Consider the following 141,341-nt stretch of genomic DNA (forward strand, 5'->3'; position numbering starts at 1 on the left):
GGGGAGGGGCAGAGAGAGAGGGAGAGAGAATCTTAAGCAGGCTTCACGCTCAGCATGGAGTCTGTCTTGGGGCTCATCCCACGACCCTGAGATCATGACCTGAGATGAAATCAAGAGTGGGACGTTTACTCGTCACTTAACTGACTGAGCCACCCAGTCGCCCCTAATTTCTTTAAACTTTTAACCATACGAATGTATTAGGTATTCAAGAAAAAGAAACTGAATTAAAATTTAAAAATAAAGTACATGCGTTTTTAAGACATTCACATTGTACAGTCGTCACCACCATCCATCCCCATAACTGTTTTCATCTTGTAAATCTGAAACTTTATACCCATTAAACAATAACTCCGCCTTCCCCTCACCCTAGCCCCTGGCAACCACATACTTTCTGTCTCTATGATTTTGATTACTCTAAGTAACTCACACAAGTGGAATCAAACGGTATTTGTCTTTTTGTGACTGGCTGATTTTACTTGGTGTGCTGTGCCCGTGATTCATCTGTATTACAGCATAGTGCAGAATTTCCTTCCTATTTTCCCCCTTCCTTTTTAAGGCTGAATAATATTCCAGTAAATGAATATACCACATTTTGGTAACCCATTCGTCAGTTGATGGACACACGAGTTGTTTCCGTGTTTTAGCTATTGTGAAGAATGCTGCGATGAACAAGGGTCTACAAATCTTTGAGATGCTGCTTTCAATCCTTTTGGGTATATATCCAGAAGTAGAATTGCTGGATCACATGATAATTCTATTTTTAATTTTTTGAGGAACCATCCTAATGTTTTGTTACTATTTTCCACAGCAGCAGTACCATTTTACATTCCCACCGACAAGTGTTCCAATTTCTTTACATCCTCATCAGCACTGATTTTCTGGTTTTTGTTTTTTGTTTGTTTGTTTATAGTAGCTCTCCTAATGGGTGTGAGGTGGCATAGTTTATCTTTGGGGATCAGCAGTATGGTTATTGGATATTGGTGTCAAACCCCCAAGACTTTGAGTGCTGCTACTTACTAGCCGTGGGACCTTGGACATTATCCTAGGCCTCAGTTTCCCCATTTGTAAAATCAGAGGGCTGGCCAGAACTGAATGCACATAAAACACTCAGGTCACGGAAGGCACCCAACAAATGTAAGTTACTATCATTTCTGCCTTAAAAGCTCCAACAATAAACCAAAATCTGATTGGCTCTGGCTCCTTTGGACCAGTTCTGGAGGCAAAGAGACAAACTAGATTTCTCAAGGAGTTTTTCTAGCTAGGGGCTTGGGTCTGGGGGACTTCATACATTCTTCGCTGACCTTCTTCCTGCTGCCCCCACCCGACCTGCAGACCTCCCACCTATGCCAAAGGAAGTGGGCTTGAAGTGAGGTTACTTAGAACCCAGCCAGTTTGTTTTCTCGGGGGGGGGGGGGGGGGGGGGGGGGAAGAAAACCTGTTGACACAGTTATGTAAAGCCTGTCACTCAGTCCCCTGCTTATTACCTCTGCAGACCGTTATGCATATTACAGAAGGGGGGGCGGCAAATACAAAAGAAAAATAAGCGAGAAAGAGTGAGAGAGTGAACAAATCAGGATGCATGAGGGAATCCACGTGGTCGCCAATCTGTAACTGATCAGAGCAGCTACACTGAAGCAAAACCCCCAGCGCCTACCGCCAAATACATTGCAATGGAGAAACCGTCCACAATGGGGTGTCTATATCCTTACCAGAGTCTTGGGGCTGCCGCTTAAGAGACTCTCCCGCTACTCCCACCCCTTTTGCACCCAGTAAACCACGCGATGTAACAACGGAATCTGGTTCTGTGTGTGCGCTGTGAGTGTGCGCTTTGCAAACCATCTGGGCTCCATCCTGCGCGGTTGGAACGACGATCGATCCCGGACGAGTTGGGGGAGTTGGAGCTTGCCTGTGTCTCCTCCCTTTCTCTGCTCGCCTCTCGCCCCCACCCCACCGTTCCCTCTGCACTAACGTTTCGCCGGCGGAGGGACGTAGGTTTTCAGCACCAGGAGGCCGTGGACCTTCTCTGGAGGCGTGCAGTGCACCCTCCAGAGGGCCAGAGCTGATTGCAACCTGCTCACCACGACCCTCCCCCTCCTTCCCAAATTCGCCGCCCCAGGCTGTAATATTACAAGCAGTGTGCTCTGTACCCGTGCGGGAGTCCAGGAAGGCTGCGTGACCTTCCAGCGAACTCCACCTCGGCTGGGGGGATGGAGGCTGCCCCGGGGCCTGCAGGCTGTGCATCGATCCCCCAGCCTCAGTCAACACAAGTTCTCCCGGTACAAACCCCTCCCTCCCCTCTCCGCTTTTCCAGCCTTGTAGGCTTCTAACGCCTAGCTTGAGGCGCCCTCCCCTCTTTCCCGCAATAAAGTAAACCGTGTGGATATTCATCCCCCGCCCTCACCCTCCTCCTTCCTTCCCCCCTCCCCCCTCAGCCTACTAACCCCGCGCACAGAGCTCGCCGCCGGCGGGCCCCTTCCACCCAGTGTATCATAATGCCCAACGCTCTTCTCCTCCCCCTCTCTTAATCAGAAACGTGCTCGCGAGCCCCCCTCCCTCTGCATGCATACATTAGGGTCTGCTTTGCATGCAGCGGCAGGCAGAGAACTGAGGAAGAAGGGGCGGGGGCGCTTTTGCCCGCCTCTTCCCTCCAGGCCCCGTTAGCCATCCAGCTTCAGCTTCGTTGTAACACCGCCTCGTTAGCGGAGCACGCCGTGGCCCCAATGCCCGGGCTGGAGAAACACGACCCAACTCTCTGCAAAAGGGCACGAGAGCCAGAGGTTCCTCGGCCCCGAGTGCACAGTAGGGCGAGGAGGTGGCGGGAGACCTGCCACTCGGTGTGTGCATTTTGGAGAGAGCTCCAGCATGAAAATGGGAGGGGCTCTCTCTCTCTCTCTTTTTTTTTTTTTTAATTTTTAAAGCGCGTTCATTGAGGGCCTTTCTATTTTGCATATAGTAAACTGGGCAACGCTTCCGTTTTGCATATGGCACAATAAGGGCCCTTTTATTCTAGAAGCGTTAAATGAGGGCTAACCCATCTTGTATCCGTGCCTCGAGGCAGAGAAGGCTCACTCGTCCCCGACCCGGCAGCCGCGCTATACTGGAAGCCGCTCTCCCGGGCGGTTCGATTCCCAGCGCATCCCGGGAACGTGTGTAATCGGCCTCTCGGCTCTCGAGGCTGCAGGCGGCCGGGCTCCCTCCGCCTCCATCCTCCCCGTAGTCCTCGCCCCCCTCCCCCTCTCCCCGGAACCCGCGCTCCGCGTCGGGCTCCTGGGCTTCCTTCCCCCCCTCCTTTTCCCCAGCAATGCCGCTCCCGGAGGGCGGGGCATGCACTTATCCAGGTTGCGGGGCAGGCGGGCGGGCGGGCGGCGGCAGCCCGGGCCTCGGCCTGGCGCAGCGGCGGCCCGGCGTCGGCAGCGTAGGCCCGAGCCCGCTATACAGATTGCCGGGCGGGCGGACGCGGCCCGGCGCTCTGCATAGCGGCCGGCCGGGTGCTGGCCGCCGGGCGGCGCCGAGCGGCTCAGGCAGGTTCCGGGGCCCGGGGCCCCCCCCTCCGCCTCCCCGCCCCCCTGTGTTGTCGCCTCTCCCTCTCGCTGCTTCACTTCACGGGGCGAACATGGCGCACAGCTGTCGGTGGCGCTTCCCCGCCCGACCCGGGACCACCGGGGGCGGCGGCGGCGGGGGGCGCCGGGGCCTGGGGGGCGCCCCGCGGCAACGCGTCCCGGCCCTGCTGCTTCCCCCCGGGCCCCCGGTCGGCGGCGGCGGCCCCGGGGCGCCCCCCTCCCCCCCCGGCTGTGGCGGCCGCGGCGGCGGCGGCGGGAAGCAGCGGGGCTGGGGTTCCAGGGGGAGCGGCCGCCGCCTCAGCAGCCTCTTCGTCGTCCGCCTCGTCTTCGTCTTCGTCATCGTCCTCAGCCTCCTCTGGGCCGGCCCTGCTCCGGGTGGGCCCGGGCTTCGACGCGGCGCTGCAGGTCTCGGCCGCCATCGGCACCAACCTGCGCCGGTTCCGGGCTGTGTTTGGGGAGAGCGGCGGGGGAGGCGGCAGCGGAGAGGTAAGGGGGCGAGGAACCCCCAGGTCCGGGGTCTCGACCCTCTGCGGAGCCCCCCTCCCCTCCCCCATCCGGGATTGTGGAGCATCCCAATTCCGGGACCCTCCTGGGGTCCCTGACCCGGGCCGAACGGCCCTCCCATCTCGGGATCCCCGTACATGGGTGCAGACCCCCAGGCGCCCCCACCCCGGGGTTTGGACCCATCTGGCTGAGGGCGTTTGCGCCCCCCCTTCATTCCCCTGACCCTTCCCCAAATCCCTTGGCACAGACCCCTCGCCGGGGTTTCCCATCCCGGGACTGAACCCCTCCTCCCTTTCACAGATTACCTCATCCGAGCAAGATTCCTCCCTCCCTCCCTCCTAGAGACCTGATCCCGCCACATCCCCGCCTCCCTCTCTGGGCAGATGTTTTACTCTTGGGGCAGTTTTCCTCTTGGGCATCTCTCGGGTGATGGCCTCGTCCAGGGCCACGTTCTTCTCCTGCCCCTTGGGGACCGATGTCCCTTCCAGCACCTTGCTTCCGAAAACCTGGTGAACCCTCGCCCCATCCCCGGGCCAGGTCCCTGCACTACCAGCCACTCCCCCTTCCTTCACCTCCACCCTCCATCCTCCACCCCCCACCCCACGCAGGTAGAGCCTCCCTCCTCCTCCTTCCCTACCCCGCCAGGAAAAATCTACTTTCCTCTCCACCTTGCCTCCCTTCCCCTCCTTTCTCTCTGAAGATAACGGTGATCTCCTCGTCCAGCCGTCTGTTTCCCCCATTTTACAGAGCTACAGTTTCTAGCCTGCTGGTAGCCGGGAATTACTCTACCTTCACTCCACCCTTTCCCTCCTTTAGAATGAAGGATTAGTGGCATCTTTGGGAGGAAAATAGTCCACTGTCCCCTAGGCTCAGAGAGGAGCAGCTTTCCACCATTCCCCCTGGAGAGGAGGCAGGCTTTCCCTCCAGCTCTGGGGAAGGGGGCCCCTGCGAGGGGAGGTGTTTGTGGGGGGACTTGGGCAGCATCCTCCCAGGGGAAGCAGCTGCTCTCCTACCCCACCCACTGCGCCTGAGAGCACGCAGTCTCCAACCCTAGCTCCCTCCCGCCCTTCTCCTCTTCTCCGTCATTTCACTATTGATCCACCTTTTCCTAGGCCAATCCTGGGGCTTGGAAGGGGTGGGGGAAGCAGGGTTGGGGTGAGGAGACTAGATAAGGGACAGTTTTACTTTATTATGCTGGTGGTGGTGGTTGCTTTTGGTTGGGAGAAGGGAGGGGGGCTATGAAGCAAAGTTATTCCTTAGAAGGAGGAGTTAGGGTTATCTCTCTGATTCTTACAGGGAGACCCGAGGTGGATGAAGGGGTCAAGAGCTTTGCTCCTTCCCCATTAGTACCGGGGCGGGAATGGGGATGCCTTGATGAGCGTCATTCAGCCCCCTCCAGCAAAAAGGAAAGTTGCCCTGGGAAGGGAAGTTGAGTTCAGGTTCAGCCAGTGGCGTTGCGCATTTGTTTTCCATTGGATGCAGAAGGGGGAGTTTGAATTGTAGGGGAGGGGGGAGAATGAGATGGGGGATGCTAGGAGGAGGAAGAGCAGCTGCTAGGGGCTGAAGCGAAGGGGGGGGTAAGGGGGTTGCTGCTCTGGAGTGCTCTTGATTGAAACAGAAAGGGAAAGATAACAACCAGCCGTTTCCTGCGTGCTCTGCCGTTGGTCCCGGGCAAACCCCTTGTCCCCTATTGTGCCCTGCACCCCTCTAGATATACGGAAAGATCCTGGGAAGCAGGGGAGGGAGGAGGTCCCAGAGACCCTGGCCCCTCCTTTCAAGGAGCTGGCATTTTTTAGTTGTTAGTCTTCCTGCCTCCTTTTTAAAATCGTTTCTAAGGCAGCCTGATCAGGAGACTGACAACAACCCGCCTTCTGACAGAGCAGGGAGGACATGATGGGGGCGTGTTCCTTGCTATGTAGCTAGCTAGCTGCAGCGTCCCTCTTCCCAGCCTCTCTCTGCTCTCTCCACCTCCTTTTCCCAGCCTTCAGAAGGCAGCTGCAGTCAGCAGGGTTGATTGAGACTATTTATTGGTTGCTGTAGATTATTATTTTTTTTTGAAAGGCCAATTCTGTATTTTTTAAGCTAACAACACAGATCCCATGTAGTTGGAGAACCAAAGGCCTCATACATGACAAAAAGACTGAACCGTTCAGGTTACTTGCATGGAGTTGGTGCTTAAATGTGAGTTGATTTTGCTTTTTTAAAAGATACAGCAGCAAAAAAAAAAAAAAAAAAGACTTACTGACATTTCATTTACCTGCTAATTTTCGAAATTGAGACTTGCCTGGTTATATGTAGCATTTTAGCCCCATGTATATTTGAGTATAATAAGAAAGTCTGTATTAGGAGGAGTTAGTCTATTTTAAGGGGATCCTGAGAAGTATTTTCTTCTTGTTTAGCATGCTTATGTATTTTGTATCGAGGGACGAAGTGTTCACATTCCAAATGTTGTTATCACATATTCAAAAGCAAAGTTTTATGCTGACAGCTTGCAATCGTAGCTTTTCAAGAGACTGGTTAGAAAGAGAGCCACCTGGATTCAGGGACCTAATGTCTGGGCACCAGAATATTTTATCTGTTGGTCTTTGACAAATCACCTTTAAAGTTTTAATCAGGTGCTAACACTTCCTTATCCACCAGCATTATATTGCTGAGCAGTGGTATACGTAGTGCCAAGCCTGTTAAGGAACTGCAGTTACTTCACATAAGATTAGATTAATGCGTTGTTGTTTTCTTTAAAACTTTTGCCTGAACATACTTTACTCTGAGAAGAGTGGTTGACTCCTTACGTTCAACTTCAGTATTTTTTCTGAATTGGGCTTGAATGAGCTGTTGTTCCACTGGTAAGCTTTTTATGTGGTAGTTGGAGGCAGTCTAGTATGGGTTGCGGGTATGGGTTGATTATTGGTAACCCATAGTATGGCTTAGGACTAAATCACTTAGTAGTGATTAGATCCTTTGACCTGGTAGTTTTCAGTGTAGAAACCAAGCATTTTGTTACAGAGTCTCACAAATCAATGATAAGGTTCCAAAAGGGAAGTTCAGGGTTCCCCTGGGCTGACATACTTACGGAATTCTAAAGATTGTTTCTCAGAATTCACTCACAGGCTTGTATCAAGGCTTGTCTGGATTCATGAAGAAATGGTTTTGAGACCTAAAATGAGTCTAGCCTCTTTAAATTCTGGTTTGCTTTAAGTGAATAATGACTGCAACTTGTCTACGATGAAATGTAAGTTAATACTTAGAGAACTAGTAAGTTCAGGTGGTTGAAAGGTGATAGAACTTCCAGATCACTTCCCTGTTTAAAATCCTTTAGCCATGGGAGACTTGTCCTTCACTGCCACGGGTCCCCAACTTCCCTTGGACTGAATATGGCTGGGTAACAGCTACATGTAAGAGTTCTTTATGACCAACTTCTGCCAGAATGGGATTATTTTTAAAAAATATGTAGGTGTTGCTGCTCTCCTCTATTTGGGCTTTTTGTCTGACAGTCAGGAAGTAGAATTTAAGTTTGATTTTACTGAGTGCAGTAGGAAATCACAGAGGTCTGCTTCTTCATCTGCCCTTTCCCCTCCATATTGTCCCACTTTTCTGAGGATTGTCTCAGGTACTGTTAATGCCACCATACTTTGCCATCTAAATAAACATGGTACAGCATCCTCTCTGTTGACTAGAATTTGAGCTGTTTTTAATATAAACCCCGCAAGTGGTTTATATATCAGCAACTAGTCTGTTTATTAATTCCATAATCCACTTACCTTCCTTACCACCTCATAAAATGTTAAAAGCAAAATTTCCACCCGGATCATAAAGTGGCACATTTTAAGTAGTTATAAATTGAAACTGAATGACAACATTGGTCTCTATTTGTTTTCATTTGAAATGGCAGTTTAGTTGAGGTGGACTAAGGCACGCTCTTGGTTGGGCCTAGAAAAGATGATGTTCCTGTAGGCAGAAGGTAGTTGGAGAGTATCTGTGATTCTGTTTTTTGTTTTGTTTTGGATGTTCACTGGGCATATGTACCAAGAGGGGGAGTTGTTCTTTCATGGCCTTAGCAGCTAATCCTGAGCTTGACAGAGGGAAAATGAAGCAGAGAACACAAGGGGAGTAGAAGAAGCCTCAGAGTGGAAGTCGGTGGACAAGGGTTCTCCATGCACTCATCTCTCTCACTGACCAGTTACGGGACCTTGGGCAATTCACTTTTAACCTTGAATATCTGATCTGTAAAATGAAAAGGTCGGGCTAAATATTAGCTCATGAATCTTTTCTGCTCCAGGATTCTGATTCTTTTCTATTATATAATTTTTTTGGTCAGGTCAGAACTTCTTATTCTGCGTTTATTTAAAGAGTCAGAGTCAGTGAGCCTATTTGGTAATTTTTAATACTAGTTTGTACATTTGCCCATTTAATCGGCGTAATTGTTGGGAAGAAAAATGTCAACTTAGTGGGAAAGTTTTCATTGTATGGACAAAATATAAGGACTGAAGTGTATGGAAAAAGTTCTTTGCTGGAGTTGACCAATTTCATTTATAAGAAAAGTGAAGATCAGATTTTAAATACAAATCATTATCTTGTGTTGAGAGGCCCTCTTGTTTGACTCCGTTTGTTTCATGTTTTCCATGTCGTAGATTCCTGACTGCAAAAGGGAAGTTATTTTCCGTCTAGGTGGTGTATTCCTTTTTTAGGTGTGTGAGCTTTTACATGAAAAGAAAAATACTGTGCATTAATGAATTTCTATTTTTTTAAAAAGATTTTATTTATTTGAGAGAGTGAGAGAGAGAGAGAGCACAAGAGGGGGGAGCGGGAGAGAGAGAAGCAGGCTCCCTGCTGAGCAGGGAGCCCGATGCGGGACTCGATCCGGGGACTCCAGGATCATGACCTGAGCCGAAGGCAGTCGCTTAACCAACTGAGCCACCCAGGCGCCCTGCATTAATGAATTTCTAAATCCAAAGTGACAGTGCCTATGTTGCAGGGAGCAGCTGGTAATAGGCTCTGAAATGTGGGACTTTGGTTTATACTGAGCATCAGAAAGGTAGTCTTTAGAACTTTTCTTCATTCTCACTGAGAACCATATAACATGTCCCCATCTCTTTCTTCCATTTGATTGTCTTAAGGCACAGTGCTCCCGTAGGAAACCATCGTTCACAAAATAGTGATTTGCCTTCTGATTCGAAGTTGAGAAGAGAAAATACTCCCGTCTTGACTCCATTTCCATATCTTTGCTCACCTTAAAGCTGCCCTTCTGTAGAGCCTCTGAGCGGATACCCATTGGCTCCCTCGCCCTGTAGCTAGAGGGGGTGGCGAGGGTACTTTGCTTTTTTCTGAGGCCTAACACTCTGCAGTGCCTCTCCCTCTTCTGGAGACTCACTGTTTTAATTGTAGGTCTCCTAATTAAGATCTCTTTGTGCCTGCCCACATTCCACTAGTGTTGGCACAGGACTTCAGTTTCCTTCTAGCACTTAACTTGAAGGCCTTCGGTAGGGCCTTTTGTGAATATCTTGTCTTTCCATTCTTCCTCTGCCAAGGTGGAGAGCCCAGTGGCGTAGACCTTTGAGAAAGGGGGAAGCTATGTGACTGTCACTACTTTGGGAGGAATTTACTCCAGGATTGCTGGGATGGGAACCTCTGTTGTCTGCATATGTTATTTTCAGGGATTAAGGAAGGTTAAATTATTAATGAGTCTGACATAACCTACCTGTGCTTTTTAATCAGATTTTTAACCCCGTGGGCACTAGTAGGAAAGAGCTCGCCGTTAAAAAGTACTTGTTTGGGTCTTACCTAGATTGGTTTGAAGTTTGATAAATACAGTTTTATCATGGATTAAATCACAGACTCATGATTTTTGTGAACTGGTAGGTTGTGAAGATAATCAAATGAAATTATTGATAGCTCCTGAATTGTATCAGATTTTAAAACATAGACCGAATGAACATTAACTTTGAGATTTGAATGAACTTTTTTCATTAGAAAAGACTTCGGGAGGTTCTAGAAATTATTGAGTTAATTAGGAATACTCTTGTAGGTTCCAGTTTTTCTTGCGAAGTTTGGGAATTGGCTAGGCTTCTAGAGTAGTTTCAGAAGAAGGGAGAATAATTCCACTTTAGTTTCCAGTATACGAATGCTCAAAATGCAGCCTATCCTTTAATGGATCTAAATGCGGCGTGCTAGAGGAAATGCAGTCTTTATTGGGAAAAAGGAATCTTAAATCCTTCACCTGGGCCCAGATGGGTTCATTGATCACATCAGTATGAGGCAGGCAGACAAAGGGTTACTTTTTTGTTGTTATTGTCGTTTCATTGGTTGTGAAGAAGGCCTGAAAGAAGGAAGTACAGGATCTTTATGGCATGCATTAAATAAAGCTGGAGGCTTGCGCTCTTATACCTGAGTGGGTGGTTTTATGGCCTAATTCTCTAATTGCTGGCATTTATGACAGTGTGGATGCTACTGGCCCTGTGGCCGAGGTGGATTATGTTGGGAATAGGGAGAGAAAAGGGGTCCTTTTGTTGGCCTTTTCATTTTCCCCCTCAATAAGTTCTCCGAGAAGGCCCTGAGGAAATGCACAGACTCTTGAACTGAGGGAATGACATCCCATAAAATGGTTCTTTATGTTTTTAAAAAGGATGAGCTGCTTTTCTTGACCTATCCAAAGAAATCCATACCACCACTGTTAAATATTTCAGTGAGCTTTGTACCTTGTCAGGTTACACACCAGGGGAAGCTGACCCATGAGGCTGTAGCCACTGCCAGACGGCTGCTTTTTAAAGACCAAGGCATTTGAAAGATGGATTTTGTCGTGTGATTTGTAGTTGTTTGGGATGATATAAGTCCCCTTGTAGGATTAGTACAAAACTTCTTAGGGGCCAAACTTGGCTTCACTTTTTAGATGTTGGACATCTTTAATGAGCTTTAGTTTTAAAGAAAGAGAGATAGAAATGTAAGAGTTAGTTGACAGTTTTCTGCACTGGCGATGAAAATTCCCCTTCCTTTGAAATGAGTAGTTGTTTTTCTATTTGACAAATAGACTGAAGGGATTTCCCCAGAAAACTTACCTTTAATTATCACGACAGCAATGCTTTGTGTCCCACCTGTGGGGCAGATCTCTTCCACTGGCATTTATCTCTAGAGTTGGAGTTTCTTTCATATATTTTATCTCTTGCATTTTTGTTGTTATGTTTGGTTGGAATGCTTGGGTGTAGGTATTTTCATGTGTTTCAGCAGCCAGAGCCATGAACCTTTCTAAACATTGGAACGGTTTTAGCCAGATCCAACCCTATGATCGGTGCTTTGCTGAGGCATCATTGTTTCATTCTCCTTTTACAGCATCAAAGTAACTGTGGCTTTCTGTCTTGAGTTAGGAGAGTAATATTACTTGTGAGGAGTGTTGTTGGAGAACATTTTTTTTTCAGGAAGCTCTCCTTTGTACTATCTCGGTTTGGAAAACTGAGGAGAAGTTAATCACAAATATCTCTACGATACGTATCTACACCCAGAGGAATAAATATTTACACATGTCTGTATTCCAGTTCTGTCCATCCATGAGTATTGACTAATTTTTAGATCAAATGCAAACATACAACATTGTTCCAAGATTATTGCCTTTAATTATAAGCAGTAAAACCATGTGGATAACATCTCTTTAAGCTCAGCTAATGAGGAAATCCTTTTGTAATCTCTCGGGCTAGGATTTTTTATTTGTGCATATATAAATACCTTTATAAAGGAGGGGGAGAATCTCACTATCTAATCTGTAATAGTGTGAGATAGTACAACACAGTAATTAAGAGCTGTTAAGACCACAGGCATTGGATTTAGACTGCCTGGGTTCAAATCGTTGCTCACCCGTTTATTAGCTGGATGACCTTGGAAAAGTTTCTTAACCTCTCCGTGGTTCAGTTTCTTCATTTGTAAATTAGCAGTAATCAAGCTTTGTAAAATGATTGTGAGGCTTAATTGAAATTATGCATGCAAAGTACTTAGCAATTTGCCTGGTACATAAGAATCCCTAATTATTATTAGGACTCAAAGTTTGAAAGGCCATGAGGGCTATAATATTTTCTTCCCATCAAGATAACTGGGTTTTATTACTCTGATGTATACATGTATATGTGTACACGTACATACCTATGTGAGAGCTATAATCTTGACTTTAGAATGTTCTTGATTTGAGTCTATGACCATACCACCCTGAACACGCCCGATCTCGTCTGATCTCGGAAGCTAAGCAGGGTCGGGCCTGGTTAGTACTTGGAAGGGAGAATGTTCTTGATTTGGGTCTGGTTGTCAAGTTCATTTGTAAGCTAGGCATAACCAAACTGAAGGCCAGCTCTGCATCTCGGCAACAGGGGGTACCATTGGTGTCCGATGAGAACATAATTAGAGATAAGGCAGAAAAGGGAGGAGAGAGAACAAGACAGTAAATAGGCAGGTAGGACACCGAGGAATTCAGTGCCTCCAGGAGCTGCATAGTTATCAGGCCAAGGCAGCTATGTTGGGGTTGCTACTCTTGGTCTCGATAACTAGTGTCCCTTACCTTTTTGTGTATGAGTGTAAGTACTCAGGGATCCTTTGCAATGATTCTGAGGCTCTTCGTGGTCCTCGGCCCCCAGGTTCGGCTCCATTCGTCTGTACTTGGTAACTAGTTGACATTTGCTCTCAAATGTCAGCGCAGGGAGAATTAAGTGTTGGTCTACAGAGATCAACACAATTAATAATTTAATTATAGAAGAAATGCTGAGTTGTAGGTTACAGTTCCTGAGGGTTGGAACTTAGCTTGAGAAATAAAAAAAGAACCACAAGTAGAATAGTCAAAAACAGATTAAAGTTTAAGAATAACCAGTAGAGGGTAGTACGCTTAAGGAGGAAACATACAGTTCTGCTTTATCTCTCTTAAAAAAAAGGTTTGCTGAAATACCGAATATACCTCATCGTTTACAGATGAAGAAACTGAGGCACAGGCAAGCTAGATAGTTTGCCTGAAGTCATGGCGACTAAGCGGCAGAGCTAGAATTCAAATCTAAACCCGTATCCATTGGAAAACTCATTCATACTCTCTGTCGCTATCTTTACCTCTTTTCTCTGCGCGCCCTCCAGTCAGTTTGTGAGGCTTGTCACTGATGCTATTGCAGTGTTTAATCTGGCCCTGCTGTGCTGTTTTTACCATCCTACTTGAAATTTCCATTACCTTTGCATGGATTATTACCATAATCTCCTAACCGGTCTCCCTGCCTTCCTTTTCACTATATACAGTGTTGCCAGTGGTTTTCTTAAATATAGATCTGATTATGTCACTTTATTCCTAAAACCCTTTGCCTCCTCACTGAACATAAAATAAGATTTAAAATTCTCAGCCCTCCATAATCTAGCTGGCCTACATTTCTACATTTTGAGCATTCTCTCCCGAACACACATTCTCACTTCTGTGCTTCAGCCGTGCTGGACTAGCGGTCTAGTAGATGCTCTCCACGGGCTGTGTGTATCTGGCTCATTCATCTTTCGTGGCTCAGCTCGACCCCCAGATCCCACCTCTTAGAAGCTTTGACAGATACCACCGCTAGTGGAAACTCAACTTCTCCTTTCCCGTTTTCTTACTGTACTTAAAACCTACCTTTAACGAGTTTACTCCAGGTTACCTTATAGTGTAAATACTTTTTTGGTTTATTTTTAGAGAAAGAGCATGCATGCGAGCAGGAAGGGGCAGAGGGAGAGAGAGAATCCCAAGCAGGCTTCATGCCTGGCATGGAGCCCGACATGAGGCTCCATCTCACGACCCTGAGATCATGACCTGAGCCAAAATCAAGAGTCGGATGCTTAACCGACTGAGCCAACCAGGCGCCCCTGGTGTAAATATCTTTGATTATGTCTGTCTTCCCCCATTAGATTGTGATTTCCGTAAGACTTGGACCATTTCTAAGTCACCGTTTGTGTTTTATATTGCTTATAGTGGTGACTTTCCATATAGAAGGTGATGAGTAAATATCTGTTGAATTGAAAATTTGATACACATACAACTTTTAGGAATATCTTGCAAGGACAGCGTTACCGAAGCTGTTATGTTGTACAAGACTTATTAGCAGGCTAATTGTGAGTGATTTTTTAAAAATAGTGAACTGGGGCTCCTGGGTGGCTCAGTGGGTTAAGCATCCATCCGACTCTTGATTTCGGCTCAGGTCATAATCTCAGGGTTGTGAGATCGAGTGCTCCGTCAGCTCCCCACCTGGGCATGGAGCCTGCTTGCGATTTTCTCTCTCCCTCTCCCTCTGTCCCACATCCCCCATCGCTGAAAAAAAAAAATGTAAACCAATTCAGGTGTGGCAGAGGAACATCTAAGAGCCATCAGAGGACATTTCTGTAATAGTACTAAGTGGGGTTTTACAAGGGATGTTGAGGTGTCCTGACAGGATGCCATCGTCTTTTATGTAGATAATGCCAGCGCTGACCATCCCCTTACTTGAGTGTTGTTTCCGTTTCTAGGTTCCTCAACTTAAAGGGGATGAGGAGACGTTGGAGGCGGTTCTGAGGAGACTCAAAAGATGATTATATGATTGGAAGTCAGTCCTGTGAGGAAAGGTTGGGAGAATGAAAGGTTAAGAGGCAATTTAATAACTCTTCCAAAGACATAAAAGGGTCCATTATTAGGAATGGTAACCAGCTGTTTCCCAGCCCCACGGGTCCAAGAGTAAGAGAAAATAGGTCTACACTAAAGCAAAGAAAGGGTAGTTACGTAAAGAACTCGTTACTAATGATGTTTGTCATAGTGATGGTTGAAAAGGTTACCAGAATAACGTTATCATCTTCTCTGGAGGTGAATTTTTAAAGTGCTGTCCTGCCTATATATGTATAAAATGACCTCTCGAGCTACCCTCTCATTCTGGGAATCAAAAAGTGTATTTTCATTCAGATCCTAGAGGGTGTGGATCATGTTTTGTACTTCTTAATATTCCCCCAGGGATCCTGGGGCCCTCCTGGCTCCTTAAGTATTTGACTTGAATTGTCAATTTGTGGCAATAATTAACTTTCAGTAGTAAGCTCCAGAGAAATGTCTTTATGAAACGACATTATAGTAGTTTTATAGGAGAATAAAAATGTAGTAAATGGAGCTAAGAGAGAAATCTTAACATCAAGAAAAACCGGGGAAAACAGTAGGTGTGGTCTTACTGGGGAAACAAATAAGTGTTTGTAGCTTTTATGTCCATTTTCAGTTGTAGTTTAAAGAGATGTGCTGCAGAATATCCCTTGGTAGGGTTATCACTGCTTGTGGACATATTATAACAAGTGCTTTGTAAATCCTTTCCAATCTAATACAAGCTTGCTTCATGTGAATGAGGATTATAAAGGCCCCTGACCCTTGGCTTTTGAGGCTGTGTGGAGGGCTTGCATCACTCAGAATGAAACCTTTTTAGATATGTTGGGTTGCAGAAAGCATTTCCTGTATAGTCAGAATGAAAACTGTGAATTGGGATTATTCATATAGATTACCAAGAGTCTGGGCAGAGCTGATATTAACGCCAGCTCTTTTTCCTACCACCTTGTAGTTCCAAAACCTTGATTGAGTTATTGACACTTTAGGACTTCTGAATTTAGTACTGGAATTATATATAAATGCCTTCCTTTAGGTGAAGTGATATGAGATTTATTTAAGGTTATGTACATATAATGAATTTTCTAAGTTTCATCAAGATAAATGCTGTCCACTCTTAACCAGACAATCTCATTAAATGACTGGAGTTCAAAGGTAGCTGGATTCTTGCAGGAATTCTGCAAGTGGTGGCAAAGTCAAGGGTGGTTGTAAATCGTAAAATTGGGTGTCACTTAAGAAACTCTGGGAATTGGAAATATAAGAGATACATGCTTTTCCTGGAACTTTTTTTTAAAAAGATTTTATTTATTTATTTTAGAGAGAGCGAGCAGAAGCCGGTTTGGGGGGGGGGGGAGGGGGGGGGCAGGGGGGGGGGGGAGAGAGAATCCCTGCAGAGCCTGATGCAGGCTCAATCCCATGACCCTGAGATCATGACCTGACCGAAATCAAGAGTCGGACACTTAACCAACTGAGCCACCCAGGCACCCCTTTTCCTGGAACTTTTAATTGCTAGTCATACAGGTTTAAATTTGGAAAGCAAGCGATTATGAAGGCAAAGAATAATTGTCATGTTTCTGTATTCTACTTGAGAGACTCTAGAGCTGGAGTAATAAAAAAATACCAGGGACTTTTTTTTTTTTTTTAATAGGTTAATGCCACATAATGTGGGCTTCTCAGAATGTGATGGCAAACTTCCAAATACGATGTGGTAGTCAGGAGAGTCAATTGGTTTTTCAAGATATTAAGAACACAAAACTTCCCAACTCTTACATTGAACATTAATTCCTGAAAAATCTTAGGTGAAAATGATGTTGGCTGACTTGGTAGCTTTGTTGTTTTGCCAAGGAGAATGTTCACTTTTGTCATCTAACTTCACGTTGCTCCTTCAGAAAACTGACTTTACTGAAAGATAACCCTATTTACCTTCAGAAAGAAGGAAGTTGTGAAAACCTCGTGTTACTGGAGTTGCTCTTGGTCATTCAGCAGCGCATCTGTCCTCTCAGAAGGAAAGATGCACCCTACCTTTTGTACCAAGATATGACCAACAAGCTGGAAGAAGAAAGTTGAAATTTTGTAGTAGAATCTTGTAATCGAATGAGCATATAACTCAAAATGAAGTTAACTACTTAAAGTTGGCACATGGGGGACCCAAACCTCTTGTAATAAAAAAAAAACCATCTCCGAAAACAATGTTGGTGTTTGTTGGCTTAATTTTTCCAGCCTATTCAAATGGATCTGGCCATGTTGTGGTACTTTCCTGTTAAACAGAGAAGAATAAACCCTGTGAATGGTGATGATTAACTTAAGTTCTATAGTATATCAGGCTTATTTCTTCTGCTTCAGACTTGGAACCTAGGAGAGTGGAAATATACCTTTCTTGATTTGGTTTGGTTTGGTTTTTTAATATCCTGTGAAATAATTTGGGGCATTGCCAAGAATCTGTATAGCTTACTATCTGATGTAGTATATTCATTTGCTGTGTTTTCTTTTCTTTTTCTTTTCTCCTTTTCTTTTCTTTTCTTTTCTTTTCTTTTCTTTTCTTTTCTTTCACCAGTGAGCTACTTTATGAGATGGGTGGGGTCACCTGTCTCATTTGCTTGGCTGTTTTGAGCATCTTTGCTTTTTGCCCTTGTTGACATGGAATGAGGATGAAGAGTACTACTACTTTCTCTAATGACAAAGTGGGTAATATTTCTGTTTCTCAGGTGGCAGTTGCTAGGTAGAATTGAATTAAATATTTGAAAACTGAACTTCATTCTTGCGTGGGTGAAAATTTTACCAGCTGTTATTATTGAACAAGAGTGTAGTAGTGGCTTTGCACTCTTTAATCCTAGGTGACTTTCTTGCGTTAACATTTCTCAATATCAGGCAGAGATCATATTTAAAACAGTTATTTTTTTAAAGATTTTGAGACAGAGAGCGTGAGAGCGAGCGCACGAGCAGTGGGGAGGGGCAGAGGGAGAAGCAGACACCCCAATGAGCAGGGAGCCCAATACGGGGCTTGATCCCAGGACCCTGGGACCACGACCCTGAGCCAAAGGCAGATGCTTAACCGACTGAGCCACCCAGGTGCCCCTAAAACAGTTTAAATCTCTTCCTAGCTGTTACATATTCAAATAACCACTGTTCTCTTTAATGCACCGATAACAAGAGAAAATTTGGCCTTGGCCATACCCCTGACAATCTGTTGACAAGAGACTGTGATGTTAGTTCAGTAACTGCATACATTTCTTGATAGTTGCTTTCAGAAACCGTCTTGGCTTAGGAAGTTTGTCTCTTAATGTCTGTGTATTTGACTATGCTTGAGTATATTATACTTCTCCCTTCTCTCTTTCTAATTATTGTTGTATTCCACTTTTTGGAAATGAATTAGAGACGTCACTATATTTTCTTCCATTACAAATGATAAAAAAGTACTTGCAATGAGGCTCACCTTCCCCCTAAGTGACATTCATAAATGTATCACTGTACATGTAAGAAATGGAGAGAGATTGGAAAATCTAATTCATTTTTCAAAAGATTTTATTTATTTTACAGAAAGGGAGAGAGAGAGCACACATGCGAGCAAGTGGAGGAGCAGAGAGGGAGGGAGAGGGAAAGAGAATCTGAAGTAGACTCCTCACTGAGCTCAATCTCATGACCTGAGCCAAAATCAAGAGTCGGATGCTTAACCGACTGTGCACCCAAGTGCCCCTCTAATTCACTTTTCAAAAAACATCTTTTATGTACCAGACATGATCAAGTACTGGGGCACCAGCAATGAACAAGTCCCTTCTCTCATGGAACTTACTATCTAACTTCTTTTTCCTGAGCTCTGCTTAAAATATAGCGTGAATATAAGTACTAAAATTATAGTACTTTGCAAGATACTTTGGAAATTGGTCATTTGAAGGTTGAAGTTCTTACAACTAATATTAACAGAATTGTCCTTGGGAGCAATTCAAGTGTGTTCTTTATTTACTGATTTACTGATTCTTTTTTTTTTTTTTAAGATTTTATTTATTTATTTGACAGAGAGAGACACAGTGAGAGAGGGAACACAAGCAGGGGGAGTGGGAGAGGGAGAAGCAGGCTTCCCCGCGGAGCAGGGAGCCCGATGCGGGGCTCGATCCCAGGACCCTGGGATTGTGACCTGAGCCGAAGGCAGACGCTTAACAACTGAGCCACCCAGGCGCCCCGATATTTTAAATATTCTTAAGGTATTTAATAGTTTTTCCCTTCATGTTAAAAGGGAACTTAAGTACTACCACATCCTCTGCCACCTTCTACAATCAAAGAAAGTACCACTCTCTTCTTGTACTCTGGATTCCATCCCTCTCATCTCCTCAGGGTTGTTCCTGCAATTATCACCTCTCTCCTGCATCCACAGTTTTTCTCTCACATCTGGATTGGTCTCATTAACATATAAAACTGATTATCTTTTTTTTTTTTTAAGATTTTAATTAATTTTAAGTAAACTCCATGCCTGATGTGGAGCTCAAACTTAGGACCCCGAGATCCAGAGTCCCATGCTCTACTGACTGAGCCAGCCAGGTGCACCCAAGTATCTTAATATAATCCTAATTTTATTTATTTATTTATTTATTTAATTTTATTTTTTTAAAGATTTTATTTATTTATTTGAGAGAGAGAGAGAAACAGCATGAGAGGGGATAGGGTCAGAGGGAGAAGCAGGCTCCCTGCCGAGCCGGGAGCACGATGTGGGACTCGATCCCAGGACTCCGGGATCATGATCTGAGCCAAAGGCAGTTGCTTAACCAACTGAGCCACCCAGGCGCCCATAATCCTTCTTTTAAAAAAAAAAAAAGAAAGAAACCTTGACCTCATGTCCTCCTCCAGCGACTACCCAGTTCTCGGTTCCTTCTCACAGCAAAACTCCTTGAAAGTGCTGCGTGTCACTGCTGTCCACTTCCTCACCTCTCTCTCCTCCTCAGCCACTGTAACTGGGCTTTCTCCCCCTGGTTCCACTGAAATAGCTCTTATCAGAGTCCTCAGGAGCGCAGTCTCGCCAGATTGAATAGATAATTCTTGGTCCTCATCCTGTTAAACCTCTGGGCAGCGTTGAATCGGCTGACCACTCCCTTCTTGAAACATTTCTTTTCTTGGATTCTGTAACACTAAGTTCCCCTGCTCTTTTCTTAAGTCATTGGTCATTAATTTTCAGTATTCTGTATGGCTTCCCTCCCCTGCTTCACTTTTCTGAATGTTGGGGTCGTCTAGGAGGCGGCCTTTGGCTACATCCTCTTCCTAGGTGATCTCATCCAGGCCTCATCTACATGCCCAGGGACTACTAAGTTTTTGTCTCTAACTCTGACTACTTCTTGGAGTACCAGGGTTATATAACCAAATGCATATTTGGCATTTCCATTTGGGTAATAATAATAGGAGTAGTTAGCATTTATTGTTTATTATGGGCTAGGCAGTATTCTGAGTACCTTACATCGATCATTTTACCTAATCTTGACCACTCTCCGAGGTAGCCACTACTATTCCCAGGCAAGAAAACAAGTAGACATTGAAGCACTTGGATATCTAATGTGTCTTACACTTAACATAGCCAAAAAGTCTTGATTTCCTCTTTTCTCTGTGTTTGGGAATGACTCTGCCATTTACCCAATTGCTCAGGCCTAAAATTTAAGAGTTACCTTTGATTTCTCTGTTTTATTCATATCCCAAATAACCCATCAGCAAATTCTTTCTGTGCTACCTCCAAAATACCTTAAATCCAACTTCTCATTTCTACCACCCAAACCCCTGACTTACCCATTATAATCTTGTCACTGGACTATTCTGTCATCTCCTTACTTGTGTTCTTACCTCGCTAAAGCTTGTCCTTCACACAGCCACTATGTGCTCCAAGTGGAAACGAGTCAAATCTTATTATTCCCTCTCTTTAAATCTGTCAGTGGCACTCGCCTCACCCTCCATCCCCCCACTGCCAGAATAAATCCCCATTCCTTCCTGTGGCCGTCAAAACCGTACAGGCTCTGGCCTCTCTCAGGTCTGCTTCTCTGGCACCGTCTCTCCTCATTCTCTCATTCTGCTCCAGAGCCAGGCCGCCCTTTTTGTCTGGCGTACATGCCAGGCTTTTGGCTGTCTCTGGGGCTTTGCGCTTTCGGTCAAGCAAGAATACTGCTCCACCTGGATCTTTATATGTCTGTCTTTTTCTCATTTAGGGCTAAGCCAGGGTTCAGCAAGTTTTTTCTGCAAAGGGCTAAATGGTCTCTGTTGTAACACTCACCTGTGCTGTCGTGTAACGCATTGGCAGTGATAGCACGTAAATGGATGAGCGTGGACGTGTCCCAGTAAAACTTTATGTACACTGAAATTTGAGTTCCATATAATTTTCATGTGTACAAAATATTCTTCTTCTTCTTTTTTTTTTTTTTTCCAACCGTTTAAAAACGTTAAAAACCATTCTTCGCTCATGGACTGAACAAAAACAGGTGGCAGACCAGATTTAGCCAGTGACCCGTAGTTTGCCAGTCCTTGGCGAACCATCACTTTAGAGAAGCCTTTCCTGACCACGGAAAATAACCCCCACAGCTAACTCCCATCGGTCCTATTGCCTTGGTCTCTTTATTTATTTGTTGTATGTTTATTTTCTGTCTCCACTAAATTGTAGCCGCATGGGGCAGGAATTTTGTCAGTGTATCTTTAGAGTCTACAACAGTGCCTAGCAGTTCTCAGTAAATGCTTGCTGAGTGACCAAATGCCAGCCCCATTCAAATCATGGCTGTAGACTGCTGTCTCGTCTCCCTTTATTCAGTCTCTTTCGTACTCTAATTGTGTGTGTGTGTACACCTTTTCCAGAGTAAACTTCAGTTACGCCTTTTCTACATCTGAGAACCAGTGGTGGTAGCTCCTTGCTGTTAGAATTAACAAGGTTCTGATACTTCATTGGTCTCTTATCTTGAGCCTGCTGTGGCTACCCTTTTCCAACCAGATCCGTTTTTACTAATGCTTACATCTGATTTTCTCCCCATTATTGTGCCCTTCCATTTATTCTCTTTGTTTTTTAAGACTTATTTATTTGAGGGGCGCCTGGGTGGCTCAGTCGTTAAGTGTCTCCCTTCGGCTCCGGTCATGGTCCCAGGATTCTGGGATCGAGCCCTGCGTCGGGCTCCCTGCTCAGCAGGAAGCCTGTTTCTCCCTCTCCCACTCCCCCTGCTTGTGTTCCCTCCTTTGCTCTCTCTCTCTCTCTGTCAAATAAATAAATAAAATCTTAAAAAAAAGAAATTGATTTGTTTGAGAGAGAATGTGTGTGTGAGTGGGGGAGGGGCATAGGGAGAGAATATTCTAGCAGACCCCATCCCCCACCCCCCCACCAAGCGCAGAGCCCCATGCAGGGGCCGACCCCATGACCCATGAGATCATGAGCCCAGCTGAAGCCAAGAGTCCGATGCCCAACGGACTGAGCTACCCAGGCACCCGATCCCATTTATTAATTAGCCATTGTCCATGATAAATGTCCTTCAGAACTCTGTTCTTAAAAACTTTTGTAGGTTATAAGCCTCTTTGAGAGAAGCTGGAGAAATCTGTTGTGTTTCTCACCTGACAGATGCCTATATAAACGAAGTTTTGCCTGTACTTTGAGAGAAATTTCTCAGCTTACTCCCGCCCATGAACTTCTTTGACTAAATCCTTGCTTAACCCTTTTCCTGAAAGAAGAGAATTTCCCTCCATTGTGCTTTGTATTCATTCCTTCCCAGGACTGATGCCTCCTCCCAGTGCTTTTTCCATTTATTGCCGCTTTGCTTTTGAGGATTTTCAGTCTCTTTCCTGCTGCTATGTTCCCCTTTGGCATATAAACATATTCTACTCAAGAAATAATCCTCCCAAGCTGGTCTTTCCCTGCCTTGTGCCCTATCTCTTGTTTCCCACATAACTGAGTTTTTTCAAAAGACGAGGCTATACTCATTTCCATTTTGTCACTTTTTTTTTTTTAAGATTTTATTTATTTGGGTGCCTGGGTAGCTCAGTCGTTAAGCGTCTGCCTTCAGCTCTGGTCATGGTCCCAGGGTCCCGGGATTGAGCCCCACATCGGGCTCCAGCCCCGCATCGGGCTCCCTGCTCAGCGGGAAGCCTGTTTCTCCCTCTCCCACTCCCACTGCTTGTGTTCCCTCTCTCGCTGTGTCTCTCTCTGTCAAATAAATAAATAAAATCTTAAAAAAAAAGATTTTATTTATTTAATTATTGTAGAGAGAGAGTGTGTGCATGCCTGTGTGAGTGGCGGGGGTGGTGGGAGGAGAGGGAAAGAATCTCAAACAGACTCCCCGCTGAGCACAGCCTGATGCGGGGCTTCATCTCACAACCCTGAGATCACGACCTGAGCCAAAACCTAGAGTCAGAGGCTCAACTGACAGCCACCCAGGCGCCCCCCATTTTGTCCCTTTCTAATCACATCTCTACCCACTGCAGTTTCGCTCCTCCTGCCTCTTAACACTGCATTAAAGTTGGCTGTGTTAAGGTTAGGGGTGACCCCCCCCAATTTTGTTCTCCCACTGTACGAGTTTCGGCCCTTACCCAACTTGACCATCCCTTGCTATATATTCCTTCCCTTGACTATTGTGTGCCTACCACTCATGACCTTCCTCTTGGCCATTCCATCTTCATCTCCATCCTTGGCTTTCACCTTTATGTTGTTAAGTGTAGGTATTCCATAGGCATCTGCCATTGACCCTCCTTTTCTCTCATTATTCTGTCCTTGGGTGATTGCTTGCATTTATACGTACAGTTTCATCATTCATATGTGTGTGTGTATATATATATTTTTTTCATGGAATCAGATGTGTTTTCTCCAGATCATTATCCTATCTTACAATTTGGATGGACATTTGAAATTCAGATATCTGAAGTGATCTCCCTTTCCACTTCTATAAACCTTTCTTCTTTCTGTAATCCCAATCTTGGTAAATATCGCCACAAACCTAATCAACCTAGGCCAAACACCTGCAAGTTTTTATTGATTCTTTCAATTGCCTTAACCCTTCATATCAAAACTTTGTCCATTTGCTTCCTGTCTGCGGAATCTGCCCTTTTCCCTCAATCCTCAGTGTTGCTGCTGTCATTTTACAACTTTTCCTGCCTGTGGTTGTAAAGGCAATCTCTGCTTACCCACTGCTGTCATAGTGATCTTTTGAAAATATAAATCTAGGGCGCCTGGGTGGGTCAGTCATTAAGCGTCTGCCTTCGGCTCAGGTCATGATCCCAGGGTCCTGGGATCGAGCCCCGCATCGGGCTCCCTGCTCAGCAGGAAGCCTGCTTCTCCCTCTCCCACTCCCCCTACTTGTGTTCCCTCTCTCGCTGTCTCTCTCTCTGTGTCAAATAAATAAATAAAATCTTAAAAAAAAAAAAACAAAAGAGAATATAAATCTAATCATGCCTCTCTGCCCGCCTGAACGCATTGTGGACGAGCTGTAGAGCCTTCGGGATGAGGCCCGCGCGTCCCTGAAGATCAACTTCAAACTCGTGAAGGCATTTAACACCTTTCATGACCTGCCTCTCTCTTTTTTATCCCGCTTCAGCATCTTACGCCCCTTTCCCACATCAGCTGGGGCCTCAGCCGTCCTACACTGTTGTTTCACGCCATGTACTCTTGTCCATCTGTGCCTTTGTTTGAACTGTTCTCTGCCTGACCCTGATTTCTCATCCTTCAAAAGTTAGATTAAGTTTTCATCCTTTCTGTAATGGCTTTCCTGACCCTTTCTCCTTCATTGTGTTCGTCTTTCTGCTGTGCTGCCGTATGCATTCCATTAGCACATGTATTCCTCTAGCATGGCAGGCAACACACTTGTATTCCATTAACTTAATCATCTATTTTTTTAAACGATTATTTATTTATTTATTTGAAAGAGAGAGAGAGCACACAGAGGGAGAGGGAAAAGCAGATTCCCTGAGGAGCAGGGATCCCGATGCGGGGCTCGATCCCAGGACCCTGAGACCATGACCTGAGCTGAAGGCAGATGCTTTAACTGACTGAGCCACCCAGGCGCCCCTCATCATCTATTCATAACAGGCTAGCAGGTCCTGGAAGGCAGAAGCTGTCTTTTATGTTTAGATGAGCTGTCCTCATCCCTTAACCCAGAAATGGGCTTACGTATTTGAATGAATGAATCAATCAGTGAATTGGTTTAGTCTGTCCTGCTAGCCTGAGTACATTCTCCCACAGCATTCTTTTTTTTTTTTTTTAATTTTTTTTATTGTTATGTTAATCCCCATACATTACATCATTAGTTTTAGATATAGTGTTCCATGATTCATTGTTTGTGCATAACACCCAGTGCTCCATGCAGAACATGCCCTCCTCAATACCCATCACCAGGCTAACCCATCCTCCCAACCCCCTCCCCTCTAGAACCCTCAGTTTGTTTTTCAGAGTCCATTGTCTCTCATGGTTCTTCTCCCCCTCCGATTTCCCCCCCTTCATTCTTCCCCTCCTGCTACATTCTTCTTCTTCTTTTTTTCTTTCTTAACATATATTGCATTATTTGTTTCAGAGGTACAGATCTGTCTCCCACAGCATTCTTAAAAAGAAGAATCATTTTGTCTAATTCTTTGGAGTCCACCAGTGTGTTTTCTACTACAGTGCTATTACCACAGTAGCTACTTAGCTACTTAATGTTTTGTAAACAATTGTGTTTCTTTTATTTTCATTTTACAAACATTTATTGAGTGCCAAATTTGTGCCAGATACTGGGAATAAAAAAATGAGTACACTGTCCCTATCCTCAAAGAGTGAACACTCTAGAGAAGGAAATAAACATGTAAGCACATTTTTAAAAAAAAACCCTTATGCTAATTAAGTACTAGTAATTATGTGTACATGTCTTTATTTTTATTTTTATTTTTTTTTTAAATATTTTATTTATTCATTTGAGACACAGAGATACAGAGAGAGAGAGCATGAGCGGGGGGAGAGGCAGAGGGAGAGGGAGAAGCAGGCTCCCTGCTGAGTCAGGAGCCCGATGTGGGGCTCGATCCCAGGACCCTGGGACCATGACCTGAGCCGAAGGCAGACGCTTAACCATCTGAGCCACCCAGGTGCCCCTATGTGTACATGTCTTTAAAATGCAACATCAAGACCTTGTTGTTTTAGAGCTTGAAGCAGGAGACACAAAGGGAAATGTGCCAGCAGAAGTGATAGCTAACTGGAATAAACTCCCAAAGGAGCCATGTTACTCCTTTTTAACTAGAACTGAGATACATAGTACGCTTCTGTGAAGTTTCTTCATCTTCTCTGGTTGTTCTTCATGATCTTTTTTTTTTTTTTTAAGATTTTATTTATTTATTTATTTATTTGAGAGAGAGAGAGAAACAGCATGAGAGGGGAGAGGGGAGAGGGTCAGAGGGAGAAGCAGCCTCCCTGCTGAGCTGGGAGCCCGATGTGGGACTTGATCCTGGGACTCCAGGATCATGACCTGAGCCGAAGGCAGTTGCTTAACCGACTGAGCCACCCAGGCGCCCTCTTCATGATCTTCTTAGTTCTGTGGCCTCCTCATATGATGAAGCCATATATGATGATAACAAAACTTAGAAGCTTCAAATTTCAAAGAATTTCGAACAATTAGAGTATTGGGGTGATTTTGTACTGTCTGTGGTTATTGATGTTAATCTCCAGTTGATTCACCGATAAACCTTTGTAGTTGAAGAAATTTGATTATTCAGACTCTTAAGACTAAACATTTTGGAGACCGAATATGCAGATGAGTCTCTTGCCAGAAAAGAAAGTGAGCAGACTTATCCTAGACCTTACTCATCTGGAAGGGCTGGAGCGTCTGAGCTTGTTTATTTAATAGAAAAGTTTTCAAATTAGCTTTGGTACCTCCACCTTAGCCTGGGAGGTGAAGAACTCCAGGTGAGTGATTTTTGCTCTGACTTTGGTAAACTGGGAAGAATTTAAGGGAGGAACTAAAAATCTATGTATTTTAGTTAGGGGTAGGGAGGAAAAGGCATTGAGGTGGATCAGTTGAAAGTTTATCAGATCACTGGTGTTACTAGGAACTGTGTCACATCTAATCAGTGCAGATGGCTTAGGTCTCGATTACCTAAACTCTGATTGCTAATGCTGGAGTGGTGCCTAGTTGCAGTACTGAGGGATGGAAACGCACATTGCTGTCCTTTGGAAGGATTCTGAAATTTGTTAAATGTTTCTCTATGAACCGAATACTAATATAAAAGGAAGAATGAACTGTTCCAAGATGTAAGCCAATTTTTTATTCCAGAATACGAGTTACATAGTATTTTATCCTTCACTGGCGTTGGTTTTTGAAAGGAAGAATGAAATCATGCACCTGCCTGTCTGCCTTTAGATACTTCTTGGGAGCAGGAATCATGTCTTACTTATCTTTGCATCTGGAGCAGATAGCATATAAATGGCAAGCATATAAATGGTTTTTGAATGAATGAAGAAGTAAAAGAAATAGTGCTTTGTTTGAAAAGTTGGCTTGGTAGTACATAATTCCTTGAAACACAGAATTTCATGTATTTTTCTCAAATGTCTTCTTTATATTTCATATGTAAACATTATTATCTGAATACTTATTTTGGGTTCACTTAGGTTCTCTTGTGGAAAAAAAAATATTCCTGTTGCCCCATCATTTACAAATAGAACCAGACTCTAAAGAATTAAAATTCTTCCATTAAAATAAAAATCCTCAAATGTTAAGGTACTTATAAAGTAGAATTTAGTAGAGGTGTACCTGGTAAAGGTATGCCAGAAGTTCTCAAATAACTGGTTACCCTAGAGTTAGGGGTATGGGTCATAAAGACAGACATTCTACACATTTATTATTTATACAGTTAGATTTCATTTAGGAAGTGACATTAGATAGGTTCATTGCATTCTTGATCACTGGAAGCTAAATATTACAGAATAGTATTTTACCGTGCTCCACTTGGCAAGGATATTTTTCTATGTTTGGAGGAAAGAAAGTGTTAAAATCTTGGCAGTCTGGACTCCAAGGACATCACTGTTCAGAAGGCATCGGTTTGATGGCTCTTCCCTGTACTCTGTCTTTAGAATGCTGTGCTCATCAGGGAAAGCCATATTGAAAGGAAAAGTATGTGTGATGTATGGCTGTTTGGGCCCAGTTCCCAGGAATACTTGATCATGTGTAGCATGGTGTCTCCTGTCCTTTCTCTCTTCAGGGCTGTCCAGGCTTATGCTACAGTGCCAAACGTGAATTTAATTGCAGCTCCCTTTGTTGGCTTTTTGGTAGACATTTTGTCTTAGCCTTTTGATTTTTAGGCAAGTCTAAATCCTTGGGAGGCCAGCACTGTTACCTTGTTGACGACATCTTCCAGGAACCCCACCTGTGAAAGGGGGTGATGGCAGCGAGATGAGAGGGAGGCAGGAAGGACTTCCACGGAGCAAGCACCCTCTTGTAGCAGCTCGTCCCCAGCACTTTCTCGATTTGGCTTCCCTTCTATTTCTTTCTTTCGTTCGTTCATTCTTTTTTTTTTTTTTTTTTTTACGGCTCTTACTTGGAAGTTCAGAGTCAGAAGGTTAGAGCTCTTTAACATAACAATGCAGGCTTTTGTTTTTGGCTTAACTGGATTATTAAAGCAATGGGTAGTTACTTTTAAGCAAGCTTGAAGAAGTCAACCTGTATTTCAAGTGAAAAGAAAGTTCCTGGGGGAGGTGGAGTCTTTTTTGACTACTCATTCTTTTCTTATTCCAACTGCGAGATCATAAGGAAAGAGTTAACACTTTCTGTCATGTTGGAAAGTACTTGTGAAATTTAAACATTGGCAGTTAGTTCAGTTAGCGCTTGACAGCTCAGGAGTACTCTGTTCTGGAGCGCGTGGCAATTGGGATTGTATCGTGCCTCACCAGGTGCCTGATGAACATAGCAGGGTGGATCGCTTCCATTTCTTTTAAGGATTAATAATCTTTCATTACCTCACCTGTTGGATACTTCACCTGTTAGTTATTATGTGTATAGTTGCTAGAACTCTGTCCCTGCAGCACTGGGAGCATAAAATTCATGCATGTAGCAGTGTAGTTAGTCCATGGGTAGTGTTGGGAAACCTCCAGGAGTCTTCCGTGAAGTGTCTAGATTAGCATGTCGTTCCATGAGGATAATGCAGGAAAAGAATGAGTTAAATCAAACTTCAAGGATCTGAAAATGGGCGTCATGTTAACTTACATGTTAGGAATAGCAAATTTTGTACTGGAGATTATTTATTTGATTCATTTAAATATTTATAACTTTAAATTGTAACTATTTTGGTAGGAAATCTTTGTAACTAACTGTATGATCTTAGGCAAGTCATTTGGCCCCTCCAGTCAGTTTCTAAAACCACATCAATAATAAGAACTACAGTATGGATGTTGCCTTACAATTTTCTGAGTGATTTTACATAATGTAATTACATAATTTACATAAATTATTTCATTTACTCCTTACAACACTTCAGTAAACGAAGACATTGAGACATAAAAATAGTAAGTTACGGGGCGCCTGGGTGGCTCAGTTGTTAAGCGTCTGCCTTCGGCTCAGGTCATGATCCCGGGGTCCTGGGATCGAGCCCCGCATTGGGCTCCCTGCTCTGCGGGAAGCCTGCTTCTCCCTCTCCCACTCCCCCTGCTTGTGTTCCCTCTCTTGCTGTGTCTCTCTCTGTCAAATAAATAAATAAAATCTTTAAAAAAAAAATAGTAAGTTACTTGTCTAAGATCAGATAGCCTGGAAGTGCTAGAACTGAGTCCTCAGTCGAGGCCCACGCGCGCGCTCCTTAGTCATGTCATGTGCGGACCTGCCAGTGGTGGACTGGGCCCCTCTAAAATTCTAAGGTACTGTCATTTTTTTGTTGTTTTTGATTTTGCTTTTCTTCAGCATTTGAGGCAGCTTACCACGGGGCTATTTTCTTTGCCTGCTTTTTTTCTCAAAGTACATTGTAGGATTACTATTTTAAATGTCGTTTTTTCCTGCCCAAAAGTATATTTAAAAAAATTAACAATATGGGGGCACCTGGCTGGCTTAGCCGGTAGAGCATGCGACTCTTGATCTGGGGCTCATGAGTTCAAGTCCCATGTTCGGCATAGAGCTTACTTAAAAAAAAAAAAATTAACAGTATGGAATTTCCATTATTGTGACAGGTTTTTGGATTAATTGGGTCTTGTGAGTTTGGGCTTCTCTTTTTGTAATGTTGTAGTTTGCAAGTGTAAACCCTGAAAGTCATTCCAGAAATTTATTTGGGGTTAAGCCCCACATGTATGAGGTTGTCCTAACTTGTTTTAAGATGAAGAGGTAGATTTATTCTTATTCACAAATAATGTTCATAATAAGAATTTAAATTTAATTTAATGATGAGAGAAAGGACTGTAAAAAGCATCCTACTCTTGTATTCTTTAAACTTAGGTTTTACACATTCTTAGAATTATAGTGCTTTTCAGACAAATCCCTTTGAAGAGGATAATTTCAGGTTTTTCTTAAATAGTTAAATGCTTTAATAATGTTAGCAACTTCAGAACAAAAACCTTAGATTCTAAGAACTGTCTCTCAGTTGCGTAGTTTGCAAGATCTTGGATTCAAACATTTTGCTTCTTAAAGCATTTAAATTTAAGAGCTGAACCTGCTAATTTGTCTAAAAGGTTGCATGTATCTTTTCATATATTCCTGATTAATAAGTGGTTGAACAGATTAGCACCTGACTCTAGCTTTACACTAACTGGGGAAACAACTTTTCAGAAAATCCACAGATGTTGTCCATATGCATATGGTCTTTGCTCTTGAGAGGAAAATTGGGGCTTTAATTGTTGGAACATATTTTGGGGCTAGGCTTATCAGTATAAATTGGAGGTTCAAGAAAATCTGTCTCTCAATCCTTATTTTATTCTTGTTGTATGTGGATTTTGTTTCAGGGATTTGAAATTCTGTCTCTCTTGTCTCTTTCTGGAAAGAACTGTTTCTGAATCAGTGAATTTCTGTTAATCAGCTTGTTTAAATAGACCACCTTTCCTGAGAACTTGTCAAAATAAGTTAAATCCTTAAGGATTTTTTTCAAAGGGCAGGTTAAAAGTTAGAGGTAAGGGGAAGTTTTTGCCTTTTGCCTTTTCCAAGTATAACAGAGAGTAAGATGCTTCCGTAAGTTCTTCTTGAATGCATTATTTCATCCTGTATGCGGTCAATTCATGATCCCTTTCACAGATGCTGCTGCCCACCATTAAGTCTCTTATCACAGGGCATTTTAAATTGATGCCATAAAATGCATGTTGAGAATCTTTGGATCTCAAATGTATAGAAATCACATCTAAATGTCAATTCCTGAGTTAAGGAACTGACAATTATGGCAATTTCAGTCTCTATTAATATTTAGTAGACAAGAGATTATGATATGGTTTATGTTATTCCTTATGTGTGTGTAAACTTATCTACTTGTTGAAAAGATTTGTTTGTATTATTGGGGCTGTATATTTCTGCCATTGTACTGATTTGCTTACTTGAATTAAAGCCGTTCTTTAATTGTTTTGGGCTGTATCTATAGTTTGAAATTAAGGACTATCCCCTGTGTACTATGCACCAAAGATGACATTTCAATGCATTGTTCAATTACTACACAGCTCCTATTTGTCTGTAATGAAGCTGTATGACTGGGTCCATTTATTTCAATATTATTTGTTTTATATTATCCATATAAATGATAATGATTAATATATAGAGTCTGATTTTCCAAATTCATTTGTGTCTCCTCTGGGCATTTCTTTGGGATATGTTCACACTTGTGTTTTTGTTTCTGATTTTAAAATAATTTTCCTTTGTTGTAGGATGAGCAGTTCTTAGGTTTTGGCTCAGATGAAGAAGTCCGAGTACGAAGTCCCACAAGGTCTCCTTCAGGTATGGCCAGTTAAGTGCATGGTGCCTTTTGTTTGTTAAGAGACCATGGCTTCCCCTTGCTTTCTTTGCATGTAAAGGATGATCTTAAATACTGGGGGGCGGGGGGGGCTTGCATCCTTCCCTTTCTCTCACACTAAGTAAGAGATGGCTTGTGAGCTAGACCTCTTTACGGGGCTCTTCTCTGTCAGGCCGCTTATGCTTTATTCTTTATAATGCTTCTCTTTGGGAACTAGGTGGGGGGGCATGGGGAGTGTGTGTGTGGTCAATTTCCATGGAATGACTAAAAGACCTGGTAGTTGAATTGAAGGTAACCTACTCAGAGCATCCTCAGATTCATAGATTTTGAATGATACGGTAGTATATACAACTTTGGGAATAATCTGACCGTTGTTTTTTACAGATGAAATGTAGTCTACTATTGTCAATAAAATAAATAAAATAAAAACAAAAACAAAACAAACAAAATAAAAACAAAATATTTATTTTATCTGATCCTTGAAAGGCTATATTAAAATAAAGAAAATAAAAATGATAGGGGGGTATTTCCATTTTTAAGCAATATTTGTCACTGTTCTCGCCAAGAAAATATCTAGAATGTCTTGAAATTCTAGACTTCAAGAAGTTTCCTGAGAGACAGTCCTCAGTGGAAATAACATGCAATGGCTTGCAGAATTCTAGTCTGTATAGAGAGGGATCTTCTGAGGAAGAAACCATTTCCCATCTGTGCTGCCATTCTGACTTCTATGGTTTGCTTTGCTTTGATTTGGATGGACAGTCTAGTTAAATATGATGTCGTTAGTGGTTTCGCTCTTTGACAGCGACTTAGTTCTTGATGTTTGTTAGCATTTGGGTTTCATTTAAGAGTCATCATGTTTGTATAGTAATCTAATTCAAACATATAAGTTGACAGTATCTTTTTTCCCAAATGGCGGGAGTGTTGCCATCCTAGTTGGGAGGACTTAGCCTGTAGTGTTCAGTGTCTGTGCCACATACGTGGTAGCCGTGTTCTCTTGAAGACGCGATGGAATCCTAAAACTTCCTATAGGAACATGGTTCTAGAGATCCTCTGGTCCGACCCTTCATTTCTAGATGACACAATGAGGCCGGGAAAATATATGATGCGGTTACTCATAACTGACTTTTGAGTTCTCTGAGTATGTTGTGATTAACAGAGCTGGACTCTTCTCTGTTTTGGTTTTCCTCCTTGTCCACCAAAAAATTCTTTTAAAAATTGGATAGAAGAGGTTTTCCAGATTAATAAAGCCCTATGAGTGGCCAGGTTCAAGTCTAGCATGATGATAAGGAATCTTGTGATATACTTCTGGGTAGGAGTAATTCACAACCTTTCCTTGAATGGTTATCAGTCTTCCTTGAATGTTGTCTTGTTTTTGTTTTTTAAACCATCTGGGTATGCTTCATTATTTAAGAAATGAAACCTAGTTTTCCTACTGTCTCCTAGTCCATTACTTTTGTTGTAATTAGTATATATTGAGAATGGATTTATGAATCCTTAATGTATTAAAGGAAGTTTCAAGTTAATTGGTGAGAAAAACATTTATATTTAGAAAGCTCAAGAGTAAGACCTTTGTTGATTTCTGTTCTGTTAGGAAGTTGGTTCCATAGTCTTAAATGTTCATCATACTGGCATAAATGTCTTTTGATGCCTGTTAGGGGAGGTTTTAGTCTCAGAAGAATGTTGAGTCATATCAGACATTGGAAAGTCATGAGGGAAGAGAAGATGTGATAGACCAGGAAACTCTTAATCCATTTAGAAAATCCAGGTTTATACAAAGAATTTTAGAAAACAGCCTTGTTTTCTCAAGTCTCTTGAAAAAGTAGCAAATTGAGCTGATTTATAAATTGGGCAAATTCCCTTTATTTAGACTAGAAGAAGTCTGATTTAATAAATTGTTGATTTGCTCTTGATGTCAGTTAGGGTTAAATTTTTTTTGTAACCTGGGACTAACTAGTTCAAGAACCTGTAAGTAGGGGAGTAGATTAATGGACACATCATCGTGTCACTTCACTGAGGAGTTCACATGCCATTGAGTTCAGTGATCTTATTCTGATGTCTCACGGATGAACATTTTTCTATTCAATAAAGCTTTCTTAGTTTACTTTGACAAAACTGACTGAAACTATAGGAAGCTGAGCTGCCCAGGTGCTTTCCTGACAAAAGTTGGTATGTTATCGATTGAAGAGCTCCTTGTTCAAATTTGTGAAAGCCAAAATTCCACCGAAAAGATGGAATGGCTTACTATGAACATGTTCTCAAATATTAATCTTCGTGGCTAGGCTATGGAAAAGGTGGCACAGATTTTTTTGTAAACCTATTTTTTTTAATTCAAAAAAAAAACCCTCGCTCACCTGAAATGGTAGGAAAATCAGTTTTGCATATTAATTGCTTGGTTGAAAATCTGTTATCATTATCTTAGTAGTTCTGTCCCAAAAGTTAGGTGTTGTAGGTGGAATGTTATTTACTTGGTTTCTTTGAGGCAAGTTTTTGGTGAAAAGAAACTAAGCCCAATTAAGATGTTTAAGTGACTCACTAGACCAGGTAGAGGTCAGTACAAAATGGCTTGTGCTAAAGTATATTCAGCTTAGTCACGACCTGAACTACAAAGCTAAATGTATGCTCTTCATTGTTTAATTTTTATACACAGTTAAAACTAGCCCTCGAAAGCCTCGCGGGAGACCTAGAAGTGGCTCTGACCGAAATTCAGCTATCCTCTCAGATCCGTCTGTGTTTTCCCCTCTAAATAAATCAGAGACCAAATCTGGAGATAAGATCAAGAAGAAAGATTCTAAAAGCATAGAAAAGAAGAGAGGAAGACCCCCCACCTTCCCTGGAGTAAAAATCAAAATAACACACGGAAAGGACATTTCAGAGCTACCAAAGGGAAACAAAGAAGATAGCTTGAAAAAGATTAAACGGACACCTTCTGCTACATTTCAACAAGCCACAAAGATTAAAAAATTAAGAGCAGGTAAACTCTCTCCTCTCAAGTCTAAGTTTAAGACAGGGAAGCTTCAAATAGGAAGGAAGGGGGTACAGATTGTCCGACGGCGAGGAAGGCCTCCATCGACAGAAAGGATAAAGACCCCTTCAGGCCTCCTCATTAACTCTGAACTGGAAAAGCCCCAGAAGGTCCGGAAGGACAAGGAAGGAACACCTCCACTCACAAAAGAAGATAAGACAGTAGTCAGACAAAGCCCTCGAAGGATTAAGCCGGTTAGGATTATTCCTTCTTCTAAAAGGACAGATGCAACAATTGCTAAGCAGCTCTTGCAGAGGGCAAAAAAGGGGGCTCAAAAGAAAATTGAGAAAGAAGCAGCTCAGCTGCAGGGAAGAAAGGTGAAGACACAGGTCAAAAATATTCGACAGTTCATTATGCCTGTCGTCAGTGCCATCTCCTCACGGATCATTAAAACCCCGCGGCGGTTTATAGAGGATGAGGATTATGACCCTCCAATTAAAATTGCCCGACTAGAGTCTACACCGAACAGTAGATTCAGTGCCACGTCCTGTGGATCTTCTGAAAAATCAAGTGCAGCTTCTCAGCACTCCTCTCAAATGTCTTCAGACTCCTCCCGATCTAGTAGCCCCAGTGTTGATACCTCCACAGATTCTCAGGCCTCTGAGGAGATTCAGGTACTTCCTGAAGAGCGGAGCGAGACCCCCGAAGTTCATACTCCACTGCCTATTTCCCAGTCCCCAGAAAACGATAGTAATGATAGGAGAAGCAGAAGGTATTCCGTGTCAGAGAGAAGTTTTGGATCTAGAACAACTAAAAAGCTATCAACTCTACAAAGTGCCCCCCAGCAGCAGCCCTCTTCCTCTCCTCCTCCACCTCTGCTTACTCCACCCCCGCCGCTGCAGCCAGCCTCCAGCATCTCTGACCACACACCTTGGCTCATGCCTCCAACGATCCCCTTAGCATCACCATTTTTGCCTGCTTCTGCTGCTCCCATGCAAGGGAAGCGCAAGTCTATTTTGCGAGAACCGACGTTTAGGTGGACTTCTTTAAAGCATTCTAGGTCAGAGCCACAATACTTTTCCTCAGCAAAGTATGCCAAAGAAGGTCTTATTCGCAAACCAATATTTGATAATTTCCGACCCCCTCCACTAACTCCTGAGGATGTTGGCTTCGCGTCCGGTTTTTCTACATCCGGTGCTGCTGCTTCAGCCCGATTGTTTTCACCACTCCACTCGGGAACAAGGTTCGATATGCACAAGAGGAGCCCTCTTCTGAGAGCTCCGAGATTTACTCCAAGTGAGGCTCACTCTAGAATATTTGAGTCTGTCACCTTGCCTAGTAATCGAACTTCTGCTGGAACATCTTCTTCAGGAGTATCCAACAGAAAAAGGAAAAGAAAAGTCTTTAGCCCTATTCGATCTGAACCAAGATCTCCTTCTCACTCCATGAGGACAAGAAGTGGAAGGCTTAGTACTGCTGAGCTGTCACCTCTCACCCCGCCGTCTTCTGTCTCTTCCTCGTTAAGCATATCTGTTAGTCCTCTTGCCACTAGTGCCTTAAACCCGACTTTTACTTTTCCTTCTCATTCCCTGACTCAGTCTGGGGAATCTGCAGAGAAAAGCCAGAGACCGAGGAAGCAGGCTAGCGCTCCAGCAGAGCCGTTTTCATCCGGCAGCCCCACTCCTCTCTTCCCTTGGTTTACCCCAGGCTCTCAGACTGAAAGAGGGAGAAATAAAGACAAGGCCCCTGAGGAGCTGTCCAAAGATCGAGATGCTGACAAGAGCGTGGAGAAGGACAAGAGTAGAGAGAGAGACCGGGAGAGAGAAAAAGAGAATAAGCGGGAGTCAAGGAAAGAGAAAAGGAAAAAGGGATCAGAAATTCAGAGTAGTTCTGCTTTGTATCCTGTGGGTAGGGTTTCCAAAGACAAGGTTGTCGGTGAAGATGTTGCCACATCATCTTCTGCCAAAAAAGCAACAGGGCGGAAGAAGTCTTCATCACTTGATTCTGGGACTGATATTGCTTCTGTGACTCTTGGGGATACAACAGCTGTCAAAACCAAAATACTTATAAAGAAAGGGAGAGGAAATCTGGAAAAAAACAACTTGGACCTCGGCCCAACTGCCCCATCCCTGGAGAAGGAGAAAACCCTCTGCCTTTCCACTCCTTCATCTAGCACTGTTAAACATTCCACTTCCTCCATAGGCTCCATGTTGGCTCAGGCAGACAAGCTTCCTATGACGGACAAGAGGGTTGCCAGCCTCCTAAAAAAGGCCAAAGCCCAGCTCTGCAAGATTGAGAAGAGTAAGAGTCTTAAACAAACCGACCAGCCCAAAGCACAGGTACTCTTTTCCATCTTGCCTGTTAAACTCAATAGTTTATCGAGCCTCTTCTGTGAGTGAGTTTTCGGTGAAGTGTTTCAGTGACGTCTAGTTCTGGGAATCAGGAGAAGGGCAGGGGAAGTGGTGGCATTTGCAGCGGCCCTTCAAGGACTGGTAGGATTTTGATAGGTAGGAAATGACAGGGGAGAACATTCTTCCTCTTCTCTTTTTTTAAGAGAGAGCGCGCGTGCCCTCACGCCAGGGCAAGCAGGTGGTGGGGGGAGGGGCAAAGGGAGAGAGAGAGAATCTCAAGCAGGCTCCACGCCCAGCGCAGAACCCAACTCGGGGCTCGATCTCACACCCTGAGATCATGACCTGAGCTGAAATCAAGAGTCAGACGCCTAACTGACTGAGCCACCCAGGTGCCATAGGGGAGGACATTCTAAACAGAGGGCACAGTGTGGGTAGAGATGAAAAAGTATGAGACACATTTGAGAGGAACGGCGGATCACTGGACTGTGATGCACAGGAAGGTGGTGACTTAAGACTGAAAGGTAGTTTGTACTTCATGGGTTTGGTGTAGTGGAATCTGTGACCTAATGTTGATGGTGCATTTTTGTAGTCACATTGTTTTACTATTATTTACCAAAGAAAATGGGGTGGGGGGGCTTCTCTTCCTCTGAGCAGTGAGTGATTAGAGCAATAGATGATAGGTATTTGCAGAACACAGATGAGAAGCCCTTAGCCTTAAGTTGCAGGCAGAAAAGCTGTAGGATTCAGTTCATTAAGATGATGACAAATTTTACAAAGAACAGCTTTTTTTTTTTTTTCTTTTTACAAAGGTAGCTAGGCACTGGCCTTTTCTGAGAAAACCCATGGATCTTTAGGTTCTTTTTTAAAATTGCCATGTAATAGATACATATTTATGCCAACACACCAAGTTAGGTTAAGATGACCACACATTGAGGTTTTTCATGTTATTCAACCTAGGGCCATATTTACATTTAGTAATTTTACCAGTTGACAGTTCTAGCAGGAGGATGATGGGATTTATTTCTGATACCATTTTGGACGTATTTTGGTTAGCCTCCTAGTGATGGGAGCAGTGGCTCTTTAAAATGTGAGAGGTGGGGCGCCTGGGTGGCTCAGTCGTTAGGCGTCTGCCTTCGGTTCGGGTCGTGGTCCCAGGGTCCTGGGATCGAGCCCCACATCGGGCTCTCTGCTCTGCGGGAAGCCTGCTTCTCCCTCTCCCACTCCCCCTGCTTGTGTTCCCTCTCTCGCTGTGTCTCTGTCAAATAAATAAATGAAATCTTTAAAAATAAAAAAATTAAAAAAATAAAAAGAGACTTAATTTGAAATAAAAAATAAAATGCAAGACGCTTCTGTGCAGATCTGTGGCCTTTCATGCTTACATTTATAAGTTGTTTCCCCTACTTCTCTGTTGATCAGGGAAATAGAAGAAATAGCCTGTGATTAGATAAGCCCTGTTAACTCCAGGCCAAACTTTGGATAACGTAGACTGGCAGCTTGAGTTTTGAGGGGAGTTTTAAAGCAGTAGTATAATGGGGAATAGAAATTTAGTTGATTTCTGTTTTTTGATTAAAAGCCCTGCCCCGCCCCCCTTTTGGCTGCCAACTTTAGGATACAGAACTAGTAGATTTCTGTAGGTTGTCATGGCTTATCAGCTGGGAATAGCTAGAGTTGTATGTGTTGATTCTAGATTGTAATGACCTACCAGCTGTACCTTGGCTTCATTTAATGACATTTTCAACATGTATGCTTGCTGTTGTTTGTTTTGACTTGCCTCTTAACTCAGGGTCAAGAAAGTGATTCGTCAGAGACCTCTGTGCGAGGACCCCGCATTAAACATGTCTGCAGAAGAGCTGCTGTTGCCCTTGGCCGGAAACGAGCTGTGTTTCCTGATGACATGCCCACCCTGAGTGCCTTACCATGGGAAGAACGAGAGAAGATTTTGTCTTCCATGGGGAATGATGGTAGGTCAGGGGTGTCAACCTCGAAGTCTGAGCAATTTTTTGATTTGTTTGCTGATCATTCTGGGGATACCTAGTAGGCTTTTCATAGCACTGTGTGTTAGTCTGGGTCCTCCAAAAAGCAAATGGCAAGGGTGTATTCAATGTGCAAGGATTACCCTAGAGAAAATGCCCGAGAGAGAAAATCGGGGGGGAGCTGGGGAAGGCTGGGACAATGGTCAGGCTGCTCTGAAAGTCTGACCCCAGGGAAAGAGAGAGGGAGGGAGGGTTGGGCAGAATCTTCCCAGACTGTCTTCCCAGAGAGTTTGGCAAGGCTGTCGGGGAGTCCTTGAGCAAAAGCTGACTGTCAGGGGAGTTTTGTGTCTCCCAGGAACAGGCCCGCCTTAGTATCCCTGCCATGCTCAGTCACTACCTAGGAGCAACCCCCATGGTAAGTGTGGGCTTGGTGTACCACTGGATTTCAGAGCACAGCAGTTGGGGCCGTTGGTTAGTTAGCTTCGTTCCCTGTTGTTGGAGGTCTGTGGGGCACATTCTCACGGTTGCCTTTAGATGCTGGGTGACTTAAATGCTAGGTGACTGCTTATATAAAATGTAGAGGTTTAGAGAATCTTAAGAAGCATTCAATTCGCATTCCGGGTTTTCGGTTAGACTGTGTTTTGTTCTCAGTGTTCGGATTTCTGCTTTCATCAAGCTGCAAGTTATAGGCGTTTTAAAACATTTAAAGAATTATTTAAAACAGGCTCTGATTTCTGCCTATGAATATTTTTATTATGACTTATTTCATGTTTGGAGTCCCAATTAAAATGAGGCTTGAATGTATATAATGATATAAACGGATTTTGACGAATTCCGCCTCTGCTCCCAAGAAGGAATTAGATACTCCCTCAGAACTAACGACACGTTTCTTTAACAGACAAGTCATCAATTGCTGGCTCAGAAGATGCTGAACCTCTTGCTCCACCCATCAAACCAATTAAACCCGTTACCAGAAACAAGGCGCCTCAGGAACCTCCAGTAAAGAAAGGGCGACGATCCAGGCGGTGTGGGCAGTGTCCCGGCTGCCAGGTGCCTGAGGACTGTGGTGTTTGTACTAATTGCTTAGACAAACCCAAGTTTGGTGGCCGAAATATAAAGAAGCAGTGCTGCAAGTGAGTGGGTGTCTTACTCTGAGGTGTTGACCTCTCAGCCGTGGAGGTTGTGTTTATGCCTGGTCTGTCACAGGGATGCATCAGAAACCTGAGTGTGGTTGTGTTGAGTCTCCTTGAGGTGCAAGGTTCGTTGCAGAGTTGGATTTTGTGATGTGGCCAGGATTGGGCTGTCCTGAAATAAGAAATACTCAGGGCAGTGCTGTGTAGTAGAAAGTCCTGCAGCGGTGGAAAGATTCTCTGTCTGCTCAGTTCGTGTGGTAGCCATTAGCCGAACGTGGCTGTAGAACACTGGCAGGGTGGTTAGTGTGACCGAGGAACTACATATTTAATTGCATTGCATTTCAATTAATTAAATTTAAATGGCCACATGTGCCTAGTGGCTACCATATCAGTGTAGCTATGGAGGCCTTCCACGTAAAAACTGACAAATTTATATATTTATATTTTATATATTATATAAGTTATATATATAAGTCACATGCATATGTAAATTCACATATAATTGAGCTATAATTTATATTTAATTTAACTATATATTATAATATCTATTTGTATTATAATTTTTCAGGTCAACTGAAATTACCTTTATGGCATTGAGGAAAAAGTGGTGATATCTTAGTCTGAGACCCTTGGCTTTCTAACTCCCAGAATATTTTCATGCAAGTGGAGTTTTTGATCTGAAAGTTTTGATTACTTGATCTTTTTTTTTTTTTTGAAGATTTTATTTATTTGACAGAGAGAGACACAGTGAGAGAGGGAACACAAGCAGAGGGAGTGGGAGAGGGAGAAGCAGGCCTCCCACAGAGCAGGGAGGCCAATGCGGGGCTCGATCCCAGGACCCCGGGATCATGACCTGAGCTGAAGGCAGACGCTTAACAACTGAGCCACCCAGGCGCCCCTGATTACTTGATCTTTTCTCCCTTTTTTAAGTCAGTTTGTGGATTCACTTTCTGCTCTTTGGCATAATTTGTTTTAAATGGATCAAGCAAGTTGCACAAACAAATTTTAGTGACTGAGCATCTCATAAAGTGCCTGGCACAAGGAGTAGATATTAGCAATAGGTATTTGCTGAATGAATGGTAACATGAAAGTGATTTATAGAAAATGTGGCTGGGAGAAATTAGTTCAGGGGAGATAGTTTCCAGGAGACAGTAAGTAGTTTTGTGCTTTCATTTAGTCTGGCCTTAAGCAAGAATCTTGTCTCAGTCCCATTAGTGGGAGGAAGTGAGACAAATCACTGATCAGCAGAAAGGTACATGATTGCAAGATAAACCTGCACTATAATTTAGGGGTTGAAATGTATTTAGCTCAGTTTTAGATTTCAAAGTAAGTTTTAGTTTCATTAAATTGAGGGGTGAACTATGTATCAAAGCCCTGAGATAGACCTGTAGCATTGTAGTGTCAGACAAAGGACTTGTTGGTTAATTTTAGTCCATTTTTTATTCAGATTACTATATGAATGTTAATCATAAGGGAGCAGAACCGATTTGACTATAAAACACCAGCTGATCATTTTGTGTGTGGTGCTAGTTAGTACTGGGTTATAAGAAATTTGAGTCCCATTTCAAAAATAATTTGATATTTATTCCTTTTAGACCCTAAAGGTAGGTAAAATTGCTGATCGAAGCATTCAGAGGCTCAGATTGAATCTGAGTACTTTTTTCAGCTCTCAAAATGAACCCTAGTAAAGGTTCACTGATTCTTGCAGACCAATTAACACTTGTTTCAGTGGCTTTTCTTCTAAATGTAGTTTACTGTATGGTATCCCTTGTTATCCTAGGATGAGAAAATGTCAGAATCTACAATGGATGCCTTCCAAAGCCTACCTTCAGAAGCAAGCAAAAGGTAGCGTTGTAAAAAGATTTTTCCCAGATGTTTCCTGCCGTAATACCACGTAGTCACGTACATCTAGTGTCAGGAGAATGCTGGTTGTTCATTTGTTTGTTTGTTTAACTGCTTTTCCCAGCCAGTTGGTGGTTGTGGAAGCTGGGTGGTAGTTATATGAGGGTTCATTTTACTATTCCCTTCACTTTGAAATTTTCCGTAATCAAAAAAAATTTTTAAATTCCTGTAACAATTCCAGTCCATTCTGTTTCCGAGAGCAACACAAGTGTACCTGTCTCACCTGACCAACTTGCTCTTTCCAGTGTCGACTTCAGCGCAGGGCACTGTGAATAAGATAGTGTTACATTCCTCTGCTTCTGTCTTAAAGAAAGTTTTTCTCACTTATAGATAAATCATCTTGGTCTTTTTCCCCCTAGCTGTGAAAAAGAAAGAGAAAAAGTCTAAAACCAGCGAAAAGAAAGAGAGCAAGGAGAGCAATGTTGGGAAGAGCGTGGTGGACTCTGGTCAGAAACCTGTCCCATCAGCAAGAGAGGACCCTGCCCCCAAGAAAAGCAATAGTGAACCTCCGCCTCGAAAGCCCATCGAGGAAAAGAGCGAAGAAGGGAACGCCTCCACCCCAGTTCCTGAATCCAAACAAGTTACCACTCCAGCTTCCAGGAAGTCCAGCAAGCAGGCCTCCCAGCCAGTGCCAGTCACCCCTCCACAGCCACCGAGCACAGCACCACCGAGAAAAGAAGTTCCCAAGACCACTCCTAGTGAGCCCAAGAAAAAGCAGCCTCCACCACCAGAATCAGGTGAGTGAGGAAGGCAAGAAGGAGTTGCGGAACCAGAAGTACCAGCAAAGAACACCGATGTCTTAAACAGCATTTGGAAACCCGAAATGTATATTTTTAAGCTTTTAGTTAAGTAAAATTAGCTTTCTTTTAAGCTATTTATATAATAATAAATAGAAGCAAAAAACCAGTTAAGTTGGAGGTATTGTCTTAATTTCCTGTGTAAAGCCTAGAGTTTAAGTTGGTTTTTGTGTTTTCTAATGCCCCTTTCTTCACAGGCCAGTTAGTCCTGAGATGGTCCTTGCTGTTTAGCACGAACTCTGAGTTTAGTGGTGTCTGATTGCAATTTATTTTGAATTCTTTAGGTCCAGAGCAAAGCAAGCAGAAAAAAGTGGCTCCTCGCCCAAGTATTCCTGTAAAACAAAAACCAAAAGAAAAGGTGAGGAGAGATTTGTTTCTCTGCCATTGCTCAGGGATGCGTTGCATTCATAAGACATAGTCTTATCCTTGACATTTACGTGATTGAGTGAAGGAAACTGCGTATCTGCTTCTCTGCAGATGGCCGTGGACTTCCTTAAAATGAACAAAGCAGGTTTAGGCTTTAGCTCGTCTTGTTTTTTGTCTTTCCCCTTCTCTGTGGCCTTCCGTGCTTAGGCTGATGCCGCAGGCCGCTTACTGTGATTGTTTTTGCCCTCGACGTCCTTTAGCGATATTTGTCTATAGCCATCACCCTTCCCTGTGTCCACTATGTTTTTATGTGGAGAGAGAGAGGTCTTTAAGAATCTTCTGGCTCGGGGCGCCTGGGTGTCTCAGTTGGTTGAGCATCCGACTCTTGATTTCTGCTCCGGTTGTGATCTTAGGGTCGTGGGATCAAGCCCCGCATTGGGCAGCACAGAGTCTCCCTCCACGTCTCCCTCTGCCCCTCTCCCTGCGCACGCGTGTCGCACTCGCGTGCTCTCTCTCTCTCAAATAAATAAATTGTTAAAAGAAAGAATCTTCTGGCTCTTTCTGCCGTCTCTCTGTGCCACCATAATGGTGGTGCATGAGCGTCCTGGCTGAGGCATCAACAATGCCAAAGAGAGGCAGATGCCAGGGTCTTATTAAGCCTTGCTCCAAGGTCATTGTCTGGCTTCTGACTGTGGTGATAAAGCATGGTTACACTGGTGAGTTGAAATCATTAATGGTCCCAGAGCTGCGAATACTATTGTGACCATCCTAGACCAGTTAAACAAGAGTAGAATGATCAGCCCCAGATTGGATGTGCAACTTAAAGATCTAGAAAAATGGCAGAATAACCTGCTCCCATGCTGTCCCTTTGGTTTCGTTGTGCCAACAACCGCAGCTGACCTCGTGGACCACGAAGAAGCAAGACAAAAACCCACAGGAGGGAGAGTCCTGGGACTCTCCTGGGATTCTCCTGGGGCTGTGATACATACATAAAAGCCCCCATGGAAAAAAGAATCTGAAGATCAACTCTCTGTGTCTGTGGAATACTTGTGTTGGAAACGTGTTCTCCAGAGCTGTTAATAAGACTTTTTGTTTGCGTCGTTACCTGTTGCAAAAGTGAAGGCAAGTGGGATGTGGTTTTTTTCTTTATCCATCTTCTGTCTCTGTAGGAAAAGCCACCTCCAGTCAGTAAGCAGGAGAACACAGGCACTTTGAACATCCTCAGCACTCTCTCCAATGGCAATAGTTCGAAGCAAAAAATCCCAGCAGATGGAGTCCACAGGATCAGAGTGGACTTTAAGGTAAAAGCGTTTTGTGACCATGTAGTATGTCGAGCGTCATGGACTTCAGATCAGAAAAATGATGTTATCCAAGGTGTTGATGAAAGAGGGGGAATTCAGCACCCAGTCAGGGAATAAGAACTACCATTGGCAGGTGGGTTCAGGTGTGAGAGAACTCTGGTCAGTGTCGTGAGGTCACCATTTACGAGCTGACGAACGAACACAGGCATCAGCCTGAGCAAGAAAGTGCATTCGGATGAGAACAGCGTCTGAGGAAATAATTCTTTCACGTGGGAATTCTCCAACCATGATGATTGCTTGAATCAGCAAAACTCTAAGGAAAAGTCACTCCCGGGATATCTTTGCGTTCTCGTTAACATGAATTAAACCAGTAGGTGAGCATTTTAACAGTTTGTGTCTGAGATGAAAATTTTTTAAAGTAGCAGGTTGTTCTTGAACCCACCGAAACGAAGTCTTCTTGCCACTCTGATGTCACTCTGATTTTATGCTTGCTGGCCTTGCTCTCGATCCAAAGCTGTGTGTCACTGGAACGCTTTCATAAACGATCCGTCTCTCTCTCTACAGGAGGATTGTGAAGCAGAAAATGTGTGGGAGATGGGAGGCTTAGGAATCTTGACCTCTGTTCCTATAACACCCAGAGTGGTTTGCTTTCTCTGTGCCAGCAGTGGGCACGTGGAGGTAAGAGAAGCTGCTTCTTGGTACCCCAGACAGTTGAATGGTAGATGATTTTGCTGTGATGAAAGAAATCATTTCTTCTGTCTTGTTGGTATGTAGCAGGTACTGTCCCCTCTTTATTTTTGATTTGTTTTTTTAAAGTAATATTTACGCCCAACGTGGGGCTCGAACTCACAACCCAGACAGCAAGAGTCTCAGTCTCCACCGACTGAGCCAGCTGGGCGCCCCTACTGTCCAGCTAATGAAATGCTTTACAAGTTTTTTAGAGATTTCATGAAGGAATCTGCTGCTTAGTAGAGGAGCAAAATTATTGAGTGTGAAAGGATTAATGGTCTCATGTCTTAAATGCACTCTTTTTATTAGAGTTCTGATAGTTCTGCCAAATGTCCAAACATGGCAAAGATGATATAGCGCACTTCTGGAAAAAGAGATGGCTATCTTATATTGATTATCAAAATCCCCTTGTCTACAAAGAGCTCTTAGCAATTAATAAGAAAAAGGAACAACACCCAGTAAAAAAAATAGGCTACGGACAGGAATATGTAATTCACAAAATGAGAAATAAAAACATGGTGGGCAGGGGCAAAGCCTTCTGAGGACCAAAAATTGGACGTTAAAGCATGATTAAAAAGATCATGTGGGGGGCGCCTGGGTGGCTCAGTTGTTAAGCGTCTGCCTTCGGCTCAGGTCGTGATCCCAGGGTCCTGGGATCGAGCCCCACATCGGGCTCCCTGCTCAGCAGGAAGCCTATTTCTCCCTTTCCCACTCCCCCTGCTTGTGTTCCCTCTCTCGCTGTCTCTCTCTGTCAAATAAATAAATAACATCTTAAAAAAAAAAGATAACGTGGGAAGGGGTGCCTGGCTGGCTAAGTTGGTGGAGCACACGACTCTTGATTTTGGGGGTTGTGAGTTCGAGCCCCACGTTAGCTATAGAGATTACTTAAAAAAATAAAATCTTTAGAGGCACCAGGGTGGCTCAGTCGGTTAAGCGTCTGACTCTTGATTTTGGCTCAGGTCATGATCTCAGGGTTGTGAGATCGAGCTCCCATCAGCTCTGAGTCTGCTGGAGATTCTCTCTCTCCCTCTCCTGCCCCCCTTCTCAAAAAATAAATTAATAAAATCTTAAAAATAAATAAAATCTTTTTTAAAAAGTCATGTGGGGGGAAAAAGAGCATGTGGAAATAGGGACTTCCTGTTGGTGGAATCTGACTTAGTTGCAATCTTTCTTTCTGAGGAGATTGTTCAGAAATACGTATTTATTTTTAAAATGAACATACTGTCTAACCCAGCAGTGGCACTCCAGGTATTTATCCTAAGGATATAATTAGAGAAACAGCAAATAGCTATATGCATAGGTATGTGTGTATATATGTGTGTGTGCAGTACACATATATATGTAATAAACCCTTTTCTCTCTATATAATAACCAGAAGGGTTTATTTCAGTACTGCTTATGATAACAAATAATAGGAAACAACCAAAAGTTTGTCAATAAGGGGCGGGAGTCTTTAATCATAGGACATGCATATAAGGGCCAATATGAAGTCCTAGATAGTAATATAGATTGATATTGACATGGGAAGGTGTCCATGACACTTCACTGAGTTAATAAAAGAGCAGATTACAAAGTAGTATGTAAAGCGTGATCCCATTTTGGTTTGGACATTGTTTTAAAATATATATATATGCAGGGGCGCCTGGGTGGCTCAGTCGTTAAGCGCCTGACTTCGGCTCAGGTCATGATCCCAGGGTCCTGGGATCGAGCCCTGCATAGGGCTCCGTGCTCCGCGGGAAGCCTGCTTCTCCCTCTCCCACTCCCCCTGCTTGTGTTCCCTCTCTCGCTGTGTCTCCCTCTGTCAAATAAATAAATACAAAATCTTCAAAAATATATATATACATGCAGAAAGAATTGTGGAAGGATTTACACCAAAATCTTAAAAGTGTGATTGGATTATGGGTGCCTTGTTTTCTCTTTATTTTTCTTTATCCTTTTGAGTCTTTTGCAGTGCGTATTTGCCACCTTTACAATGCAAAGCACAATTTTAAATAGGAAGCAGTAGTTTGTCATCCATACAATTCTCAATTCTAGAATACCTCCTTAGCTTATTATTTTATCACATGTATTTTAAGGTCATGAAGAAATTCCAAGGCCAGATTATAATGTACATATTGAGCAATCAGGGAGACTCACTCACTAGTTAAGAGATTCAGTCCTGCCCACTTGCTATGTTAAATTATACAGTAGCAAAATTACAGATTATTGTCTGGTATTCGTTCATTAAGCAAATATTTTTGTGCCTATTATGAACAATAATATTGTTCTAAGTGGTGCGGCTGCTTTAGATACTACTGAGACTAAGAATATTCAGGTTTTAAGTGTCAGGGGTTTATTGTATCTCTTTTGCACGTAATGTTTTACGTCCACACATATGCTGCTCACAGGAATAACTTGTAGCACCAGTCCTTCAACTTCCGTGATAAAATGGGGTTTTTTTCAGAGTATAATTGCTTTAATTTAAATTGAGTAGTTGTGCACAGCAATCCCACAGGATTCCTAAAAACTGAACTAGAGAATGAATAGCTCACTGCCTGCATTATACTCCTACCAAAGCATAACTAGTGTTTGATGAATTCTGACATTCGAGGTTTGTTTGTTGTGTTTTTTTAAAGATTTATTTATTTATTTTAGACAGAGAGAGCACCCTGTGGGGAGGGGCAGTGGGAGAGGGAGAGAGAGAATCTCAAGCAGACTCCGCATGGAATGCAGAGCCTGATGCGCGGTTGTGAGATCACAACCTGAGCCAAAACCAGGAGTCAGATGCTTAACCAACCGCGCCACCTGTGGATCCCCAGACATTCGAGTTTTGGTTTTTTTTAAGATTTTATTTATTTATTTGACAGAGAGAGAGCACAAGCAGGGGGAGCGGCAGGCAGAGGGAGAAGCAGACTCCCCGCTGAGCAGGGAGCCCGATGCAGGACTTGATCCCAGGACCCTGAGATCATGACCTGAGCTGAAGGCAGACGCTTAACCAACTGAGCCACCCAGGCGCCCCTCGAATTTTTAAAAACCTTTTATGTTGACATCATTTCAGATTTGCAGAAAAGTTATGAGAGTAGTACAAAGAATTCCCATATACCCTTCACCCAGATTGCCCAAATGTTCATATTTTTGCTTTATCCTTTTCTCTTTGTGTATCTGTATTTTACAAAGTGAGAAAATATGTACATACATTTTATATATAACACATTTTTTTTCTAAAAATTTGGAAGTTGCAGACGTGTCCTTTTATGTCTAAATATTTTAGTATGTATTTCCTAAAACCAAGGACATTCTCTCATACAGTCATGGTATAGTTGTCAAAGTCCGGAAATTAACAGTGGTATATTGTTATCTAATCTATAAACCTTATTTAGGTTTGATCAGTTGTCCCAATAATTCTGCTATGGCAAAAGAAGAGTCTGGGTCATCCTCATTCAAATTTTTAAAAACTCCTTACATGAAAATAACATTTCTACAATTAGAGATGGAAAGGACAAACCAGAGCTTACAACTGTCTTTAGTTTTGTAGGAAGGCTTTAAAATCCTCCCTCTTTCCCCCTTCCCATAGCTCTTGCTTGTACCTTGCCTTAGGCACTTAACGCATTCTGGTAAATCTGGGATTATATTTATCTTGTTACTTTTTAAATTCTACCATTATTACTTTAGGCCCCTGCGTCCCCTCAGTGCCTAATCTTGTGCTTTTTTTTTTTTTTTTTTTACATAGTCATTGTAAAATGATTATGTATTAAATTAAAAAATATATATATGTATATATATGCACACACCATTGGACTCCTAAAGCCTGAGGTCTGTAAATAGCATTTGGTTGATCTCTACATGTTATTTGACAACTTCTGTGTTCCCCTCTTACCCTAGTTTGTGTATTGCCAAGTCTGTTGTGAGCCCTTCCACAAGTTTTGTTTAGAGGAGAACGAGCGCCCCCTGGAGGACCAGCTGGAGAACTGGTGTTGTCGCCGCTGCAAGTTCTGTCACGTTTGTGGAAGGCAGCATCAGGCCACCAAGGTATAAAACTAAGTAACAGAACTCTCTATTTCCGTTTCTGCCTTTTGGTTTAGGGTTTTGTACCTGTATTTTTCCTCTGCTGACTTAGTCTATCGCGACTATTTAATTTGGTATAATTCATTGCCTATTTTTGTGTTTTAATTTGGGGAATATAGGAGAAAACATGGCATTAGATAAAATCCCCCCAATAACGCCAGTCTACCTGATAAGAATATTCATCACTGAGTGCCTTTGGCAGGACATAAACCCCAGTGCTTTCTTTGAGAGTAAAATAATTTATGAGACAATTTAAACTGTTCTAATGATGTGCTATACTTACTTGAAGATAAATATGAAATGGGTGCTTCAAGTGAGTCGATGTGATGCCCATCTTTTTTTTTTTTTGATGTGATTCCCACTTCTTGCCTTTATATTTTCTTTTTTTTTTTATTAGTGTATAGCTGACATACAATATGATGTGAGTTTCAGGTGTATGACTCAGTGACTCAGCACTTCTACACATGACTCAGTGCTCACCATGAGAAGCACAGTCCCCATCCGCAGTCTCACCGACTATTCCCTCGGCTGTACTTTCCATCTCCACGACTTAATTATTTCATAACTGGAAGCGTGTACCTCTTCATCCCCTGCCTTTGTGTTCCCTACAGCAGCTGCTGGAGTGTAATAAGTGCCGAAACAGCTATCACCCCGAGTGCCTGGGACCAAACTACCCCACCAAGCCCACCAAGAAAAAGAAAGTTTGGGTGAGTACCCATATGACACGGTTGCAGAGAGAACTGTCATGGAGCTCCTGGGCTTGCCCACCCTGTAACGGGGGTCCCTTTGGTCTCATTACTAGGAAGAGCCATCCCAGGAAAGAGGTCAGCCTGAGAAACGGATTGCATCTGAGGTCTCTTTAAATAAGACGAGATGTTAAAAATAAGAAATTCCTGTTGAATTTCCTTTCTTTTCCAGATCTGCACCAAGTGTGTTCGCTGCAAGAGCTGTGGATCCACAACTCCAGGCAAAGGGTGGGACGCACAGTGGTCTCACGACTTCTCCCTGTGCCATGACTGTGCCAAACTCTTCGCTAAAGGTACCGCGGGGAAGCCAGTTTCGTCAGCTTTTAGAAAGTATATTTGGTGTTTTTTTGTTTTTTTTTTAAAGATTTTATTTATTTGACAGAGAGACACAGCGAGAGAGGGAGCACAAGCAGGGGGAGTGGGAGAGGGAGAAGCAGGCTTCCCGTGGAGCAGGGAGCCCGATGCAGGGCTCGATCCCAGGACTCTGGGATCATGACCTGAGCCAAAGGCAGACGCTTAACGACTGAGCCACCCAGGCGCCCCTATATTTGGTGCCTACAGGGTGAACTGGACACTCCAGTGGAATGAAGTAAAACGTTTTATACATCTTGTCAAGGGTTTACTAAGTTCCTGGTCTTACCCTTTCCTTTACACAGAGTATCACAGCAACTAAAATGTTTCGTTAGCTTATATGGGAAGAATTCAGGGGATTTTTGTAATAACTAACCACAAAGAAATGCTCTAAGCCAGTATTTCCCAAAGTGAGGTACACAGATGTTTGATTGTTTCAGAAATGATTCTAGGTGGTACTGAGTCAAACATTTTAATAGTTACAATAGAAAAAAATTATACCTAATACATTAAACTCATTTTACTGACTTTGGATAATAATGATACAAAGTTTACTATTGAAGTTATTTAAAGTAATCAAATCAATGTTAAATCTATTAAGTAAAGAATAATAGAGGGGGAGCGCTTGGGTGACTCAGTCAGTTGGGTAAGCGTCTGCCTTCGGCTGAGGTCATGATCTCAGGGTCCTGTGATTGAGCCTCGCATTGTGCTCCCCGCTCAGAGAGCCTGCTTCTCCCTCCCTCTGCCACTCCCCCTGCTTGTGCTCTCTCATTCTCTCTGTCAAATAAATAAATAAAATCTTAAAAAAAAAATAGAAGAAGAATAGAGGGGGTGCATGGATAAAGCAAATTGATGAAGGCTGTCCTTTGTGTTGAATTTTAGGAAGTGCTGCTCTGAGCTCTAACTTAAAGCACTAAGAATAGGGGCGCCTGGGTGGCTCAGTCGTTAAGCGTCTGCCTTCGGCTCAGGTCATGATCCCAGGGGCCTGGGATCGAGCCCCGCATCGGGCTCCCTGCTCCGCGGGAAGCCTGCTTCTCCCTCTCCCACTCCCCCTGCTTGTGTTCCCTCTCTCGCTGTGTCTCTCTCTGTCAAAAAATAAATAAAATCTTTAAAAAAAAAAAAAAAAAAACACTAAGAATAAGGAGAAAGTGTAAATTAAATGCTTTTTTACTTCCATATCGTCGCCTCCTTTTGAAAATATAAATCCCTTTGGAACGTGTAAGAGAACGTTCTCTCCTTTTCTACTGTGTTCTTCGTAAACTCTACCTCATGACCTTTAAAAATGAGTCTAAATAAAATCAGTGGCGTGTTCTAAGAGCTCAGAAAAATCTGGACACTTTACAGATGCGTGAGCATTGCATAGTAGGTCCTGCTGGCATCTGTGAGCAGTTCCAGAAGAGAGTTGGCACGTGGAAGTCAGGGCCTGAGAGGCGCTGGTGTGTGAGCCGGAGCGCTGCTGAAAAGTGTGCTTTGCTTTCAGGGAACTTCTGTCCTCTCTGTGATAAGTGTTATGACGACGATGACTACGAGAGTAAGATGATGCAGTGTGGGAAGTGTGATCGCTGGGTCCATTCCAAATGTGAGAATCTTTCAGGTACAGAAGGTTGGAGTCTTTTTATTACAGTTTCCTTCTTGCCTGGTACAGTTATAGCCCCCAAAGTAATCTGTAAGCGTAAAATTATGGCCGTGTTGTTGCTTGAAGTCTTCTGGAATTTCCATTTCTGGTCTAGAATAAGCACCTTTGTGTCAAGTTGTGCTCATTTATCGTGAACGTATCCCTTTAAAATATTTATTTGCTATTTTCTGTGCGTACCTTAACCTCTTGGTTCTCCAGTAACCAAATCCTGGGTGGCTAGCGTTAATAGTGTCCCTTCAGAGATCAATACGTGCTGGGTTCCTGGGGGACATTAGAGTCCTGCTCCTGTCCCCAGGGTCCAGCTTTGTAGTAAGTTCAGGGGAGTAGTGTCCTCCCTCTCTGCCACTCTTCAGAGCTCCTCAGCATTGTGGGGTTTTGTTTTTCTAGACGAGATGTATGAGATTCTGTCTAACCTGCCAGAAAGCGTGGCCTACACCTGTGTGAACTGCACTGAGCGGCATCCTGCAGAGTGGCGACTGGCCCTGGAAAAAGAGCTACAGATCTCTCTGAAGCAAGTTCTGACAGCTTTGCTCAACTCTCGGACCACCAGCCACTTGCTTCGCTACCGACAGGTAGGCCTTGAGAGTTTGTTTTAAGCGGTTTTCCCCAGCGAGGGAACGTTCGTTTGCTCCATTCTTCATTTAGTTTTGTAGAGTTATTTGCTTTGGCTTTCAACCATTAAGGAAATCTTTAGGACCAAGTGTAGGACCTTCTTTGGGGGCTTTCTTTGCTGTTATAATAAGAAATTTGGACTTTAGGGCGCCTGGGTGGCTCAGTCGTTAGGCGTCTGCCTTCGGCTCGGGTCATGATCCCAGGGTCCTGGGACTGAGCCCCGTATCGGGCTCCCCGCTCCGCAGGAGGCCTGCTTCTCCCTCTCCCACTCCCCCTGCTTGTGTTCCCTCTCTCGCTGTGTCTCTCTCTGTCAAATAAATAAATAAAATCTTTAAAAAAAAAAAAAGAAATTTGGACTTTATACTCTGGGGGGCGGCGGCGAAAGGCTTTACCCAAGAGTAACCCAATCAGAGTTGCTTTTTAAGGGAAAAAGAAAAAGATTCTGACTAAAGAGGGAGGAAGGATTGGAGAGGACTGAGGCTAGAGGCAGGAACAGTGGTCAGGAGGCAGTTGGAGTAATCTGGGTGAGAGGGAGAGTGGTGGCCTAATCTGACAGTCATATGGCTGTCACTGGGAAATCCCTAGGGCTCCTCAGGGCACAATTTGTAAACCACTACTTTTCGTCCATTGAAGTTGTGAACTGTACATCTAAAGAGTGGTCACTGGAAACACAATGTAAAATGTTGGAAGAACCGCACAGATAACTCGAACTCAGAGCTAGGCTGCTGCTTTTTCTCCTCATAGAGCTCCATTTTTTTTTAATAGGAAGATTTGCTATCTCTCTGTCCCTCAGAAGGAACTGGACAGTTTCTCTGTCTTCATACTCCGTTTGGAAGTTATCAAGCAAAGCTCTTAAGTTCACCTGGTCAAACTATTAGAGAACCGGCTCATTCTAACTTTCTTTTTGTATTATTTAAGAAATCTCTGATTATTTTCTTGTTCTTTAGGTTTTATAATATGAATCATTCAGTACCATCTTTATTAATTTTAGTAGAATTTGCACAGATGCCTCATTTTCAGTGTTAGATAAAAGAAACTATCTTTCCTGGAAACAGGCTGCCAAACCTCCAGACTTAAACCCTGAGACAGAGGAGAGTATACCTTCCCGCAGCTCCCCAGAAGGACCTGACCCACCTGTGCTTACTGAGGTCAGCAAACAGGAAGATCAACAGCCCTTAGATCTGGAAGGAGTCAAGAGGAAAATGGACCAAGGGAACTATACATCTGTGGTATGTCTCTACCTCAAACGCCAGTTTAGTGCCTTGGGGTCTTTAAGAGACAGGGCTGGGAGTAAGCACCAAGAGATGGCTTGTGTTATATTTAGAAATGTCTTGTGGATTTAAATACCTAAGAATATATGAGTTCTTTTAGCTCCGTGTTTCAGAAGATGGGAAGGTAGTGTCTCAAAATGATTTTTTTATTTGGCTGTCATCTGAGTTCTCTGAAAATTATTTTTTATTAAAACTGCTTATGGGGGCGCCTGGGTGGCTCAGTCGTTAAGCGTCTGCCTTCGGCTCAGGTCATGATCCCAGGGGCCTGGGATTGAGCCCTGCATCGGGCTCCCTGCCCTGCGGGAGGCCTGCTTCTCCCTCTCCCATGCCCCCCTGCTTGTGTTCCCTCTCTCGCTGTGTCTCTCTCTGTCAAATAAATAAATAAAATCTTAAAAAAAAAAAAAGAAAAAGCTGCACAGTTGTACATTTCCCCCTTAAACAAACAAACAGTTTATGGAGGGGCGCCTGGGTGGCTCAGTCGATTAAGCGTCTGCCTTCGGCTCAGGTCATGATCCCAGGGTCCTGGGATCGAGCACCATGTCAGGCTCCCTGCTCAGCAGGAGCCTGCTTCTCCCTCTCCCTCTGCTCTCCTGCTCCTGCTATCTCAAATAAATAAATAAAAATCTTAAAACAAAACAAAACACTAGTTTATGGAAAAATGTTAATGTGAAGTTCCTTGGTTTGCCCCTCTTGAAATCACGTCTAAATAATGTGTCTTTCTATATAGGATACTCATTTATAGATAGATGTCTTTTAAAGTTATGGTTTTAAGAATGTATGGGAATGATCATTTGTTATGGTCCATATTTGCTATTCAGTTGTTTATTTTAACCGAAATAAAAAATTATGGCCCTATTTGGGTAACTTACCGTGATACAGCCAATTTATTTGCATTCTTGCCTTATTAGCCTGGCTTCTCTTGACTGCCCCAAGTTAATTGTGAACTGAATTCCAGAGGCCTCCACTAAAGAGAAATTGCACTGCATTAAAATAGGGTGTCCATTTTCTGTTGGATCTCTGGGCTGGGTGATTTAGGAGGAAAGAGGAAGTGGTTTTGAGAGCACACTGTTTTATGAATAATTAATACTTTGTTTTTGTATACAGTTGGAGTTCAGTGATGATATCGTGAAGATCATTCAAGCAGCCATTAATTCAGATGGAGGGCAGCCAGAGATTAAAAAAGCCAACAGCATGGTCAAGTCCTTCTTTATTCGGGTGAATGATATTAATAGTTCATGTTTTTAATGCTTATCTATGGATAATTATCCATGAACAGAACGGATTTGTTCTCTTCTCCGTTTTGTTTTGCTATGTGTATAAAACATCTTTTGGTTTAACTCATTCCTCTGATTCTTTGGGAGGAAGTTGGTGGGGTCACCAAAGTGGATGGATCTTTCTCTTGGCCTGAAATCATCCTCATATTGACAGAGAAGCTAGTGTGAAGTTGTTGGTTTTTATGTGGTTTCCAAATGAATGTTCACATGCTTACATTTTGTTTGTTTGTTTTTCTGTTAGCAAATGGAACGTGTTTTTCCATGGTTCAGTGTCAAAAAGTCTAGGTTTTGGGAGCCAAATAAAGTATCGAGCAAGTAAGTAAATTCAGTGTTAACTTTTTTTTCCCCACCTCATCAGCTAGAAATCTGAGAGTTCTTATATTTCTAGATTAAGGGTTCTTCAGACTAGGTTTTAAGATTAAAAATTAATCACTTGAAATGCCTTTTCAGTGCCGATTTAGAGATAATACTTAATGTTTATTATAGCCTATTGCCCCCGTTTTTTTCTTTATATATTATGTTTTCTGCAACTTGGCTTAACTTGTGGCATATGTACAGTACCCGTGCTTCTATATGTAACTCAGTATTTGGACTTGCAGAAATTGGGTTCTGTGTTATTCGGTTCGAATTGTGCTCTCTATTGCTCTTGACTCTCCATATTTAACCTGAAATTTTTATTCCAGTGAATCCTTTTGATTCTTTGGGAAAGTTATCACATGCTTCCGGAAGTTTAACCAAGAGTCATATATCGAGAATATATATATTTTTAAATAATAAAGTCCTGTGTATTTAGACAGTTTCCAAATTCTGTGGCTTGTCCTTATATGCTGTGAATGGCTCATGCATGGGGCTGTGACCTGATGATATCAAGAATTTGATTATTTTGTATAGTTCCAGGTATATCGTAGGAGTTCAATAAATGCTTGTTGAATCAATTATTTTCAGCAGTGGGATGTTACCAAACGCAGTGCTTCCACCTTCACTTGACCATAATTATGCTCAGTGGCAGGAGCGAGAGGAAAACAGCCACACTGAGCAGCCTCCTCTAATGAAGAAAATCATTCCAGCTCCCAAACCTAAAGGGCCTGGAGAACCAGACTCTCCAACTCCTCTCCATCCTCCTACTCCACCAATTTTGAGTAAGGCACCAAATGAGTCATTATCCATTTCTCTCTAGATGCAAATGATTAACTTTGTGAACCTAAATTTAATATACTTGCATATTGGAAAGAAATTCTCAGGTCATCCTAATTTTTGCTTAGCTTGGCCTGGTAGCAAGAAATCGATATAAATACTCTAACAGATGGTGAGATAGCATAACTTTGAACACTTTTTGAAAGTGTTTATTTTATAAGCCACAGGCTATTTAAACCGAATTGGTTTTTTTCCTTCTGGAAATCAGACCTAGTATTGCCACTTTTAACTGGATATCTTTTGGGTTCCAAGGTACTGATAGGAGTCGCGAAGATAGTCCAGAACTGAACCCACCCCCAGGCATAGAAGATAATAGACAATGTGCATTGTGTTTGACCTATGGTGATGACAGTGCTAATGTAAGTACCTTGGCGAAAGGGGTCCTACTTAGCAGATGCTCATGTGAACTGTTGGTCCTTGGTGTCTAAATTCGATGACTGGCTGCCATTTATTTAATGAATGTTTGTCACCTAGCTTATGTCACTTGGGGTTTTTTTTCTATAACGGATTTAATTGATTTAAAAGATGATTTGCCTTGGGGCACCTGGGTGGCTCGGTCGGTTAAGCATCTGACTCTTGATCTCAGCTCAGGTCTTGATCTCTGGGTCGTGAGTTCAAGCCCCGCGTTGGGCTCCACATTGTGCATGGAGCCCACTTAAAATTTTTTTTAAAAAAAAGAGATGATTTATCTTAAATTAACCTGTTGACGTCTAATAGTTTTTTTTTTTTTTTTAAAGATTTTATTTATTTATTTGACAGAGAGAGACACAGCGAGAGAGGGAACACAAGCAGGGGGAGTGGGAGAGGGAGAAGCAGGCTTCCCTCTGAGCAAGAAGCCCGATGCGGGGCTCGATCCCAGGACCCTGGGATCATGACCTGAGCCGAAGGCAGACACTTAACGACTGAGCCACCCAGGCGCCCCGACGTCTAATAGTTTTTATAGGAGATTTCTCAATAAGATTTTATGAAAGTCAATAAAATATATATAAGTTTGCATATTAAAGGCTTGTGTGTAATGGAGAAGGGCAGAATGGTTAAGATCCCCAGTTCTGGCAGGCTGCCTGTATTCATCTCCATGCTCTGCTGCCTACTTGTTGACCTTGGCGAGGAGCTTAACCTCTCTGACTCTGTTTCATCTTTAAAATGAGGATAATAATAATACTTAACCTCAGAACGGTTATGAGGATTAAAGGAAATAATGTTTATAAAGCTTTATTTAGTGCTGGGCACAAAGTAAGCTTACAGTAAAAAAAGGTTTTGTAATGCAAGCTGAGAGAACTGGCTTTGAAATATGGTTGTAAAGAAGTCCACGCACACTTTTATAAACTTACCACATACTGCTTATGTTTTGATTCCCTGTGTTTATAAAACATTTCCCGTCTATGGATTCTAGAAAGGTGAGAAGTGGAAACAGAGGAACATTGAGAAATGAGTTTTGATTTTTGTTTGCATCCCCAAGTTAAAGAATTATTATTGATGTTATCTTGACTGAGGTAAAGCTAATACCAAGGAAAACCTTCTTTGACATTATATTCTTTAAAGAAAAAAGAAATCTCTTGATTTCTTAGGATGCTGGCCGTTTGCTTTACATTGGCCAAAATGAGTGGACACATGTAAATTGCGCTTTGTGGTCAGCAGAAGTGTTTGAAGACGATGATGGATCACTAAAGAATGTGCACATGGCTGTGATCAGGGGCAAGCAGCTGGTAAGACCCTGTGTAAATGTTATGGAAAAGATTTCCCCTCAGTTTCCAGATGTTCTCTCTGTGGCTTCATGCTACTTCATTGAGGTTTTCACAGTGCCTTCAGGATGGGTAGCCAGCAACAGATATTGGTGTGTACTGTAGGCAGGTTGCTACTCTGACCCCTGGGGGATGGTTCAAAGGAAATTGAGGACAAAGTATTATCTAGTTTGGGAGATGATCTGAATGTGCAAGAAACGTGTTAATTAATTAAGTGATTTAGACAAAATGATCTCAGAGGTCCCAGTTGAATCACCACTCTATGATTCCATAGGAAAAACCCCCATAAATACACACACGAAGAGGGGATGTGGGAAATGATCAGTAGAAGCTGAGAGTAGTCAGAAAAGGCCACGGAGGAGTAAAATTTTAAAAGCTATATTGAAAGGAAGGAAGCAGATGAAGGATTATCAGAAAGAAAGCGAGCGAGAGAGAAACAAACAAACAAAAAGCCCATGTAATTTGTGGGGAGAGCACAAACAAAAAGTCTTCTGTGGAAAGAGGAGCCCAGACTGTGACCTCGATAGAATAAAGTGGTGACATACAGGCTAGTTGAAGGAAATCTTTGAATCATGCGATAAATTTAATCTGTTAAGTCTAGTAACTAGAGAACCCTTGTGTTTCTGACGGGTATAATCTTTCTAGAACTGAGTTCTTTTGGATATGGTAGCTTTCTAGTAAGATGATGTTTTTAGTATCAATCTTCGAAGTTTTATCTTCTCTAAATCAATCGTGCATCCTAGGAACAAAACTGTGTTTTGGTTTAAGTTCTAAATCAAAGTGTAATATTTACGTTTAATAGTTACAGGGCCCCAGGGACAGTGGGAGAGAGAGGACCTGGAGAGGAGGCTTTAGGGTTCATATCAGTTCTCTGTAATTCAGCTGATTACCAATAAAAAAAAAAGGCCTTGTAGGAAACCCAGAATGGGGTAATTCTGTAGAGAAGAAAAATGGCTTAAAACATCTGAAAGTCTGACTTAGGCCTCTGTTCTCTCTGGATGGTTAGAGATGTGAGTTCTGCCAAAAGCCAGGAGCCACTGTGGGCTGCTGCCTTACCTCCTGCACCAGCAACTATCACTTCATGTGTTCTCGCGCCAAGAACTGTGTCTTTCTGGATGATAAGAAAGTGTATTGCCAACGCCATCGGGATCTGATCAAAGGCGAGGTGAGAGCTTCCGTTGCTTTTCCGAATTCTATAGGACTACAGGGAAGATAGGCTGAAACAGGAAGATGGTAAGCTTTGTTTTACCTTCCTACTGTGTGTTCCTAGAATCACCTTCTTAGAAACACAGCGGTCCTCCTGTGATACAGCAGGGTGATTCTGAGATACGCTCTGTACTTGACCTCCGAGAGAGTCAGTATCATGCGTACAATGTGTAAAGGGACAGCCTGTTGTTAACAGCTGGGTTTTCGTTTCAGGTGGTTCCTGAGAATGGATTTGAAGTTTTTAGAAGAGTGTTTGTGGACTTTGAAGGAATCAGCTTGAGAAGAAAGTTTCTCAATGGCTTGGAACCAGAAAATATCCACATGATGATTGGTATGACATGGGCTTCTATTGTGGGGGAAGGCTCAATGTATCGCTGGGGGACTTGCTGGTCTTTGGGTATAAAGTGAGCCTTCTCCCTACCTTCTCTAATCAGTTCTTCTTTCCTTGGTCAGGCTCCATGACAATTGACTGCTTAGGAATTCTGAATGATCTCTCCGACTGTGAAGATAAGCTTTTTCCTATTGGATATCAGTAAGTAGCTCTGTAGAGCTAAGACTCCAGCCGCCACAGTTTGAGCACCCTGAGCAAGGAGCAGGTCTTTGAATGGAGAGCCATACTTGTTAGCTGCTTTTAATTGCTACCGAAAATTAACAACTTTTGTTGCTACTTTTTGTAGATTAGGACTAAAGTATCCTTTTATGTCCACTAAATCCAGTTATAGAAGGAAAGCATTATTGGCATACTTTCAGAATCATTTCCAAATAAAACCTAAATTAAAAAAAACAAAACAAACAAACAAAAAAACGCAAGGTCAGTCTCTTAAGATTCCTCTGAGTTCCATCTACCTGCATTCAAAAGTCCAGATTATTGTAGTGGATCAAACATCTCATGCCCCTGTCCTCAATCTAAAAATACAAACCCCCACAATAATAATCATATTGTCCAGTGAACATTTATCCTCTTTCCTATGTGAAGCAAATGGCTTAAACTTCTAGCATGCTGACAGTATAAATTTAAAGCTCCCTTTCGGTCTCTCCCGTTTTGGAGTCTCATTTCGCTGTCTGTGCTCCAGTTTATTCTGCGTTCCAGTTCTGGCGACAGTCTGTACATTTAGCTGCAGCTCCGTGTATAAGCCATGCTCCGTCAGCATCCAGCAGATTGGAAGCAGTTACACTTCCCTCGTCTTAATGGGGCTTTTCTCCCACAGGGGACACTTCAGGTTTGCTCTTTCCTCACTGTGTACACCTTGGGGGGGACAGGCGTCCCTTCCTGAAGGCCAATAACTATTTCTTGTAGTAGATGTTAGTATTTTCCTTTCTCTGCATTTTAGGATATTTTACTATTTTTGTCTCCTGCTTACACTACAATAAAAAAAGATTTGATGCTATTTTCTGAGAGGCTAGGAAAAACCAAGAACTTCAAAAAGCCTGGAACACCCTAGCCAGGGGGATCTATAATAAGAATCCGTGAAGTCAAGCTGAATTCTGTAAATCAAGGAGAGCAGGGAAGCTAGGATGAGAAGACGCTTTGACAAATGTTCGTCTCCACTTCTGTGCTCTCACTCACGGGGATTTGTGTGGATCTGTTCCCCAGGTGTTCCAGGGTCTACTGGAGCACCACGGACGCGCGCAAGCGCTGTGTGTATACGTGCAAGATCGTGGAATGCCGTCCTCCAGTTGTAGAGCCGGATATCAACAGCACTGTGGAGCACGATGAAAACAGGACCATCGCCCACAGTCCCACATCTTTTGCAGGTGAGTCTGTAATCAGGGTGGGACTCGAATTAGATTGGGGGAGTACTGTGATTGAAGGTGGGGAAAGTCGTCTCTCTGGGAGGTCTCATTTGTTTCTGTTTTGATCTTTACCTAATAGCTTGCTTGGTGTTGGTTCATTTGTTTGATATTTTAATTGGACCTTTTTTAAAAGTAAGAGTTTTTCTTCCCTACCACAGAAATTGCATCTAAAGAAAGTCAAAACACAGCTGAAATTGTAAGTCCTCCCTCACCAGACCGACCTCATTCGCAAACCTCCGGCTCCTGTTTTTATCACGTCATCTCAAAGGTCCCTAGGATTCGCACACCTAGTTATTCTCCAACACAGAGATCCCCTGGCTGTCGGCCGTTGCCTTCTGCAGGTAAAGGACCTACCTCATTGACTAACTTGACCCAAAAAGGTCAGCTCAGAGATGAGCTTGTGATTCTTTCAGGCCACTCTATCTTAGTGGCTTTTGCTCATTGAGTCTTGATTTGCAGTTTTCAGTTATAAGCCATTGCCAAGTCATTGAAAGCAATGGCCACCACACATTCGTTCTCTCTGTAATAGACTTTATTACTTTTTCTCTCTTGTTCAGGAAGTCCTACCCCAACCACTCATGAAATAGTCACGGTGGGTGACCCTTTACTCTCCTCTGGACTCCGAAGCATTGGCTCCCGGCGTCACAGCACTTCTTCCTTGTCACCCCAGCGGTCTAAACTCCGGATCATGTCTCCAATGAGAACTGGGGGTACTTACTCCAGGAATAGTGTTTCCTCAGTCTCTACCATCGGGACTGCCACAGATCTTGAGTCAAGTGCCAAAGCAGTTGATCATGTCTTAGGACCACTGAATTCAAATACTAATTTAGGGCAAAACACTTCCACCTCTTCAAATTTGCAAAGGACAGTGGTTACTATGGGCACTAAAACCAGCCACTTGGATGGGTCTTCCTCTTCCGAAATGAAGCATTCCAGTGCTTCAGACTTGGCATCCAAGGGCTCCTCTTTGAAGGGAGAGAAGACCAAAGTGCCAAGTTCCAAGAGTTCGGAGGGGTCTGCACATACCGTGGCTTATCCTGGCATTCCCAAACTGGCTGCTCAGGTTCATAACACAACACCTGGAGAATTAAATGCTAGCAAGATCGGCACTTTCGCTGAACTCTCTTCAGGGCCGTTTTCTTCTAAAGAGGCCCTCTCCTTCCCCCCACTCCATCTGAGAGGGCAGAGGAATGATCGGGACCAACACACAGATTCTAACCAATCGGTAAACCCCCCTCCCGATGAAGACGCGGGAGTCAGAACCTTGAAGCTATCTGGAGTGAGCAATAGATCATCCATCATCAATGAACACGTGGGATCTAGTTCCAGAGACCGGAGACAGAAAGGGAAAAAGTCTTGTAAAGAAACTTTCAAAGAAAAACATTCCAGTAAATCTTTTTTGGAACCTGGTCAGGTGTCAACTGGTGAGGAAGGAAACCTAAAGCCGGAGTTTGTGGACGAGGTTTTGACTCCTGAGTTTATGGGGCAACGACCGTGTAATAATGTTTCTTCTGATAAGATTGGAGACAAAGTCCTCTCTATTCCGGGAGTCCCCAAAGCTCCATCCATGCAAGTAGAAGGGTCTGCCAAGGAATTACAGACACCCCGGAAACGCACGGTCAAAGTAACACTGACACCTCTCAAAATGGAAAGTGAGGGCCAGTCCAAGAATACCCTGAAGGAAGGTAGCCCCGTTTCCCCTTTGCAAATAGAGTCCGCATCTCCTCCCACAGAACCAGTTGCAGCCTCCGAAAGTCCAGGAGATGGTCCAGTGGCCCAGCCAAGCCCCAATGATACCTCATCCCAGGATCCTCAGAGTAACAACTATCAGAATCTTCCGGTACAGGACAGAAACCTGATGCTTCCAGATGGTCCCAAACCTCAGGAGGATGGCTCTTTCAAGAGGAGATATCCCCGTCGCAGTGCCCGGGCACGCTCGAACATGTTCTTTGGGCTCACCCCGCTCTATGGAGTGAGATCCTACGGTGAAGAAGACATTCCATTCTACAGCAGCTCCACAGGCAAGAAACGGGGCAAGAGATCAGCTGAAGGACAGGTGGATGGGGCCGACGACCTGAGCACCTCAGATGAAGATGACCTATACTATTATAATTTCACCAGAACAGTGATTTCCTCAGGTGGAGACGAGCGGCTGGCATCCCATAATTTATTTCGGGAGGAGGAGCAGTGTGACCTTCCCAAAATCTCACAGCTGGATGGTGTCGATGATGGCACGGAGAGCGATACTAGCGTCACCGCCACCACGAGGAAGAGCAGCCAGATTCCAAAAAGAAACGGGAAAGAAAACGGAACAGAGAACTTGAAGATCGAGCGACCCGAAGATGCCGGGGAGAAAGAACATGTCATTAAGAGTTCCGTTGGCCACAAAAACGAGCCAAAGATGGATAACTGCCACTCCGTAAGCAGAGTGAAAACACAGGGACAGGACTCCTTGGAGGCGCAGCTCAGCTCATTGGAGTCCAGCCGCCGGGTCCACACGAGCACCCCGTCGGACAAGAACCTCCTGGACACCTACAATACCGAGCTCCTCAAGTCGGACTCGGATAACAACAACAGTGACGACTGTGGGAATATCCTGCCCTCGGACATTATGGACTTTGTACTGAAGAATACTCCTTCCATGCAGGCTTTGGGCGAGAGCCCAGAGTCCTCTTCGTCGGAACTCCTGAATCTGGGTGAAGGTTTGGGTCTCGACAGTAATCGGGAAAAGGACATGGGTCTTTTCGAGGTCTTTTCTCAGCAGTTGCCGACGGCGGAACCCGTGGACAGTAGCGTCTCCTCCTCTATCTCGGCAGAGGAGCAGTTTGAGCTGCCTCTGGAGCTGCCGTCCGACCTGTCTGTCCTGACCACGCGGAGTCCCACCGTCCCTAGCCAGAATGCCAGTCGACTGGCTGTAATCTCTGACTCAGGAGAGAAGAGAGTGACCATCACCGAGAAGTCTGTGGCCTCCTCTGAAGGCGACTCGGCACTGCTGAGTCCAGGAGTGGATCCCACCCCCGAAGGCCACATGACTCCAGATCATTTTATTCAAGGACACATGGACGCAGACCACATCTCCAGCCCTCCTTGTGGTTCGGTGGAGCAAGGGCATGGCAACAATCAGGATTTAACTAGAAACAGTAGCACCCCCGGCCTGCAGGTACCTGTTTCCCCTACTGTTCCTATCCAGAACCAGAAATATGTGCCCAATTCTACTGAGAGTCCTGGCCCATCTCAGATTTCTAATGCAGCTGTCCAGACCACTCCACCCCACCTGAAACCAGCCACTGAGAAACTCATTGTGGTTAACCAGAACATGCAGCCACTTTATGTTCTCCAAACTCTTCCAAATGGAGTGACCCAAAAAATCCAATTGACCTCTTCTGTTAGTTCTACACCCAATGTGATGGAGACAAATACTTCAGTATTGGGGCCCATGGGAAGTGGTCTCACCCTAGCCACGGGACTAAATCCAAGCTTGCCAACGTCTCCATCTCTGTTCCCTCCTGCTAGCAAAGGATTGCTCCCCATGCCTCATCACCAGCACTTACATTCTTTCCCTGCAGCTGCTCAAAGTAGTTTCCCACCTAACATCAGCAGTCCTCCTTCAGGCCTACTTATTGGGGTTCAGCCTCCTCCAGATCCCCAACTTTTGGTTTCAGAAGCCAGCCAGAGGACAGACCTCAGTACCACAGTAGCCACTCCACCCTCTGCACTCAAGAAAAGACCCATATCTCGTCTACAGACCCGAAAGAATAAAAAACTCGCTCCCTCTAGCACCCCTTCAACCATTGCCCCTTCCGATGTGGTCTCTAACATGACCCTGATTAACTTCACACCCTCCCAGCTGCCAAACCATCCCAATCTGTTAGATCTGGGGTCACTTAATACGTCATCTCACCGAACTGTCCCCAACATCATAAAAAGGTCTAAATCTGGCATCATGTATTTTGAACAGGCACCCCTGTTACCCCAGAGTGTGGGCGGCACAGCGTCCGCGGCGGCGGGCGCGTCCACCGTAAGCCAGGATACTGGCCACCTCACCGCGGGGCCTGGGTCCGGCCTGGCGTCCGGTGCCTCCGTCTTGAATGTTGTGTCCATGCAGACCACAACCGCCCCTGCAAGTAGCACGTCCGTTCCGGGACATGTTGCGTTAACCAACCCCAGGTTGCTCAGTGCCCCGGATATTGGCTCAATCAGCAACCTTTTAATCAAAGCTAGCCAGCAGAGCCTGGGGATGCAGGACCAGCCCGTGGCTCTACCGCCCAGCGCGGGAATGTTTCCACAACTGGGGGCAGCGGCGTCTAGCATCTGCGTGCTCCCCTCTGCTCAGACTGCGGGCGTCGCAGCCGCCTCTCCTTCTGGGGAAGCGGAAGAACACTATCAGCTTCAGCGCGTGAACCAGCTCCTTGCCAGCAAAACTGGGATTCTCCCGTCCCAGCGCGAACTTGATTCTGCTGCAGGGACCCAGGGATCCAACTTCACCCAGACAGGAGATGCTCCTAATAGCATGGGGCTAGAGCAGAATAAGGCTTTATCCTCAGCTATGCAAGCCAGCCCGGCCTCTCCCGGGGGCTCTCCATCCTCTGGACAGCCCTCAGCAAGCCCCGCGGTGCCGGCTCCCACTAAACCCAAACCAAAAATCAAACGGTTTCAGCTGCCTTTGGACAAAGGGAATGGCAAGAAGCACAAAGTTTCCCATTTGCGGACCAGTTCTTCTGAAGCACACATTCCAGACCAAGAAGCCAGCACGACATCCCTGACCTCAGTCACAGGGTGAGAGATCGAAATATTAGCTACTCTGGGTAGGTGGGATTGTTTTTGCTCTGGGTGAGAGACTGTTGAAGTGGCAGTTTTCCTGGGAAGGACACTCTTCTCTCCACGTTGCATTACTCGGGGCTGTTCTGGGTTTTGACTTTTTTTTTTTTTTCCCTCACAGTGGTGATTTATAGAGCAAAATTTAGTGCCATCCGTGGGCAGTTTGTCTCTTGGATAGAACCACATCTCTAATTACGCTTTGTCTTTGGTTTTTTTTTTTTAAAGATTTTATTTATTTATTTGACAGAAAGAGACACAGTGAGAGAGGGAACACAAGCAGGGGGAGTGAGAGAGAGAGAAGCAGGCTTCCCGCTGAGCAGGGAGCCCGATGTGGGGCTCGATCCCAGGACCCTGGGATCATGACCTGAGCCGAAGGCAGATGCTTAACAACTGAGCCACCCAGGCGCCCCTGTCTTTGGGGTTTTTTTGGTGGGAGGGGTTGTGGGGGGTTTTTGTTGTTTTTTATGGAGGGTGGGGACGGGCAGAGGGAGAGAGAGAATCCCAAGCAGGCTCCATGCCCAGAGCGGAGCCCAATGCGGTGCTCAATCTCAGAACCCTTGATCATAACCTGAGCCGAAATCAAGAGTCGGACTCTTAACCGACTGAGCCACCCAGGCCCCCCTTTGCTCTGATTTAAAACGATGCTGCTGTTTGCTCTTGGGTTTGTTGCTTTTGGGTTTTGTTGTTGTTGTTGTTTGGGGATTTTTTTGCTGAGTCTTAGGCTACTGAGGGATGATGATTATTCCTGTCTGGTGGGCAAAGCCACCTGTTATAGATCCTCATGAAGTCCTTTTTGAAAGCATGGGGTGTAACATGCATTGAGTACACAGGTGAAATTTTACATATGTGTGCACCCATGTAGCCACCATTCTGATCAAGATAGAGAACATTCCTAGTGTTGCAGAAGGCTCCTCGTGCCTTCTCTTAGTCAGGATGCCTTCAAGGTAACCCCTGGCTAACTTGTTAGAGGCACAGAGTAGTTTTCCCAGCTCATAAATTTTATCAGATCCTGATAAGAGTCATTTCTTTAGACTGACCTCCACATTCAGTACCTATTTACTGGTGGTTTTTCTTGAAAAGATCCAATGATTCTGTTCCAGGACTCCAGGAGCAGAGGCTGAGCAGCAGGACACAGCTAATGTGGAACAGTCAAAGGAGTGTGGGCAGCCCACAGGGTAAATACGAAGATCGTTTGTCTAAGGTTAAGCCCTCCGTTTTGTCCACCTCATTTAAAAAATAATTCTTCCTCATTTGTATTGTTCTTGGTACCAAAGTTTTTTTTTTTAATGGAAGTAATACATACTTACAATTTTTTTAATGCATAATTACTTAAATAATAGATAAGTGGTTCCATGTTCGTCCTGCCTACCCTCCTCCCTTCTGTTCCCTAGTAATAACCATCACTAATAATGTGTTTCCATCCATGTACACGTTTCTATACAAATACAGATACACACAGTGTGTATATGAATATATATATACCTTTTTTACATAAAATGAATAATGCTATCATTACTGTTCTGTACTTGGATTTTTTTTTTTTTTACTTATTTAAACAGCCCCTTATTGATATGCATTTGGGTTGTTGCCAAGATATATTTAATTTTCAAAAATGAAAATTGGTTATGGTTTACTGGCTCCTGCAGCTTGCTTTTGTTTTTAGTTAAATCAGTTAATTTACTTAAGTAACTCCAGAACTGCTTCTAACAAGTGTCCTTTCATTTTTTTCTAATACCGAGGGTATGAGAAAAATTTCAAGGACATAATCTACAAACTACAAAAGCCCAAACTTAATGTCAATATTTAGGAAAGAATCTCGTAAAAGAGAGTTTTATGTTACGTACCATACAGTAGTGTGGTGGTGTTTATCCAACAGGTTATGTACAAGACACCCCATGGTCTACTTCTAGTAGTTTATGTAATTGATACAGTGGTATGGCCGGCGTGGACAGTTTTTATCTTTGAAGAGTAGCTGTTGTTACGTCTCACACTGGGTTTTCTTCTCATTTAGGCAAGTTCTTCCTGAGATTCAGGCAACACAAAATCCAGCAAATGAGCAAGAAAGTACAGGTATGTGGGTGGGTAACAGGTTAGAATTAGAACTTCGAAGTCAAAAGTACTATAAAAATTGCCTGCATTATCTACAAATTTTCTAAATTAAAAAGTTTAAGCTCCGAAGAAGTTAAGTGATTGGCCAAAGGTGTAGACTAACCAGGGCATCTATTCCCTGGTCCGGTGCCCTTCCACTATAGAGTCCGGGACATCTGTCCATTGTTCTGCTCTACTTGCTTTAACAACAGTGTGGTCTTCATAGCTAGTGGTTACCTGACCCCATCCCTTAGTTGTCACTGAAGAAAAACCATGTATCTGGTCACAACCACAGATTTATCTCCATAGCACTTTCCATCTGTACTACTGAATTTGATCATTAAGAACTGGCCACTTCAAGATTAGAGAGATCTGGATATAAGGTTTGCCCATTTCCATCGAAGGAACTTCCCAGAAGAGAGGAAGATAGAGAAAATGCTCAGGCATAACATTTGGGCTGTAATCACATTCTGTTGGTTGGCTCATTCCTCAAGAGGACAGAGGCACCTCTTTCTGTCAGAATGCAGAGCAAGGTGGTGGCAGACTCTGGAGCCAAATGGGTTGAAATCTCAGCTTACCACTTACTAATTATGTGAACTTGGGCTAGTTACTTACCATCTCTCTGTCTCAGGTTTCTCACCTTTGAAGTGTACATAATAATAACACCTCCCTGGGTCATTGTGAGGTTTATCTGAATTAATCTACAGGAAGTTCCTAGAAGAGTGCCTCGTGTATAGTGCTTCATTCATATTAATCATTATTATTTTTTAGCTTTGACCTTATTGAGGGCAATTGCTTATTGAAAAACTATCAAATTCTCATACCAGAAACTACCACAGAGACAGCATGACTTCAGGTAAAACAAAACAAAAAAACCTAGTTTTAGTCACTTTCCAGCTATGACCCAGGGCAAGTTGCTCCACATCTTTGAGTCTTGGTTTTGTTATCTGTAAATGGGAGTAATCATACCAACTGTGAAATGTTGGTAGGCTTGAAGATAATGTATCAGTGCTCAGTTTGGCCCCTATTTTCTCCCTCGTAGAACCTAAAACAGTGGAAGAAGAAGAAAGTAATTTCAGCTCTCCACTGATGCTTTGGCTCCAGCAAGAACAGAAGAGGAAAGAAAGCATTGCTGAGAAAAAGCCCAAGAAAGGACTTGTTTTTGAAATTTCAAGTGATGATGGCTTCCAGATCTGTGCAGAAAGTATTGAAGGTGAGTGGATTAAATGAGGCCCCCGGCTGGCTCAGTCGGGTGGTGCTTCTGACTCTGGGTCTCAGGGTCATGAGCTCAAGCCCCACGTTCAGTGTAGAGATTACTTTAAAAAAAAAAAAAAATGTGGTTGGCTCACCAGTGCAAGCTCTGTCTCAGCCAGCTCCACACTGACTTGTGTTAGTACTGTTGATGTGGGCAGTTCGTGTGCTTGGTGTTGCGGAAGATACTTGACACCATTATCCGTCTAACTCGTCCTTAAGAAGTTGGTGTTATTGGAGTAATAGTCCATAACGTAGCAGAGCACGTGAGACGTCTTCTCTCTCCGGTCGTGTTTTCTACCACTTCCCTGTGTACCTCAGATGCCATTCTCTCTCACCCCTGTGCCTTCACCCAATTCTTCCCTCTGCCCAGAATGTTCTTTTACCCTGGCTTATCTGGTGAACTCTACCTTGTCCTTCAGGGTTCAGCCTGGAAAGTCTTCCCTGACCTTCTGAGGCAGATAAGCACTCCCATTCCCTCCTTTCTGCTCCTTTTAGAATCCTAAATGCTTTTCTTATAGCTTAAATTTTGTTTTTATAAAGTCTGTTTACTTTTTTACGTCTTACTCAACAGGGAACTTCCTAGAAAGGCTGGCATTTTATTTTCTCGCTCCTCTTTGTATCCCAAGCATAGAGGTGTTCATTAGCTACTGAAGGACTAGTGAATGTTATCTAGGCAGTGAATAATAAAGGAGTTTGAAGGAAAGATCCCTGGGGCTGAGTTAGGGTTGTCGAACCCAGGAAGAATGGTAGAATAGAAGAGTCCCTTAAAGGAGATGATAGAATTTGGGTTAGGAAAAGAGGAATGAGAAAGGCTTTCTAAAAAGGGACATCAGCAAAGTTAGGATTGCACGTGGTGGGTTTAGAGTGCCCTCAGGTGGGAGAGGATGTTGAAATCCCAGTCAGGTACTAGTGAGAGAGAAAACTGCAAAGGTGGATTGGGCACTGGTTTTGGAAGGGCCTTCAGTGCCAAACCATGAGGCCTTTGAAAATCTGGGGACATGGAATAAAAGCAGAATTTCAAGAAGCTTACCGGGGTAGCTCCCTTTAAGGTGGACTAAATTGGAGACATGAGGTGGCAAGAGCTCACTAATGAGGGCATCGCTACAGCGGAGATGTCAGGTCATAAAGCCCGTTCCCAGCAGGAAAGAACAGACACTCTTCAGGACTGCTTGAATATGGAGAGTAGAGGAGTCCATTGTGACTCTGAAGATTCAGGCCTGGATCACTGAAAAAAAAAAAAGATACGTAAAAAAGAAAAGATACATAAGGAGAACAGAAAGACTACGTTGAGTGTATGAGTTCCACGTACAACACACTGAGTGTGAAGTGGTGGTAATGAGCCCCACAGACAGTAGGAGATCCTAGAATCTTAAGTTGGAGCTGGAAGGGATTGTAGAGGTTTTCTAGTCACACCCCCTTAGTTTTACAGAACAGAGGTTTAAGGTCTCCCCGTAGTCTGGGTTAAATCGTTAACGCTAGTATTGTTTTGTTTAGAGGCATAGGGCGTAGAAGTGATATCCAGCATTCAGGTTTGGGACCCAGACTACCATCAAAGGATGTGAATGCTTTGGGGATTCAGGGGTCATTTTCAGAAGGCGTGAGCCTCCTGTCTAACTGTTGGATAATGCACCTTCTCGGCCGCTTTCTTATGCACGGAACTCATCGAAACTAAGAAAACAACAAAAAGCCATTTTAGCAGGGTGTTTTCACCCTGTAAGGATTCTAAGCTCAATGCTTTTGCTTGCCACTGGTGTTACAGATAATTGATGGAATATTTTATTTCCTCACAGATGCCTGGAAGTCGCTGACAGATAAAGTCCAGGAAGCCCGGTCAAATGCCCGCCTCAAGCAGCTCTCGTTTGCAGGTAACGACCACAAGGGGTGATTGTACTCCCGTCTCAGAGTATTCTGGTCTAAAGCTATAGAGTTGATTCTACAAAAGCATCAACCTTTTTTTAAAATAATTTTTCACAACTTCGTTGAGATGTAATTCTTATACAGTTAACCCATTTAAAACATACAGTTCAGTGGTTTTTAGTCTACTGACAGAGTTGTGCAACCATCACTATTGTATAATTCCAGAACATTTTCATCATCCCTCCAAGAAACCCCATACTCATTAGCAGTCATTCCTCAGCCCCAGTGCCTGGCCACCATTAAACAACTTTCTGTCTCCAGGGATTTATATGGACTCATACGATGTATGGCCTTCTGTGACTGGATTCTTTAGCATAATGCTTTCAGGCTTCCTATCTGCTGTAATATTGCATTGGGACTTTATTCTTTTCTTTTTTTTCTAAGCAGATGAATTTCTTTATTGAGGTAAAATGTATATAACATAAAATTTACCATCCTAACCATTTTTAAGTGTACAGTTCAGGGGTGTTAAATGCATTCACATTGCTGAGCAACCATCCATCCATCCCATAACTCATTTTTTCTCTTGTAAAACTGAAGTTCCCCATTCTCTCCAGACCCTGGCAACCACCGTTATTCTTTCTGTCTTTACTATTCTGATCACTTTCAGTACCTCATGTAAGTGGAATTATGTAAGTGGGACTGGCTCATCTCACTGAGCATAATGTCTTCGAGGTTCATCCATGTTGTAGCATATTGCAAAATGTCCTTCCTTTTTTTTTTTTTTTTTTTTTTTTTTAAAATTTTTTTTTTTTTTTTTTGAGAGAGAGAGAATGAGAGACAGAGAGCATGAGAGGGAGGAGGGTCAGAGGGAGAAGCAGACTCCCTGACGAGCAGGGAGCCCGATGTGGGACTCGATCCCGGGACTCCAGGATCATGACCTGAGCCGAAGGCAGTCGCTTAACCAACTGAGCCACCCAGGCGCCCCAGCAAAATGTCCTTCCTTTTTAAGGCTGAATAGTATCCCATTGTTTTTATATGCCACAGTTTGCTTATTGATCGATCCATCAGTGGGTACCTGGGTTGCGTCCACGTTTTAGCTATTGTGAGTAATTCTCCTGTGAGTGTGAGCGTACACATAGCTCTTCAAGACCCTACTTTCCATTTCTGGGGGGCAGATGCCCAGAAGTGGAATTGCTCGATCATGCAGGAATTCCTTTTTTTTTTTTAAATAGTAATTCCATCTTTAATTTTTTTTTTTTTTTTTGAGGAATTGCCATACTGTTTTCCACAGTGGCTGTACCATTTTACATCCCACTAGCAGTGCCCTAGGGTTCCAATTTCTCCACATCCCCTGCTTTTTTGATAGAAGCCCTCCAAACGGGTATGAGACGGTATCTCATTATAGTTTTAATTTACCTTTCCCTAATGATTCATGACATTGAGCATCTTTCCATGTGCTCACTGGTCATTCGTAGATCGTTTTTGGAAAAATGTCTATTCAAGGCCTTTGCCTGTTTCTTAATCAGGCTTTGTTGTTGTTATGGTTGAGTTTTAGGCGTTCTCTCTATATATTCTGGATATTAATCAGAGAGATGATTTGCAAATGTTTTTCCCCATTCTGTGGGCTGCCTTTTAACTTTGGATAGTATCTTTTTTTTTTTTCTGATTGGTGAAGGAAATATTTAGGAGGCAAGAAAGTATAATTTAGTTTTTGGTTTTTTGTTTTTTTTTTTAAGATTGTATTTATTTATTTGACAGAGAGAAAGAGTTCAAGCAGGGGGAGAAGCAGACTCCCCACTGAGCAGAGAGCCCGATGCGGGGCTCGATCCCGGGACCCTGGGATCATGACCTGAGCCAAAGGCAGATGCTTAACGGACTGAGCCACCCAGGCGTCCCTGTTTTTTAAAAAATATTTTATTTATTTATGTGACAGAGAGAGCACACAAGAGAAGGGAGGGGGAGAGGGAGAGGGAGAGAGAATCTCAAGAGGACTTCACGCTGAGAATGGAGCCGGATGTGGGGCTCGATACCACGACCCTGAGATCATGACCTGAGCCGACATCAAGAGTTGGACGCTTAACCAACTGAGCCATTCAGGCACCCCAAGAAAGGATAGTTGTACATGGCCTCTCCCAGTAGTCACTTTGAACTGATTATTGATAATATGTGTAAAATCCTGCCCCTGGAGTAAGCCCGTGTCCTAAACTCTGTGTTCTCGGCCTCACACTGAGTAGCCGTCCCCCCCCCCTTGTTTTTGCCAACGGGACAGAAATTCCTTTGATTTATCCATGTCCTTTACTGCCACATGGAATGGTGGTAAGAAACCATGAGCTCTGGAGGCAGAAAAAAACAGTACAAACTACATTTCTGCCCCTTTGTGATCAGTATTATATTGAGTGCAAGCTAATTGACTTCTCTGAGTCTCAATCTCCTTATCTAAAAAGGAATATAGGGGCGCCTGGGTGGCTCAGTTGGTTAAGCGACTGCCTTCGGCTCAGGTCATGATCCTGGAGTCCCGGGATCGAGTCCCGCATCGGGCTCCCTGCTCGGCAGGGAGTCTGCTTCTCCCTCTGACCCTCCTCCCTCTCATGCTCTCTGTCTCTCATTCTCTCTTTCGCAAATAAATAAAATCTTAAAAAAAAAAAAAAAAAATTTAAAAAGGAATATAAATGTGACCTCAAAAATTTGTGGTGAGGATTAATTAAATAATGAACTTGTTGTGTCACCTATACTCAAATAAAAATTTTTTTAAAAAATGAACCTGACGGGTGCCTGGGTGGCTCAGTCGGTGAAGCGTCTGCTTTCGGCTCAGGTCATGATCTCAGGGTCCTGGGATCGAGCCCCGCATTGGGCTCCCTGCTCAGTGGGGAGCCTGCCTCTCCCTCAGCCTCTTCCCTTTCCCCCTTGTTCATGCTCTCTCTCAAATAAATAAATTAAATCTTTAAAAAAAAAAAATGAAAATTAAAAAAGAATCACATGCTGTACCGACTGAACCAGCCAGGCGCCCCGAACATTGCTATTTCTCGTGTCAGAGCGGGGTGGCGGTTGTTGGGATGCCCCATCCCTTTAGTGAAAGAAACCAGTCATTTCAGAGAGCCTTTCCGCATCTATGCCAGCAACTTACATGCATTTATTTTTATAAAATAAAAAGAAATCACAAATGCTTATTAATGGCACGAGACTGAGTAAAACAAAGCATCTATCGAGTGTATTATTCCAGACATTCAGTATAACAATGCACAAGAGAGTTCTGTGTTAGGGGGTTATTACTAATCATTCTTTTAAATTTTAGTGAGGTACCCATGTGAGTATGAAGTTACAGAGCCCAGATACCCCATTAACCTATAAACGAAAACGCGATCATGGTTGGAGCTCCATAGCCCAAGCTTCAAACCTTGTCACACCAGCTCTGTGACCTTGGGTGTGGTATTCAAATTCTCTGAGCCTAGGTTGACTGACCTGAAAATGAAGCTGGTAATTCCTGCCTCATGTGGGCATTGTGACCATGAAATGAAATAATACGTATAGCCTATCTGTGTACATACAGAACATAGAAAATAGTTTGGTGACATGTTTTGTTTTTTTTTTTCAATCTACCATGAACATTTTCCCGTATTGATAGACCTGCATCTCTGTCATCTTAATGGTTCGCTAATGCTAATTCTTGGCTAGTGTTCAATGTCGTTCATCGTGAGCAGCCTCTGGCAGAGTTCTTCTCTCGCTCAGGCCTTTCTTTAGTACCAGGCACTTTCCTGTTGGCTGCACCCTCGCTTCCCTGGTGCCTTCTGTCCACAGGTGTTAACGGTTTGAGGATGCTGGGGATTCTTCACGATGCAGTCGTGTTCCTAATTGAGCAGCTCTCTGGTGCCAAGCACTGTAGGAATTACAAATTCCGTTTCCACAAACCAGAGGAAGCCAACGAACCCCCCCTGAACCCTCATGGCTCAGCCAGGGCTGAAGTTCACCTGAGGCAAGTTCCATTCTCTTTCCTAAGCAGCTTTGGGTCCCAATTTTATTATCTGATGATACAATCATTTTCCCCACGTCACCTTTGAGATTTCCAGTGTCAAAGCTGTCCTTCACTGCTTCTGTTCAAAGCATTTCTGTTAAAGCGTGTTTTAATCTTTTGGCTCCAGGAAGTCAGCATTTGACATGTTTAACTTCCTGGCTTCCAAACACCGGCAGCCTCCTGAGTACAACCCCAATGATGAGGAAGAGGAGGAGGTACAGCTGAAGTCAGCTCGGTAAGTCTGGAGTGGAGGGGGTCATCAGGAGCACTCTTTGCTTCCCTCTACTCTGGCTGTTCAGGGCACTGTGTGGTTTTGCTTGGATCAGAATTTCCCGGATCACATTTAAGACTGAACTGTAGTCTGTATTAAAGTAGCCCTAGCTGTTGGGCAGAGGAGAGGAGAAATTCAGGTAACTGTAAGATGTATATTTTATTTCCTTTAACCAAAGTAAACTCTGTCCGCTTTGGACATACCACTACACCACAGTTACCGTGGTCAGAAAGGACTGGGTATATTATAGGCCTCATTTTACAAGACACTTGTTATCATGCTTGGCATTGAACAAAGGGAATAATGTGGTCATATTCTCTAGAAACCTTCAATCCAAGACTCAAAACTGATTATTTCCTGGAGAGAATTCATTAATAATATGCCTTATCTCTGTAGGAGGGCAACTAGTATGGATCTGCCAATGCCCATGCGTTTCCGGCACTTAAAAAAGACTTCTAAGGAGGCAGTTGGTGTCTACAGGTACGGCTCACATTGCAGAGAGAATTACAGAGAACTAATCGTTTTCCAAAATTAAAGCAGACCAAATGCTGGAGTGACCTCCCTCATTCAGTAAGTGAGGTTTTTCTAGCTGTTATTAACGGAACCTGCCCCTCCTTGCGTTGAACAAGGAATTTAACATAGTAAACATTAAAATACTGCTACTCTGGTGGGCTCCCGAATGGAGAAATCTTTCATTCTTGGCCATTTGTTAGAATAAGTAATATACTCAAATCAAGTGGGTCCAGATTCTTCTTTTTCTTTCCAAGGGTCTGTCCTTCTTGGGGAACTGACAGAGCAGGTTTTATTCATTTATTCATGTATTCACACAGTTAACCTGATTTGCGAAATTGGTGGCCACTCTCTTTTCCATCTTCATGTCCTAGGTCTCCCATCCACGGCCGGGGTCTTTTCTGTAAGAGAAACATTGACGCAGGTGAGATGGTGATTGAGTATGCTGGCAATGTCATCCGCTCCATCCAGACTGACAAGCGAGAGAAGTATTATGACAGCAAGGTGAGTCTCTCGCTTTCACTGTCCCAGTTCTGGTGTTGTTTGAGAAAGGAGCCATCAGCTAAAAATATGATCCTTACATCCCAAAAGAAATAGTATATTTTATTAATTCAAACATACTTTTTTTTCCCTTTTCCTTTTTTTTTTTTTATTTTGATATTTTGACATCTTTAAAATTTGTGGTGGGCCCAGGAGAAGCTCAGAATCCACCCTAAGGATTAGTGTACAAGGATACTCTTTGAAAGGTTTGTCTGAGTGGATCCCAGGATCAAAAGCACCTAATGACATGATGTCTTAGGTTTCTCTTTCCCGTGGAGACATTAAGAAACCTCTAGCCTAGTAGCTATAATGTAGGAATTTGCTATGGAAGCATCTTGAAAGATGGGAGAAATCTGGACATTTTACTAGAAGAAACTTTTTTCGTCAGCAGTTGTAGGCCACATCAGAAAAGGGCTGGGAAATGTTCTCCAGCCTGAGCTGGGCTAAGTGACAAGGTCTCCCTCTCTCCTTCACGTGTAGGGCATCGGTTGCTACATGTTCCGAATTGATGACTCGGAGGTGGTGGATGCCACCATGCACGGAAACGCTGCACGCTTCATCAATCACTCGTGTGAGCCTAACTGCTACTCTCGGGTCATCAACATCGACGGGCAGAAGCACATCGTCATCTTTGCTATGCGCAAGATCTACCGCGGGGAGGAGCTCACCTACGACTATAAGTTCCCCATCGAGGATGCCAGCAACAAGCTACCCTGCAACTGTGGTGCCAAGAAATGCCGGAAGTTCCTAAACTAGAGCTGCTCCTCGCCCCCAGTGTCGGAGTCCTAGGACCCAGGCCCATCCAGAGCAATGCTGAAGGCCTTTGCCAGCAGCTAGGAGTTCCAGGATTGAGTGGGCACAGTTGAGGGGCCTCCATGATGGCTGGGCTCCCTTACATCCTCTATTCACATTAGACATGTGATCCTAGTCCTGGAGAGAGAGATGAGGTCTCGAAGAAAAGATCCGCGGCCGGCTTTCTACTGGGGCCCCTCTGATTGTATGCCGTTAAAGAGTGGGAAATGGGGTCGCTAGCAGACTTGCCTGGAAAGAGCCTGTGGAGGGTTAGTTATGTTGGGAGATGGGGCCTGAGTGTCTCCTCGGAGAGAAGTTGCCATCCTCGCCTTGGCCCTTTCCCAAGCACTCCAAGGGAGGGGTCAGCCGGGGGCCCCGATAGAGAGAGTTGGTTGGATACCTGATAGTTTGCCAGTCGGGCCCAGCCTGTAGCCGTCTGTTGACCAAACAGAGAAGGTCTGGTGGTTTTCCCTACTATCCTCCCACTTGAGAGTTCACTTCTGGTTGGGAGACAGTATTCTTAGCACCTTTGGTGTCAAAAGACTGTCTTGGGGTTGTGCCAATGAATCACCAAACATGGAGCCTGTGGGCTTTAAGTGGGAGTGTTACCCCCAGGAGCCTTATCTCAGCCGATTACCTTTCTCGACAATAGGAGCAGTGTCCCTCTCATTCTTCCTCCACCTCCCTCCACCTTCTTCGTTCCCCCCTGTTTCATCCCACTGCTTTCCCGTTCTTTCTGGGTGGTAGAGGGGAGTGACTCCCTGCTCAAGGACACTCCCTGCCAGGCATCGTGTACGCCTACAACACAACCCCTGAGCCTGGAAGCACGCCCAGTGGGGAAGTGGACAGGAGCCATTGGTCATAACCAGACGGAATTAGGAGTTTTCGTAAAGCTCCACGGAGAGTTTTAAAGAAATATATGTAGCATGATTTTTTAGAAGAGGAAAACGATTATTTAAATAGGATCTGAATCATGCAACAACCAGAGTATCACAACCAGGATGACCCCCGGGCCCCATTCCTAGGACATGGTAACTTTATTTCGCCCTTGTTAAGACATAGGAAGACTTCATTTTTAAATGGTCGGTGTCCAGTTGAAGGCAGAACACTAATCAGATTTCAAGGCCCAAAACTTGGGGACTAGACCACCTTGTATCGAGGGACCTCTGCCACCTGCGCAAAATCCACAGGCTAAGTAAATTAAATGACACTACTGCCCTGATTACTCCTTAGGACGTGGTCAAAACAGCATCAAATGTTCCTTCTCCTCCTTCCCCAAGACGGTGTCCTGAACCTGTTAAATTAAGTCATTGGATTTTACTCTGTTCTGTTTACAGTTTACTATTTAAGGTTTTATAAATGTAAATATATTTTGTATATTTTTCTATGAGAAGCACTTCATAGGGAGAAGCACTTATGACAAGGCTATTTTTTAAACCGCGGTATTATCCTAATTTAAAAGAAGATCGGTTTTTAATAATTTTTTATTTTCATAGGATGAAGTTAGAGAAAAATATTCAGCTGTACACACAAAGTCTGGTTTTTCCTGCCCAACTTCCCCCTGGAAGGTGTACTTTTGTTGTTTAATGTGTAGCTTGTTTGTGCCCTGTTGACATAAACGTGTCCTGGGTTTGCTCTTTGACAATAAATGGACAAGGAAGGTCACCCTACTCCATTGGGCCACTCCCCTCCTTCCCGTGTCGAAGCTCCTCAAAAGGCAGTGGTAGTATCCTGACACAACAGTGTCCCCTCTCCTTCCCCACACTCTCTCTCCCTTCTGGACTAGCTCGGAGTGGCGAGAGCTGGAATCTCCATTTCCCTCCTCTTGCCCTACTTCCGAGATAGCAACCAAGTTGAATGGCAGCCTGACATTTTCCTCACCATCTGCCTCATCGGTCACCTCGTCCCCTTCCCCTCTGCCCACCAAGTCCTCATACCTGCGAAGAACCCATGGATCCCCCCCGTGCCCTCCTGTGGGGCAGCCCGTTGAAACTGAAGCACAGTCTGACCACTCACGATAACGCAGATTCTTCTCTGCCTCTGTCGGCCACTGGGTTTCAGAGCAGTGCAGTCCAGTAGAGGGCAGGGCGCCCTTTTCTCCCACAAGAAGCCCATTCCTCTGGAAGTCTAGCAAAGCAATACGACTCAGCCCTGCGCTCTCTGCCCCAGGACTCATGGCTCTGCTGTGCCTTCCACCCTGGGCTTCCTATTCTTCCGTGACCTTAAGAACTGTGTCTGGTGGCTTTGCTGGAACATTGTCACTGTTTTCGCTGTCATGCAGGGAGCCCAGCACTGTGGCCAGGATGGCAGAGACTTCCTTGTCATCATGGAGAAGTGCCAGCAGGGGACTGGGGAAAAACACTCTACCCAGACCTCGCCTCCCTTCCTCCTTTGCCCGTGAACAAGATACAGTGGCCCTAGGGGATCCACTAGTGTCTGGTTTCTTTGATTATTGCACTGTGTGAGGTTTTTTTGTAAATCCTTTTATTCCTTTTTTTTTTTTTTTTTTAAGAAAAAAACCTTAAGCTGCATTTGTTACTGAAATGATTAATGCACTGATGGGTCACAAATTCACCTTGAGAAAGACCCAAAGGCCAGTCAGGGGGTGGGGGAAACTCAGCTAAATAGACCTAGTTAATGCCCTGCTAGGCCATGCTGTACTGTGAGCCCCCTCCTCATTCTCTTTCTACCAATCCCGAACCCTGAGGCCAGGGGAGGGACCCACATCTCTCCTTCTCTTGCCAGCTGCAGATGGTTTGCCTTGCCTTTTCACTCCCCAACTGTCAACCATAGAAATGAGTAATTCCTCTTCTAGCTCAGCCTTGAGTCCATTGCCAAAATTCAGCATACCTGCCAGCAACTTGGGGAATAAGCTAAGGTTTCCCTACAAGAGGGAAAAAAGGCAAAAAAACAAAACAAACCTGCATACCTGTCTCCAAAACACCTGAGTTTGTTTTGAAAGTGACCAAGGGAATCTCCGCACAAAAGTGCAGACCGAGGAACTGTGGTGGGTCATTCCCAGGAATCCCCCAAGGGGCATCCCGAATCCCTAAGGAGTCCCAGCTGCAAGCCTGGTCAGTTCTCCGGGAGCGAGCCAGCTCCCGGAGAGCTTTGCTGCTAGAATCTGTTGTGGCCGCATTTCCTGGTGGCCAGTGATATCTGTGTAGCCAGAACGCTGCATGGCGCTGACCCTACGGCCGGAACTTGGTCCCTTGGCTCCCTCTGTTACCGTCCACGCCTCCAGCATAGCCCCTCCGGTTTTTAGACCAATCACCAGAACTAAGGGGGAAGCCCTGGCAGCTATAATCCATAGAAGTTTTCAACCAGACTCCTTTGCCGGGATACAGTCCGCCACCCCGCTTGCCTCTGTCAGCACCCCCCGGCCAATGCAGTGAGCACCATGCAGCTCCCTTGATTGAAAATATACAACAACAACATTAAGGAAAAAAAAAAACAAAAAAAAACCTTTTAATGAATGTATCTTTCTAAAGGACTGACGTTCAATCAAATATCTGAAAATACTAAAGGTCAAAACCTTATCACATGTTAACTTTTAAGTTTGATTTGGGATTTTTTTAACTAGAAATCAAGTTTGGGTTTGGGTTTTTGGTTTTTTTGTTTTGTTTTGGGTTTTTTTTTTTTTTTTCTTTTTAAAGGAAAAGCGGGTCATTGCAAAGGGCTGGGTGTAATTTTATGTTTCATTTCCTTCATTTTAAAGCAATACAAGGTTATTGAGCAGATGGTTTTGTGCCGAATCATGAATACCAGTCAAGTCTCACACTCTGAAAACTTGCAACTTTTTTGTTTTGGTTTTCAAATAAATATAAATATGATATATATAGGAACTAATATAGTAATGCACCATGTAACAAAGCCTAGTTCAGTCCATGGCTTTTAATTCTCTTAACACTATAGATAAGGATTGTGTTACAGTTGCTAGTCGTGGCAGGAAAACGTCAGTCTGGCGCTCCTCGGATCCTCCGAAGTTGGGGGGGGACCCAAACCACAAAGGGACGGTGACGCGGTCCGTTCCCAGGGTCAGAGAGGAACGCGGAAATGGTGTCACCCAGATTTTTTCTGCCCATGAATGTTGCCAGTCAGTACCTGTACTCCTTGTTTCTCTATTTTCGGTTATGAATGTTGGGGTTACCACCTGCATTTAGGGGAAAATTGTGTTCTGTGCTTTCCTGGTATCTTGTTCCGAGGTACTCTAGTTCTGTCTTTCAACCAAGAAAATAGACTTGTGGTGTTTCTTTTATTGAACTTTTAACAGTCTCTTTAGTAAATACAGGTAGTTGAATAATTGTTTCAAAAGCTCAACAGATGACAAGCTTCTTTTCTAGAAATAAGACATTTCTTGACAACTTTATCATGTATAACAGATCTTTTGGTTTTTTTCCTTGTGTTCTTCCAAGCTTCTGGTTAGAGAAAAAGAGAAAAAAAAAAAAAAAGGAAAAAATGTGTCTAAAGTCCATCAGTGTTAACTCCCTGTGACAGGGACGAAGGAAAATACTTTAATAGTTCAAAAAATAATAATGCTGAAAGCTCTCTACGAAAGACTGAATGTAAAAGTAAAAAGTGTACATAGTTGTAAAAAAAAAAGGAGTTTTTAAACATGTTTATTTTCTATGCACTTTTTTTTATTTAAGTGATAGTTTAATTAATAAACATGTCAAGTTTATTGCTGCACACGATCAAACTTTCTTTTGGCTTTGGGTGGGGGGGAGAAAAGAGCCGGCGGGCGTTGGGGGGAGCAGCTGCGAGTGGCTGGTGGCCTGATTGCAGAGTACCAGCCATGGCCCTCTCTTTGAAGGTGGAATCATTAAATCACTCTGCTTCGCCTCCCTCCGGGCCCCAGTCCACACTGACTCTCCGAACTGTGTCTTCCTCCCATGCTCATCAGTGGTTTGTGTTCAGGACCTAATTAATCCCGGATATGAGGAAGGGGTCAGGAAGACAAAGAGCTTTACCTCCCACATGCCCCCCCTTTTATTATCCGTGGGCTATCAAGAGGCCTTCGGCCGATTTCCTCCCAGTCTAGGAATATATTAAAATGAAAGCATTTCGGGGAGAACCTGAACAGCACCCTCTCTGCTTCACTCCACCCTAAGGCAGAAATTGGATTCATTTACTCCCTTCCCCCTAAGATGGGTGGGGGTGGGAAGGCAGTTGAGAACTATTGTAGGGACGCCTGGGTGGCTCAGTCGTTAAGCGTCTGCCTTCGGCTCAGGTCATGATCCCAGGGTCCTGGAATCGAGTTCCGCATCGGGCTCCTTGCTCAGTGGGGAGCCTGCTTCTCCCTCTCCCTCTGCTGCTCCCCCTGCTTGTTCTCTCTCTCTGACAAATAAAAATCTTAAAAAAAAAAAATGCATTTATCTAAAAAAAAAAAAACTGTTGTAAATATTCTGCCAAGCCAGGGTTGCTAACCCCAGGCCAAATGAGGTTGAGTTTACACTACAGCCAAGGAACGGAAGACACTCCTCATGGGGGATGGACCTCAAACAGAACCTCTGCCCTCTAGATCAACTGGCTGCGAGGCTCAGCCCCCACCCCTTCTTCCTCCCTCCTGTGTCCTGAGTCACCTTCTGGGACTTGGGAGTTGAGCACCATGGGGACTCCAAATGACCAGGCAGTGTTGCAGGCCATCTTCAACCCTGACAACCCATTTGGAGACCTTGTTGGGTTGGACATGGGAGAGGAAGTGGAGAAGGAAGACGTTGATGAAGGTGAGTTTGACCTTCGACTATAGTGCTCCACACCGGCTGGCCTCAGCCGGGTGGCAGAGGACGGTGGTCTCACAAGGCCCCTTGTTCCATGACCATGGACAATGATTGAGGTCGGAATGCGAGAGGTTGGCTGATCCTTAATGCACTGGTGGAGTTACTCTGCCAAAAGGAGCAAGTCACGGTTTGTCTGTCCTTCAGCCATCATACCTCTGAACTTAAACTCACCACTTAACCCACCCCATAATCCAAGCTCAACTGTGCTGGGGGAAAGGGGGGCGGGTGATGCTCAACTCACATCTTTGTCATGACAGGACGTTTCACTCCACACAGAATGGAAGCGCAGGGGTGGCTCAGTTGAATTGTTCCGATCTTAGCATGAAGAACCTAAGCAAGCCCTCAGTGTTACACACCTTTACAAGCCCAGCCCCGAGCTAATCCCTGCACAGAGTGAATGCACTCCCTGGCCCTTCCTTCAGTCTCTAATGGGGCCTTATATCTTCATCCCGAGTTTTTTGTTTTAATTAAGTAGGCTCTATGCCCAACATGGGGCTTGAACTCATGACCCTGAGGTCAAGAGTTGCATGCTCTACTGACTGAGCCAGCCAGGAGCCACCCCCAACCCCATCAGGAGTTTTTGATGACCTTTGTTTCTAAAGGAGTGAAGCCTAGGTCTTATGGAAACTTCAGTCTGAAAAGCTGACATGATTTTCATGACCCAAGTATGTCTTGGTGGTCTTCATGTTGGAGGCAGACTAGTAGAACAAAATGGGGACAGGCTAAGGAGCCTGGAAGACCTGGGTTCAAATCCAAGCTGTGCATTTAGGAGCTGTGTGACCTTGAGTAAGGCATTTAGCTATGGGCTGAGTTTGGGCTTCATTCTCTTGGCAATGAGCCGACCAAAGTCCCTTTCCCAGGTCCCTTTGGAACTTAGTGCTAGCTCTCAGCCTTGGTGACCTCAGCTCCCTCTGCCCACGACACTGCATCCGACTTCTGCTGTGACCCACATCCCAGCCCAGTCCGCTCCCGCTCAGGCCCCAGCTTTCTAAAGCCAAGGGAGCTTTTGCTTCTTGCTCCCAACTGCGTACGTGTCCCCTCCTGGCTCCCTCCCCAACACAGATGGAGTTTTCCCGCGAGCACAGGTGGAGCAGTCCAAGGCCCTGGAGCTGCAGGGGGTGATGGCCGCGGAGGCTGGCGACCTCAGCACAGCCCTGGAGAGGTTTGGCCAAGCCATCAACCTGCTGCCTGAGAGGGCCTCTGCCTACAACAACCGGGCCCAGGCCCGCCGACTCCAAGGAGATGTGGCAGGTGAGGGGAGACGGCCCGGAGCTTCTGCAGGGGGGCCCTGGAGTCCACAGACCAGAGATGAAGTGCTTGTGGGGCTGGGGAGTCACTAAACTGTTCTGGAACCTATGTTCTTACTTATAAGAGATACCTTACAGGCCCTGTAATCTCTTGGGGCGATTGTGAAAATCAGAAGAGATTGCATTCCACTCGTTTATTTAACAAACATTTAATGAGAGTCTACTATTGTAGCAGTGGGCTGGGCGCTGAGGACAGAGATGCAAGACAGACTACTTACAGCAATTACTACGTGCCAGGCATCCAGCACTTTCCACGTGAGCTATAGTAACTCATTTAATCCTCACTACCACCCCAAAAGGTGTGTGCTATTGTAACCTCCATTTTACAGACGAAGAACCTGGAGCAGAGCTGGGATTTGAACCAGGTGGCAGGGCTTGAGTCTGTGCTCCGAACGCCCCTGAACGCTCACAGTCCAGAGGGTAGGACAGACACATAATTGTGATTACGTGTGTAACAAGCTGAGAGGGTTCAGTGTGGTATCTGCCCCTGAGGGGTGAGTTTTCTTTTCTTTTTAATTTTTTTAAAAGATTTTATTTATTTATTTGAGAGAGAGAGTAGGGGGAGGGGCAGAGGGAGAGGGAGAAGCAGACTCCCTGCTGAGCAGGGAGCCCCATGTGGGGCTCCACCCCAGGATCACGACCTGAGCCAAAGGCAGAGGCCTGAGACACCCAAGTGCCCCGAGGGGTGAGTTTGAAAGGATGAGTAGGAGGTAGCGGGATGGAGGGGACAGAGTGGGAGCCTGTAGAGACCCAGAGGCATGAAAAGGTACAGGGAACGTCAGATCTCCATGCTGGCTGGATCGGGGAGGAGTGAAAGGGTAGAGTAGAGCCTGGAGAAGTAAATAGGGACCTGATGGTGAAGAGCCGGGAATATTAGGCAGAGGTTGCACTGTGTCTTGAAAACATGGTGAATCGTTAAAGGATTTTAACTGGGGAGTGACTGGATCAAACCTGCTGCACTTGGGTTACTCTGGAATGGGGACAATGGGACGGAGAAGGCCATGCTGGGGACCAGAGGGCAGACGGATGTGAAGGAACACCAGTCTGGGGCCTTTGGACTCCACTCTGGGAACAGTGGGGAGCCACGGGCCCCTTTTCCAGGCTTTGTTACCTGGCTGTGTATGGCAGGGCAGGGCAGGGCTGGGCCAGGCTGTAAAAGCAGCCAAGGACAGTCTGCAAACCAAAACCCCAGAGAGGAACAGAGGTGACTGATGCTGCCTGGAAAAGGTTTTCAATTCCTCCAGACCAGCTCCTGGGAGGGAAAGCCAGAACCGCTGTGATCAGAGAGCTTCTTAACCATCTGGGTGGCCTGGGGAGCACAGCCCCTGCTGGGTTCTGGGCTCAAAACACACAGAGACAGGACAGAGATGCGCCTCTCTAGGATGATGCTGGAGCTCCTCCAGACCCTGACAGCTCTTCGGACTAGAGAGCAGTAGTGAACCGAGGCAGAGCCCAGAAGAATTGCAGCTGGGCTCTAAGGTACATACCAGCTGGCTGCCTGAGGTTGAGTTCAGAGTTCTAATGCCCAATCCAAGTATTTTGAGAATGATAAACATAACAATGTCCATGTCCGGGGCCAGCTGGGGCTCCAAGATCTCCTTTAATGAAACACAAAATATTGCATTTGTATACAATATAATGAAGATCATGGAGATGAAGAATGAGGAAAGGCAGTCAGAGGGAGAACAGGTTTAAAGCATACACTGAATGAGAGGAGAGAAACGCCTGCAAAAGGAAAAGAAAGAGAAATGAATTTTATTTGTAAGAAATGGTTATCAGTACATTATAATTTGTTTAGACTCTGAGATTCAGAGTCAGTCCCCTGGCACAGGGTAGATGCTTAATAGCGTCCGAGTGGAATTTGCGGCCTCTACCACTGCTGGACAACGGGCCGGATTCATGAACATAGTGACCATTCAAAATCGCCCCAGCACGCGTGGTGTTCTGGTGTCCTGGATACTGAAAGCTAATAGGGACTCCCAGCTCTGCCACTATAGACGGGCTGTGCAGCCCAGCGCAGGTCTTGCCAGCTTCGCCACGCGGCCTCGGGGTGATGGGAGGAACAGTGCCCAGCTGAGGAGCAAGGGCAGGCGGGCTGTGGGTGGCCGGGCCCCGGGGCCGCGCTCCTGACCCGCCCGCTCGCCCTTCCCGCAGGCGCCCTGGAGGACCTGGAGCGCGCCGTGACGCTGAGCGGCGGCCGGGGCCGCGCCGCGCGCCAGGGCTTCGTGCAGCGCGGGCTCCTGGCGCGGCTGCAGGGCCGGGACGACGACGCCCGCGGGGACTTCGAGCGGGCGGCGCGGCTGGGCAGCTCGTTCGCGCGGCGCCAGCTGGTGCTGCTCAACCCCTACGCCGCGCTGTGCAACCGCATGCTGGCCGACGTGATGAGGCAGCTGCGCGGGCCCTGCAACGGCCGCTGAGCCGAACCAATAAAGCTGCTGGCTCTCCGGGACTCGTGCCCGTGTCTGCGTCCAGCCGCCGGCCCCCCAGCCGCAGGGCACTCCGCGGTCCGCCGCGGTCGGGACCGGGGCGGGGGCGGGGCGGGGGCGGGGGCGGCCGGGCTCGGGCGTTGATTGGCCCCGCCTGGCCCCGCCCGGCCCCGCCGCGGACTGCAACGCCCCGCAGACCTGAGCAGTCGCTCGTGCTGAGCGCGGGGAGGGCGCCAGGTGAGCCGCCCTGGGGGAATGGGGGTGCGCGGGGCTGCCGCGCGACCCCCACCGCCCGGACCCCCCGCCGCTCCGGCCCACTTCCGCCTAGTCCCCGAAGGCTGGAAAGCAGGCGTGGGGCGACAGATGGCAGCGGGAAGGGACGAGGGAGAGACGGGCCGGGAGGACGGGCCCTTTGGGGGAGGGGCCCTGCGCCGCGAGTCTGCGTGTGCGCGCGCGCGTGTCGGGCCCCGGGCGGGCTGCGCGGTTGCGCGCGGTCTGGGCGCCAGCGGGCCGGCGCCTGTTTGTCCCCGGGAGGCGGCGCCCGGTTCTGCGCCCGCACGCTGGGCGGCCGTGTGCTGGGTGGGCTCGGGCCTTCGCACTGGGCGTCCTTGCCTTCGCCACTGCGCGTCGGTCTCCATTTGTGTGTCGGTGCACGCTTTATTGTTGTTTCTGGAGAGTAAGTTCCTGGAGGAATTACTGAGCCTGCCTGCGGTCACCTGGCTAACGTCGGGGCCAACGTCCCTTCTCTCGGCAGCCGGGGGCCTAGGCCTGAGCCGCCATGGCGCTGCCCCCAGGCCCAGCCGCCCTCCCGCACACACTGCTGCTCCTGCCAGCCCTTCTGAGCTCAGGTACACCCCCGTTCACCCCTTGGCCAAGCACTTCTGGCCAAGCCCCCCCCCCCCCCCTCACCTTGGGTTTGGGTACCCGCTTCAGGCCCCAGAGCACCAGAGCTGGCTTCCCCTCACCCACCTCCCCACGGTCCGGCGAACCTGGGTGCTCCGGCTCTTGGTCTGCTGCCCTGCTGTGACCGGATCTCGTGCTGGTCACAGACCAGTTCCACCCCTCCCCCAGCTCTCCGCAGAACCCCCTGCTGTGTTCCAGGTTGGGGGGAATTGGCACCCGAAATTGATGGTCAGACCTGGGCCGAGCTGGCACTTCGGGAGAACGAGCGGCACGCCTTCACCTGCCGGGTGCCAGGGGGGCCTGGAACCCCCCGATTGGCCTGGTACCTGGATGGACAGCTGCAGGAGGCCAGCACCTCGAGACTGCTGAGCGTGGGCGGGGAGGCCTTCTCTGGAGGCACCAGCACCTTCACTGTTACTGCCCAGAGGGCCCAGCATGAGCTTAACTGCTCCTTGCAGGACCCCGGCAGTGGCCGGTCAGCTAATGCCTCCGTCATCCTCAATGTGCAATGTGAGTGCCCCTGAGGTGGGCAGGGACAGAGGTTCTCTGCTGAAGGAGGCCCAGCAGCAGCCAGGCAGGTGGTCTGATAGACTCCTTAACACTTAAGCACTTTGCAAATATTAACTCACATTATCCTCAGGATAATCCTATGAGGTAATTATTATTGTTAGCCCCATTTCACAGATGACAAAACTGAGCCCCAGATTGGTTAAGTCTGCAGTCCTACAGCTGGTAGGCACAGTCAGGATTCAAGTCGAGACATTTTGGTTCTAGTGTTTCTACTGTTTTTGTTTTTTGTTTTTTTTTTTTAAGATTTTATTTGTTTATATTTTGACCGAGAGAGAGTGAGAGAGGAAACACAAGTAGGGGGAGAGGGAGAAGCAGGCTTCCTGCCAAACAGGGAGCCCGATGCGGGGCCCAATCCCAGGACCCTGGGATCATGACCTGAGCCCAAGGCAGATGCTCAACCACTGAGCCACCCAGGCGCCCCAAGTGTTTCTACTGTTAATCACTATGAAATGCTGCTTCTCAGGGAGACCCAGCCATCCTGTTTCCCAGTGCCCCCTCGAGGAGAGGTCCAAGCTCCTGGCTCCCTTCTGGGTTTGGGAAGAAAGGGCAAGGAGTCTGAGGGGTGTGGTGAGAGTATATTGGCTTCTGCTTTGCACCAGTTAAACCAGAGATTGCCCAGGTCGGGGCCAAGTACCAGGAAGCTCAGGGGCCAGGCCTCCTGGTTGTCCTTTTTGCCCTGGTGCGTGCCAACCCACCTGCCAATGTGACCTGGATCGACCAGGATGGGCCGGTGACTGTCAACGCCTCTGACTTCCTGGTGCTGGATGCCCAGAACTACCCTTGGCTCAGCAACCACACCGTGCAGCTGCAGCTCAGCAGCCTGGCACACAACCTCTCCGTGGTGGCCACCAACGACGTGGGTGTCACCAGCGCCTCGCTTCCGGCCCCGGGTGAGCACTGCCAGCGACTGGCCCAGCACAGCCTCAGGTGGGTGCAGGATCACAGTGCAGAAATGAGAAGACTGGGGCCCCTCTGGGTGAGTCTTCTGAATGAGCTGTGCCGACCACCTTGAGCAAGGAAGACAGAGTAGTACCTGTCTCTGGCATCTCAGAGTTGGGGGGCCCTGCCCACTTCGAACCTAACCAGAGGACACCTTGCAGGGCTTCTGGCCACCCGAGTGGAAGTGCCGCTGCTGGGCATCGTTCTGGCTGGAGGGCTTGCCCTGGGCACCCTGGTGGGGTTCAGCACCTTGGTGGCCTGCCTGGTCTGCAGGAAAGAGAAGAAGACCAAAGGTAGGGCCAAAGCAGTGGGGCGGGGCTGGGGGAGGGTGAGGGTGGCTGAGGAGCAGGGAGAAGGAGAGCAAGGGCAGCACGTGGGGCTTGGCAGGACAGGTCATCGCTGATCTTCCTGGGCATGTCCACGGGTAAAACCCAGTGCAACTCAGGTAGCAGGGCTGGGCACTGGGAACCCAGTCTGTCCCAGAGTCAAAGCTGGGCATTGGAGAGATCCCTTGCCTGAGGGTCCTGGGTCTGAAAGGGCATAGGGAGAGACCCAAAGTGGGTGGGCTCCCTGAGAAAGTGTGTGGTTTCTTTCTCCCTAGGCCCCTCCCGGCGCCCATCCCTGATCTCTAGGTAACTTCCTGGGGCGGGCTGGATGGGCCGACCTGACATGCAGCATGGGGACGGCTGGAAACCGGGGGTCTCCCTAGTTCTGGAATGGGCCCCAAAGCAGGAATCTGGGCCTGCTGGAGACAGGGCATATCCCAGGCTCTGTCCGCCCTGTAGTGACTCCAACAACCTGAAACTCAACAATGTGCGCCTGCCACGGGAGAACATGTCCCTCCCGTCCAACCTGCAGCTCAACGACCTCACTCCGGATTCCAGAGGTACACCTCTGCCCCCACTTTATCTTCAGAGGTGCTTCTGAGGAAAAGAGAGACCCTGGTACTTAGGAGGGGCTAGGCCCCATCAGGCACACACCTCATCCTGGGCATACCCGTTTGTCACCCAGCAGGGAAGCCAGCAGACCGGCAGGTGGCTCCGAATAACAGCCGGCCAGAGCTGCTGGACCCGGAGCCCGGTGGCCTCCTCACCAGCCGAGGTACTGGGACATGGGCCCCCCTCCTCTGCTCCCCAGCCCTTGTGCTTCTGCCAGAGGCCTCAGAGTCTCCATGGGCAGAGAGGGCTCTCCCAACTTCCAGGCGGTGAGGCTCACTGTGTCTCACGGGCATCTTTGCCCCTGCAGGTTTCATCCAGCTCCCCATGCTGGGCTATATCTATCGAGTGTCCAGTGTGAGCAGTGATGAGATCTGGCTCTGAGCAGGGCCAGACGGGGGGTGCCCTCTTGGCTCCTGGGCCCCCTCCTCCTCCTCCAAGGCCACCGCTGCCTGGCCCCGTTGCCCCTGGGAAGAGGTCATGCCCCTGCTACTTTTGCTTGCCCTCCTGGCTGGGGTGCCCTCAGTGTCATCCTCATGATCTGACCCTCAGGGGCACGGGTATCTTGGCAGAGCCACCAGCTGGACCTCAGCCCCTTGTTCTAACTCAGGTAGGGGGGCCCTTCAGTGACACCCGTGCCCCGGCGGATGGAGCTCTTTGTGCAGGTGTGTTTGCAGGTTATCCGGCATCTAAGTGTGGTATGGCTCGGCCGGTCTGGGCCTGCCCTGTGCCACACACCAGTACTCTTAGCACTTTGTACAGAGGCACGGGGGTGTGCCCAGTGCGGGGGGCACAGGGAGGGCCCTGCATGTCTTCAGTTTCCTCCCCATGCTGTGCAGCTTTGTTCCCTCAGGGAAAATTTAGGACCCTGATAGCCGTATCGAACCAAACTGCCCTTTACACGGGAACCAACCTCTGGCCCAGGGGCAGTGGCCAAGCACAAGCTAATCCCTTTTGCTACATACCTCTCTGCCCTTCTCTGTCTCCGCCTCCTCTTGGGCATCATATGTTATACATTGGACCTTCTCCATTTCCCCACCGGGCACTATACTTCCCCATTGACCTCACCCTGGCAGTGCTAGGGCCTGATGTTAGCACAAGTCAGGAGGAAAAGAGGGAGGCGGGAAGTCCAGTGGTACCCCAGGCAGCATGTAGTAGCTATGCATCAGTTTCTTACAGTGTTGGCACTTTAAGCACATCCCCTGGGGAGGAGGGGGTGAGTGAGGGCCCCAGGGCCCTGTCTGTGGCTTCCCCAAGTCTGGCCTTCCTCTGATTCACTGTGAGTGCCCTGAGCCCTCGGGGTTGATGGTTCCCCTCTCAACATGTCTCCCCCGCCATGGGACCCCATGAGCAGCCCCTGACTGACTCATCAGCAGGAAGCCGCTCTTCCTGTCCACCCTCAGTTCTTCAGGGGATGGTCGTAGTGGCACATTATTGGACAGAGCTAGAAGCTTTTAGGGGAACATGGAAAAAGGGGGGACCACATACTCCAAAACAACCTAAGAACTCTTTGGAAAGCAACTTGGAAATGATAGCAAATTATTATAGTGCAGAGTCTATTTTTCCCTTGTTGATATCTTGTTTTATAATTTTTCTCCTGTAACTGCCTAGGACAGTGCTGAGCACACAGTAGATTTAATAAACTTGACTAAGTGAATGTTACATGTCTGTTTCATTTCTTCATTTATGGTTTTAAAATGAAATCTTTAAATTGCACAGTGAGTAGAGGAAACACCTGTGTATCCACTACTCGACTCGGTTGAATCTTCTCACTTTAACTTGTTTGCTTCAGATCTTTTATTTTTAGAAATAAATGTTATTTCTTTAATTACACTGTTCTCAATGCAGGGCTGGGGTGCTCCTTTTTGGGAGTGCCAGATCGGGGATCCCAGCTCTCCACCCAGCGTCTGGGTCTCACTTGGCAGACTCCCCATCTCTCAGGAGTGTGGCTAAGCCAGGCTGAGCTCTTTTGTCCTGGTTAGAGGTACAGAAGGCTCAGACTAGGCTGTGATTTAAAAAAAAAAAAAATTTTTTTTTTCTGGAGAATCAGGGGAAAAGACTAGAAATGAGAGTTTTCTTTTTTTTTTTTAAGATTTTATTTATTGGGGCGCCTGGGTGGCTCAGTTGGTTAAGCGACTGCCTTCGGCTCAGGTCATGATCCTGGAGTCCCAGGATCGAGTCCCGCATCGGGCTCCCTGCTCAGCAGGGAGTCTACTTCTCCCTCTGACCCTCCCCCTTCTCATGCTCTCTCTCTATCTCATTCTCTCTCTCAAATAAATAAAATCTTAAAAAAAAAAAAAAAGATTTTATTTATTTATTCGTAAGACACAGAGAGGAAGAGAGAGAGGCAGAGGGAGAAGCAGGCTCCCCGCTAAGCAGGGGGCCCGATGCGGGACTCGATCTCAGGACCCTGGGATCATGACCCGAGCCAAAGGCAGACGCTTAACCATCCAAGCCACCCGGGCGCCCTAGAAATGAGAGTTTCCTGAGGGCAAATTTATATCCTTTTCTGAGCAACAGATGGCCTTGGCTTGCATAGTTCTGGGTTCTCTGCCCACCTCCCTGCTTCTCAGTTGTTCATTAGGGTTGGCCTCCATGGGACTGGCTGAGGCTGCCCCAGCCTCTACTGGTTTTGCACGTAAGCTGCTTTGTGGCCCCAGAACGTTTAGAAGCCAGGGTGCCTCTCTCTGGTGACGGTCATCCACTGTTTCCTTTGGGAGGTCCTGGAGCCCCTTCCTTGATGGTTCTTTGGCAAGGCTACAAGCCTTGTGCTCCTCTCAGCTACCCTCAAGGTCTTACTTCTGCAGAAAGGTGGGTTCTTCCAGGCAAATCCGTCCTCGCAAGTGTTTGCAAAGGGGTGGACTTTGAAACCAGTGTTCCAGTTTTCCCTTAGAGATTCCTTGTTCCTTTGTTCAGTCCCAGGCCCCTTGGAGAATTTGATGAAAGGTAAAGACTCCTTTCTGAGAAATGCTGATGAAGAAGCTCCTGCTCATTATGCAGGTCAAAGCCCATCAAATTACCACTTGGGTGAACCTTGAAAACATGCTGAGTGAAAGAAGCCAAATCCAAAAGACCATCTGTGACTCCATTTATATGAAATGCCCAAAATGGGCAATTCTGTGGAGACAGAATAGGTTAGTGGTTGCCAGGGACTGGAGGGAGGGAAGAATGGAGAATGGCTTTTAATGAATATGGGGTTTCTTCTGGGGTGATAAAAATGTTCTGGAATTAGTGGTGATCAAGGCACAACGTTGTGAACAGACCAAAAAAACCACTGAACTGTACACTTTACAAGGGTGAACTTTATGAAGTACAAATTATATCTCAATAAAGCTGTAATTTTTTTTTTTATTTAAAGTAAACCCTATCCCCAGCGTGGGGTTTGAACTCACGAACCCGAGATCAAGAATCGCATGCACCAACTGAGCCAGCCAGGCACTCCAATAAAGCTGTAGTTTTAAAAATCATCAAATGGTAAGGGCACCTGGGTGGCTCAGTTGTTAAGCGTCTGCCTTCGCCTCAGGTCATGATCCCAGGGTCCTGGGATTGAGCCCTGGGACTCCCTGCTCAGCGGGGAGTCTGTTTCTCCCTCTGCTTCTCCACCCCACCCCACCCGTTTGTGGTCTTTTGCTCACTCTCAAATAAATAAAATATTTTTAAAAAATCAAATGGTAATTTGATTTGTACATTTCACTATAAATTTCACCTGACAAAAGAACCATAAATAAATATTGAACTCCAGTTAATTATATGCATGACAAAGTGTTTAGGGGTGAAGTGTATTGATGTCTGCAACTTCCTTTGAGATGTATCAAAAAACAAGATGGATAGGGGTGCCTGGGTGGCTCAGTCAGTTAAGCTGCCTTCAGCTCAGGTCATGATCTCAGGGTCCTGGGATCAAACCCTGCATCAGGCTCCCTGCTCGGTGGGAGGCCTACTTCTCCCTCTCCCACTCCCCCTGCTCATGCTCTCTCTCTCAAATAAATAAAATCTTTAAAAAAAGAAAATTCTATTCAATTTATTTAAAAAAAAATCACTCATTTCTTCCACCCCCCCATTCCCTGCCAACCAGCAACCTACCTGTTCTACTTTGATTTATTTATTTATTTATTTTTTAAAGATTTTATTTATTTATTTCACAGAGACACAGCGAGAGAGGGAACACAAGCAGGGGGAGTGGGAGAGGGAGAAGCAGGCTTCCCGCGGAGCAGGGAGCCCGATGCGGGGCTCGATCCCAGGACCCTGGGATCATGACCTGAGCCGAAGGCAGACACTTAATGACTGAGCCACCCAGGCGCCCCTGTTCTACTTTCATTTAAAAATTTTGATTACCGATTCAATCTTACTAGCTGTTGGTCTTTCAGACTTTCTACTTTGTATTTCTAGAAATTTGTTCATTTCATCTAGGTTAACCAATTTGTTGTTGGTTTTTCACCTCCCAGAGCAAGTCACATGGTCCAACCCACAATCAAAAGATAAGGAAGCATCCTGTGCTTACCATGACACCATGACAGGAGGGGCTGCATACTATGTAGGTGAGTGAGGAGTTACTGCCACTAATTTACTCTGTTCAACCTTCCTTTTTTTTTTCTTTTTAATCTGTTCAACTGTCTTATTGCCTGGGAGGCCCTGAATGATCTGACCTTAGGTACTTTTTTTTTTTTAAAGCAATCTCTACCCCATTGTGGGGCTCAAACAAACGACCCCGAGATAAAAGGTGCCCCCCCTTAGGTACTTTTTAAAAAATTTATAATTAACACACAATGGTGTATTAGTTTCAGGGGTACAAACATACTGATTTAACAATTCTATACATTATTCAATGGTTATCCAATTTGTTGTTCATAGTACTCTCTACTTTTTATTTCTGTGGAATTGGTATTACTATCTCCACATTCATTTCTGATTTTAGTTATTTGAATCTTTTTTTTAAAGATAATTTGCCTAAAGGCTTTTCAGTTTCTTTTAAACATGTTTTTAGGGGTGCCTGGGTGGCTCATTTGGTTAAGCGTCTGCCTTCAGCTCAGGTCATTATCTCCAGGTCCTGGAATCGAGCCCTGTGTCCAACTCCCTGCTCAGCAGGGAGTCTGCTTCTCCCTCTCCCTCTATCACTCCCCCTGCTCATCTCTCTCTCTCTCTCTGTCTCAAATGAATAAATAAAATCTTTAAAATAAATAAATAAACATGTTTTTATTTTTGTATTTTTCTTTTTTTAAAAAAAAGGATTTTATTTATTTGAGAGAGTGAAAGTGAGAAAGATCACAGAGGAAGAGGGAGAAGCAGACTCTCCGCTGAGCAGGGAGCCTGATGTGGGACTCCCATCCCAGGACCCTGGGATCATGACCTGAGCCGAAGGCAGATGCTTAACCAGCTGAGCCACCCAGGCATCGCAAGGAAACTTTTCTTTAAAAGATCTCCAGTTGGGGCACCTGGCTGGCTCAGTCGGTGGAGCATGTGACTCTTGATCTCAGGGTTGTGAGTTTGAGCCCCACATTGGGTGTAGAACTCACTAAAAAAATTTAAAAACATAATAAATAAAATAAAAGATCTCCAGGGCACCTGGGTGGCTCAGTCAGTTAAGCGTCCAGTTCTTGATTTTGACTCAGGTCGTGTCGGGGTCTTGAGATCAAACCCCGTGTCTGGCTCTGTGCTGGGCATGGAGCCTGCTTAAGATTCACTCTCTCCCGGGGCAGCTGGGTGGCAAATAATAAATAAATAAATACATAAATAAATAAATAAATACATAATCTTTACAAAAAAAAAGATTCTCTCTCTCCCTCTGATCCTCCCCTCCACCCCCACTCCGCTTGCACACATGCTCTCTTAAAAAAAAAGAGAGAGAGAAAAGATCTCCAGTTGATTCTAATGTGCAACCGAGTTTGAGAACTGGTCTATGAATATTACTAATTTTTTCCCCTTAGCTTACCTGCTTTGTTTCTCTGATTTGCTTTGTTTTGCCAGTTTTAGTCTCTGTTTTTCTGGCTTTCTTCAAAGTCCGGTGATCTCTGACTGTACATTCATGTTTAAAATGAGAGTTGCAAACAGGTGTACACACACAAGAATGAGATATCCAGAAAGCTGATTGGAAGCTGATGGGGAGGTAGGGACCTGGACATGTGCTTAAAGACTCCATGTCAATATCTAAAGCTCTTTTCTTTTTGGCTGATCAGTTTGCCAAGGGGACTCTTCCATTATTCTGCTTTGGAGGTATAAATAAGCATGGGAAAGAGCTGAGGATCTCATTCCTCACTCCTCTGTTTTATCCACTTCTTTTATTTTTTTTTATTTTTTTTAAGATTTTTATTTATTTATTCATGAGAGACAGAGAGAGAGAGAGAGGCAGAGGGAGAAGCAGGCTCCCAAGGAGCAGGGAGCCCAATGCGGGACTCGATTCCAGGACCTGAGATCATGACCTGAGCTGAAGGCAGATGCTTAACCATCTGAGCCACCCAGGCGCCCTATCCACTTCTTTTAAATATGGCCCCTTACTGCTGTCCTCATAGTGGCTTGGTGTTTTCATGTCCAGAGCCTCCCTGGTTCAAAGGTGACTGTCTTCTGTTGGGATAGAGAGGTGGGCAGCACAGAGAGGGACATTTCTAGGGATTTAATCCTTCTACACACCTTCAACCAATTCTCCTGTTTTCAGCCCCACCCTGCACGTGTGCCGTCAGAAATATCTGGCAGTTTCAATCCCTGATCCTTCCCGGGGTTCTGCAGTGTGACGTGGCTCACTTCTTACTGGTTTCTCTGTCTCTCTCCTCTATAGGCAAATTTCAGGCTCCCCCCACCCGACTAAATCAATTACCACTTATCCATCTTCCAAAATTGTTGCTGCCTAGTCTTCTGTCATTTTCTTTCCTATTATCAATCCTTGCTGGTCTATATCTTTTTCAAAATTATTATTCTTATACTGTCATTGTATAGGGTTAAAGGAGGGAGTGAGATGTAAATATGGTATTCAATGTTTATTTCCAAATGTCGAAAGCCTAGGATCAGCAGAGAAGGTGAGGGACACTTCAAGCAAGGGAAATAGCGTGCATACAAGTTTAGTTAGAAGAGGGACTTCCTGGGGCGCCTGGGTGGCTCAGTTGGTTAAGCGACTGCCTTCGGCTCAGGTCATGATCCTGGAGTCCCTGGATCGAGTCCCGCATCGGGCTCCCTGCTCGGCAGGGAGCCTGCTTCTCCCTCTGACCCTCCCCCCCTCATGTGCTCTCTCTCTCTCATTCTCTCTGTCTCAAATAAATAAATAAAATCTTTAAAAAAAAAAAAAAAAAAAAGAAGAGGGACTTCCTGGACACCTGGGTGGCTCAGTTGGTTAAGCATCTGCCTTCAGCTCAGGTCATGATCCCGGAGTCCAGGGATCGAGGCCCACATCGAGTCCCACACTGGGCTCCCTCCTCAGTGGGGAGTCTGCTTCTCCCTCTGCCCTTCACCGTGCTCGTACTCTCTCCCTCTAATAAATAAATAAAATCTTTTTAAAAAAGAAGAAGGGGGGCTTCCTGAATCATGGGTAGAGCAGGGCAAGCAGATTGGTTTTGCAGTTTGCCTTGGGGGAGTATGGAAAATGAGGAGCTCCAGGTGGGGATAAAGTAGCCAAATGCAGTTTTAGGAGGCCTAGTTGAAAATTTATACTTAGTAACATAACTACCACATATTATATTTGGGGGCACTTAATCTTTTCACATAATTTTGCCCATGGGACAAGCCTCACAGTTAATTAGTGGTTATTGTAACTGTTTCATAGCTAGGTTAACTGAGGTATAGAAGTTACTGGATTTTTTCTAGGGCCACAGAGCAAGGAGTCAGCAGGGAATAAGGACAGGCGTTGAGGTGGAGAGAGGAGCTCCTGGGATGGTCACTGGGGGGCTGCGCTGGATATAAAGGAGCGGCAAGGTAAGCAAAGGCCGTGGTTAACAGTGCCTGCGGCAGGAAGTACACTTGATCCTTGTTATTTGCAGATTCCACCTTTGTGAATCCACTTCCTCACTAAAATATGTTTGCTATCCCAAATCAATACCTGCAGGGTCTCCACAGTGATTTGCAGACATGCTCAGAGCAGTGAAAAATTTAAGTCACCCGACACCTACCTTCCCTGTTGAGGCTGAAAAAGGGGACGTTCTGCCTTCTGGTTTCAGCTCTCATACTGTAAACACGTTCTACATATTGCTACATTTTCTGCTTATTGCTGGTGATTTTGCTATTTAAAATGACCCCCAAGCATGGCGCTGACGTGCTGTCTAGCGCTCTTACATGTAATAAGGCCGTGATGTGTCTCATGGAGAAAGTGTGTTAGATAAGCTTCAGTACTGCATGATTTATAGTGCTGGGGGTTGTGAGTTCAATGAATCCATGGGTGGTTGATGAACATGGTACACCAGGGGCACACAGAAACCTAACCTTGTATCTCCCCGAGGATCGATGGTTGAGTATTTGCTAATTGGGTGTTTGCCGTGACTTTATAGAACATAACAACTGTGGATAACGGGGCACCTGGCTGGCTCAGTCCGTAGAGGATGCGACCCTTGATCTCAGGGTTGTGAGTTCAAGCCCCACGTTGGGCGTGGAACCTGGTTAAAACAAAACAAAACAAAGCAACTACTGTGGAGAACAAGAATCAATGGTATTTATTAGTGCTGACTCTCAGCTCTAGCCAAAGAAGGCAATCTGAGTGTTCCCTGAAAAAGTAATGGGGAATTTGAGTTCCTGTCATACTTTGCCTGACTTTTCCCCTATGAGTTAAATGTGAGCATTGCTGGTATCCATCTGAGACCAGAGTGCCTGGTTCCAGTGGGATGTCACAGTGAACCCTGAGCACGAATGTTCCTTTTCCTCAAATTGAAGCATGATGTGAACCTCACACCTGGTGGAAGAGTCTGTCAGAAACAATTCCCATCCCATCTTTGTGTTTATTGTATATAGATTAGGCTGACAGTGTAGCACTTTAATATAATTCTCCCCTCCAATCAATTCTTGCCCCACTTCCCCCCACATCTGTACTTGGCTCCTTTACCCCATCAGCTGCTCAAGCCCAAACACCTGGGTGTCATCCCCGATTCCTTTCCTTCTGTCCCCCACATCCAGGCTACCAGCAAGGTCCGTGGTTCTACCTCTCCTGGTTATCTATCTGTTGCCTCTCAGCCCCACACCCTCCCTTCTGTTCTGTTTTCTACTGCTGGGTTTCCAGATTCCCCTGCCAGCTATTGATTTCTGCCAGTGGGAGGCGCCCGCAGGATACGAGAAGGTGGAAGAAAGGAAGTCGCAGCCATTACTCACAGCTGATCCGGTAGTGGGGTGAGGGCGTGCGGACTTTAGTGCTTCGGTGTGGCGCCCCCTCAGCCCCTCGAGACCACTGCAGCAGCCCTTCTGCCTCCGGCACCTGCAGCAGATGCCTCCCCTTGAACCTCTCCTTCCTGCAGCCCACCTTCCCTTCTCCCTTTTGCTCTGTCAGCCCTTCCAATGCTTTGTGACCAATTTCCCATCATTAACACCTCGTGTTAGAATAACTAGCATGGGGGCGCCTGGGTGGCACGGTCAGTTAAGTGTCCGACCCTTGATTTCAGCTGAGGTCATGATCTCGGAGTCGTGAGACTGGGCTCCAGGGTAGGTAGGTGTAGCCTGCTTCAGATTCTCTTTCCCTCTGCCCCTCCCCACCCTCTAAAAAAAAAAAAAAGAAAAAAAAGAAAGAATGAACTAGCACGTTTTCTGACTTCCTGACTGGAGCTTGGCTGATATAGCCTCCAAATTATTTCCTGAATCGTCCCGTCTCTCCTTCCACCACCGCTTCCTCCCTCGTCCAGGGCACAGTCACCTCTCACCCGGATGGTGCAACAGCTAGGCTCTCTGGAGACCACAACCAGACAGGTCTGGAGCTAGACAGGCAGGTAAACTGTAAGGCAGCAGCAGCAGTAACTGGTGAGAGACCCCTAGGAAAAGTCAGCTCTGGGAGAAGATCATCGCCCTCTACTGCCAACCCTGGAGGCGAGGGATGTGCTTTTCTTTCACAGAGTTGATTTGCTGAAACTGCTGTTCACTTAATGCCATTACTGGGCCTGATCCTTAGCTCCGCCTTATGCTCAGTCTGTCTTTTCTCTTTTCATATTATAGAAGAGCAGGACAACCTGGAAGGTAGAGCATTTTATTTGCCAAATCTTTGCCAATAACGTTAAGAATGAAAGAAAAGAATTCCGTCGCTGTCTCAAAAAGAACATCTTTGAAGCTTTCCTCCCAGCCTGAGCACCCCAGAATCCCAGACGTTCCAGTCCTTCTATTCTTCTAACTCAAGTCCCCACAGTGGTGTAGGTGCATAATTCCCACGGGAGGAAAACCGGAGACAGGCAGAGGCCATTTAAGGAACACACGCAGTACTTTCTGGCAGAGAGGGCAGCAGGACGTCCGCGTCCGAGTCAGGCTGTGGTGCGGGCGCGGTCGCCACATGGCTGATGACTGTGTCGCCTCAGCCAGCGCAGAGGCGGTAGCTCAGCCTGGGAGCAGAGAGACCCGGGGGGTGTCTCAGCTGAAGGTTAATGTCTCTGCATCTCCAGCTTGGGAAGCGGAGTTGGATGGAGGGGTGAATGCTTTCTTGCCTTCAGCTAGAGCTTTAAAATGCTGTGAGGAAAGAGGAGAGGGTACATGGAGTATCTGGTAGGCTAGCTGCTGCATCTGAGCAAGAACGAACCTCTTTACAGCCCGTTAAGCTCCAATTTTTCCCCAATTCTACTTTCAGAACAATTCCTTGGTGTTGTCTTTGAAAAACAGCTAGAAATCTGCCCCACCCCCTTCAAAGATGAACCCCTTTTTTCCTTCTGCCCTGCGTCTATTCCTTAAGCCCTGTGGTGAGTGTCCCTGGCGTGTCCCCCAGGCCAAAGGCCTACAGCTCTCTGCTTCCCTCCCTGTGAAAGCCCCACCCTTCCTGCTTGCTGTTCTTCGAATAACAGGGAAGGGTGATGGTAAGCCTTGGAGAAACACCCTTCCTTGTCCAAGGGCAAATCCCAGTTGACTTGGAGGAGTAGAGACTGGAGCGTTCCTCACTACAGCAGAAGACACTTCTCTAGTCTTACCTGTGAGTTCTTGAATTCCGAGTAGAGGGAGAAGAGCAGGTGCAGGGACTGAATCCGACTCTTGTAGATAGGGATGTCTAGGATGGCTGAAATCAAGAGCTCCCATGAGCAGAACCAAACACAACTGCGAATTATGGGGCATTTACGTTTAGGATGGCCATGGCCCTCCCAGATGGGATGTGTTGCTATGACTCTGGGGGCTGACCTGGTGGGGAGTCACGTAAGCCCAAATACCACCTTCAGTGCTGCCAAACAGCAAACTGGCTGTAACTCAAGATGCTATCTTCCCAGAGCAAAGGAGCCTTTGCAAAACCCCACGGTGTATTCGTCCAGAGACGGGGAAAAGGAAGGGATGGAAGAGCTTACCACAGATCATGTCAATGTACTCGGCCAGGCTGCAGTCAATCTCTGCCGTGGGCAGGCTCACCTGGGACGAGCATGGGACAGACCAGAGTCAGAAGGCTGAGGTTTCACCGGGGCCAGCACCTCTCTCTCTTTTTAAAAGATATTTATTTATTTGTTTGTTTGTCAGAGAGAGAGAGAAAGAGAGAGCACAAGCAGAGGGAGAGGGAGAAGCAGGCTCCCCGCTGAGCAAGGAGCCTGATGCGGGACTCGATCCCAGGACCCTGGTATCATGACCTAAGCCAAGGGCAGACGCTTAACAGACTGAGCCACCCAGGTGCCCTGACTTCTTTCTTAAGAGAAAAAGAAATAAGACACAAAAGAGGATGATTAGATCTAGAGAGCACACAAAATAGGCAAGTTGATCTATGCTGTTAGAAATTAGGACACTGGGGCGCCTGGGTGGCTCAGTCGTTAAGTGTCTGCCTTCGGCTCAGGTCATGATCCCGGGGTCCTGGGATTGAGCCCCGCATTGGGCTCCCTGCTCCGCGGGAAGCCTGCTTCTCCCTCTCCCACTCCCCCTGCTTGTGTTCCCTCTCTCACTGTGTCTCTCTCAGTCAAATAAATAAATAAAATCTTAAAAAAAAAAAAAAATCAGGATAGTGATTACGTTTGGAGGTGGAAGTGTATGGAAGCATGAGTGGGCTTCCAGGATGCTAGTGATGTTCTGTGTTTTGATCTGATGTGTTCATTATACAAAACTGTTCAGATGCTGAAAATAAACGTGTGTATGTCTCTGTTGTGAATTATACTCCAATTAAAAAGTGAATGATCATAAAATACAGGAAGAGAGGGGCACCTGGCTGGCTCAGTCGGTAGAGCATGCGACTCTTGATCTCGGGGTTATAAGTTCGAGCCCCAGGTTGGGTGTAGAGATTACTTAAAAATAAAATTAAAAAAAAAGAAAAACTTAAGGGACGCCTGGGTGGCTCAGTCGGTTAAGTGTCCGACTGTTGATTTTGGCTCAGGTCATGATCTCAGGGTCATGGGATCGAGACCCGAGTCAGGCTCCATGCTCCCTCTCCCTCTGCCCCTACCCCCTGCTTGCATGCTGGTGCTCGCACTATCTGGCTCTCAAATAAATAAATAAATAAATAAACTTAAAGTGGGTCAATTAAAAAAAAAAAAAAAACTTAAAAAAATACAGGAAGAGAGCAAACACTGGGCCTTCAAGTAAATGCCACACTTGTGTAGTTCCTGCTCTCCCCACTTACCTTGCCCAAAAGCTCTTCAAACTCTGGGGACCATTCCTGCATCAGCGTGTCAATATCAGGCATGGGCCTATATGGACAGAGGTAAATATGAACAAGAAATGTGGGCTGATGACATTAGCAACCTCTGGGTCAGGAGATTCTGGAATGAAGGGAGGTGGTCAGTCTGCCACATGAGGATTTCAGGAGAACACAGACTGGGCAGACTTATTTATCCAAGCTCTGGGGTCTGGAAGAATGGCTAAGTAGTACCAGATAAATCATCTTTATGTCTGCAGTCTCAGCCAGTAGCTGTCAGGATCCACAGGACCGCAGGCTAATGCAGTATGTCCTCTGCCTGGGGGCCCTCCTCTCAGGAGCAATGGGCCCGAGGGTGGTGAAGGCGCCCAGCGGTTCCTGTGGGGAAGGGGCTGCTACTTCTTACCTGGCATAGTGCACAGTCGCAGGGGGCTTTGAACGGTGTAACTCCGAGATGCTCTCGATCCATGTGTCAATGGCTTTGGGATTCTTCTCTGCATCTTCTAGGCTCTTTACTTTCATATGTTGCTAGAAAAATAAGGGGAAACCCTGGCTGATGGCATTAAAGTAGCTCTCTTATTTTAATTGGATGGCTCATCCTTGCTGCTATTTCGTATACAGCAGGTAGCTAATGAATGGGGAAGCCTGACGGCCGCCAATGCAGATGAGAGGAAACTCTGGTAAAATTTTCTGGAGCCATGCAAAGGGGGCAGGTCAACAAGATAGGACTGACCACACTGAGATGGTATTTCACACCACTAGGATGGCTGGAATAAACAAGACAGGCAGTAACAAGTGTTGGCGAGGATGTGGAGAAACTGGAACTCTCATTCATTGCTGGGGGGATTGTAAAATGGTTCAGCTGCTTGGCAAACAGTGTGGCAGTTCCTCAAAATGTTAAGCAGTTAGCACACGGCCCAGCAATCCCACTCCTACATATGTACTCAAAATAAAATAACAATATATGCCCACACAAAAACTTGTACGTACATACAAGTTCACAACAGCATGTTAATAAAAGTGGAAACAACTAGAGAATGGAGAACCACAATGCAGTATGTCCATACGATGGAATATGATTCAGCCATAAAAAAAGGAGTGACATGTGATTTTACTTAAATGGGGAATCATAAAAAAAAAACGAATAAACAAAAAGCAGAATCAGACCTATAAATACAGGGAGCAAACTAGTGTTTGCCGGAGGGTAGGGGGTGGGAGGGATGGGCAAAATAGGTGAAGAGGAGGGCGCCTGGGTGGCTCAGTTGGTTAAGCGACTGCCTTCGGCTCAGGTCATGATCCTGGAGTCCCGGGATCGAGTCCCACATCGGGCTCCCTGCTCAGCAGGGAGTCTGCTTCTCCCTCTGACCCTCCTCCCTCTCATGCTCTCTGTCTCTCATTCTCTCTCTTGCAAATAAATAAAATCTTAAAAAAAAAAAAGAAATAGGTGAAGAGGAGAGGGAGATACAGGCTTCCGGTTATGGAATGAGTAAGTCACAGGAATAAAAGGCATGGCACAAGGTCAGTGGTACTGTAATAGCGCTGTGTGGTGACAGATGGCAGCCACGCTTGGGGTGAGCACAGCGGAGTGTATAAACTTGTCCAACCACTGTGCTGTAACCTGAAACTACCGTAACGTGTGTCAACTCCACTCAAATAGAGAAAAAGAAGGAACTGAAGTACTTAGCAGGGTCTAGAAGGAGTGGGGAATGAGGAGTGACTGCTAACGGGTATGAGGTTTCTTTCTGGAATAATCAAAGTGTTCTTAAATTAGATAGCAGTGATGTTTGTACAGCTCTGTGAATACACTAAAAATCACTGAATTGTATAATCCAAAAGGGCAAACTTCATGGTAAGTAAATTACATCTCAATGAAGTGTCTTTTAAAAAAATAGGCTTGGCCTGAAACTATAGCCACCCCTTCTGATGGCACAGATACCAGACAGCCTCTGCTCTTGGCCCTCTCGGGGGGGGGCCTGTACTAGGCCAGGATCTTACTGTGATGTTGTGCTGTTTGGAATTCTCAGTTAACCAGAGTGAGAGCACTGTGGGGTCCGACTGCTTTGTAGAAGGCTCATCCAATACCAACAGGCCAAGGTTGTCAGGCTTTCCATCAGGACGTGGGACCTGGTTAAGAGAAAGGAAGAAAGAGAAAAAATGGGAGGGGGGGGGGGACATAAAAAGGTCACTCCTCTTGTTTCCAATAAGTTGAAGAGGAAGAACTCTTCCCATTCATTATTATTACTAGTATTAAAAAGACATACTTGTATATCATGCTGTACTAAAACACTATCTATAAAAAAATACAGGATCTACAGTGCCCTAAATGTACAGCTGATAATTAGGAGGTAAATGAATGACAAATTTTGAATATATAATGATATAATCAAGTATTACCTAAATAGCAATGAGTAGAGTTTGGAGAGCAAGGTTGAGAACTCCAATGAAATGAAGAATATACATCAAGACAGCCAATGCTAGCCAAGGAAATTAGTTGAGTTGTTAACAGTATAGAGAGGTCAGAAGAAACACCTAAGAAGCCATTTTTAGGATGTGCCAACTGTACCTTTAAGAATGCGTCAATATCCCCAACAGCAGGGATAAAATCAGGAATGAAAGGTTTCAGTTTGTGGTCCAGGTCAATCAACTGAGGTGTGTACCTAGGAGACATCGCCAAGGGAATGTAGAGAAAGTCAGAGAAATGAACTTTACTGCTCAGGCTAAAAAAATCTAGGAAGAACAGGCTTGTTTCAGACTAGAGGTAGGAAAGGGGTGGGGGTCATGGGAGGAGGGCCTAGTGCTCACCTGCTGATATACTGGAAGAGTTCCTTAATCTCAGCTGAAACTGGCAAATGCTCATAATCTGTAGGATCATAGGCCCTGGGGAAAGGAAAATATGGTTCAAGGTGGCCAGAGAAGAGCAGATGTGGCTGAGTCCTGGTTCAGCACCAGCCCACCCCCACCCCCCCCCCCCCCCCCCCCCCCCGCCACCGGCCTTCACTTTGACCACAGACCCTGTGACTCTGCACCTGGTTTGTGCCCTGCCCACATCTGCCTCTCCAGGGTGGTTCGCAAGGCAACTTTAAAATGGATTATAGTTAGCTCAGTTATCTCTGACAAAGAAGAAAAGAGCTGCAGAAAATCTAAAACAATTTTTAAACATTTTAGAATGTAGCATAAATTCTTTCCCTTTTTCTGAATGAAAGGGATGAAGAGAAAGTACAGTATGAGATTCTAATTTCTTTTTTTTAAATTGAGGTATAATTGACATAACATGAGATTTTAATTTTTTTTTTAAGATTTTTATTATTTTATTCATTTGAGAGAGAGAGAGAGAACACGAGAGAGGGAACACAAGCAGGGGTAGTGGGAGAGGGAGAAGCAGGCTTCCCGCGGAGCAGGGAGCCTGATGCGAGGTTTGATCCCAGGACCCTGGGATCATGACCTGAGCCGAAGTCAGACGCTTAACGACTGAGCCACCCAGGCGCCCTCTTTTTTTTTTTTTTTAAAGATTTTATGTATTTATTTGAGAGAGCAAGTGAGAGAGCGCAGGCGAGAGTGAGAGGGAGAAGCAGGCTCCCCACTGATCAGGGAGCCCAACTCAGGGCTCGATCCCAGGGTCCTGAGATCATGACCTGAGCCGAAGGCAGACGCTTAACCGACTGAGCCACCCAAGCGCCCGAGATTTTAATTTCTGACATGAAAATAATTTGCCCCAAGAAAAATAAGAATTTTTACAAAGATTTTTTTTTTTAAAGATTTTATTTATTTATTTGAGAGAGAGAGAGCACAAGAGGGGGGAGCGGGAGAGGGAGAAGTAGACTCCCTGCTGAGCAGGGAGCCCGATGCGGGACTCGATCCCGGGACTCCAGGATCATGACCTGAGCCGAAGGCAGTTGCTTAACCAACTGAGCCACCCAGGCGCCCTACAAAGATGTTTTTAACAGTGTTATTTATATAAGTAAAAAATTAGAAACAAAATATCCAATACTTGAGAGACGGTTAGATACATTAAGTTGAATATTGTATAGTTACTATTATTTTTAATTTTTAAGTAAGCTCTATGCCCAATGTGAGGCTTAAACTCACAACCCAGAGGTTAAGAGTCGCACACTCTACTGATGAGCCAGCCAGGAACCTCAAATATTGTATAGTTATTAAAAAGTACTTGTAGGGGCGCCTGGGTGGCTCAGTCATTAAGCATCTGCCTTCGGCTCAGGTCATGGTCCCAGGGTCCTGGGATCGAACCCCACATCGGGCTCCCGGCTCGGTGGGAAGCCTGCTTCTCCCTCTCCCACTCCCACTGCTTTTACTCCCTCTCTCACTGTGTCTCTCTCTGTCAAATAAATAAATAAAATCTTAAAAAAAAACAGTACTAGTATTGATACAGGAAATGTATACAGTAAAAAAAATAGTAGAACACATTAAATTATAATTAAGTAAAATGTAATGAACATTGGCAAAGTACATAAGTGACTTGGAAAGTGCTTCTGGGGAGAGTAGCTTAAAAAATTAAATATATTATTGATATGAAGTTTCCATTTCCCCAGATTATAATTTATGAAAGCAGGATATGTTCATGAAGTAAACTGGGAAGCATGAAAAGTCAGTCTGCAATTAAACCTTTGTCTCATTTACTTAGTGTCTACCTGTAGGTGGATAATCCACAGGTAACTTATTTTTATTAAACTATTTAATAAGTGATACATACTGATGATATAAAGGGAAAGGTACAAATGTATATAGTGAGAAGTTATGGCTCACTTCCACCCTTGTCCCCTTCCCACCAAGTCCCTCCTCCAGTGTAATCACTATTATTAGTCTCTAGTGTTTCCTAGAGATAGTCTCTGTAATATTTTATACACATGGTAGCCCAGCATAAACACTCTTTATACCTTTTTAAAACTTAACACTCTCTCTTGGAGATTGTTCTTTACAGTGTGGAGAGTGCTGCCTTATATCTTTCAATGGCCAGATGGAATCCTACTGATTGGCTATACCATCATCACTTTAACAGTAATGGTATTTGAAATGGATGGGCCTTAGAATCCACTTTGATTAAAACCTCTAGGGATGGGTCATGACTCATCTAGCATGTGGGCTGGAACAGGGTAAGGAGATTTTTTTTTTTAAGATTTTTTATTTATTTATTTAAGAGAAAGAGAGAGAGTGAGAGAGAGCACGAGCAGGGGGGAGAAGGAGAAGCAGGGAGCCTGACTCAGGGCTCGATCCCAGAGTCCTGGGATCATGACCTGAGCCGAAGACAGATGCTTAACCGACTGAGCCACCCAGCACCCCGGAGATTTTTTTTTTAAAGATTTTATTTTATTTATTTGAGAGAGAGCGAGCACGAGTGGGGGTGGGGAGGCTCTCAATCCCAGGACCCCAGGATCATGACCTGAGCTGAAGGCTGATGCTTAACTGACCTAGCCACCCAGGCGCCCCTGGGTAAGGAGATTTTTTTGCCGAAGCATCACCCAGGAACACCTGCCTCCACTTGGGGCTCCTAAAGCACTTGCTCTCCACCCCTCCAAAAAGGAGCTGAGCCTAAAGCAGAAATGCTCCTGTGCATGTGTGTTTTCCTTGCTAAACAGAATTGCTTGGGTATCTATATAAATTTTATTTTCCCTTTCCCAAAATGGGAGCTCCTTGAAGGCAGGGACCACCTTTTAGATTTATTCAGCAAATCCTCGTGAACCCCCGAGCCCACAAATGTTTCCGATCATGCAGGTGACACCACAGGACTCAGTGAGGCAGTGTGGCCAGAAAAGAAAGAAAATTCATTCTGTTGGTTTCTGAGACATCTGAAAATCCTAAGTAGGGGAGATCAAAAGAGATGCTAGAATTTCACTCCAACTGATCTCCTCCCAGGCCAGTGTCTTCCTCCCTGCTTGGGGGTCCTCGGCTGGGGGATTGCCTCACCCTTCCAGAGGGGCCCCGTGCTCTTCATCATCATCATCTTCATCAGAATCCGTCTCAGATGAGTCATCATCATCATCATCATCATCATCATCATTTTCACTGAAGCCCCGCTGAGGTGTCAGCTGCGAGGGCTTCTTCTTCTCCTGAGATAGGGCAGGCATGGAAGGCACCACATAAAGAGAAGCTTAGTGTACCTATGCCCCGATCCCTCCCAGTGCTCACACAGATACCCTCCCGCCTGGCACTGATTCACCAGAAAGAGAGGCTGGCACTCCCCAGAAAGGCCGCAAGGACCTTTGTCTACTCCTGCTTAGCCAAAAACTGGGTCCTCACTTTCTTTTTCTTTCTTTCTTTCTTTTTTTTTTTTTTAAGATTTTACTTATTTACTTGTCAGAGAGAGGGAGCACAAGCAGGGGGAGCTGCAGGCAGAGGGAGAAGCAGGCTCCCCGCTGAGCAGGGAGCCCGATGTGGGACTCGATCCCAGGACCCTGGGATCATGACCTGAGCCAAAGGCAGACGCTTAACCGATTGAGCCACCCAGGCGTCCCAGTCCTCACTTTCTATAACCATATTCTGTTTTTCTCCTTGAGACTTCGGTATACATTTTATCCAATAATTGTCTATTATGTCTATTACTTAGGAGACCCAAGAACTGTGCATAAACTTATCCAGTCAGCTTCAGCTCTAAAAGTGAGAGGACGAAGACACCTGTGATGAGTTATTTTGGAAGGAAATGGGGGAACATGAAGTCGGAAGACAACGTTAGGGGATCTTCATACTCACAAGGATCACAGGAAACCTAGCATTTAATTTGCAAGACGGCCCAGTGTAAGCTGCTTGTAACTATCAGAAGAAGGTTCTTAATCAACCCTGCGCCTGAATTCCGACCAGCAGTGCCAGGGACTGGGAGTCTTCTACTTCCATTCAGTGACACTTCTCTTCGGTTCCTGACCTGCCCCTATTGCCCTTCCCCACCCCATCAATTAAATGCAATGACTACATGTTCTCTCAAGAGACCCTTCCATTCTTGGCATTACAACCTACTTCCTGAGCTTCTGGTTTCTCTGAGTACCATCCTACCCTCTCAAGTGTCTGAGGAGTCTGGTTTGGGGACTTGCAGGGGCATCTGAGACAGGGTCCATGTCTTTGCCTCTGTGGTATGCCCATCCTTAGGACCTGAGGGATAACCAATTGGCCTCCTTTAAAAATAGGTTTTGAGGGGCGCCTGGGTGGCTCAGTCGTTAAGCATCTGCCTTCGGCTCAGGTCATGATCCCAGGGTCCTGGGGTCGAGCCCTGCATCGGGCTCCCTGCTCCGCGGGAAGCCTGCTTCTCCCTCTCCCACTCCCCCTGCTTGTATTCCCTCTCTTGCTATGTCTCTCTCTGTCAAATAAATAAAATCTTTAAAAAAAAAAGTAAATAAAAATAAAAATAGGTTTTGAGGGGCCCCTGGCTGGCTCAATTGGTAGGGCAGGTGACTCTTGATCTCAGGGTCGTGAGTTCAAGCCCCTCACCGTACGTAGGGTACTTAAAAAAAATAAAATTAAAAATTAAAAAAAATAATAAAAAAATAAAAGTAGGTTTTGAAAGCTTGGTTTCCATATGCCATATGGCTTATATTGAGGTTAACAGATGTTTGGTTCTAGTTTTAAAAATTATTTAATGTTTCTCTTACAGTAAAGCAATTATTGACATATAAAAAATGTGACATAACAGGACATCAGAAATGCTTTTGGTCACATGTTCTTCTAAGCATAACACAGATTTATTATACATGGATAAAAATATATTTTAACTGATCTGTAATATATGTGTGACATATGACACAATGTTGCACAATTTATTTAGCTCTATTGGTATACATTTAAGAATCTCTCTTTTTTTTTTTTTTTTAAAGATTTTATTTATTTATTTGACAGAGACACAGCGAGAGAGGGAACACAAGCAGGGGGAGTGGGAGAGGGAGAAGCAGGCTTCCCGCGGAGCAGGGAGCCCGATGTGGGGCTCGATCCCAGGACGCTGGGATCATGACCTGAGCCAAAGGCAGACGCTTAACGACTGAGCCACCCAGGCGCCCCTACATTTAAGAATCTCTTAATGTGTTCTTTCTTTCTTTTCTTTTTTCTAGAGGGGGAGAGTGGGAGCGGCAGAGGGTGAGGGAGAGAGAGAATCTTAAGCAGCCTCCATGTCCAGCGCCGAGCCCAGTGCAGGACAGGCCGGGGCGGGGGGGGGTTGGTTCTGATCTTACACCCTGAGACCATGACCTGAGCCAAAATCAAGAGTCAGATACTTAACCAACTGAGCCACCCGGGTGCCCCAAATTGTTCTTTCTCAATTCAAAATCTGCCAAAGCTATCCTTGTTTGGCAAAGGGAGCTTTTTAAGAATACTGATGGTCAATTTAAAGGCCATTCAAAAATATCTCCTTTCTGCTGATTGTGGCCGTACACTGAATTAGAAAGATAAATGAGTCTTGAATATTGGCCACAGCATGATGGAGACTAGAGAAATTTAGGGTGAATATGCAAAATTAGGTCAATTTAGGAAATTGGTCACTTTTTTTTTGTCTGCTTCTTCAAAGCTGTGCTTTGCAAAATCTCTGATCTAAAGGCAGAGGGCTTTGTATGTCACAGAAAAATGCCTAAAAATTACTTTGTGGGTAAGATGTTAAAAGAGCACACTAGTCACAAAGTGGGACTACTTCATTTACTTTTTTAAAAAAAGATTTTACTTATTTGAGAGACAGAGAGAGAGAGCACAAGTGGGGAGGAGAGGGAGAAGCAGGCTCCCCGCTGAGCAGGGAGCCCGATGTGGGGCTCGATCTCACGACCCCGAGATCATGACCTGAGCCAAAATCAAGCATCTGACACTCAAAGGATTGAGCCACCCAGGTGTCTCTACTATTTTTTTTAATACTTTATTATATTTTTTAGTAATCTCTACACCCAACGTGGGGCTTGAACTCAGGATCCCGAGATCAAGAGTCACATGCTCCACCCACTGAGCCAGGCAGGCACCCCAAGGTGGGCCCTTTTAGGCTTTTTATGACCTTTTAGGCTTTTTATGCAGTCAGTCTACATTACTACAGCTTTTTGCATTACTTCAGATATCCTTCACTTGTTTGCAAAGCTCCTGTTCTTTTTTTTTTTTTAAAAGATTTTATTTATTTATTTGACAGAGACACAGCGAGAGAGGGAACACAAGCAGGGGGAGTGGGAGAGGGAGAAGCAGGTTCCCCGCTGAGCAGGGAGCCCGATGTGGGGCTCGATCTCAGGACCCTGGGACCATGACCTGAGCTGAAGGCAGACGCTTAACGACTGAGCCACCCAGGCGCCCCTGCAAAGCTCCTGTTCTTGAAGGACAATTAAAATGTAACCATTGGGGGTGCCTGGGTATGTTAGTCGGTTAAGCCTCTGACTCTTGACTTAGGTTCAGGTCATGATCTCAGGGTCATGATCTCAGGGTCATGAGATATAGCCCTGTGTGGGGCTCCCTGCTGAGCAGAGAGTCTGCTTCTCTCCTTCTCCATTTCCCTCTGACCCCCCGTCTCTCAAATAAATAAATCTTTTTTTTAAAAGATTTTAATTTATTTATTTGACACAGAGACAGAGAAAGCACAAGCAGGGGGAGCGGCAGGCAGAGGGAGAGGGAGAAGCAGGCTCCCCGCTGAGCAGGGAGCCTGATGCGGGGCTCGATCCCAGGACCCCAGGATCATGACCTGAGCCTAAGGCAATAGCTTAACCAACTGAGCCACCCAGGTGCCCCTCAAATAAATCTTAAAAAAAAAAAAGTAACCCCTGGATTACGTGTTAAGACCAGCCACAGTGGCTGTTAAGCAGAGCACGTGCACAGCTTCCTGGTCCTGCCTAGAGCTGTAGGCATCTTTCCATCTTTCATTCAGAAACAGTAATCCTCTAGGTTCACAGAACAACAAAGTGACATCTGGGTCTTAAAACTTCAAAATTAAAGTCTCTTTCACAAAATATCGGCAGAATCCCAAATGTTGACAATGAACAGATGGCCAGACCAATAATTCCAAACTTGCTTTATCATAAGAATTACTTGGAGTGCTTGCTAAAAATATAAATTCTCAGGCTTTTACCTTCAAGATTCTGATTCAGTAGTTTCAGGTGGGCACTACTGGAAATACGTATTATTAAAGATAAGTATCCTACTTGATTCTTATGATCAGTAAAGTCTGCAAAACTCTGGCCTGTGCTATATGAAATTCCTCACCAAAAAGTGAGCTGCACTAGTAGGCTTTACTCCTGAAGGAATCAAAATCTTAAGACTCTTTGCTCCTGATTTTCCTACATGAGCTCAAAGGTACCCAACCCAACCCCTGGAGGTGAGTATCCAAGAAATGTTTACTACTGAACTACTGTCACCTCAAACTAACTACCAACAGCTCAAAGCAAGAAAGTCCACGAGAAGCTATGGGTTGTACCATACCTTGTTGTTTTCCTCTTCATACTCATCGCTATTGTCGGCCATAGTCTTGTTAGGAAGATGGGCGGAATGAAGAAGTCCTTAGGAGAAAAGTTTTCCCTTTAGATTATTAAGATGATTTTTAAAGACAAATATTTTTAGTTTATAATATTTTTTTTGTTCTGTTTTATGGAACAGGGTCTGTAAGAATATCTAGTTAAAGGACAGGAGACTGAATTCTAGCCATGGCTCTGTCGACTCAATTCAGGATATATTTACTAAGCATTACTGTGTGTAAGGCATCAGATTAGACATTATACTAGTTGATTATCTGCTGTTACATAAATCATATAAAATCTGCTCTTAGTTCACACATTGGCAAAATGAGGTTAGTAATTAATAAAGTGATAAGAGGGCTGGATTGATAGAAGACTGGGATTAAAGAACAACTCTAGGACATGGACAAAATGACTTAGCCTGAGTCTCAGTATTCCCACATCTGAAGGAAGGCAGTAATATTTATCACTCAGAACTGCTGTAAGGATCAAATGACAAAACTCAAGTGAAAGGAACTGACCCAGCTCCTGGCAAATAATAGTCACAAATGTAAGTCTGAATCAGCATCTATATGATAAGAGCAATAAAAATAGTCTGAACAATTAAAAGTATAATCAGGGGCGCCTGGATGGCTCAGTCGTTAAGCGTCTGCCTTCGGCTTAGGTCCTGATCCCAGGGTCCTGGGATCGAGCCCACATCGGGCTCCCTGCTTGGCGGGAAGCCTGCTTCTCCCTCTCCCACTCCCCCTGCTTGTGTTCCCTCTCTCGCTGTGTCTCTCTAAATAAAAGTATAATCAGATGTAAGTAACTCGCATGAAAACCATGTTCAATGATTGCTTTTTAAAAAAGACTTATTTATTTATTTTAGGTGGGGGCAGAGGGAGAGGGAGAGAGAATCCCAAGCAGACTCCACGCAGAGCGTGGAGCCCGACCTGGGGCTCGATCTCATGACCCTGACATCACGACCTGAGCTGAAACCAAGAGGCAGCCGCTCAACCGACTGTGCCACCCAGGCGCCCCATGTTCAATGATTTCTAAATCAAATTAATGCCAGTTAAACACCATTTTTCAGCCTACTACATTGCCCAAACTGAAAACAAATGATAATGTCCATGGCTGGCGAGATTATATACATGCTCAAATCAAAAACCTTTTCTAGGTATATATATATGTGTGTATATATATATATATATATATATACATATATATATACACCCGAAAGATTGAAAGCAGGTACTCAAATAGATACTTGTACACCCATGTTCAGGCAGCAGAGTCACAATAGCCAAAAGGTGGAAAAACCCAAGTATCCAGACAAGTGGATAAACAAAATGTGGTTATACATACAATAGAATATTATTCAGCCAGAAAAAGGAAGGAAACGAACACAGGCTACAGCATGGATGAACCACGAAAACATTATGCTAAGTGAAATCAGCCAGACACAAAAGGACAAATGTTGTATGATTCCACTTTCGTGGAGCACAGAATGGATGAAGTCATAGACACCAAGTAGAATAGAGGTTACCAGGGGCTGCCAGGGACAGGGGAATGGAGAGTTATTGTTGAACGAGTAGTTTCTGTTCAGGATGATAAAAAAGCTCTGGAAATAGACAGTAGAGATAGTTATACAACAATATGAATGCACTTAATGCCACTGAATTGTACACTTAAAAATGATTAGAATGGTAAATTTTATGTTAGGTATTCTTACTGCAATAAACAAGCAACCCCAGATGTCATCCTTGATTCCTAACCCAAGAGCCAAACCCAACCCATCAGCAATTACCTTCTATTTGCCTCCTCTCTCTATTCTTACCTTCCTCACCACATCCCAGTCACTGTCACCTCAACTCAGCCATTGCAAAGGTCCTTCCAACTGGCTCCTGACTCTCATCATTGCACCTTTCAATCCAAGACACACCTACGAGGAACATGACCTCAAAAGCTCCTCGTTAGGCCTCCTGCCTACCTCTGCCTACCTCTTGCCTGCGTGCCTTTGATACCACTCCTTCCTACCATATGCTGATCTCTTTCAAATCCTCAAACGAACCCAAGTTCGTTCTGGCCTGAGGTCCTTTTCACATTTCACTGCTGCTCCCTTTTCCTGGCCTACTTCTCCTCAATGTCTGTCTGAATCCTTCTCATCTTTTGGTCTCAAATGTTACCGCCTCAGGTCTTCCCTGACCAACCTGTCAAAAGTAGACCCCACTCCTCACCATTATTCTCCACATATCAAACCCTTTGCTTCCATCGATGCGCTTACCACATTTGTAATTATGTCTGTTTACTCATTTGTCATCGATCTGCCGTGGTTACAAGCATCAGGATGGCAGGGTCAATGTCTCTTTGAATACTGTATGCCTAGTGCCATGCATAAAGCTGACGCATGGTAGGCACTCAAGAAATGTTTGTTGAATAAATGACTGCGTCAAGTCCTGTTAAAAGATTCTACTGAGATTTTGATTGGGATTGCAAGTTAAGGGCAGGTTACTGAAGCATCTTCAAAACTGAGCAAAACAGTTTTGATAAGTTCAAACCAACCAACCAACTAACCAACCGACCAACCATGAATCCCTGGCAGATTGTGAGCAGAGCATATCACAAAGCAAATAGTGATAGGAAACACTGGTCATGTTGGAGGAAAATCCTGAATCTGGGGGGCTGTGTTTTCTCCCCCCCTTAAGTAGTCAGAAAACACAAATAATGGCAAGTATTTGCCAAACTTGACTCTGATAGCCAACATTTGCTATTATAAAATGGGAATTTCTTGGAGACCATCATGGATCCATCCTATTCTTTGTTCTGAGAATCATTTCTCTTCTTTCCTCTTTATTTCTCTCTTACCCTTGTGTCTTGGGGTTGGAGTATGAATACTTGCAACCTCTTCAGAGTCGTTAATCTCTAGACGCTCATCATATGTCTGGTTTTCAACAGTCTTGGTCTAAATGAAAGGAGACATGATTACTTAGCTCATATCACAGGATATGAGCTAATTCCGAACCAGCCTTGGTTCCTCCTCCTTACCCAAGTCACTGGTTTTACTTGTAACCTTCACCCTCATTCAAATTTTCCTTAAGGCTTCTTGGCCCCAGGTCAGTCGGTTAAATCATTCTGCTGCAACTCTTATTTAGGAACTGCTGACAGCCTGGCTGAGGAAGGAGGGAATCGTGGAGTGAAAAGACAGCTAATCTAGGCAGCAGCTCCCCAAAGCTGTAGATACACGCACAAGGGCAGAACAGTATTCGTCTTAGACGGCAGCTCTCTCCTTAGTTTCGCTCAGTTTTCCCATAGCTGTTGGGGTTTCCGGGGGTGGGGGTGGGGGAGAAGGGGCTGCAGAAGCTCTAGAAAGAGTTCTCTCTCCGGAGTCACCTTGTTTACCCGAAGAGAGGATAAACTCCAGTCTCTCGGTCCCATCCAATAATCCCAAGAGCATCACCCCCATCTCCAACCCCCTGTCTTGCAGGTCGGATCGCAGCAGTTTCTTGGGGAGTGAAGGAAGCGGAATGGTTGCTGGTGGCATGAAGGACGAGGAAAAGGAACGGTTGTCAAGGAGAAGGGAAGAGATGGGGGGGTTGGAGGGAAGGGGAGTCCCTTTAGATTCCTCTCGGGAGGCAGAAAGGCAGTGCTCTTTCTGCTAGGGGGAGTACGAATTACCTGCAGCCCCTCTGAATCCGTCTCCTCTATGTGGACAGAACCCCAGCCTAGGGCCGGGGTCTCACTCCAGTACTAGGCCAGGCCACTTGAGGGGCTTCGACGTGGAGCGACCGGCCTTGTTGTCAGTCGCTAGGCAAAAAAAAAAAATAAATAAATAATAAAATAAATAAATAAATAAATAAAAATCGCGAGATTTGCTTTCAGTCTCGTGAGACCTTCTCCACCGGCGCTTGGCGTCTCTTCCAGCTGCAAAGGGATCGGGGGAGGATCTGGTGGCGTTGGGACAAAGCCTCTCTGGGCAGTGCGGTCCCCTGTTTTTCTATGGTTTCGGGGAATGCGTTTGTGGCGGCATCTAGCGATCACAGCTTGGCGCAGCCGGCCGACGGATGTCGGTTGGTGGAGTGAGCCCTCCGATCTGGAAATACAGTGTTTTGTGTATAGAAATACTATATTTTTATTTGCTGAAGAAGACAGAGCTTCTTTAGGCAGGGTCTGTGTCTAATTTTTAAGTTCTTTATAGCAGCAGTACCATGCATAAATTAGGCACTTTTTTTTAAAGATTTTTATTTTATTTATTTATTGAGAGAGGAAGAGAGAATGATAGAGAGAGAGCATGAGTAGGGAAGAGGGTCAGAGGGAGAAGCGGACTCCCTGCTGAGCAGGGAGCCCGACGTGGGACTCGATCCCGGGACTCCAGGATCATGACCCCAGCCGAAGGCAGTCGCTTAACCAACTGAGCCACCCAGGTGCCCCATGAATTAGGCACTTTTAAAAATGCTTGTTGGATAGGTGAATGAAGGAATGAGTGAATGAAGATTAAGTAACAAATATTTCAAAACCATAAACATAGTTAATTTGGGGAGTGAGAGAGGGAGAGAAACAAAAGTGTTGAAATTTGACCCTGAAAACCTGCCAGAGGAAAGTGGGATGTGGCTTTAAAAAGGAAAATGAGAAGACACCTCTCCTGAGACACATGGGGTTAAAAATGGAATTGCAAAACATTTCAAAATTTTTGTGTTGTCTGTTATTGCTAATAATAATGTGTAGGTATTGTTGAGCACTTACTATGTAGCAGCACTTAGATTATATAACCTTATTTATTAATATATTATCTAACTTCACAACCTTATGAGATAGATGTTCCTGCCAATTGACAGATGAGATAAAAGTTACTTGCCTAGAGGCACTCAGCTAGTAAGTGGTCAAAATGGGAGTCAAGCACGGGTCAAATTCCTAAGTCTCAGCTTCTAACCATTATGACAAACTGCCTCTAAACCTCTCCTCAGGAAGCACGTTTGCAGGGGTGCTTTTCTTATGCAGTGTAATTTAGCTAATGTCATATTTCCAAAGAATCAGCATCAATTCATCTTGTCTGAGCTTCGGTGGTCCATATCGAAGGCCCCTGGAAGCTGCCACAATAAAACAATAATTCCAGGCAAGATTTGTACTTCTTTAAAATTAACAATTTGTCTTTTTTACAATATGTTTATGTATGTATGTATGTATTTATTTATTTATTTGAGAGAGAGATCGTGAGAGAGAGATCACAAGCAGGGGGCAGGGGTAGAGGAAGTAGCAGACTCCCCATTGATTAGGGAGCAGGATGTGGGACTCGATCCCAGGACCCCGGGATCATGACTTGAACCGAAGGCAGACGCTTAACTGACTGAGCCACCCAGGCACTCTACAGTATGTTTTTATAACAAAAATAAAAAATACAGTTTGACATATATACTCCCAGGCATGCAAAGTTTTAAAATCTGTGAGCTTCTATAATGCAGTGCTTAAGGGTACAGGTTCTGAAGTTGAGTAGCCTTTGTTTAAATCCTGGTTTTGCTACTTTCTAGCCCTGACATCTGTGATAGAATAGTTTTCCTCTTTGTGTTTTTGTTTTTGTTTTGTTTTAAGTAGGTTCTGCGCCTAGTGGTGGAGCCGAACTCGGGGCTTGAACTCACTACCCTGAGATCAAGACCTGAGCTGAGATCAAGAGTTGGATGCTTACCCAACTGAGCCACCCAGGTGCCCCTAGGTTTCCTCTTTATACCTTGGTTTCCCCACCTGTAAAATAGAGATATTAGTGGTACCTATTTCAGAGAATTCTTGTGAGGATTATTATTTTTTTTTTTTTGACACTCACTGAAAGAGAACTTTTTATTACTTTTATGTACAGAAAATTTAAAAGCATCCATTTAGCCCAATTTGGTGGCCAGTTCTTTAGCCTTTGCCTTTTCTAACTTGGCAGTGCGAGCCACCCAACTTTGCACCCCGGATGGTGCCTGCCCAGTGTCGGCAGATCTCATCATTTCTGTCATTGTCATTGGTCCTGATGGCTTCCACCAGCTTAGCCAGAGCTCCTTTGTCTTCTGAGTTAACCTATGTGAAGGCAACAGTGGTGCAGGTCTTCCTGTGGACCAGACGCCCCAGCCTGGCCTTCCCCTTGATAATGCTAGTAGGGAACCCCCATCCTATGACACAGGGCAGGCAGGAAGACAACCAGCTCAATGGGATCCACATCATATGCAATCACTACCAGCTGAGACTTCTTGTTTTCCACCAAGGTGGTGACAGTGTTAACCCCAGCTCAAAGGACAGGCAGCCTCTTAGTGGGGACATTCCCTTTGCTGACAGCTTTCTTCTCAGCCCCAGCCAACAATCTGCTTCTTTCCTTGCTTTGTCTCTGGTCTGTATTTGTGGGCCAGTTTAAGCAGTTGAGTAGCTGTTTGGCAGTCTAAGGCCTGGGTGAACTGGTTAATCACAGAAAGCACATGTAGACATTTACAGGGAAGAGCCCTTTGCTGCTGCAGTCGGATGTAGTGGGGCCATTTGACAAAGAGGGTGAGGTCCCTTTTGGACTGGATGTCCTGTCCGATGCCAAAATTCTTGGGCCTTTTCTCAAACAGGGGATTGACCACCTTCTTGGCCTCCTGCTTCTTCATGACAGCAGGAGCTGGGGCCACCTTGTTCCCCTTAACCTCCTTTTCTTTTGCCATCTTGAATGGCTGGAGGAGAGAGAGTTTTGTGGGGAATAAATGAGATAATCCATGTGAAGAATTTAGAGTAATGCCTGGCTCATTGTAAGTATTCAGTAAGCATCAAGGAATATACAGGACATAAAAAGATGCAGTGTCATCATGAGAAAAGCTGGCTTTGAATCCTGGCTCTACCATTTACAGGCTGTTTGAATTTGGAGAGGTGTTTAACTTCTTTGATCCTCAGTGTCCTTATCTGGATTGTTGTAAAGGATTGGAGATAACATGTAAAGTACCTGACACAAAATAAACACTCAATAAAAGAATGCTGTTTATGCATTTCAGCAGTGGATGAGTGCTATAGAGCTGAGCCAGTGATATGGGATAAAATGATATAGGATGTAGGGAAGAACAGCTGAATCAGGTCTACTCAAAGTCTGACTTTTGGCATGGGGGAACTGCCAACAGAATCAGAAGACTGGATTTGAGTTTTATTTCCATTATATACTGGCTTAGAACTTTGTGTAAATTTCTTTTTTTTTTTTTTTAAGATTTTATTAATTTATTTGAGAGAGAGAGAGCAAGTGAGAGAGAGAACACAAGCAGGACAGAGGGAGAGGAAGAAGCAGATTCCCCACTGAGCAGGAAGCCCGACGCAGGGCTCAAACCGAGGACCCTGGGATCATGACCTGAGCCAAAGGCAGACACTTAACTGACTGAGCCACCCAGGCGCCCCTGTGTAAATTTCTTAAACTTGTCATCATTTTCTTCATCTATAAAAAAGGCATAAGCCTTGCTTCCTGCACACTTTTTTTTTAAGGAGGCTCCACACCCAGCGTGGAGCCCAACAGAGAGCTTGAACTCAGGGCCCTGAGATTAAGACTTGAGCAGAAATCAAGAGTCAGACGCTTGACCAGTTGAGCCACCTGGGTGCCCCTCCTGCACACATGTTTTAAAAGGATATAATTTAGGAGCACCTAGCTGGCTCAGTAAGTAGAGCATATGACTCTTGATCTTGGGGTTGTGAGTTCAAGGCCCACATTCATTTAAAAATAAAATCTTAAAAGAAAAAAAAGATGGGTGCCTGGGTGGCTCAGTTGTTAAGTGTCTGCCTTCGTCTCAGGTCATGATCCCGGAGTCCCAGGATCGAGTTCCGCATCGGGCTCCCTGTTCAGGGGGAGACTGCTTCTCTCTCTCCCACTCCCCTTGCTTGTGTTCCCTCTCTCACTGTGTCTCTCTCTGTCAAAAAATAAAATAAAATCTTAAAATAAAATAAAAGATAGAAACCATAAAAACTCACCCTTTTAAAATGTACAATCTGTGGTTTTTAGTATAGTCACAAAGTTGTACAATCACCACCTCTAATTCCAGAACATTTTCATCACTTCAAAAAACAAACCTCAGGGGTGCCTGGGTGGCTCAGTCATTAAGCCTCTGCCTTCGGCTCGGGTCATGATCCCATGGTCCTGGGATTGAGTCCCGCATTGGGCTCCCTGCTCAGCGGGAAGCCTGCTTCTCCCTCTCCCACTCCTCCTGTTTGTGTTCCCTCTCTTGCTGTGTCTCTCTCTATCAAATAAATAAATAAAATCTTAAAAAACAACAACAAAGCTCACTCCCCATTCCTTCCCTCTCCCAGTGCCTTGAAGCCCTACTTCCTGTCTCTATGGATTTGCCTACTCAGGACATTTCATACAAGTGAAATGAACAGGTTCAGAGCAAGTCTTCCCATATAAGATATGGTCTTTCATGACTGGCTTCCTTCACTTAACATAATATTTTCAAGGATCATCCATGTTGTATCATGTATCAGTATCTTTTTATTACTGATATTCCACTGTATAGATATACCACATTTTGTCTTCCATTCATCTATTGATGGATATTTGCATTGTTTTCACTTTTTGGCTATTATGAATAATGTTTCTAGGAACATCATTGTAAAATTTTTGTATGAACATATGTTTTTTAAAGTTTGTTTTTATTTATAAGTCATCTCTATGAGCAACATGGGCTCAAACTCACCACCCGGAGTTCAAGAGTCGCATACTCTTCTGACTGAGTCAGCCAGGCGCCCCTGTATGAACATATGTTTTTAATTCTCTTGGATATATACCAAGGAGTGAAATTGATAGGTCATACGGAAATTCTATGTTTAATTTTTGAGAAACTGCCCAACTGTTTTTCCAAACCATCTGCACTATTTTACATTTCCACCAGCATTGTGAGAGGGTTTTAATTTCTCCAAATTCTCACCAACACTTATTATTATAGCCATCCTATTGGCTGCGAAGAGGTATCTCATTGTGGTTTTGATTTGCATTTACCAAAGAACTAAGGATGTTGAGCATCTTTTTTTGTGCTTTTTGGTTATTTGTATACTTTCTTTGGAGACATGTCTATTTTGCCCATTTATTCATTTATTTATTTAATAGGTATGTATGTATGTAATGTCTACACCCAGCATGGGGCTTGTACTCATGACCATGAGATCAAGAGTCACATGCTCTACAGACTCAGCCAGCCAGGCACTCCTATTTTGCCCATTTTTCAAATTAACTTTCTTTTTTTAAAAAGATTTTACTTATTTATTTGAGAGAGAGAGAGAAAACGAGCAGGGGAAGGGCAGAGGGAGAGAGACAAGCAGACATCCTGCTCAGCGGGGAGTTCCACACTGGGCTCTCATTATGGCCTGAGCCGGAGTCAGACGCTTAACCGACTGAGCCGCCCAGTCACCCTAAAATTACCTTATCTTTTTATTGTTGAGTTCTAAGAGTTCTTTATATATTCTGGATACTAGTCCTTCATGCACATCAGTTTGTATATTAAATGATACAGTGGCTATGAGAGCTTTATAAACTGTAAGAGATGCCCCTAATTGAACGAAGATGCTGACCATCAGTGAAAGGGCAGAAACATGAGGTTCCACCGCTGTAGAGCGAGCCCCCGTACCTCCTTGGCACAAACCTGCCCAGCAGCCGGGTACCGGCACATTCCCCACCCCACGGCGCCCCGCCTTCCGCCCTTTGACCCGCGCCATTTCCGGTTGGAGACGTGGCTCAAGGCCGCCATCTTGCCAAGAGGCAAAGCGGTAGCGGCTCCTGACAGGGGGGCAGCAGGTCCAGAGCGACCGGTGCTCCCCTTCCCCTGACCCCAGCCCCAGTGGAACGGGAAGCGCGGGTGAATCCCCCCACCGTCCTCACCATGGTAAGATCCGAGCCGGGCCGAATTCCCAGGGTCCGGCTTCGGTCGGCCGCTCTGCCTGCCGGACGGCCTGGTGCTGGGGCCGAGGAGTCCCGCCCCGAGGGCCCGGAGCCGGGCGCTTCCCTCGGGGCTCGGCGAGCAGTGTGGCCTTCCTCGTCCTGTGCCCGACCTCCCGGGAGATCCGAGGGACCTGCCTGCAGTCCCTTTCCCGTTGCGCCCACACCCCTTCCCCCCCACCCAGCTGGGCACCCTCCTCTGCTGGGCCCGGGGTGTTTGCCGTTCGAGAACCTCGTAGTGGTGTGGCTCGGACCCTCGCGCTGCAGACCTCGCACCTCGGCGCTGGCGGCCGGCGGGTTTCGTGGGCGCTGGTCTCGGCCGGTTGGGCTTCTGTTGGGGGGCTCCCTTTCTCAGGGAATCAGCTCTCCTCTCATCCCCGGTGTTTGGTAGGCCCGTGATACTCCAAATCCATTAGTGTTTAGGACTTCTTTTGTTTATTCGGAAGGGGGATATAAAGGAAAGTTCGAACGGAGGCATAGAACAGGAAGGAGTAACTTCTAACTAATGGTGTAGGACCCAGGTGTCCCTGAAACCTTCCACTACTACAGAATCTGGGTGTGTCCATTTGTCAGTTACGAGGATATGCGGTGTATGGAGCATTGGGAAAAGGTGAGCGAGCAATAGCACAGGCTTTCCGTTTTCAAGGAACTTACTGTTCGGGTGAAGTCAGAGGTGTTGGTGGCATATTGTAATCAGAAGTCTCACAAGAGGAGGCGTAAGAAGGGGTTATACCCGGGGACCTGTTACTTGCCTTCACTTGCGGAATCTTTGTGTTCTCATCTGTGGTAGAGATGGAGAAAATTAACGTGTGTGAGGATGGGACAGACAAAACACAATGCTGACTCCACTAAATCTTGCTTTATCACTACAATTTGTGGATATTTATGAAGTAGGAGAAATTCTTTGGTTTCAAAAGAGCTAGTTATTTTTTAGTGTACGTTATGCCTTTCAATCTTTTGAAGGATTTTTTTTATTCTCTAGTTAATAGATTAATAATTGATTTAAAGCATCTTCCTACATACTTGAGATGACAGTATAATTTGGTGCCAATCATAATAAGTTCTGCTGACCACCTTTTTAGATGAGAACTTGGATGGTGATGGGGTGGGATTCATGCTTGGTCTTTCAGCCACTGAAAGATTTTTGTTTTCAGCTTCAGGCAAATAAATTGCATCCAGACTGTTTGCCTCACAAAACTTTACTGTTGGACATAAACTTCCCAAAAACTCCTTTGTTCATTTCCACTAGGAGGCTCAGTATTTGGATAGTGATTTTTTAACTCCTTTCCTATTTACATCCTGGTTGTATTTGTAGTGCATTTTGGAGCATATTATAATTTTAATAGCAAAATTAAAGCCTTGTATTATATCAATCAAATGTAATCTTTACAAAAATCTTGTTTGTTGAAAAGTTCTTGAAACTTAATATTTTTAATTCATTGGTAACTGAGAGATGATAAAGCCCTAGGTGTTGAGTGATAAGCATAAAATATGTTTTGCATGTCATTTGGACATGTATGCATATACATACAGTTGTGTTATATATAAATATGCATGTTTTTTAATAATTTTTTTATTAAAAAAAATTTTTTAAAAGATTTTATTTTATTTATTTGACAGAGAGAAAGACAGCAAGAGAGGGAAGACAAGCAGGGGGAGTGGGAGAGGGAGAAGGGGGCTTCCCGCCGAGCAGGGAGCCCGATGCGGGGCTCGATCCCAGGACCCTGGGATCATGACCTGAGCCGAAGGCAGACGTTTAACGACTGAGCCACCCAGGTGCCCCTGTTTTTTTAATTATATAGGACTTGGCATGATCCAGATACCCAGATTGGTGTACTGTGGAGAAAAACTTAGTACATTCTGCTCTGTCCAGTCTCAAAAGTTATTATTTCTGTGTAATGTTTTATTCCTTTACAAAGAGATTCCTGGACAGTAGAATTGTCCAAATAGGGTGACATTTTGTCAGCTTTCTTGTAAAAGTTGTATGAAAACTTCTTTTTTTTTTTTTCTTCTTCTTTTTTTTAAAGATTTCATTCATTTGAGACACAGATACAGAGAGAGAGAGCATGAGCAGGGGGAGAGGCAGAGGGAGAGGGAGATGCAGGCTCCCCGCCGAGCAGGGAGCCCGATGCGGGGCTCGATCCCAGGACCCCGGGATCACGACCTGAGCCGAAGGCAGACACTCAACGACTGAGCCACGCAGGTGCCCCTGTATGAAAACTTCTAAAAGTTGGGGCGCCTGGCTAGCTCAGTCGGTAGAGCATGCGACTCTTAATATCAGGGTGGTGAATTCAAGCCCCACATTGGGCCTGGAACCTACCTAAAAAATAAATAAATAAGTAAAACTTCTGAAAGTTGATTTTCCCTCAACATTTTATCATAAATTTTTCAAACATCTAGAAAAGTTGAAACAGCTTCACAGTGAACACCCATATGACCAGTAGCTAGATTCTATAACATTTCACTATGTTGTGTTATCACTCATTTAATCAGCGAGCCAGCCCTCTCTTCATCTTTTTTTTAATGCATTTCAGAGTAAATTGCACATATCAGTATATAAATGGTGTGTGTGTGTGTGTGTGTGTGGTTTTTTTTTTTCCCTTTATTTCACATTTTTAAAGTTGACACACAATGTTAACATTAAGTTTCAGGTGGGGACGCCGAGGTAGTGCAGTTGGTTAAGTGTCCAACCCTTGGTTTCTACTTGGGTCATGATCTCGGTGTCCTGAGATTGAGCCCTGAGTCAGGCTCTGTGCTCAGTGTGGAGTCTCTTTAGGACCCTCTCTCCTTCTCTCTCTGCTCCTCCCCACTGCATGTGCTCTCTCTCTCAAATAAATAAATCTTTAAAAAAACAAAACGGGCGCCTGGGTGGCTCAGTCTTTTAAGCGTCTTTCTTCGGCTCAGGTCATGATCCAAGGGTTCTGGGATCAAGCCCCGCATCGGGCTCGCTGCTCCGTGGGAAGCCTGCTTCTCCCTCTCCCACTCCCCCTGCTTGTGTTCCTTCTCTTGCTGTGTCTCTCTCTGTCAAATAAATAAATAAAATCTTTTAATTAAAAAAGGGCATCTTTTGATCTTTTTTCTAGTTTTCTGCAAATTAATGAAAACATGTTCTTATTTTCTTTCTTTCTTTTTATTTTTTAAAGGTTGTATTTTTAAGCAATCTCTACGCGCAGCGTGGGGCTCAAACCCACAACCCTGAGATCAAGAGTCCCACATTCCACTGACTGAGCCAGCCAGTTGCCCCCATGTTCTTATTTTCTTAACATTTGTTAGGTATTATAATCAGTTCTCTGTCTTAATACATTCATTTTTATTTTTATTTTTTTAAAGATTTTTTTTATTTATTTGACAGAGAGAGACACAGCGAGAGAAGGAACACAAGCAGGGGGAGGGGGAGAGGGAGAAGCAGGTTTCCTGCCAAGCAGGGAGCCCGATGTGGGGCTCGATCCCAGGACCCTGGGATCATGACCTGAGCCGAAGGCAGACGCTTAACAACTGAGCCACCCAGGCGCCCCAATGCATTTATTTTTAAAGATTTTATTTATTTGAGAGAGAATGAGAGACAGAGAGCATGAGAGGGAGGAGGGTCAGAGGGACAGAGCAACAATCTGTAAGATCTTTGCTTACCTACAGAATGCTGTTCTTATTCACTCAGTATAGCAATGAATAAACTAGAGTGGACACATTCAATATAAATGATAATATTCAGTTCCAAAAGTCATTAGTTATTGGAAAGCTAGATCTGGGTTTGTGTGGATGATCTGTACATACTGAGGGAGAAACTGAAATCCTACACAGTAGTATCAGTCCCCAATTAGGGGTTATTATTGCTTTTATTTTCTTTTGTATATAATACAGCAGCTGCACAGCTTTTTTTTATGTATCTTTTTGATTGAGAGGACAGAAAGAATGAAAATTATTTTCTTGAGTTTCCATCGACTTGCCATCTATTTATTCTCCAAATAGAAAGTTTACTGTAGAAACCGAGAACAATGTCCTCTTTTATTTTTATTCTCTACAAGAAACTTGTGATGAGCTTAAAACTCTCACTGGGTAACTTTCAAGTTTTAGGTTTTGTATGTGATCTAGATTTTATTGTAATCTTCCCTCTGATTCTCGAATGCAAACAGGAAAGACAAAATGGTCCTCTGTAACAGTTGTAGAAACTACCTTGAATATGATCATGAATCATAAGAATATACATTTATATATATGACAATATATATCCTCATTACAGTGAATTACAAAGGAGAAAGTGACTGCCTAAATCTGGAAGTGAGGAATATGAAAGCATTTAGAGGTTCGAGGAAATCTTTGGCTTTTTTTCTTTAGAGAATTAATGCATGTTTATGCTGAATTACGACCTGTTATTCTTGGACCTCTGTCACTAGTAAGGATGAAGGGATGGTACAGCAGCTTATCTCACACACATACTGTGCACGCACATGATTTGTTTTGATGGGGTACTTGCCTTTTAGTGTTCATGTAAAATACTGTTCCAAAGTATTTGCTCCTGGAGCAGTGTGTGTAAAGTGGAGGTATTGTACATTTTTAGTTGCTGTAAAGTTTTCACATGCTTAACTTGTAGAATCATAAAGATGCAAAGGCACTTTAGATTTCATATAAACTAACCTCTAGGGGCGCCTGGGTGGCTCAGATGGTTAAACGTCTGCCTTCGGCTCAGGTCATGATCCCAGGCCCTGGGATTGAGCCCCGCATCGGGCTCCCTGCTCAGCGAGGAGCCTGCTTCTCCCTCTCCCTCTGCCTCTCTCCCTGCTCATGCTCTCTCTCTCTTTCTCTCTCTCTCTATCTCTGTGTCTCAAATGAATAAATAAAATCTTAAAAAAATAAAAATAAAAAAATAAACTAACCTCTATTTTGGGGAAGCAGTTAAGTGACTTATGCAATACATAATTAGTGACAGAGGCAGAACAGAAACCTAATTCTTTAGGTTTCTTTACTCAAAGAACTTTCTAATTAATGAATCTGGGTAGAAGAGTTATTTAATCCAAACACAAATGATGATATACTCAAATGGTTGTAAGTATTATTAAAAGAAAAGTTGTTTGACAAAGCTCAACTTAATGGGGATTTTTTTTTTTTTTTAATAATCCTGGAGAGACCTAGCTTTTGGGCCCCCTCAGTATCTACATCTATAAAAAACAATCAGGGGCTCTTGAAGGGTCCTGTTAGGTCCAAATGTTCTTTTCCAAAAATGTAAAAAATAAATAAATAAAACAACTTTATAGAGAATATACTTATTCATTCTTCCCCAAAGAAAATCAGATCAAATTATAGTTGGAAAAATTAACTTACCTTTTAGTGTATACTGTATTTTAATAATTTTTAAACATTGGCAAACACTGATGTGAAGGGAAGCTTTATTATTTTAAGGCATTTAAGAAAATGAATATTAATTTAGAATAGGTTAAATTTATCTTGTTTAGAGGTGACTGTATGTTCCAGAGGTGACATGAATAACATAGTGAATAGAAACCTGTGTCAGCTTCGTGAACCCTCTGATTGTGGTGTCTTGGGAATTTATTGCCATACTTAAAGTGGGGCACTTTGGTCCTACTTTGGGAGCCTTATTTTGCTTGTACTTGTATAATGGAATGACTCAGAGAGAGTCTCAGAGTTTTCCTGCTTAGGTCTTGCTATTTTACCCCACTGTTTCTTCATCTTTACATACTCAAATCCCCCAGTTAATCAAAGCATAATTTTTTTTTATGGGAGGGGCAGAGGGAGAGGGAGAAGCAGACTCCCCACTGAGCAGGGAACTTGACACGGGGCTCAATCCCAGCACCCTGAGATCATTACCTGAGCCAAAGACAGACACTCAACCAACTGAGCCACCTACGCTCCCCAGTACTGTGATCAAGAGTCACAAGCTCTATGGACTGACCCAGCCAGGCGCCCCTGCCCTCTTTTTTATTTTTAATTGAGGGGCGCCTGGGTGGCTCAGTTGGTTAAGCGACTGCCTTCGGCTCAGGTCATGATCCTGGAGTCCCAGGATCGAGTCCCACATCGGGCTCCCGGCTCAGCGGAGAGCCTGCTTCTCCCTCTGACCCTCCCCCCTCTCATGTGCTCTTTCTCTCTCAAATAAATAAAATCTTTAAAAAAAAAAAAATAAAAAAAATATTTTTAATTGAGATATAATTCACATACCATAAAATTTAGCCTTTTAAATTACATGATTCAGTAGATGTTTTAGTACATTCACAGAGTTGTACAACCATCACCACTATCTAAGCTTAGAACATTTTCATAACCACAAAGAGAAACCTCGTACTCATTAGTAGTCCCTCCTCATTTCCCTTTCCCAGCCTCTGGCAACCACTAATCTACTTTCTTCTCTGGATTTTCCTATTCTGGATATTTCATATAAATGGAATCACATAAGATGTGGCCTTTTGTGTCTAATATCTTTCACTTGGCACAATATTTTCAAAGTCATCCATGTTCTTCATTTATTTTTATGACTGGGTAATATTCCATTATATGGGTAAACCACATTTTGTTTATCCATTCATCAGTCTGTGGACTTTTGGGTTTTCACTTTTTAGCTTATTTTCATTATTATGAATAATGCTGCTATGAACAAATTTTCATGCAGTACAGCTATTTTCTCAGGGATAATTTTGGGGCAAAAGTCTTACCTTCTTTGGACATAGTGTCATGTAAGCCTTCATTGACCAGTACAGAGACTTAGCTGCTTGTCATGCGTAAGCTGAAACAGTGATGACATTTTTATTTAAAAACATTTCTTTTTGCCAGAAATATATAGATGGTTGAAACATGAACCTCCTATGATAAAAATAAATGTGAAATTGAATTTCTTTTTTAAAGATTTTTTTTATTTTTTTGACAGAGAGAGACATAGCGAGAGCAGGAACACAAGCAGGGGGAGTGGGAGAGGGAGAAGCAGGCTTCCCACAGAGCAGGGAGCCCGATGCGGGGCTCAATCCCAGGACCCTGGGATCATGACCTGAGCCGAAGGCAGACGCCCAACGACTGAGCCACCCAGGCGCCCTGAAATTGAATTTCTTGAGTACATTTGGTTTTAGCCTTCTGAACAAATAACTCGGCCTGGTAATAATTTTAGGTCAATTTTTTCTCCTTAGTGATTAAAATATTACCATTATTTGTGTACCAGAAATTACCCTTCCCCTATTTGAAGAAATCTTTATTTCATATTATTAATTTAAAGTTAAAGACAGGGAATTGCCACGATGTACACTTTAAATAGCTTATAATTTGATGTGTCATTTATATCTTAATAAAACCAAATTAAAAAATAAAAATCTATAGCCAAAATAAAAATAAATAAAGTTAAAGACATGGAATGGAGGATTTCTTTTGGGAAATATATGTCATAACCATTTTGCATTTTTATTCTTTTTCTGGTATCCTTTACTATCCTCAGTATATCCTCTTACCTCATACGTAGGTGATGGCAAAAACCTCCCAAGTAGTTAGTAATGGCAAAACTACATTTCTTGAGTACAAGACTATTTTAAATATATATAAATATGTGGGGGGAAGTGACTGGTTTTGGACTGTTTTTTTTTTTTTTTAAGATTTTATTTATTTATTTGACAGCGAGATACACAGCGAGAGAGGAAACACAGGCAGGGGGAGTGGGAGAGGCAGAAGCAGGCTTCCCACAGAGCAGGGAGCCTAATGCGGGGCTTGATCCCAGGATCCTGAGATCATGACCTGAGCCGAAGGCAGATGCTTAACGACTGAGCGACCCAGGCGCCCCTGGTTTTGGACTTTTAAACTAGCTTATTTGCAATTCTTAAAGTAATGAACTGGTAATTTTTATACTCTATACCTCTCTAAATGCCTAAAACATTTTCTGCTCTTTTTAAAATTAATTTACAAAACAAGATTCTTCCTAAGAGTATTTATGATTTAGGACATTTTAGGACATTTTTTTAAAGATTTTTTTTTTTTTTAAGATTTTATTTATTTGACAGAGAGAGACACAGCGAGAGAGGGAACACAAGCAGGGGGAGTGGGGGAGGGAGAAGCAGGCTTCCTGCGGAGCAGGGAGCCCGATGCGGGGCTCGATCCCAGGACCCTGGGATCATGACCTGAGCCGAAGGCAGACACTTAACGACTGAGCCACCCAGGCGCCCCATTTGCATTTATTTTATGCAGAATTTACTTCTAGGCCATAAGTCTTTGATTCTTCAGGGATATCTTTTTCGTCTGTGCAACCTCCTCTTACGGTTTAGGAACAGTGTCCTCTTCTTCAGTAAGGATCATTTCAGTGGGGCAGAGAGAGCTCATGTCTGGGTAAATCCGACCATGAGCTCTGTTACGTTCTTGCTGCGTCTTGGGGGCTTTGATCGACTGGATGTGCTCAGTGACCAGTGAATCTATGTCTAAATCCTTAAGTTCAGCATTACTCTCTGCATTTTTAAGCATTTGCAGTAAAAATTCAGCACTCTTTGGGCCACCAACCTTGTGTCTAGCCTCACTGTTTGGATTGGGCACACCTACCAACTCCACCATTATAGTGACAGGATGGCACACATTGCTTCTGTAAAGTGACATCCTTCAGATACTTGGTGGCTTTCAGATATACATACCCTTGATGGCCTGGAAGGTTTCACATGTGTTCTTAAAGTGAACACAAGGATTTGAACCTCTTGATTTGCATGATTTTGTAGGGTTGTCTGGGTCAAGTGAATAGTGAACCATTTTCAGAGATCACCTCAGGTTGCTTATGGGAACAGCTAAAAACTTTTTAATTCTATGCAGCATAAAAGTAACTTTAAGCTGAGGTAATTAAATTTCAGTGTAGAGTTGATAGTAGTAAAAAATAAAAATCCATTTGATAGAGGGAAATTATTTGTACAAGATATAGATCGCTTTTCCAATATAAATTGTTTTTACCTAACTGCTTGGAAATAAATATGATGGTAATTATCTCCCAAATACCTAATTACCTATTCTTGATGGATAAGGACATTGTGTTCTCCTATAATTATTATAGAACTGTTTTGATGTACTTAGACTATAAGAATATTTAAATTGACTAACTTGTTTTTTCTTCAAGTTGCTTACCTGTAGAGGACAGGTGTCTGTAAAGCTGAGAAGCCTGACCAGTGGGATGTTGATATTTCAGAGGTTGTATCGTAGCATTGAGGCTTCCAAAATGTTATTTTTATTTGTGAATTCTGGGGATCCTGCACTGCAGAGACGATTAACACTGTACTTAATTTTCTTACTCCCCTGCTAATGGCATTTGAGGTCTCTTGTTCTTCCTTTGGTGCTTGTAAGATTTTATTTCTTTATTTGAGAGAGAGAGAGCACACAGGCAGGGGGAGTGGCAGAGGGAGAGGGAGAGGCTGGTCAAGCAGGGAGCCCAATGTGGCTGGATCCCAGAACCGTGGCATCATGACCTCAGCCAACCGCAGACACTTAACCGACTGAGCCACCCAGGCGCCCCTGGTACTTGGTTTTGTTTAATGAATGCCAGACTATGAAAAAAGGCTGTTGGTCTTGATCATTGACCAGTGTCAAAACCTGTGTGAAACATTGAGTCATTTAGTTTTTCATTTTATAGATTGTTTACATATGTAGAGGTAGGATAGCATGGGATGGGGTTATTAATCAAAGAACAAAAGATACATTTGGATGCGCTAGATTAGTTCCGTGTTCTAGGAAAAAAGAAAGGAAAGGTCAGCGGCTTATATATAAACCTTTAATCTGCCTGGTCAGACCTCTCTTTTCACTGTGGAGATTTCTGTTCTTAGAAAAAGTTTGAACTATTTTTTATGGGTCTGCCAAAGCAGAAAGCAACCCATTTCTGAGTCATAGGAAATGTGTTAACAAATGTATTTGTAGACCTGGCAAAAGTTTTGCTTTTTTTTTTTTTTTTTAAACTAAGTTTTTCTTAAGGTAGGTTATTGAAAAATAGGACTGATAGTTCCATTTTGCTCCACCGTAGCTTTATTTTATGAATTATGTACTGGAATTAAAAGAGCAATGAAGTAGAGTTTGAAAGTCAGCATTCTAATAGTCATATCACTAAGTAACTGAGTGTGTCATTCTGTGGAAGATCTGAGGATGCTAAGAAAACAGATGTGAAGAAATAATTAGTACTTACTTATACGTATGTTCCTGGCAGGTGCTGTTGGCAGCAGCGGTCTGCACGAAAGCAGGAAAGGCTATTGTTTCTCGACAGTTTGTGGAGATGACCCGAACTCGGATTGAGGGCTTGTTAGCAGCTTTTCCAAAGCTCATGAACACTGGAAAACAACATACGTTTGTTGAAACAGAGAGTGTAAGATATGTCTACCAGCCTATGGAGAAACTGTACATGGTGCTGATCACTACCAAAAACAGTAACATCTTAGAAGATCTGGAGACCCTAAGGCTTTTCTCAAGAGTGGTAAGAGTCCTTTTGTAATTGTGGGTCATAGTTTTCTGCTTTACATTTTCACTGTGAAACTATTTTTTCCCCAAAGCAGCTGATGCTTATCAGTTTGCATGCTGCATGCCCCCACCCCAGCAGTTTATTGTTACAGTTCCTTATTCATTCAGCTGACACTGTGTGCCCTCCTAGACTATAAGTATCCCAAAAGAGAATGTGCAAACTGATCTTTCGTTTTCTTAAGCAGTTGCTTCGGTCTGTTTTTGTGGTTCTGACACTTGTTTGCCCGTATTTTTAGATAATATTCATTAGGTAAGGCTTATTGATATAGATAACACACACACACTCTTTATGCCAAACACACACACACACACACACACACACTCTCTCTCTCTCTTTATGCCAAAGTCTTGCTTAAAAGAAAGAGTAGGGGAGCTAACAAAGGGATTCAGGTTTTGCTGAAATTTGTGTATTTTATTTTATTTGAAATTTGTGTATTTTAAAGGATAAGACTTGGGAAACATAAATGCTGATAACTTTTAAATCTTTCTTTTCCATTGCTGCCCACGATTAGATCCCTGAGTATTGCCGAGCCTTAGAGGAGAATGAGATATCAGAGCACTGTTTTGATTTAATTTTTGCTTTTGATGAAATTGTTGCCCTGGGATACCGGGAGAATGTTAACCTGGCACAGATCAGAACCTTCACGGAAATGGATTCTCATGAGGAAAAGGTGTTCAGAGCAGTTAGAGAGGTAAATAAATAGGGTCTTTTTTGGGACTTTTTGTTTGTGTGTCTTTCTTTTAGGCTTTACTGTTTTCCTGTTCTCATTTGCTAGTATAGACCGTACTCAAAGCCACATCCACGGATGTCTCTTTTTGTAGACTCAAGAACGTGAAGCCAAGGCTGAGATGCGGCGTAAAGCGAAGGAATTACAACAGGCCCGAAGAGATGCAGAGAGACAGGGCAAAAAAGCACCAGGATTTGGAGGATTTGGAAGCTCTGCAGTATCTGGAGGCAGCACAGCTGCCATGATCACAGAGACCATCATTGAAACTGATAAACCAAAAGTGGCACCTGCGCCAGCCAGGTATGATTCAGTGTATCACCAGCAACCCTAGAATGGCAGGTGAAGGCTGGATGTGTGTATTTTGGAGTGATAGCTGATTTCTGGGCAAGTTGAAAATAATGAGTGACTTGATGAAGTAAGATGTAATATTAAATTTGGCTACATAAGAAAGGTATGAAGGAGAAATCTGAATGTGGTGGGGGATTTTTTGTGTAAAAGAGGTTTCTTTTTTAAATTATACCACGAGAGTTGCTTTATTTTGGGAGAAGAGGGGATATTTAACTGTTTATGGAACATGGATTTTTTTAATCTTGGTGTGAATGGATTTCTGGGAGAATCTGTGAACTACCTAAAAGTATATGCAAGAGTTTGTTTATGCACAGGTATATTTATCAGGATGGAAATTACAAAGTTTTCATCTGATCATGCATGCTTATATAAATGTACCTTTGGTGTTTAGGTCCTTGAAGCTTATGTATTTTTTAAAAATTTTATTTATTTATTAGAAGGAGAGAGCGAGAAAGAGAGAGAACGAGCGGGGGGGAGGGGGAGAGGGAAAAGCAGACTTCCCACTGAGCAGGGAGCCCGATGCGGGACTCGATCCCAGGCCCCTGGGATTGTGACCTGAGCTGAAGGCAGACGCTTAACTGAGCCATTCAGGCACCTGAAGTTTACATATTAATAGTGACTCAGCTGTCAGTTTGGGCAGGGAATAGTCTAGTGCTCCCCTAAACCCTAGGATGCTTGGGTTTTTCCCCTTGAGTTCTTCACATTCTTCTTAAAGAACAGTTTCAGGGAAAGCTTGAATGCTATGCGGTTATTAATTAATGTTTTCTGGGATCATGACCTGATGTTTTTCTTATTTTCTTATTTCTTATTCTTCCACTTAGGCCTTCAGGTCCCAGCAAGGCTTTGAAACTTGGAGCCAAAGGGAAGGAAGTAGATAATTTTGTGGACAAATTGAAATCTGAAGGTGAAACTATCATGTCCTCTAATATGGGCAAGCGTACTTCTGAAGCTACCAAAGTGCATGCTCCACCCATTAATATGGAGAGGTAACCAGTAACTTTTTCAGTAAGAACAGATCACATAATGTGTAGAAATGTTTATTTTAGTGCATTACAAATTTTTTGTGTATCTTTTAATTTTTCCAGATTTAAAAGATTTAGAGTATATCCTAGATTTTAACATGGGGTCTTTTTTTCCCCCCCGTTTCCCATGATTGGGGGCTCTCAGCTATTTCTTTTCTTTTTTTTTTAAGATTTTATTTTCTTTTATTTACTTATTTATTTATTTATTTTATTTTTTAAGATTTTATTTATTTATTTGACAGAGAGAGACACGGCGAGAGAGGGAACACAAGCAGGGGGAGTGGGAGAGGGAGAAGCAGGCTTCCTGCTGAGCAGGGAGCCCGATGTGGGGCTCGATCCCAGGGTCCTGGGATCCTGACCTGAGCTGAAGGCAGACACTTAATGACAGCCACCCAGGCGCCCCTACGATTTTATTTATTTGACAGAGAGAGAGAGAACACAAGCAGGGGAAGCGGGAAAGGGAGCCCGACATAGGGCTGGATCCCAGGACCCTGGGATCACGACCCGAGCCGAAGGCAGACGCTTAACGACTGAGCCACCCAGGCGCCCCAGCTATTTATTTTTTATGGAGTTTAGAACTTACCTTTTATTAACTCTGTGCTGGCTAAGTTTTTGTTTTTGTTTTTATTTTTAGAGTGTGTGCGTGGAGGGGTACAAAGGGAGAGGGGATTTTTTTAAGATTTTATGAGCGAGAGAGCACATGTGCACAAGCGTGGGGAAGGGTGGAGGGAGAAGGAGAGACTCTCAAGCAGACTCTCCGCTTAGTGCAGAGCCCCACATGGGGTCGTGTGGGGCTCAGTCTCACGACCTTGAGATCATGACCTGAGCTGAAATCAAGAGTCAGACACTTAGCCAACTGAGCCACCCTGGCACCCCAGTGTGCTGGCTGAATTTAAAAGTAACTTGTCTTGGGGTGCCTGGCTGGCTCAGTTAGTGGAGCATGCGACTCTTGATCTTGGGGTTGTGAGTTCGAGCCCCATGTTGGGTGTAGAGATTACTTAAAACTTTATTTAAATAAAAAAATAATAAAATAAAACTTAAAAAAAAATAAAAGTAACTTGTCTTTGTGCCTATTGTGTGCCTGGTCTCTTAAAGTGGATTTGAATTAGAGGGCTAGAGGGGTGGTGGCCTCTGCACTGTATTTTGGCAAGTCTTCTTTTAAGTAAACTTTAAGGGGAACCAGTCTTTTTTTTTAAAGATTTTATTTATTTATTTGACAGAGAGAGATACAGTGAGACACAAGCAGGGGGAGTGGGAGAGGGAGAAGCAGGCTTCCCGCTGAGCAGGGAGCCCAATGTGGGGCTCGATCCCAGGACCCTGGGATCATGACCTGAGCCGAAGGCAGATGCTTAACGACTGAGCCACCCAGGAGCCCAAGGGGAACCAGTCTTTAATACAAAATTTATAAATATCTTTCACAGCAAATTAACGTATTATCTTTTGCGTTTTCAGTACTTGAACCCAGTATAGAATTTTTTTTTTTTTTTAATTTATTTATTTTGACAGAGACACAGCAAGAGAGGGAACACAGGCAGGGGGAGTGGAAGAGGGAGAAGCAGGCTCCCCGCCAAGCAGGGAGCCCAATGCGGGGCTCAATCCCAGAACCCTGGGATCATGACCTGAGCCGAAGGCAGATGCTTAACAACTGAGCCACCCAGGTGCCCCCAATTTTTTTTTTTTTAAGATTTTATTTATCTGTCAGAGAGAGCACAAGCAGGGGGAGCGGCAGGCGGAGGAAGAAGCAGGATCCCTGCTGAAGAAGGAACCCAATGTGGGATTTGATCCTAGGACCCTGGGATCATGACCTGAGCCAAAGGCAGATGCTTAACCGACTGAGCCACCCAGGCATCCTGAGTATAGAATATTTTGATTTGTCTCTTACATCAGGACTGGTTTGTAACATTTTTAGTTACCAAGTTCACATATGCATGACTCAGATTTCTTGTCTTGAAGCCCAGACTTCTACTGTTGCTGATGGTTTTGGGGTCAAGTGAAAGGTGAGTCTAAGAGGATACTTGTATCAGGTGTGCATAAGAGTATTTTGTATGTCCTGTTCTGTATGAGATGAACAGGATTACATTGAGAGAAATCTCTGAAATCACTGAAGCTCCTGTGCTGTTCCTAGTGGTTGCTTTGAGTGAGACGGAGGCTTGACACTGTTTTAAAAAGTTGTTGGAAACCATCATGTATTAGAGAGGGCTTGAGACTCTTTACAAGCAGGGGGAGTGGAAGAGGGAGAAGCACGCTTCCCGCAGAGCAGGGAGCCCGATGCGGGGCTCGATCCCAGGACCGTGGGATCATGACCTGAGCGAAAGGCAGATGCTTAACGACTGAGCCACCCAGGCGCTCCGAAGTATTTCTTGAACATGGAGCAAACTCTTGTGAAAGTAAATGAGACCCTGTGTGAGCGGGGGAGGGGGCAGAGGCAGAGAGGGAGAATCCTAAGCAGACTCCCTGCTCAGTGTGGAGCCCAGTGTGGGGCTTGATCTCATGACCTTGAGATCATGAGCCGAGTCGAAACCAAGAGTTGGAGGCTGAACTGACTGAGCCACCCAGGTGCCCCGACCCTGCATTATTTTAAGATATACTCCTTTGTGGTCTTGTGTATCATACGCCTTTGTTTCTGGGAAGACTTACATGTTGTAACAAAGTAGGATGCCAGAATAATCTTTTTAGTGTGTGCAATTCACCCAGTTAAAAATAGTTTTAGTAAAAAAATATGGATAGATTGTACTTAGTAATTGACCAGAACAGTAGCACTTTTTATTTTACTTATTTTTCTTATTAGGTTATACATTCATATAGTTCAAAATTTAAAAGTTTCAAAAAGTATTACAGGGGCCCCTGGGTGGCTCAGTCTGTTAAGTGTCCAACTCTTGATTTCAGCTCAGGTTGTGATCTCTAGGTCGTGAGATTGAGCCCAGTATTGGGCTCGTGCTCAGCGTGGAGTCTGCTTGTCCTCCCTCTGCTCCTCGCCGTCCCTACTTAATTAATTAATTTAATTAAATCTAAGGGGGAACAAAAGTATTACAATAAAAAGTCTTTCTCCCACCAGGCAAGTTTCTCTTTTTGGAGGCAACTACTATTAATTAGTTTTCTAGTTCTTCTATTCTGAGAAGTATAGTCTATATGTAGGTGAATAAAAACATATGTATCTTTTTCTTTTTTCCTTATACACAAGTGGTAGCATACTAGACACATTTTCCAATTACTTTTTTCACTTATTTTGGAGATGAGAATATCCTTATTTGAAGCTATAAAGACATGACATCTAAATGTAATACTTTATCCTAGACTGGGTCTTGTACTTTATTTTTTTTTTCTTTTAAAGATTTTATCCATTTATTTATTTCATAGAAAGAGACACTGAACATGCGTGAGTGGGGGGAGAAGCAGAGGGAGGGAGAGAGAGAATCCCAAGCAGACTGTGCACTGAGCACGGAGCCCAGTGCAGGTCTTGATTCCAGGACCCTGAGATCATGACCTGAGCCGAAATCAGGAGTCGGACACTTGACCGACTGAGCCACCCAGGCACTCTGGGATCTTGTACTGCTTTAAAACACATTACTAGGTCAACTGACAGAATTGGCATATGGGTGGTAGAGTAGAGAAAGTGTCAGTTTGTGAAGTTAATAACAGTACTGTGGTTAAGTAAGAGACTATCCCTATTTTCACAAGATGTACTCTGAAGTGTTTAGGGGTAAAGGGCCATGATGTGTATAATCTGCCTGTAAGCAGATCAGGAAAAAAAAAACCCAAATAATAGTTCTAGAGAGTATGCAGGTGATAAAACAAATGGTGGGATAAAATGTTAACAGCATTTTAAAAAAGTATTGGGGCGCCTGGGTGGCTCAGTTGTTGGGCGTCTGCCTTCGGCTCGGGTCGTGGTCCCAGGGTCCTAGGATCAAGCCCCGCATCGGGTTCCCTGCTCTGCGGGAAGCCTGCTTCTCCCTCTCCCACTCCCCCTGCTTGTGTTCCCTCTCTCGCTGTGTCTCTCTCTATCAAATAAATAAATAAAATCTTTAAAAGAAAAAATAAAATAAAAAGGTATAAATGTATTCCTGGTATAATTTTAATTTTTTAATTTTTGAAATTATTTTCAAATGAAAAGCATTTTCAGTTGTTACCTCTTTTTTCACAACTGCTTAGTATTCATTTTTGTGGATATACCTTTATGTATTTTTTTCTTTTTCTTTTTTTTTTTTTAAAGATTTTATTTATTTATTTGAAGAGAGAGAGACAGCGAGAGCAGGAACACAAGCAGGGGGAGTGGGAGAGGGAGAAGCAGGCTTCCCGCTGAGCAGGGAGCCTGATGTGGGACTCGATCCCAGGACCCTGGGATCATGACCTGAGCCGAAGGCAGATGCTTAACGACTGAGCCACCCAGGCGCCCTGGATATACCTTTATGTATTTAAGCAGTTCCCTATTGATGGACATTTATTTCCAAACTTGTAGACAGTTCTTCAGTGAATAACTACTACATTGTTTGCACAGGTGGGAACTTGTCTGTGGGATAAAAGGGTATAATGCTTTAAATTCTGTACATATAGTAACAGCACCTTAAAATACGTTGCTGATGGCTAATCACCATTAAACCCTGGAGAAAGGGAATTCTGGTTTCTACCTTTATGAACAAATTTATTACTTTTTCTCTACAGCGTGCACATGAAGATTGAGGAAAAGATCACACTGACTTGTGGACGGGATGGAGGATTGCAGAATATGGAATTGCATGGCATGATCATGCTTAGGATCTCAGATGATAAATTTGGCCGAATTCGTCTTCATGTGGAAAATGAAGATAAGAAAGGGGTGCAGCTACAGGTGTGTAGAGGCTTTGGGTAAGGAAGTATTAAGACACTGGTTTGTCTGGGGCGCCTGGGTGGCTCAGGCTGTTAAGAGCCTGCCTTCAGCTCAGGTCATGATCTCAGAGTCCTGGGATCGAGCCCCGTGTCAGGTTCCCTGCTCAGCTGGGAGTCTGCTTCCCCTTCTCCCCCTGCCCCTCCCCCCCGCTTGTGCACTCACGCGTGCCCTCTCTCTCTCTTGCTTTCTCTCAAATAAAATCTTTTAAAAAACCCGACTTCGATTTGTCTGCCTAGCACAGTCTTTCTCAACTGGAGTTTCTCATGTGAACCACAGAACATAGAAAATGAATTTATAGGGGCACCTGGGTGGCTCAGTCATTAAGTGTCTGCCTTCGGCTCAGGTCATGATTCTAGGTCCTGGGATCGAGCCCCACATCGGGCTCCCTGCTTAGCGGGAAGCCTGCTTCTCCCTCTCCCACTCCCTCTGCTTGTGTTCCTTCTCTTGCTGTGTCTCTCTCTGTCAAATAAATAAATAAAATCTTAAAAAAAAAAAAAAATGAATTTATAGAACTAGTGCCATTCTAGATGCCTAGGAAAGAAGTTAATTTATTACATATAGTGGAGACCTTGAGACAGTAAATATCTTACCAGGGGGGTTGAGAGCAACTGACAGCAGCTGTATTGTAATAGACTTTTAATAGTGGAATTGAATGAAAGGTCATTTTGAAATCGAATTAATGACTTCATACTCATTAACAAAGGTACAGATAGATGCTTGTTTCTGTTATGCAAAGAGTAAATAATTGAGGATATTGTTTGAAATACAGTTTTTAAAAATGGCAAAGTTTTTTATTTATTTATTTATTATTTTTTTTTTTTTTAAGATTTTATTTTATTTATTTGACAGAGAGAGAGAGAGAGAGACACAGCTAGAGAGGGAACACAAGCAGGGGGAGTGGGAGAGGGAGAAGCAGGCTCCTGGCCGAGCAGGGAGCCCGATGCGGGGCTCGATCCCAGGACCCTAGGATCATGACCTGAGCTGAAGGCAGACGCTTAACGACTGAGCCACCTAGGTGCCCCTAAAAATGGCAAAGTTTTTTAAAAGATTTATTTAGTGAGAGAGCGAGTGTGCAC

The 141,341-nt window shown here is 44.6% G+C and overlaps 5 protein-coding genes and 1 pseudogene across 7 annotated transcripts in view; 4 read left to right on the forward strand and 2 right to left on the reverse strand.

Moving 5' to 3' along the window:
- The first annotated feature begins 3,544 nt into the window (after positions 1–3,544).
- KMT2A (lysine methyltransferase 2A) lies at positions 3,545–81,709 on the forward strand. The gene is given in 37 exon segments (XM_032427999.1): positions 3,545–3,781; positions 3,783–4,046; positions 31,409–31,478; positions 34,142–36,795; positions 38,591–38,768; positions 39,679–39,913; positions 41,694–41,758; positions 42,175–42,552; positions 42,897–42,970; positions 44,148–44,279; positions 44,844–44,957; positions 48,870–49,016; positions 49,664–49,759; positions 49,971–50,091; positions 51,630–51,743; positions 52,173–52,357; positions 53,453–53,626; positions 54,773–54,883; positions 55,184–55,257; positions 55,888–56,081; positions 56,389–56,495; positions 57,705–57,842; positions 58,885–59,043; positions 59,298–59,415; positions 59,538–59,616; positions 60,679–60,839; positions 61,037–61,219; positions 61,436–65,654; positions 66,797–66,871; positions 67,708–67,766; positions 68,827–68,997; positions 70,829–70,903; positions 74,694–74,868; positions 75,035–75,142; positions 75,575–75,658; positions 76,063–76,192; positions 76,709–81,709. Coding segments are annotated over 37 exon segments (11,865 nt in total). The 5' UTR covers positions 3,545–3,613; the 3' UTR covers positions 76,985–81,709.
- Positions 81,710–82,558: 849 nt separating this feature from the next.
- Positions 82,559–86,550, forward strand: TTC36 (tetratricopeptide repeat domain 36). The gene is made up of 3 exons (XM_032428160.1): positions 82,559–82,746; positions 83,863–84,051; positions 86,262–86,550. Exons 1-3 carry the CDS (start codon positions 82,629–82,631, stop codon positions 86,522–86,524), a joined length of 570 nt encoding a protein of 189 aa, XP_032284051.1. The 5' UTR covers positions 82,559–82,628; the 3' UTR covers positions 86,525–86,550.
- A 154-nt stretch (positions 86,551–86,704) lies between these two features.
- On the forward strand, positions 86,705–91,542 carry TMEM25 (transmembrane protein 25). Of its 2 annotated transcripts, none has more exons than XM_032428016.1 (9): positions 86,705–86,770; positions 87,288–87,381; positions 87,605–87,946; positions 88,606–88,896; positions 89,107–89,238; positions 89,547–89,577; positions 89,731–89,831; positions 89,957–90,046; positions 90,191–91,542. In XM_032428016.1, exons 2-9 carry the CDS (start codon positions 87,312–87,314, stop codon positions 90,262–90,264), a joined length of 1,131 nt encoding a protein of 376 aa, XP_032283907.1. In that variant the 5' UTR covers positions 86,705–86,770; positions 87,288–87,311; the 3' UTR covers positions 90,265–91,542. The 2 variants fall into 2 exon arrangements, with proteins under 2 accessions (XP_032283907.1, XP_032283908.1); XM_032428017.1 differs by having other exon boundaries at positions 87,635–87,946.
- An 8,378-nt stretch (positions 91,543–99,920) lies between these two features.
- On the reverse strand, positions 99,921–116,864 carry IFT46 (intraflagellar transport 46). 2 transcript variants are annotated; one of them, XM_032428018.1, is made up of 13 exons: positions 116,626–116,864; positions 115,816–115,912; positions 114,497–114,571; positions 112,937–113,013; positions 108,488–108,630; positions 105,371–105,445; positions 105,132–105,225; positions 104,564–104,692; positions 102,975–103,096; positions 102,554–102,620; positions 101,304–101,364; positions 100,938–101,023; positions 99,921–100,485 (listed from the first exon to the last, which is right to left on the reverse strand). In XM_032428018.1, exons 4-13 carry the CDS (start codon positions 112,976–112,978, stop codon positions 100,390–100,392), a joined length of 915 nt encoding a protein of 304 aa, XP_032283909.1. In that variant the 5' UTR covers positions 112,979–113,013; positions 114,497–114,571; positions 115,816–115,912; positions 116,626–116,864; the 3' UTR covers positions 99,921–100,389. The 2 variants fall into 2 exon arrangements, with proteins under 2 accessions (XP_032283909.1, XP_032283910.1); XM_032428019.1 differs by lacking the exon at positions 114,497–114,571.
- A 1,950-nt stretch (positions 116,865–118,814) lies between these two features.
- Positions 118,815–119,615, reverse strand: LOC116647054 (annotated as a pseudogene).
- A 3,033-nt stretch (positions 119,616–122,648) lies between these two features.
- ARCN1 (archain 1) overlaps positions 122,649–141,341 on the forward strand; it is a 28,768-nt gene continuing 10,075 nt past the window's right edge. The window contains exons 1-6 of the mRNA XM_032427991.1: positions 122,649–122,798; positions 132,996–133,259; positions 133,816–133,995; positions 134,126–134,331; positions 135,201–135,365; positions 140,061–140,226. Coding sequence (XP_032283882.1) covers positions 122,796–122,798; positions 132,996–133,259; positions 133,816–133,995; positions 134,126–134,331; positions 135,201–135,365; positions 140,061–140,226 — 984 coding nt within the window. The 5' untranslated portion in view covers positions 122,649–122,795. The remainder of the gene's footprint in view (positions 122,799–132,995; positions 133,260–133,815; positions 133,996–134,125; positions 134,332–135,200; positions 135,366–140,060; positions 140,227–141,341) is intronic.

Source organism: Phoca vitulina, unplaced genomic scaffold (assembly GCF_004348235.1).
Source record: "Phoca vitulina isolate PV1807 unplaced genomic scaffold, GSC_HSeal_1.0 scaffold38, whole genome shotgun sequence".
Lineage (NCBI taxonomy): Eukaryota > Metazoa > Chordata > Mammalia > Carnivora > Phocidae > Phoca > Phoca vitulina.

What these genes read in the sequence shown, in the direction of transcription:
- IFT46 (XM_032428019.1), bottom strand. Translation starts at nt 112,978, where the DNA reads ATGGCCGACAATAGCGATGAGTATGAAGAGGAAAACAACAAG. An exon ending in CACGGGGCCCCTCTGGAAGG is followed by an intron (nt 105,446 to 108,487) that starts GTGAGGCAATCC and finishes TCCTTTCCCCAG; the next exon opens with GGCCTATGATCCTACAGATT. An exon ending in GCGACTGTGCACTATGCCAG is followed by an intron (nt 102,621 to 102,974) that starts GTAAGAAGTAGC and finishes CTGTCCATATAG; the next exon opens with GCCCATGCCTGATATTGACA.
- TMEM25 (XM_032428016.1), top strand. Translation starts at nt 87,312, where the DNA reads ATGGCGCTGCCCCCAGGCCCAGCCGCCCTCCCGCACACACTGCTGCTC. An exon ending in CGCCCATCCCTGATCTCTAG is followed by an intron (nt 89,578 to 89,730) that starts GTAACTTCCTGG and finishes TCCGCCCTGTAG; the next exon opens with TGACTCCAACAACCTGAAAC. An exon ending in CCTCACTCCGGATTCCAGAG is followed by an intron (nt 89,832 to 89,956) that starts GTACACCTCTGC and finishes TTTGTCACCCAG; the next exon opens with CAGGGAAGCCAGCAGACCGG.
- TTC36 (XM_032428160.1), top strand. Translation starts at nt 82,629, where the DNA reads ATGGGGACTCCAAATGACCAGGCAGTGTTGCAGGCCATCTTCAACCCT. An exon ending in GAAGGAAGACGTTGATGAAG is followed by an intron (nt 82,747 to 83,862) that starts GTGAGTTTGACC and finishes TCCCCAACACAG; the next exon opens with ATGGAGTTTTCCCGCGAGCA. An exon ending in ACTCCAAGGAGATGTGGCAG is followed by an intron (nt 84,052 to 86,261) that starts GTGAGGGGAGAC and finishes CCCTTCCCGCAG; the next exon opens with GCGCCCTGGAGGACCTGGAG.